This window comes from Salmo salar, chromosome ssa14 (assembly GCF_905237065.1).
Source record: "Salmo salar chromosome ssa14, Ssal_v3.1, whole genome shotgun sequence".
Taxonomy (NCBI): Eukaryota; Metazoa; Chordata; class Actinopteri; order Salmoniformes; family Salmonidae; genus Salmo; species Salmo salar.
The window spans coordinates 64,105,973-64,211,992 of NC_059455.1; the positions used below are offsets into that span (position 1 = coordinate 64,105,973).

At 45.6% G+C, this 106,020-nt stretch overlaps 1 protein-coding gene across 3 annotated transcripts; it reads right to left on the minus strand.

The window, feature by feature from the left end:
- Positions 1–31,058: 31,058 nt before the first annotated feature.
- Positions 31,059–104,662, minus strand: LOC106569973 (poliovirus receptor). Of its 3 annotated transcripts, XM_014141770.2 has the most exons (10): positions 104,291–104,660; positions 79,357–79,466; positions 78,796–79,039; positions 78,206–78,505; positions 77,658–77,775; positions 76,969–77,117; positions 37,158–37,296; positions 36,931–36,988; positions 34,426–34,521; positions 31,059–33,963 (listed from the first exon to the last, which is right to left on the minus strand). In XM_014141770.2, the coding sequence occupies exons 1-10, from the start codon at positions 104,376–104,378 to the stop codon at positions 33,757–33,759; spliced, it is 1,509 nt and encodes a 502-aa protein (XP_013997245.1). In that variant the 5' UTR covers positions 104,379–104,660; the 3' UTR covers positions 31,059–33,756. The 3 variants fall into 3 exon arrangements, 2 of the variants coding, with proteins under 2 accessions (XP_013997245.1, XP_013997244.1); XR_001320595.2 differs by lacking the exons at positions 31,059–33,963; positions 34,426–34,521; positions 36,931–36,988 and adding an exon at positions 69,458–70,443 and having other exon boundaries at positions 104,291–104,662; XM_014141769.2 differs by lacking the exons at positions 31,059–33,963; positions 34,426–34,521; positions 36,931–36,988; positions 37,158–37,296 and adding an exon at positions 66,353–70,443 and having other exon boundaries at positions 104,291–104,662.
- Between the last annotated feature and the right edge of the window lie 1,358 nt (positions 104,663–106,020).

Here is a 106,020-nt window from a genome sequence, read left to right on the forward strand (position 1 = left end):
AAGGACATGAGGGGAAACAGAGGGTTAAATACACATGTAATTAATGGGATTGGAAACAGGTGTGATGGAAGACAAGACAAAACCAATGGAAAATGAAAAACTGATCAATGATGGCTAGAAGACCGGTGACGTCGACCGCCGAGCACCACCCGTGCAAGGAGGGGCATCAACTTCGGCAGAAGTCGTAACAGTACACCCCCCCCCGGGGACGACCCGGAGGACGAGTTGCAGGGCGATCTGGATGGAGACGATGGAACTCTCGCAGCAGGGAAGGATCTAACACATCCTCCACCGGAACCCAGCATCTCTCCTCCGGACCATACCCCTCCCAGTCCACGAGGTACTGAAGGCCCCTTGCCCGACGTCTCGAATCCAGGATGGATCGAACGGAGTACGCCGGGGCCCCCTCAATGTCCAGAGGGGGTGGAGGAACCTCCCGCACCCCATTCTCCTGGAGCGGACCAGCCACCACCGGCCTGAGGAGAGACACATGGAACGAGGGGTTAATGCGGTAATTGGGGGGAAGCTTTAACCTATAACATACCTCGTTAACCTCTCTGGGCTAGGCGGGACGAATTCGTCCCACCTACGCAACAGTCAGTGTAATCCAGTGACGCGATATTCAAATACCTTAAAAATCCTATTACTTCAATTTCTCAAACACATGACTATTTTACAGCTATTTAAAGACAAGACTCTCGTTAATCTAACCACACTGTCCGATTTCAAAAAGGCTTTACAACGAAAGCAAAACATTAGATTATGTCAGCAGTGTACCCAGCCAGAAATAATCATACACCCATTTTTCAAGCTAGCATATAATGTCACAAAAACCCAGAAGACAGCTAAATGCAGCACTAACCTTTGATGATCTTCATCAGATGACAACCCTAGGACATTATGTTATACAATACATGCATGTTTTGTTCAATCAAGTTCATATTTATATCAAAAACTAGCTTTTTACATTAGCATGTGACGTTCAGAACTAGCATACCCCCGCAAACTTCCGGGGAATTTACTAACAATTTACAAAATTACTCACGATAAACGTTCACAAAAAGCATAACAATTATTTTAAGAATTATAGATACAGAACTCCTCTATGCACTCGATATGTCCGATTTTAAAATAGCTTTTTGGTGAAAGCACATTTTGCAATATTCTAAGTACATAGCCCAGCCATCACGGGCTAGCTATTTAGACACCCAGCAAGTTTAGCCTTCACCAAAATCAGATTTACTATAACAAAAATGTTATTACCTTTGTTGTCTTCGTCAAAAGGCACTCCCAGGACTTCTACTTCAATAACAAATGTTGGTTTGGTCCCAAATAATCCATCGTTATATCCAAATAGCGGCGTTTTGTTCGTGCATTCCAGACACTATCCGAAATGGTAAATCAGGGTTACGAGCATGGCGCAATTCGTGACAAAAAAATTCTAAATATTCCATTACCATACTTCGAAGCATGTCAACCGCTGTTTAAAATCAATTTTTATGCAATTTATCTCGTAAAAAAGCGATAATATTCCGACCGGGAATCTGCTTTTCGGTAAACAGAGGAAAAAACAGAAAGACGGGGGCGGCCAGTGCACGCGCCTAAGCCCATTGTCCCTTGATCGGCCACTTGAGAAAGGCGATTATGTGTTTCAGCCTGGGGCTGGAATGACGACATTCAGGTTTTTCCCGGGCTCTGAGAGCCTATTGGAGCCGTGGGAAGTGTCACGTTACCGCAGAGATCCTATGTTTTGGAAAGAGATGTCAAAGAAAGCCAATAAATGGTCAGACAGGCCACTTCCTGTAAAGGAATCTCTCAGGTTTTGACCTGCCATTTGAGTTCTGTTATACTCACAGACACCATTCAAACAGTTTTAGAAACTTTGGAGTGTTTTCTATCCAAAGCCAATAATTATATGCATATTCTAGTTACTGGGCAGGAGTAGTAACCAGATTAAATCGGGTACGTTTTTTATCCAGCCGTGTCAATACTGCCCCCTAGCCCTAACAGGTTATCTCTCCTCAGGACTTTAAACGGCTCCACAAACCGCGGACTCAGCTTCCAGCAGGGCAGGCGGAGGGGCAGGTTTCTGATGCGAACACCGGGGCCTCACTGCGCTGACGGTCTGTGCCAATTTTCTGGCGTGGAACGGCGCGCTGAACCAATAGACTCTGATGCCACTGAAAGGGAGAGAGGTTAGTGGAGGAGTGGCGGAGCGAATTCTGAGCTATCTCTGCCCAGGGCACGAACGCCGCCCACACCCCCGGCCGGTTCTGGCAATAAGACCTCAGAAACCTACCCACATCCTGGTTAACTCTCTCCACCTGCCCGTTTAAGGGTGAAAACCCGAGGTAAGGCTGACCGAGACCCCCAGGTGTTCCATGAACGCCTTCCAGACCCTTGAAGTGAACTGGGGACCCCGATCAGACACTATATCCTCAGGCACCCTGTAGTGCCGAAAAACATGTGTAAACAGAGCCTCCGCAGTCTGTAGGGCGATAGGGAGACCGAGCAAAGGGAGGAGACGACAGGACTTAGAAAAACGATCCACAACGACCAGGATCGTGGTGTTACCTTGTGAAGGTGGAAGATCGGTTATAAAATCCACCAATAAATGTGACCACGGCCGTTGTGGAACGGGTAAGGGTTGTAACTTACCTCTGGGTAGGTGTCTAGGAGCCTTGCACTGGGCACACACTGAGCAGGAGGAAACATAAACCCTCACGTCCTTAGCTAAGGTGGGCCACCAGTACCTCCCAGTAAGACAGCGCATAGTCCGCCCAATCCCAGGATGACCAGAGGAGGGTGACGTGTGAGCCCAGTAGATCAATCGGTCGCAGACAGCAGACGGAACGTACAGACGCCCAGATGGACACTGAGGGGGAGCGGGCTCTGCACGTGATGCCCGCTCAATGTCCGCGTCCAGCTCCCATACTACCGGTGCCACTAAACACGAGGCTGGGATTATGGGAGTGGGATCCATGGCCCGCTCCTCTGTGTCATACAGCCGGGACAGGGCGTTTGCCTTAACGTTCTGGGAACCTGGTCTGTAAGAGAGGGTAAACACAAAACGGGTGAAAAACATGGCCCACCTTGCCTGGCGAGGGTTCAGTCTCCTCGCCTCCCGGATGTACTCCAGATTGCGGTGGTCAGTCCAGATGAGAAAAGGGTGTTTAGCCCCTCAAGCCAATGTCTCCACACCTTCAAAGCCTTGACGACAGCTAACAGCTCCCGGTCCCCCACATCATAGTTTCGCTCCGCCGGGCTGAGCTTCTTAGAGAAGAAGGCACAGGGGCGGAGCTTAGGTGGCGTACCGGAACGCTGAGAGAGCACAGCTCCTATCCCAGCCTCAGACGTGTCCACCTCCACTATGAATTGCAAAGATGGACCCAGATGAGCCAACACAGGAACCGAGGTAAACAGAGCCTTCAGTTTCCTAAAAGCCGTGTCCGCCCCAGCCGACCGCTGCAAGCACACCGGACCCCCCTTCAGCAGTGAGGTAATGGGAGCAGCCACCTGACCAAAACCCCGGGTAAACCTCCGGTAGTAATTGGCAAACCCTAAAAATCGCTGCACCTCCTTCACCGTGGTGGGAGTCGGCCAATTACGCACGGCTGCAATACGGTCAACCTCCATCTCCACTCCTGACGTGGATAGGCGATACCCTAAGAAGGAGACGGACTGTTGAAAGAACAGGCATTTCTCAGCCTTGCCATACAGGTCATGCTCCAACAGGCGACCAAGCAATTTGCGCACCAGGGACATATGGTCGGCGCGTGTAGCGGAGTAAATCAGAAGGTCATCGATATACACCACTACCCCCTGCCCGTGCAGGTCCCTGAAAATCTCGTCTACAAACGATTGGAAGACTGATGGAGCATTCTTCAACCCGTACGGCATGCCGAGGTACTCATAATGCCCTGAGGTGGTACTAAATGCTGTCTTCCACTCGTCTCCATCTTGGATACGCACCAGATTGTACGCACTCCTGAGATCCAGTTTAGTGAAGAAGCGCGCCCCGTGCATTAACTCAATCGCCGGGGCGATCAGGGGTAGCGGGTAACTGTACCCCACCGTGATTTTATTGAGACCTCGATAATCAATGCACGGGCACAGACCTCCATCCTTCTTCTTCACAAAAAAGAAACTCGAGGAGACGGGTGAAATGTACCCCTGACGCAGGGATTCAGAGACATATGTCTCCATAGCCACCGTCTCCGCTTGCGACAGGGGATACACGTGACTCTTGGGAAGTGCAGCGTCTACCATGAGATTTATCGCACAATCCCCCTGTCGATGGGGTGGTAATTGAGTCGCCTTCCTTTTACAGAAGGTGATAGCCAAATCGGCATATTCGGGGGAATGCGCACGGTGGAAACCTGGTCTGGACTTTCCACCGTAGTAGCACCAACGGAAACCCCTACACACCTACCTGAGCACTCCTGCGACCACCCCGTGAGAGCCCTCTGTGGCCAAGAAAAAGTGGTGTTATGACTAGTTAACCAAGGTAGACCCAGCACTACGGGATACGCAGGTGTCAATAAGGAAAATGCGAATTTTTTCCTTGTGACCCCCTGCGTCACCATACTCAAAGGAGCTGTGGCCTCCTTGATCAACCCTGACCCGAATGGTTGACTATCTAAGGTGTGCACGGGGAAAGGCACATCCACGGCTACAATAGGTATCCCTAAACTATTAGCAAAAGCTTGATCAATGAAATTCCCAGCTGCGCCTGAATCTACTAGCGCCTTATGCTGTGAACGCGGGGGGAAAAAATCAGGAAAAGTAACAGACACAAATATATGTGCAACAGAGGGCTCTGGATGAGAATGGTGCCTACTCATCTGGGGTGGCGCCAGAGCACCCTGCCTGCTACCTCGATTCCCAGAAGAACCTACCAGAACCTACCAAGCACCGACCAGCAGTGTGCCCTCTGCGGCCACCGATGGTGCACGAGTGGGAACCCCCTCCGGTCTCCCTGTGCACCCTCTCTCCCGGCTCCCTGGGTCTAGGAGAGGGGGTGCGGGAGGATGGAACCACCAGATACCGATCTGAACGTCCGCGAGCAGCCAGCAAGTTGTCCAGCCGGATGGACAGATCTACCAGCTGGTCGAAGGTGAGGGTGGTGTCTCTGCAGGCCAGCTCCTGACGGACGTCCTCACGCAGACTGCAGCGATAATGGTCGATCAGGGTCCCGTGATTCCATCCCGCACCGGCTGCCAGGGTCCTGAACTCCAAAGCAAAATCCTGGACGCTCCTCGTCTCCTGCCTCAGATGGTAGAGGCGCTCACCCGCCGCTCTGCCCTCGGGTGGGTGGTCGAAGACTACCCGGAAACGGCGGATGAACTCCTCATAACAGTCCAATGCCGCATCTCCTCCGTCACACACAGCGCTGGCCCATTCCAGGGCTCTCCCGGTGAGGCATGATATTCGGATTCCACCGGGTTCAGGTTGAGAAGGGGCGTGCAGTATAGACCCCGGTTGGGCTGATGGAGGCGCTGGAAGAACTCCCTGTCTCTCCCAGCGGTCCATCTTCTGGACAACGCGATCCATGGCGGCGCACAGATGGTGAAGCTTCTTCGCTTGCTCCTTGATGCGCTCCTCCACCTCCGGGGTATCCTCTCCTGCTGACTTCAATATGTGGGTCGGTGATTCTGTCATATTCGTGTATGTAGGTGGCAGGGAAGTCAAGCGCAGGAGAAACCAAGTTGGTTAATATGGAGTATTTAATTAAAACTCCCTTATCGCCCTAACCATTAAAATTGATGGACGCCTAAAGGAACGCAAGAGTGAGAGGAGGTCTGGTCTCGGGCACACTCGTGCACCCGATATGGCGTGTTCACCTCCTATGGAATCCGGAAGTTTCTGAAGGCAGCTCTTCTGAGAGGAGTCAAAGCCACCCAAGCACTCTCGTGAATCTACGACGGGTGAGTTGGATACTCCTGAGCCTATGCAGTTGGGAAGAACTAGGCTATCAGTTTGGGAGCGCTCACGGGGGATGAATAATAACTGTTGTCTGTACTGTGGGGGGCAGGACATTTTATAGCTACCTGCCCTATGAGAAAACCCTTGTCCCTAGTGGGTACCAGTACTATGGTGAGTCAGACTGGGAGTTCCCTAATTCCAATCACCTGCACACCCTTTTTTGGTCTTCCCACAACACAAGCACAATCTAAGTCTCTCCGAGTGCTCATTGACTCTGGGGCTGATGAAAATCTTATGGATGCCACTATTTCTTCGGAGCTTGGTATTCCCTCTCAGCCTCTCTCTGTCCCCATGGATGCTAGGGCACTGGACGGCCGCTCTATAGGGGAAGTCACACACAGTACTGTGCTCAATTATGAGATTCTGGTAACCACAGTGAGACCATACAGTTCCTCCTCATTGCATCTCCCCATGTTCTGATTGTTTTGGGATTTTCCTGTCTCCAAAAGCACAATCCTGTGATTGACTGGACCACAAGCTCCATCCTGGGTTGGAGCCCATTATTGCAATTCCAACTGCCTTCAAGCAGCACAGCCTTCACCTAGCTTCATCCCTGTGCCTTCCTGTCTCATCTCAATCCTGCTGAGAGGAACTACGATGTTGGCAACTGAGAACTCCTGGCGGTGAAGATGGCGTTGGAGTGGAGGCACTGGCTGGAAGGAGCAGAACAGCCATTCCTGGTCTGGACCGGCCATAAAAACTTGGAATATCTCCGTTCAGCTAAGCGCCTCAACTCAAGGCAGGCCCGGTGGGCCCTCCTGTTTACCAGATTCAACTTTACCATTTCCTACCGTCCAGGGTCTAAAAATGTGAAGCCTGATGCTCTCTCTCGCCTATACAGTTCCTCTGCCACACCCTCGACTTCCGAAACCATACTCCCTACCTCAAGCTTTGCTGCCACTGTGGATTGGGCTATTGAGAACCTGGTTCGCGAGACACAATGCTCCCAGTCTAGACCTGAAGCGGGCCCGGGTAACCGGCTGTTTGTCCCTAACCCAGCCCGGTCCCAGGTCCTGGAATGGGCTCATTCCTCCAGGCTGACCTGTCATCCAGGGTCCCGTCGTACACTAGCCTGCCTTTGACAGCGTTTCTGGTGGCCCACAATGGTCCCTGATGTCTCTGCCTTCGTCACCGCATGCACTGTGTGTGCTTAAAACAAGACTCCACGGCAAGCTCCTTCTAGCCTCCTGCAGCCACTAACGGTTCCTCATCATCCCTGGTCTCATATATCTCTGGACTTTGTCACTGGGCTCCCTCCGTCTGATGGCAACTGTCATTCTGATGGTAATCGACCGGTTCTCCAAGGCCACCCATTTCATCCCTCTCCCCAAACTACCTTCTGCCAAGGAGATGGCTCAGCTTATGGTGCAGCATGTCTTCCGGCTCCGTGGACTCCCAGTAGACATGGTCTCCGATCGGGGTCCTTAGTTCTCGTCTCAGTTCTGGAAGGCATTCTGCACCCTTATTGGGTCGCCGGCCAGCCTGTCATCTGGATTCTATCCCCAAACTAACGGTCAGTCGGAGCGAGCCAACCAAGACCTGGAGACCACCTTAAGGTGCCTGGTCTCAACCAACCCCACTTCCTGGAGCCGTCAACTGGTCTAGGTGGAGTATGCCCAGAACACTCTTCCCAGTTCTGCCATGGGACTCACCCCATGGAGCACTCGAAAGGGGAATCAGCCTCCACTCTTCCCTGAACAAGAGCAGGTCAGCGTACCCTCGGCCCAGATGTTTGTCCGCCGCTGTTGACGTACCTGGAGAAGAGCCAGGGCGGCAATTCTCAAGACCAACTCCAGGTATCGTCGACAAGCGGACCGTCGCCGGACCCCAGCTCCCTGCTACCGCATTGGTCAGAGGGTATGGCTTTCCACTCGGGATCTGCCCCTTCGGGTAGAGTCCCGCAAGCTGTCTCCCCGGTTCATTGGTCCTTTTCCCATCTCCAGAATCCTGAGTTCCACTGCTGTCCGTCTTGTGTTACCCCGTACCCTCCGTATTCACCCTACCTTACATGTGTCTAGGATTAAGCTTGTGTCTCAATGTCCTTTGTCTTCTGTCTCCAGGTCCATCCCTCCCCCCGTGTTATCGGTGGCCAGCCAGCGTATACGATGAGACGCCTCCTGAAGGTTCGACCACGGGGCAGGGGTTTCCAGTACCTGGTTGACTGGGAGGGTTATGGCCCGGAGGAGAGGTCCTGGGTCCCTGCTAAAGACATCTTGGACCTGGCCCTCATCGCCAATTTCCACTGCCGACACCCCGGTCAGCCAGGTATGCGCCCAGGTAGGACGCCAAGTGGCGTCCCTAGGGTGGGTATTGTCACACCCTGATCTGTTTCACCTGTTCCTGTGATTGTCTCCACCCCCTCCAGGTGTCGCTTATTTTACCCAGTGTATTGATCCTTGTGTTTCCTGTCTCTCTGTGCCAGTTTGTCTTGTATGTTAGTCAAGCCAACCAGTGTGTTTCTCCCGTACTGCTTTTGCTATTCTTTTTGCTAGTCTTCCCGGGTTTGACCCCTGCCTGACTCTGGACTACTTTCCTGCCTGCCTAATCATCCTTTTGGACTCTGAACTGGTTTTGATCCTTTTGCCTGTCTACAACCATTCTCTTTCCTTACCCTATTAGATTAAATATTGTGAGACTCCAACCATCTGCATCTGGGTATCGCCTTGTATCATGATACTGGTGGACATTCCTGCAGTCAGCATGCCAATTGCGCACTCCCTCAACTTGAGACATCTCTGGCATTGTGTTGTGGCAAAACTGCACATTTTAAAGTGGCTTTTTATTGTCCCCAGCACAAGGTGTACCTGTGTAATGATCATGCTGTTTAATCAGCTTCTTGATATGCCACACCTGTCAGGTGGATGGATTATCTTGGCAAAGGAGAAATGCTCACTAACAGGGATGTAAACAAATTTCTGCACAGAATTTGCAAGAAATTAGCTTTTTGTGCATATGGGATCTTTTATTTAGCTCATGAAACATGGGACCAACCCTTCACATGTGTAATTTATTTTTTGTTCAGTATAAATGAAGGGAAATAAAATTGTGAGCTAAATGATTAATCATATCACTAGTAAATCATTTTTAAAGGATTATTGTGGTTTATTTCAATAATTCTAATTTACCTAAAATGTCTCATTGGTTTTACTACTCCTACTGGTGGCACAATATAATCATAACGGTAAAAAATATAAAAGTTAAGGAAAACTTTTCAACTTCATATTCATTATCTCCAGCACCCTACCAGTGTTACATATGTGAAAATGGCATGTTTCCATGATCTCTGGTTAAAAATGAAAGATCCTATAAAATGCTTCTCTGACATCAAAGGGTAGGATTACAGTGATTTCCAAAACCTGCAATGAGTTTCTAGCCAGAGGGAGGGTATTTTCTTGCCCCCGATGTCACAACGAATCTCATAGTGTTTCAAAATCACTTGTTAAATGTAACTTTTGATGTCATTGGGTAGAACGTTTTTTTTTCTTCTCCAAAACATAGAAAAACGCTGTTTTCACATATGTAGACACTGGTATTGTGCTGGAGATAATACAAATGAGGTTGAAAAGTGGTGGAATTGCCCTTTAAGATACCATATTAGTTTATTTACAATGGGAAGATCTATCCAAATACATTTAAATAGAATTCCATGCCCAAATGCCACAGTAATTCAAGAACAGCCCTAATGCTCTACCTTCCTGTCTCCTATTCGCTTTCTTTCCTTCCACCCTCTTTGTCAGAAAGCTTATAGACATAGAATACATTTAACAAACGTATGTGGCCACCTGCTACCAGCAGGTAGCCTGGAGGTTAGCGCGTTGGGCCAGTAACCGAAAGGTTGCAGAATCAAATCCCTGAGCCGACAAGGTAAAAATTAACCCACTGTTCCCTGTTAGGCTGTCATTATAAATAAGAATTTGTTCTTAACTGACTTGCCTAGTTAAATAAAGTTTACATTTAAAAAAACCCATCTCATTCCAAGATCATGGGCATTAATATGGAGTTGGTCCCCTTTGCTGCTATAACAACCTCCACTCTTCTGGGAAGGCTTTCCACTAGATGTTGGACAATTGCTGCGGGGACTTGCTTCCATTCAGCCACAAGAGCATGAGTGAGGTCTGGCACTGATGTTGGGGGATTAGGCCTGGCTCGCAGTCGGCTTTCCAATTCATTCCAAAGGTGTTCTATGGGGTTGAGGTCGGGGCTCTGTGCAGGCCATTCAAGTTCTTCCACACTGATCTCGACAAATCATTTCTGTATGGACCTCGCTTTGTGCACGGCGGCATTGTCCTGCTGAAACAGGAAAGGGCCTTCCTCAAACTGTTGCCACAAACTTGGAAGCACAGAATCATCTAGAATGTCATTGTACGCTGTAGCATTAACATTTCCCTTCACTGGAACTAAGGGGCCTAGCCCGAACCATGAAAAACAGCCTCAGCCCATTATTCATCCTCCAGCAAACTTTACAGTTGGCACTATGCCAGGGGCGGAAATCCCGGGGGGGACGGGGGGGACACGATGGAATCTTTGCTATCGTCAATTTATTCCAAGATCAGCATGCATGTAAGTTAGTGCTTCAAAGTCCCTGTGATAAGGTTAGCGATAAACTGAACAGAACTACACTCTCTTCTACCATTGTTTTAAATATATTAAATGGTCTTGTTGCAAAAGCTAAATTGTCGCAAGGGAACTTTTATTTATTTATTTTATTTCACCTTTATTTAACCCGGGTAGCAAAGATTATAGCAAACACCACTGAATTGGTGCTCACTAGCTTTGCAAATTCAGCTATTGTTGGAAGCCAGCCAATATGAAACAAACGATTAAAATTACAAAAGGTTGCAGCATATGTTGTGTAAATGGTGAACTCATACAGCTGTCAACTCTTGTCACTGCAATCCGTTTCACATTTGCTAGCTACCTTTTAGATCGAAGCCCATATAGAATGATAGAAGATAAGATGATAGAAGCCCATCTCTTACTGTAAATAACCTACATACTGTGTGTGTGTGTAGCCAGCCAGGTACAAAAAAGACGGAGTCAGAGTATTTTTCAGTACACCAAAACGCAAAGTAAGAACCCTAGTAGCCTAATATCTCAGACTAGTTGATAAAATGTTCATAAGAAAAAAGTGAAATGCTAATGGAAATGTTTCACAATGATGTCATTAGGCAGAGCAGGCAACAGATGGCACACAGACAGCAGAGTTGGGGACAGATATGCAGGGACAGACTGGCAGAGACAGGGAGTCTCAGGTAAGTTTGTTGAGTCTTTGTTTGGCAACATTATGAAAGGTTCTCAATTTTTTTTACTTGTAAAATAGGAGCATAATTGGAAAATGCCATGGATACCCCCACTTTCAACTTAAACTGGTGACTGAACTAAGATTTGTTAAAGGCAATGGTATTGCTGTTGTGATTAGTTGTGTAGTTTTGGGTACCGGTAGTTAGGAGTACGGCAAACACCTTATTTCTTTGGTTCCTCAATATACATTTAGCATATTACAACATAGGCTATGTGTTACAGCACTACTTTTGGTGTCCCCCTCAGGAATTGCTCTTGAGAAAATTTCATGTAATTGTCCCCTCCAAAGTTCATATCAGATTTTCGCCCCTGCACTATGCATTCGGACAAGTAGCGTTCTCCTGGCATCCGCCAAACCCAGATTCATCCGTCTGACTGCCAGATGGTGAAGCGTGATTCATCACTCCAGAGAACGCATTTCTACTGCTCCGAGTCCAATGTCGGCGAGCTTTACACCACTTCAGCCGATGCTTGGCATTGCGCATTGTGATCTTAAGCTTGTGTGCGGCTGCTTGGCCATGGAAACCCATTTCAAGAAGCTCTCAACGAAAAGTTATTGTGTTGACATTGCTTCCAGAGGCAGTTTGGAACTAGGTAGGGAGTGTTCAGCACTCGGCGGTCCCGTTCTGTGAGCTTGTGTGGCTTATCACTTCACGGCTGAGCCGTTGTTACTCCTAGACGTTTCCACTTCACAATAACAGCACTTACGGTTGACCGGGGCAACTCTAACAGGGCAGAAATTTGACAAACTGACTTGTAGGAAAGTTGGCATCTTATGACAGTGCCATGTTAGAAGTCACTGAGCTCTTCAGTAAGGCCATTCTACTGCCAATGTTTGTCTATGGAGGTTGCAACAGGTGTGGCTGAACTATCCGAATCTACTCATTTGAAGGGGTGTCCACATACTTATGTATATATCATGTATGTTAAAGGTAGCCTGACGACTCACTAAATTCTTCCGCTGCTCTGTTGATCGCTACATCCTTCAGTCGGAGACTGCCATCATTGAAGTTGTTTGTGGTGAAGACGGGCACGAGGGGCGTTGTACAAATCAAAGTAATCAGTGATTGGATCATCTCTAACAAAGCAGAGTATCAAAGTGTCATAACTCTCCTGTGAAGATCTGAAGGATCAGGTTGCAGTGGGTCCGCTCTACAGCGCCCCCTCTCTCTCCCACAGAGGGGGAGGGGGCCACTTTAAGGCGGTCGTAAAAAACGCTGCCTCTATGCTCTGTAGTGTTCGAGATTGGAATGTAACTGTGGAACACAGAGAGACACTTGGACATCAAAAGTTTGAGTAATTGAACTGTATTTTAGGTATTCCAAGTGGTTGAAATGGTCCGTGGACACTTAACATTTTCACACATACCAACACACAGGTGTGATCATTCTACAGTGGTCCCTGTAGCGTAAGATCAAACCGGTGTGATTAGAACGCTTATTTAGAATGCTTATTTAGAACAGCCAGTTTCGAATGACGCAACAATCAGCATTTGAGCTGGCCACTCTTTTTTTCAAAAACATTTTGCACAAGCACAGTCCTTACAGGTTATGTCCAGAATGTGAGAAGTTTATTTTTGGATGCAATGTTCAGACATTCACAGAAGTATCTACAGCATAACACAATCCTCCAAACCGGAAAAATGTAGCCAACATTTGTCCTAGCGCTAACTGAGGAAAGATTGACTTAACACAAGCTGACATATTTGTATAACTCTTGCTGACAAAGTACAATATGAATTAGCTAATAGAAATTACTATTTATATCACGGGTGAGCTCACCATTGATCAAAATAATTGAGTAAAACACTCTCTAGAAATCAAAAGTAATCCAAAGATGGGTAGTTTCTGTGCGCTGCCATGCTTTTTTTCTCCTCATAGAAACCAAAGATAATAAGAGGAGACAAAACGAGCTTGATCTATTTATAGTATGCATGTTCAAGGGGGGGTGTCATCTGCCATCGTTCACATCCCACCATTCATTTCCGGAAGTCCTCAAAAAATGAGTGAACCCTTACTCAGCTCATTTTGTTATAACATCTTTGGTCCAACAGACGATTTGTCACGTCCTGACCAGTAAAAGGGGTTGTTTGTTATTGTAGTTTGGTCAGGGCGTGGCAGGGGGTGTTTGTTTAGTGTGTTTCGGGGTTTTTGGTTGATGTTCTATGTTTTCTATTTCTATGTGTTTATCTAGTTTTTCTATTTCTTTGTTGGGGTTTTGGAACGACCTCCAATTAGAGGCAGCTGGTTGTCGTTTCCTCTAATTGGAGGCCATATTTAAGTGGGTTAGTTTTCTCTTGTGTTTGTGGGTGGTTGTTTCCTTGTATAGTCTGAGCACCTTACGGGACTGTTTTTCGGCGCCTGTTTAGTATAAGTATTTTTTCCTTCAAATAAAAAGAAGATGAGCAATATAACCGCTGCATATTGGTCCGATGATTTCTCCTCTTCAGACGACGAAGTTTGTGACAGAACCACCCACCATAAGAGGACCAAGCAGCGGAGGAAGGAGCAACAGAGGAACTATTTAGAGTCGTGGACATGGGAAGAAATAATGGATGGAAAGGGACCATGGCACCAGGTTGGGGAGTACCGGCGCCCGAAGGAGGAGCTGGAGGCAGCAAAGGCTGAGCTTCGGAGGTATGAGGCACTATATCCTCCATTTCAGGAGGTGAGGAGGCAGCCCCCAATCATTTTTGGGGGGGGGCACACGGGGAGTTGGAGTAAGTCAGGCAATAGGCCTGAACCAACTCCTCGTGTTTATTTTGGGGAGCGTTTGACGGTGAGAGCACCGTGCTATGCGGAAGTGCGCATGGTCTCGCCCATCTGCACGCACAGTCCTGTACGGTTGATACCAGCCCCCCGCAAATGCTGTGCTAGAGTGGGCATCCAGCCAGGGAGAAGTGCGCCGGCACAGCACATCTGGCCACCAGTGCGTCTCCTAGGCCCAGGCTACCTTACGCCTGCTCTACGCACGGCAGCCATCATGCCTCAGCACAGCCCAGTTCGCCCTGTGCCAGCACTCCGCCCGTGCAGGGCTACAGTGACAATCCAGCCAGGACGGGTTGTGCAGGCTGTGCGCTCCAGACCTCCAGTGCGTATTCAGGGCCCAGTGTATCCAATTCCTGCTCCTCGCACTAGCCCTGTGGTGCGTGTTACTGTTCTGGTGCCTCCAAAGCCAGCCCCACGCATCAGGCCTTTAGTGCGCCTGCCCAGTCCAGTACGTCCTGTTCCTGCTCCTCGCACTAGCCCTGTGGTGCGTGTCACTAGTCTGGCACCTCCAAAGCCAGCCCCACGCATCAGGCCTTCAGTGCGCAGTCCCCGTCCAGAGCTTCCGGCGACAGTTCCCCGTCCAGAGCTTCCGGCGACAGTTCCCCGTCCAGAGCTTCCGGCGACAGTTCCCCGTCCAGAGCTTCCGGCGACAGTTCCCCGTCCAGAGCTTCCGGCGACAGTTCCCCGTCCACAGCTTCCGGCGACGGCCCACAGTCCGGAGCCTGCAGAGACGGCCCACAGTCCGGAGCCTGCAGAGACGCGCCTCAGCCCGAGGTCTCCAGCGACACGCCTCACCCCGAGGTCTCCAGCGACGCGCCTCAGCCCGAGGTCTCCAGCGTCGCGCCTCAGCCCGAGGTCTCCAGCGACGCGCCTCAGCCCGAGGTCTCCAGCGGTGGTCTACAGCCATGAGCCTTCAAGGGGGGTGGGCAGGTTAGAATGGGGACTAAAGCCAAAGCCTGAACCACCTCCGTAGTTGGAGGATTGGGGAGGGGGGGGTGTAGCACGGGAGCCGTCGGTGACGGTAGCCACCCTCCCTTCCCTCCCTTTAAGTTTGGGGTTATTTTTTGTGGGGTTTTTGTGTTTCGGTGCATCCGGGGTCTGCACCTTTGGGGGGGGGTACTGTCACGTCCTGACCAGTAAAAGGGGTTGTTTGTTATTGTAGTTTGGTCAGGGCGTGGCAGGGGGTGTTTGTTTCGGGGTTTTTGGTTGATGTTCTATGTTTTCTATTTCTATGTGTTTATCTAGTTTTTCTATTTCTTTGTTGGGGTTTTGGAACGACCTCCAATTAGAGGCAGCTGGTTGTTGTTGCCTCTAATTGGAGGCCATATTTAAGTGGGTTAGTTTTCTCTTGTGTTTGTGGGTGGTTGTTTCCTTGTATAGTCTGAGCACCTTACGGGACAGTTTTTCGTCATTTGTTTTGTATAAGTATTTTTTTCCTTTTAATAAAAAGATGAGCAATATAACCGCTGCATATTGGTCCGACGATTTCTCCTCTTCAGACGACGAAGTTTGTGACACGATTACGTGAAACACAAAATGCATTGTATGGCAACAAACATGGCTACACACATCTGGAATTAGCTTAGCTCATAATCAGTACAACCTTCAAACTATTTTACACACATATGTGCCCATTACAATCTATGCCAGAATCGGAATGCATGATTTGTCAACCTAATTGAAAACGTGAATAAAACAGTAAATATATAAATGATTACCACACACAACATTTTCTGAGAGTGATCTATTGATACAAGTGGCGCGTGCCGGCAGTCAATCACGTAACCTCCCACTCTGAGCCATTCAGTGCTGTTGTTTATGTATATAGCTAGTGAGCTAAGCTGTAGCATTAGCAATGTCTTTCAAAAGGAGGCCACTCACAAATGCAGAAATTCTGGAGATTTTTTTTAAATTCTGACAATGAGTCTGAGTATGAAAGTCGGGAATCAGATTCTGACAGTGAGGAGCTGCCCCCCAACCTTGTAGCCATTGAGAACCCTGAATCTGAGGATCCCTTGTCCACTGACAAAGTCCCAGTTCCCTTTGAAGATGCTGGTGGTAATGGAGGCAGAACGACAGTGGATGAGGTACAGGAGTTCTGTGGTAGCTGGAAGGCCGCCAGCCATTTCACCCCTCCTGGCCCTGCTGTTTGCTTTGATGAGTCCCAGTCTGGAGTCCAACTCCCCTTGCCATTTCCAACTGAGGCAGAGTGCTTCAAGTTGTTTCTGACAGAGGAGCTGGTGGGAGACATAGTAGAGGAGACCAATCGCTATGCTTTGGAGCTACAGGAGAAGAGAGATCCAGGAGTGGGGGGTAAACTCGCTAAATGGGTGACAACCACAATTAGTGAAATGTATACCTTCCTGGTGACAGTCCTTCTCATGGGGATAGTAAAGAAGAACTCCCTAAGAGAATACTGGAGCACAGATCCTATGTTTGCATCTCCCTTCTTTGCCACCCTCTTTTCCCAAGACCGCTTCCTGATTTTGATGCGATGCCTGCATTTTGTCAACAATGCTGCTGCCATCCTAAATGACCCGTTATACAAAATAAGAAATGTCAACAGCTGGCAGTAAAGTGGCATGACAAACGAGACATCCATGTCCTCTCCATTGTCCATACAGCAACCATGTCGGCCACAGGGAAGGTGGACCACCCGACGGGAGAGAGAAAAATCAAACCAGACTGCGTGCTTGACTATAACCTCAAAGTGGGGGCAGTGGAAAAGGCGGACATGATCAACAGCTTTGTGGAATGCACTCAGAAAACGACCAAGTGGTATAAGAAGATATTTTTCAATTTTTCCAGGGTAGCTTCAAAATACAACAAGCCAATACTTCTCTGATGCAATTAGCATTGTTTTACAGAGCTAATAGAAGAATGTAGCTTGCTACATAAGCACAATTGAATATAACACCATAAAGGTTATGAAATGAGTAACGTTACCTCACGTGTCCCCGGTTATAAGGAATATACACAAATATATTATGCTCCATACACACAGTGAGCTACAGTATAACACGACATACTATAACGTAATAAAACACTTTGATAGAAACACAGTCTGGATTTGAACATGGGTCTCTGTAGTGACGCCTCTAGCACTGAGACGCTGTGCCTTAGACAGCTGTGCCAATTGGGAGTCATAAGTCCAGGGTAGCTTCAAAATACAACACATGCTAATACTTCTCTGAGGCAATTAGCATTGTTTTCCAGAGCTAATAGAAGAATGTAACTAGCTACCTATGCATTGAGTAAAACACCATAAAGGTTATGAAATGAGTAACGTTACCCCGCGTGTCTGCGGTTATAAGGAATATAGACAAAAATATTATGCTACAGTAGAAACGACATGCAGAAACTATTATAACGTAATAAGGCACTTACTTTAATCGAAACGCACACAATTCCAAAGTTATTATTGGTAACGAAAACAACTATGACTGTGATGCAGGCAACAGACGGAAAATGTGGAACATGTGTGTGCAGGACGGGAGATGAGCAAATGTCTGCAGACTTGAACTGCACAAACAATTGGGAAGAGTTTGGGGAATTTTGTCCGGGTCAGAAATGTCAAAAAAAATGTATTGGTCCACAAAAGTAAAAATGACTACTTTTATGTGAATGAATGAGGTGGAACACACCTCAATTCAAACAGTTCTTAGAAAATAAAAAACTTGTTATAAAATCATTTGAAATTGACAAGTTGAAAACAGCCTATAAATAAAAACAGGCCGTGGTTTGAGGGCAACGCGGATTAAATGTACTGCTGCGTAACAATCACATTCTGGAATGGAGAGAACGTTCTAACATCACGTGCATATAAAAACTCACTCTGGGGCGACTGTTAGAGATATTTGGAATTCACACATAAAATTAAGGGACAGTCATGTCGAGTTTGTTTATTTTGGTGATCTCATGAAGGACAGGAAACACACATTATTGTGTCTTTGGTTGTGTACACTTCTCAATTATGGGGTTTACATCTAAATGTTGTGAAACATATATGATTAAATATGAAACTATTTGTTAAAATATCTAATGTGATGTTAACCTTCTAAATGAGAAAATTGTATTCCACATGAAGCCCTAACCAAGTCAGTGGCCACGCCTAAGAGACCCACGGTAAGCCGGACGTCACGAATGGTTAAGACATCTACAAACTCGTGTCAAGATAACGCCGGGACAGGTTCCCCACATTGAAATGGCTGAGAAATCTACAAACTAAAGAACAATTATTCAGGCTGCAGCTGTTTAAATACTTTAGTCTGCTAAATGCATCTGTTCCAAGAACATTTCCAAATGGTACTCTGACGTGTCCATTATAACAACCTACAACTACGGAAGACTTTGATCTCTGGTGGACAAACCAGAGACTTTCTGTTGACAGTCTATCCAGCAGACGGACCGGCGATCACAGAGGGACAACAAAGGCATACACTCGTAAATATGTACATTGCATTTCTAAAATCCAAATGAGTGGTTGTTAGGGTGCTAAATATCCATATTTATGATGAACGTACTCAACTGTATGTATGTATGTATGTATGTATGTATGTATGTATGTATGTATGTATGATCTGGATCCACTCTGAGTTTCCCACTTTCCCCACCCCTTTCCTTTGTCTACCAAGCATTCATATCGGTTTAGCCCACTATGGACTTTTCAGTGTATCATGTCAGCAACCAATGTATAACTATTGTGTGTGTGTTTATGTAATTCTGCGATTGATTAGTTAGTTAGTATATAAATAATTAAGCCAATTTGTATATCGCTGATTCATGATCTATGTTAGGGTTTGTGCAGATATCCAAGGTTTTGCAACATTCAGAAATGAGACTGATGAGATAATAATACATTAATAGAAGACTAATCGATAAGATATGAAAATATCTGAAGAGTTTATTTGGGAAATAGAGACTCTATAAACATTTTCCCGTGGTGCCCCGACTTCCAAGTTAATTAAAGTTACATGATTAGTTTAGTCACATAAGGAATAATTACACATAGAGAAGTGATTTGATAATATAAGTCTTCACATTTAAAGATAAAAATGCTAAAACAAAAGCCAATGATGAATTTTCAAACTGCCGCTTTACCCACGTGTGTTCTGGCTCAACCCATCAGTTTCTGGACCAATCATATGGCTTCAAATGTGTTAGCATTTGGTGAAGTGTCAGGTAGGTACTCAGATCCACACTCATTGTGGAGAAAAAACAAACATCCATGGGCGTGGTGTAGAGTTTGGCCGGAGGAAGGAGTCTGGGGAGACAGGCAATGTTAAAGGGTCACAGTAGCTATAAATATATGCTAATTCTATGATGTATATAATTAATCAATAGCTCTCAATTATATAGGAATCAAAAGCTCTCAACGGTAGGAAGTCTGTCTAACCTTGTCTGCTCTGTGTGTGTAAATTAGAGCACCAACCAGAATATCACTACATTCATATTAGCTCTATAATGCTTCCTTATTTCATATTTATGAACATTTTAAAATGTAGAAAGAAAAACCCAACACAATTCCACAGTCTGCCAGTCCATTGCTTTAGTTGATTTAAAAATGGCCACCATCCAATAAAAGAGCATCACTGTCTCTTTAAGGCCCAGTTGGCAGCATCAGCCAATCGCCGAGGGTCTCCTGTGATGAGGGTCTTCCTTGCCAACTACCTTGATGGAGAGGAGAAAGACAGGATGTGTGAGAATGAGAGAGACCAGGGAGCCAGTGATGAATGGTGGAGTTAGAAAGAGAGAGAGATACGGAGAGAGAGATAAATATAGATAAGAAAGGACAAGTGGGATGCAGCTGGAAAGTGTGACAGCTAACAGCTATGGTTTCCTCCTGCCGCTCCCTCTCCATCTCTCCTCGATCCATCCCCCCTCTCCATTATCTTCCACTCTCTTGAAAGCCTCCCCTGCCTCCACGTCAATGTTGCATAACACTCACCATGGGGAGTGAGAGACAGCAGGAGATAGTGTTCTCACTGTATAATAGCGCTAGAACTATACTGTACGTTTTGAATATCTAGTGTCTTATAAGCCCATTATAAGCCCTTTCAGGGTATCTGAAAGATGCAATACCCTGAAATAACAAATAAATCATTTTTTTAATTTAACCTTTATTTAACTAGGCAAGTCAGTTAAGAAGAAATTCTTATTTTACAATGACGGCCTACCCCGGAAAAACCCACCTGTCAGTGAATGCTAGGAGTGGTGGTAGGAGTCAGGCGCAGAGAGCAGAGGTAAGGAAAACATTTATTTATTCCTTAAATACAGAAAAACGGTCGACGCCAACAACCGGCGTGAAATGCGACGTGCCCAATTACAACGGGTCCACAGTACGCATATAAAATAACCCAAGTAGATCGCCAGCACATCCAACAACAAAAACACTCTGACGAAAATAATCCCGCACAAACCTGGGCGGGCTAAACAGGCTTAAATAACCATAAATCAAGAGACACAAATAAGGAACAGGTGCAAACAATAAGACATACCAAACGAAAAGGGAAAAAGGGATCAGCGGCGGCTAGTAGGTCGGCGACGACCGCCGAGCGCCGCCCGAGCAGGCAGGGGAGCCACCTTCGGTGGGATTCGTGACACCACCCCTAACCCGGACGGTGCTGGGCCAATTGTGCGCCGCCCTATAGGACTCCCAATCACAGCCGGTTGTGATAGAGTCCGGGATTGAACCAGGGTCTGTAGTGATGCCTCTAGTACCGAGACACAGTGCCTTAGACCACCGCGCCAGTCGGGATCATGTACTAGAACCTCAATAAAAAGGTACAGTAGAAAGTACAAAAACACCAAAGCACTCTTCAGATTCTGTGGTGGGGAAAAAATCATCAACTTGGTATTTTCACAAGGATATCAAAATCACACTCTCCTGCCTCTCCTGTTCTAAAAAAGTATGTATTTTATGCGCTCAGGGACACGCTTCGTGAAGACATGGGACGACCTTCCTCAGGAAGACACACCAACATCCGTCAATGTGGAGCTCCATTGGCGCGAGCAGCGGCGTGTTGTTGGGCAAAATCTTGAGATGAACCATGGCTCCCTGAGCTAATGGGGAAGAACACTAGCTGTACTTGGAAAACAATGCCTGGAGATGTATCTTGTGTAAGGGCGTTATCAGGGTATTGATAGTGTGTGTCTAACTGTCTGTCTGTCTCCTGTGTGAGGTAGGTCTCCCTACTACGGGGTGTGATTCTTGTTTATAAGAGACGGTACTGTGTCTGCCTATATCAGTCTACAGTCTTTCAGACTTGTCTTTCTTCAACATATCTATCTCTCATTTTTGTGCCATCCCTGTTATGTTTCGCCCCTTGTTTTCAAGTATATCCACACACAGGTTTTGACTTCCTCTGTTGCGAGTTTGTCATTCCATCCACGATGATGACCCTGTCTATTTTTATTGTGGTGATATTTGTCACATTGTGGTTCGCAAAATGCTTTGTGCTCTGACCCATCAAAAGCTTCTGGAATCTTCCTGCCATCCACTGAATCAACAACACCAATATCTGTAGTCACGACCCAATCTCCTGCCACGATCAAGAAATAACCTTCCACCATCGTTTGGGAAACTGTTTTAGAGGAAATACTGAACTTTTGCCTTTGGGGATGCTCTAGAGCTTAAAGGAACATAAATATTGTCCAGGCAAAATTGTCCTCATTGGAGAGAAAAAGGCACACGTCTCTCCACCCATGCTTAAGGATTTGTGTGTTTTCATGAGATAAGACATGGATTATGCATATAAACCACACAGCAAACCTTCAAGCCAAAATGTGCCAACAATTAACTTCCATGGTGTATCATTAACACATAGCACTACCGAGGACTGTACTTTGCATGTTTCTCTGTAGCTCGATGGGTCCAGCTTAAGCAAAGAAATGGGTGACAAGAACCAGTCAATCGCCCTGACAACCCAGCTCAGCCTCCTGAGCCGCACTATCAATCTATTACTCCCATCCCAGATAAGACAAGCTCTAATTACAACAGGATACGCATTTGTACCCTCTGGCACTTCATTTTAAAACCCTATCTAAAATGGTTTCCCCTCACAGAATTCATTTAACAGTAGCGGAACCAAGAGCCGTGGTGCAAATCACGCTATATGACAGGGCCTTTAATGGGAAAACACCTCTGCCATACCTTACAGAGTTATTTTGAATATTGGAGTTGGCGCTGTAGTGCTGCTTTGCGATTTCTGTGGTACTGTTATGTTCACACGTTCATTGTTATTGTCTGATTTCTGTGGTAATGTTATGTTCGCACGTTCATTGTTATTGTCTGATTTCTGTGGTAATGTTATGTTCGCACGTTCATTGTTATTGTCTGATTTCTGTGGTAATGTTATGTTCGCGCGTTCATTGTTATTGTCTGATTTCTGTGGTAATGTTATGTTCACACGTTCATTGTTATTGTCTGATTTCTGTGGTAATGTTATGTTCACACGTTCATTGTTATTGTCTGATTTCTGTGGTAATGTTATGTTCACACGTTCATTGTTATTGTCTGATTTCTGTGGTAATGTTATGTTCACACGTTCACTGTTATTGTCTGATTTCTGTGGTAATGTTTTGTTCACACGTTCACTGTTATTGTCTGATTTCTGTGCTCATCTCTCTTTCCTTCCTTCTCACCCCCTCTCTCCTTTCTCCAATCGATGAATGAAACGGAGTGAGTGGGAAAAAAAAAGAGACAGAGGGTGAGTTTCCTTTTAGCGTCGACACATAATTCCCTCTCTTTTGCCATCGCTTCTCTAAATACACCTCTGTCTCACCCCCACACCCATCACTCAATCCCGCCATGTACTGGGATGGGGCGAGGGATGGCGGTTGCTTGGCAACCACACCCTGTCTTGCGGGGTCACGTGGTCACGTAGTAACACTGGTACACAAAGCTTGGCATAGTCGCTGGCAGCAGGCACCACATCAGAAACACACACACGGATACGAACGAGAAGATAGTCTCCTCACATCCATTTACCATGGGGATGACAAAGAAGTGTCTTGCCAACGATTGTAAGCCATTACTGTAGGCTGAATGTTAGATGCAACATTCCACAACTATTGCTTAAACCTTTACAAGGAGGAAGGAATAAAAGGAAATGGAAGCAGAGGGAAACAGGGACGTCATTCTGGATGACAGAAAATGGTTGATGAGCAGCAGGGCTGATATGTAGACGAGCGAGGAGCGGGAAGAAGTGTTAGGTGGAAGAATTGTTTGGTGCAATGGTTGCATGTAGGTCGCAAGTGGGTTTGTGGGAATGGCTTTAGACACACTATCCAGGATCTCTCCTCTCTCTCTCTTTCTCTCTCCACCTGGGATATTGTCACCACTGAATAGGTTACTCAAAGAAGAGACACATTTTAGCAGACAAGTGTCATTCGGTATGTTCCATGCGGTGGGTGTTAAGACATGAGGCCCAGTCCCGGTGAGCTCAGCTCAGTCGGCTAGATGTACCAACGAGGAGGTGAACGATCACACCTCTGAGCATTCACCTTCACAGGCTGAAATCAGGCCCACCGCTCCCATTGGAGTTGAGTCAGAGTCACCAAGCGCTCTGATTGGATGTTATGGGCCAGCCTGTTGCTGGGCTGTGTCCATGGGGATCGCAATCGGCGTGCCAGGGAATTAATGGAAAGAGGAACTGGTGGGCAAGAGAGGAAGAGACAGACACCTGGTTCAATTAAGAGAGAGAGAGATATAGAGAGACAGAGAGTGACAGAGACAGAGAGATAGATAGAGAGAGATAGAGAGAGACAGAGAGATAGATAGAGAGACAGAGAGAGACAGAGAGAGACAGAGAGAGAGAGGGAGACAGAGAGAGACAGAGAGAGAGAGAGAGAGAGAGAGAGAGAGAGAGAGAGACAGAGAGAGAGATAATTCTGGGATTGTGGTAGGCAGTTAAGATGGCTGATTCAGATGAGAGACCCAGGGGGCTCAGCAGGTAGTTAGCACTAATCAAGTATCAGTTGTGTTCATTTGCTCATAATTAGTACAACTGGGTCCACAAAATAAGTGGCCTTTGATATTTTAAGTAGAAATTGGGCACCAATATAGAATATACCCTTTGAAATAGACCACATAAAGAATTCCATAAATTAGATTTGTTTTATATGAATAAAGGCATTTTGACATATCCCTCAGTCAACCCTGTCACTTTTAGGAAGATTTTAATCCTCTTAATAAAATCATTTCTCCAAGTTTCACCATCGTCGTAAAGCCCTTGTTATTTTGTTGCGTGAACTGAACTCTCGTTTCAATGTGGCGAAACGTATTCCTTTTAAATATTATTTTCAAAAGAAACATTGAACATCTAATAGTCAGATCATAGAGTCAAATCAGGTGAGCTGGTTCCACTCTTTGTAGCCATTTTCTGGTGTTTTGTGGTGGGAAACTGAGCGGGTCAAGCAGAACAAGTCAGCCCTATTACCCATATATAGACAGGCTAGAAATGTTTTAAGAATTTCTTTTTTTTGTGTGTGTGTGAAGCTTGTATTCAATTGCCACTCCTTCTCCAACACTGTGACTGGGTGTGTAGGCTTTTATTCATCACCAGCACTAACACACCTGACTCAAATAATCAAGGACACCAAAACCTGGGAGAGACAGAGAGAGAGCGAGGCAGAGACAGAGACAGAGACAGAGAGAGAGACAGAGAGAGAGAGAGAGAGAGAGAGAGAGAGAGAGAAAGAGAGAGAGAGAGAGAGTGAGTGAAGCGCCTTATTACCACGGCACAAGCAATATACAAATCTCAAGGCAACTCTGATTTAATGCAAGTAGTTAATCCCTTGAGATGGTGGGCCAGACTCAGCTCTACTCCCCACAGAACACAGTGTACAATACCGCAATAACACATTGTAGACATATGTTTTTCTGCAAGAAAATACTATTCGGGGGCTCGTATGAGATTTGAACCCTGGACCTCTCATAGCTCAGTACGCTGTGAATCACCAGGATGATTGTTAAGAGTGTATGACAGTCTTGAAATAAAGGCTTTTCGGCCTTGTGTGTATGACCTTCAGGTGTTTCCATACAGACATTTTCATTTACAGAATGAGGTATGAAGATGAACCAGTCGCCACCCTCTGAATGGTTAACGGTTTACATGCGCCCAACATTGTGCTGGTCACTGCAACTTACTGCTCCCTCTGGTGATATGTCTGGGTAACACGTTTCTCCTCTGATCTGGAATTCAGTATAATGGCAAAGTCATTGTACGATGACATGTAAACATGATTATTACCATTAGGTGTTTGTAAAAAAATGCAAAATAATTTTAAAAGTTGCATTTATTAAAAGGATAGTGCAGCAAAAGTACGTATGTATACGGTGCATTCAGAAAGTATTCAGACCGCTTGACTTCTTCCACATTTTGTTATGTTACAGCCTTATTCTAAAATGTATTAAATTTTACATTTACATTTTAGTCATTTAGCAGACGCTCTTATCCAGAGCGACTTACAGTAGTGAATGCATACGTTTCATTTATTTATTTATTTTATGTGCTGGCCCCCCGTGGGAAACGAACCCACAACCCTGGCGTTGCAAACACCATGCTCTACCAACTGAGCTACAGGCAAGGCCTATTAAATCGTTTTTTCCCCTCATCAATCTACACACAATACCCCATAATGACAAAGCAAAACAGTTTTTTTGAAGTTTTAGCAAATTTATTAAAAGTAAAAAATGATCACATTTACATAAGCATTCAGACCCATTACTCAGTACTTTGTTGAAGCACGGGATTACAGCCTCGGGTCTTCTTGAGTATGACGCTACAAGCTTGGCACACCTGTATTTGGGGAGTTTCTCCCATTCTGCAGATCCTCTCAAGCTCTGTCAGGTTGGATGGGGAGTGTCACTGCAAAGCTATTTTCATGTCTCTCCAGAGATGTTCGATCGGGTTCAAGTCCAGACTCTTGCTGGGCCACTCAAGGACATTTAGAGACTTGTCCCGAAGCCACTCCTGCATTGTCTTGGCTGTGTGCTTAGGGTTGTTGTCCTGTTGGAAGGTGAACCTTCGCCCCCATTCTGAGGGCCTGTGAGCTCTGGAGCAGGTTTTCATAAAGGATCTCTGTACTTTGCTCCGTTCATCTTTCCCTTGATCCTGAATAGTCTCCCAGTCCCTGCATCTGAAAAACATCCCCACAGCATGCTACCACCACCACCATGCTTCACCGTAGGGATGGTGCCAGGTTTCCTCCAGACGCAACGCTTGGCATTCACGCCAGAGATGATTGTCCTTCTGGAAGGTTCTCCCATCTCCACAGAGGAACTCTAGAGCTCTGTCGGAGTGACCATTGGGTTCTTGGTCACCTCCCTGATCAAGGAAGAGTCTTGGTGGTTCCAAGCTTCTTCCATGTAAGAATGATGGAGGCCACTGTGTTCCTGGGGACTTTCAATGCTGCAGAAATGTTTTGGTTACCCTTCCCCAGATCTGTGCCTCGACACAATCCTGTCTCGGAGCTCTATGGACAAGTATTTCGACCTCATGGCTTGATTTTTGCTCAGATATGCACTGTCAACAGTGGGACCTTATATAGACAGGTGCCTTTCCAAATCAGGTCCAGTTAATTGAATTTACTACAGGTGGACTCCAATCAAGTTGTAGAAACATCTCAAGGATGATCAATGGAAACAGGATGCACCTCAATTAAATTTCGAGTCTCATAGCAAAGAGTCTGAATACTTATGTAAATTAGGTATTTCTGTTTTTCTTTTTTTAAGCCTGTTTTCGCTTTGTCATTATGGGGTATTGTCTGTAGATTGATGAGGGAAAAAAATACTAAAATACATTTTAGAATAAGGCTGTAATGTAACAAAAATTGGAAAAAGTAAAGGGGTCTGAATACTTTCCGTACCTTGAGAGCTATGGACGAGGAAAGACAGCAATCTTCGTTTTAGTTAAATTAGCCACTGCCACAAATGGCTATTGCAATTTTCTTACCAAAAAACGATCAATCATTGTCTCCCGTTTAGCATTTTTTTAAATGTCATGCCCAAATATTTGTTAACGAAGAGTTTATTTGGTGTCACAATCAAGAGCGATTTGACTGATCTGACAGTGAGAATATCAAATGAATAACATTTTGCCCCCATATATCACTTCAACATACCAGACAAACCTTCATATCAGACAGTGTTTTAATCCCCTAATTACTAAATCAATTCATTATTTCATATATAATGTGTGAAGTTTAATGAAAGGTGGATGTTAAGGTAAAAGGAAGACCAGGCACAACTTTGATCTGGAATAGCTGTAAGCTAAAGCCCAAAGGAAAGCTTTTTTTTTTTTTTTAATCTGCAGGAATAAGTTTGATCAGAGTTGGCAACTTTGTTGTCAACTTGTGGATCTGTGGATGAGAGAAGGAAGAGGCGTTGTTTGACTCATGGCCTAATTACTGATACATCCACTGGTAGTACTTGGGAGAATATATTTAATCTCCATCACTAAGCGCTCTAACCATAATTGGTGGTGCTTTGATGTCAGACACTTCCTTCTTCATCTTCACCACAAGGGATATGATGTAGCATTAGCTGCCTATTGGTGCCCTTCTCATTCAAATCTACAATCTGTGATATCTATAGCTGTTATCCATCATTTTAATGAATTACCCTTTGATTCTTGTCAAATGTAATTTGTAAATGCCGCATGAGCTTAGCACAACTGTCTTCTATCAAGCCCCAAACACGTGAGGTTGTTTTACTTCATTGTAAACTGCCTTTGTAAACAATTTCGAGCTTTAAAGTCGGTTTACAATTATTATGTGATGTCATGGACTGTCAGTTCTTGCAGCAAGAGCGCCATCTATGAATTTGCAGATGTGTTGGAGTGGTTACATTTCCCCAGCCTCATCCCTCTCCTGTATACCAAAACAAGGGTGACGGGCTGCTGTTTTGCTGAAAAACATATCCCAGACTGCACCTTTAACGCTCACTAATCTGTTTAAAGGCCATCATGCAGAGGTTTGTTACTGGTTCTTTGTTTACCCGACCACCCCCTGCAGGAATGACTGTGATTGATGTGTTTATGCGTTTCAACACGTGTATGCATGCCTGCCTCAGCAGCTCAAAAATGACAACAACTTCCACAAGCGGCATGCCTAGCGATGCCTAACACGTTTACCGGCTAAATCCTCCCGAATTTGTCTGTGCTTGAGCCTCCAGAGGATATGTTTACACACATAACCCTCAGATATACTGTAATTTGCCATGGCGAGAGTAAAATAAACTGTGACGGTGGCTGCTGCTTTGAAACGTGCACTGGGGCTGACATTTTGGACATTGTACTAGCTGAAAATGATCACATTTCATCAGATTACTGAAAACAGAAATATATTGAACAAAAATATAAATACAACATGTCAAGTGTTGCTGGCATGTTTCATGCAATAAAATAAAAGTTTGCAGAAATGTTCCATACGCACAAAAAGCTTATTTTTCTAAAATGTTGTGCACACATTTGTTTACATGCCTGTTGGGGAGCATTTCTCCTTTGCCAAGATAATCCATCCACTTTACAGGTGTGGCATATCAACAAGCTGATTAAACAGCACGATTAGTCCATCTTGTGCTGTGGACAATAAAAGGCCACTCTAAAATGTGCAGTTGCCTCACACAACACAATGCCACAGATGTCTCAAGTTTTGAGGGAGCGTGCAGTCGGCATGCTGACTACAGGAATGTCCACCAGAGCTGTTGCCAGAGAATGGAATGTTCATTTCTCTACCACGTGTTTGATACCATTCCACTGATTCCGCTCCAGCCATTACCACAAGCCCGTTCTTCCCAATTAAGGTGCCACCAACCTCCTGTGGTCTCCTCAAGCATGATAGCATTGATTAACTGGTGTCAGCAGACTAATTAAACTCTTTGTCATAACCAGGAGTAATTTAGGCAAGACAGGGAATAACATTTTGAAAGTCGTGAGCCGTTTCATTAATGAGCTAAAAATGGAAGGAGCTTACAAAAAGTTGTGTGACGCTGATCCAAGTGTGAACCAGCAGAGGACGCCATCTTCCACTCTCCTTCTGTCCCTCTTTCCCTTTCTACCTCTTATTTATTTAACCTTTATTTAACCAGGAAAAGCCCATTGTATGTAGTTCTGTCCTTGAGCTGTTCTTGTCTAATGATGTTCTGTATTATGTCATTCTGTATTATGTTTCATGTTTTGTGTGGACCCCAGGAAGAGTAGCTGCTGCTTTTGCAAAAGCTAATGGAGATCCTAATAAAATACCAAATACCAAATTGAGACAGAGTCTCTTTTCCAAAGGAGACCTGGCCAAGCCAGCAACAATCACTACATTACAGAATTAAAACATACAACAATACAATACAACATGGTCCAGCCTAAAAAAAAAAAGCATTTACACTCTTCCGTAACAGAGTCTACCATAAAATGTTGAATTCATTCAGTGGCAGTAACATATCTAGATGAAGCATGGGTTGTAGACTATTCTATGCCTCTGGTGCACAAGACGAGAAGGCAGTCATACCTAAAACTGTAAAATGTCCTGTGAACTTTAAGTAGCAACCACCTAGCAGAGCAGGTATGGTAACCGCTGGTGGTGAAGGACAGATAAGACCAGATGCTCTTATTGGCCACCACTATCTCTTTCATTCATTCTATTTATATTTCTCTATGTATTTGTCACTCAAGCACAGCAGTCAAAGGACCAACAGCAAATGGCTGAGAGTTAGCGGCCTCTAATCGTTATTTACTCATCGTTGCTAGTAACATTTAATCATCTTCCATCACAATCCATTCAAGCATGTTATTTTCCTTTACTTGAGTTAATTACTCTTAACACGGGACAATCTCTGCACTCTGAATGCATCTTGTCAGATGCGCAGGCTATAGATGTATATCACTAATTAAGACAGAGGTTAACAAATGGATGGTGATAGATGTCAGGCTAGGCTATATTACTTGGGTGCTGGATATAGAATGGTAACAGGCACATGCATGTCCAGGGGCAACGAAGGGCAATCAGTGTAAGTTACCACTGGACATTATACTGCCACAGGATGTGACTCTGTCAATAGCACATGTTAAGTTGGTGGTTGAAGATATCCCTCTAGAGGTGTGGGGGTTGTGCTTTGGCAAAGTGGGTGGGGTTATATCCTGCCTGTTTGGCACTGTCCGGGGTATCGTTGGACGGGGCCACAGTGTCTCCCGACCCCTCCTGTCTCAACCTCCATTATTTATGCTGCAGTAGTGCTGTGTCAGGGGGCTAGGTTCAGTCTGTTATAACTGGAGTATTACTCCTGTCTTATCCGGTGTCCTGTGTGAATTTAAGTATGCTCTCTCTAATTCTCTCACTCTTTCTCGGAGGACCTGAGCACTAGGACCATGCCTCAGGACTACCTGGCCTGATGACTCCTTGCTGTCCCCAGTCCACCTGGCCGTGCTGCTGCTCCAGTTTCAACTGATCTGTCTGCAGCTATGGAAACCTGACCTGTTCACCGGACAAGCTACCTGTCCCAGACCTGCTGTTTTCAACTCTCTAGTGACAGCAGGAGCGGTAGAGATACTCTGAATGATCGGCTATGAAAAGCCAACTGACATTTACTCCTGAGGTGCTGACCTGTTGCACCCTCGACAACCACTGTGATTATTATTATTTGACCCTGCTGGTCATCTATGAACATTTGAACATCTTGGCCATGTTCTGTTATAATCTCCACCCGGCACAGCCAGAAGAGGACTGGCCACCCCTCATAGCCTGGTTCCTCTCTAGGTTTCTTCCTAGGTTCTGGCTTTTCTAGGGAGTTTTTCCTAGCCAGCGTGCTTCTACACCTGCATTGCTTGCTGTTTGGGGTTTTAGGCTGGGTTTCTGTACAGCACTTTGTGACATCAGCTGATGTAAGAAGGGCTTTATAAATACATTTGATTGATTGATGTTGGTTGGTCATTTAGGAGCCTTAAAGGGCTCAAGGCCTGGAGGTCATTGTGACTCATAAGTTAAAGAGAATACAGCGAGAAGTTCAGGGCCTTTAGTTTACATTTTATTGAACAAGACAATGATCCGTAAAACATATAATACGTTTCCCAAAAAAGCATCAGAAAAAAAAATTAAGTTAAAGGGAAAGAAAGAAAATAAAAATAAATATATCACAATCTCAAGTGTTTGGCTTTCCACAATCAGAGGTTACCCCATGTTTCTTTTTTAATCTTGTCTTTATTTTCTAAGACAGAAACAAATGTGTAAATGAAAAAGCTAAAAATAAAGTAACGAAGGCACGTCTGGCTTGGTGATGAAAAAAAGCAACAATGAATGTGAGATGACTAAACAAGCAGGGAAGGAAAAAGACCGGATTCAGATGAGCGTTATCGCTAACATTCACGGTTTGTATTTTTGGCATCAAACCTATTGGGGAGGAGGCTAATTTATTGGCAAACACGCACAGCAACTCCTGCTGCAGCGAGAAGTAGTTAGCAGATGCCTTGAGCATAAAACAACAGAACTAAACTAAACAGACTGCTGACTCATTGGTCTCTCATAATAACAAACCCAGGGGCCCCAATGATTGTCTTTTTTAAGCTCAATATATCAACACATCTTCAATTTTGAGTCTTTTTTTTATAGTCAATACACATAACAGTATAATATATTTGATGACAATATGAAATACATAAAATACACAAAAAAAATTAAATAAATGGAATCACAGTTTATAAAACCAAACAATGAACAATTAATTTCCCTTTGAACTCTGACCTGTGTAAGGGCTATAAAATACAGATGTGATTGTCTGATACTGCAGCACTTTATGCGAGCCCGCCGCCCACAGCCATATGTTTTCAAAATGGCAGCGTGACTCTTTTTGCACAGAGAAGAAGTTGAGCTACCCATAGTTCCATGCAGCATGCAGACGTTCCCTTTAAAAGAAACCATAGAGACCGAATCACCACCAAAAGCCAATGACAGTTGCTTTCAAAGTGATTGTCACATGAAAAAACTATAATATTGAAGTAATGCACTGACTATGATGGACTAAAGAACAGTGGGGTAGGCAGTTACTGTGATCCATTTCTCCATGTGTCCGTATATCTGGCTACCTGTCCGTCTACTTTTAATCATCTATATAGTATATCTATTTTTCTATATCTGTCTATCAATCATTAGTGTCTATAGTATCTATCTATTTACATGCGTATCTACATTAGTACATGTGCTTTTTGTTCATGTTTCTGTCTTTTTCTTTGTCTTTTTTTTTATTTAACAATTTTATGTACTTAGTGAGTATAGGCTTGCTTCTCTCGGTGTCTGTTGAGGTGACACTGACAGATCAACGCCCTCGTGGAATTGTGCGACTCAAGCTCCTTGGAGCATGCAGAAGCAATCATTTGTTCGCCGTACCTCAGCAAGAGTTCGACTCAACTTTTTGTTTATTGCACCCTGCAGTAAGCACTCTGTGGAAAGAACATAGTCATATGCTGACTGACTTATGTATCAGCAAAAAGATATCTCAAGCGCTGTGCGCCTTCTGTACGGCCTAAAACCACCCCGCTGCTCTACATCGATGCGTAGTGCTTGAAGTAGACGACACAATGGCGGAATGCAAAGACATCGACAACATTGAAAAAGTATAAAGCCCGGGGTCTGCAAGTAGCCTTGGGAAAAGTGAGCCAACTGTTTTGAAACAAGCCACGATCATGCCATGCAGAGTGATAAGGACTAAAATCCACAAACCGTTTTTATATTCATTGACTGACAACTTCAATACCCGTTAAAGTAAAATGTACACTTTTTTTTCTCTTTCAATTTCACACGGAAACTGACACCCCTATACATAGAGGCTCTGGAAACACTTACACTATTTTTTTTTTTTATGTGCACACATTTAACCGGCAATATATTAAGCATCAATATAATATTATTTACAGTGTTCATTGATCATTTGGTTCACCTTGACATCGTTGACCAACTTGACACGGTCTCACATAATTGTTCATCAATGATGTTTTGCACATTTGTGTTTCAGTACATACAATTCTTTAAAATAAGACTAAAATATAAAATATTAAAATACATATTTTGCTATGTGTAAAATATACAGCATATATTAGAGAGCATATTAACCACTTCATCTACATAAAATGGTACTAATGGCAGTATTCTCCAATACATGCCGTGTATTTTGACACTGAAAATACAATCCTTATAATTTGAACTTAATTTGACTTATATGTAAGCAGTAATCTTTCCTGTGGTGGGGGAATTACGAACGCATTGATAATTGTGTGTGCATTGTGTGCTTTGCTGTAAACCAAGATGTCACATTTCGTTACCTTAATAATGCAGTATTACCAGCTCTTGCAATTTAGACTGAACCCAAAACATGAGTCATGTTACAATGTTATAAAACAGGGACAACCTCATTTTGTTCATACTGCCATAAAATGGCATTTTGGTCTGAGGATGCTTACTGGACGGTGTAACATTGCAACTTTCAAACAACCAGTTTCGGGTGATATTTTCGGGTGATATTTTTGAATGATGTTTCCGGTGATATTACCTTGCCCGAATCACAACAGTAGGAAACACTGCATTTAGGATTTGACCACATCAGGAGGCTGGAGTTGTGCCGATCTTTCCAGAGCCTTCCTCGGACTCTGTGCTGTTCAATGTAACCGAGTAGAGGCACGGTGTTGTTGTTGTGTCGTTATGGAGACCTAAACGTCACCTGCTAAACATACATGGCTGCCGACACAAAGCTTTCTCCACGGGCCACAGCGGCCGACGGCGGCTCGTCGACATGGTGATCGTCCGCGTCAGAGTATGGTGGCAGGGCTTCGTCGACGTCGGCATACTGTATTGAGTCCTCCAGGGCAGCAGGGCCGCCACCATTAGCAGCCCCACCACCAACGGTGTTATCGTCGCACGCATCCAGATCCTGTAACATCAACAGATCCTCGGTTGAACCAGCAACAAGAACTCTCAAGATGTGATATGGTAGGCAAAATCCACTCCTTGACCATGCATTGCTCAATAGTTTCACAACAGGTTCCATTTTTTCAAAATAGTCAAGCTGTTGAGGTACCATGGAGGCAGAATGTTATAATATAGTTAAAAAGGGTGAGTGATCTGACTGATTATAGAGTCTAGAAAGCAGCCAGTTGTCCCTCATTAAAGGACATTTCGATATACAGTAGCCTACAGGTAGTAAATCAATGACTTTAAGCAGCACTATGTGAAAATGGAGAGAGTCCAGGGTCGTGTTCATTAGGCACCCAATGGCAGACAACAGACTAAAACAGAGTAACTACCTGGACTTAAGTACAACAAGAAACATTCATTTTTGTTTTCTAGTGTGACCTAATGATCACGACCTAGAGTTTGGAGGATGTCCTCTTACCGTGACAGGCTCTCCGCTAGTCTCGTAGTAGACGTTACTGAAAGGCTGGGTTTCCGTCAACTCCGTCAGCACTGAGTCCGTGACAGGCTTGTTCAGCTGTGGGGTAGTGGAGAGGTCAAAGTCGGATAAATGGGCCACTCATCTCTGATCAATAGACATTATCCCAATTAAGAACTGCACTACTGCATGTGGTTATGAAGCACTATATTGGTTCACTCCAATAAAGTATCCTTCTGCTCGGCAGGATACATTACGAGTAAGAATTACAGATTAGTCCCATATACCGGGTAGTGCTGTGACTGACTCCCTTAAATAACTGCCGCCACACTAATCCCGCCTCTTCCTTTTCTCGGCTCATTCCAGGGAGGATTTGCTTGGTAGGAACTCTATGTTAGAGTGTATAAGCGCAGAAGTATACCCGCAGCTATTCAATAGCTTGGAGCAGCTAGCTCGAACACCCACAGAGAGCAGTTGGTGAACCCAATAGTAGACTGGCCTGCGCCGCCTTTGGAGAACGCATGCGCTTGGCGCGCCTGGAGGGGATGAAGGCCACAGTACAGTCCTCCCCATCTGATGACCGTATTTCCCCCTTCTGGGGTAATGCCTCGTCGCAGAAGCACCCTTTTGGCCGCTTTGTTCCTCCACGAAATGGCTCTGGAGCTCTTACTGTGGGCTCCGACCCGCTAGGTGTCAGTGCGGGCAGTGGACATGCTTTCGAGAAATGGCCCAGCGGAAGGGGACTGTAGTCTAAATGCTCAGGTGGTGCTACAGCTGTTTGGGAGAGCACAGGAGAACACTCATTGTCCCAGCTGGTTCTCGATGTCAGACCCTCTAGGCCCTCTGGGTTTGGACGCCCTCGCTCACGATTGGCCGGCAACGACACTTTATGCGTTCCCACCATTTCCACTAATCATAGCTACGCTAGACAGGGTCAGCTTGAAGGGCCACCGGCTGCTCCTGATATTGGCTGAGACAACCATGGTTCAGCCTCCTGTTGTCCCTCCTCTCTGAGACCCCATGGCAGCTACCACTGAGACCCGACCTGTTCTCTCAGGCTTGGGGGATTCCGCGCTGCCTCCTGCTTTGGGCTTGGCCCGAGAGAAGTAAATGGGCAAGTTTAGGCATTCAGGACAATGTGGTGAACACGTTGCAGAACGCCAGGGTTTCCTTGACCAACGCATTATATCAAATGCGGTGGGACATATTCTGGTGTGGGGGTCATAATGTTGCCCCAGAGTCATGTGACATACAAATGGTTTTACACTTTTTACAATCACTGCTTGATGCAGGCCGAGAGTCATCCAATTTGAGAGTGTATTTGGCCGCAATTTTGGCATGTCATGACGATCGCCTGGAGGGACCCATGGCCACCCATTGCTCTCCAAGTTTATGAAGGGAGTTAGACGTCTGCGTCCAGCGAAGGCCTGTTCGGTGCCAAACAGACCTTGGTGTGGTGGTGTCAGCACTTGCTAGGCCAGGTCAGCGTCTTTGAAGCACCTATACATGAAGGTGGCATTCCTGTTGGCTATTACCTCCACTATGAGGGTTAGTGAGTGCTGAATGTTTCCGAATGGGTGCAGACAAGGGGAGTGTTACCATCCGGCCTAGCTCTCCTTCTTGCCGAAGGTCCAGTCTGACAGGCATGTGAACTGGCTCTTACATTTGTCCACATACGTACCTCCAACGGCTGCGGGTGGGCTAAGATTTTCCCCAAGTGTGTTGTGCCCGGTGAGGCCACTGGAAACTTACGTTACACGGACTAAGACAATACAACAGTTGGATCAGCTGTTCGTGAGTTATGGTCAGAGAATTCTGGGGAAGAGCCTAACGAAACAGAGACTCTCACATTGGATGTGGCCAATATTACTACAGGATAGTGAGTAGCTACATCGTGGGCCTTGCTCTGAGGATTTCCCCTTGATGACATTTGCCTCGGCACTGTCTCGGCCAGTTGGGCGTCGTCTAGAACTTTTGCTACATACTATCGAGCCAATGTTGCTGCCACCAACCAGGTCGGGACGGTCGTGTTCTGTGTTGCCTCCACTTCCCTGGAGGGGGAAGGAGGGACACAGTAACCATGACTGCCCTGATCTCAGTCCTATGGGATTTTACTCTTGTCTGGCCATGCCTAGTTCACAGATTAATCTGGTATTGTGATACCATATTGGAGTGATCCAATATAGCGCTACAGAACGAAGGTTATGTATGTAACCACGGTAATGTGAGCTATTGGATCACTCCAATCCTCTTGTCGGTGATCTACGGCGCCTTGAAGAGGACACGAGGTGGGAGTACTGTGGCAGCAGCTATTTAAGGGGGTAAGCCGCAGCACTACTCGGTATCCGGGACTGATCTGAAATTCTTACTCAGAATGTATCCTGCATAGCAGAAGAATACCATATTGGAGTAATCCAATAGCTCACATAACCGCGGTTACATACATAATCTTTGTTTATGACCTTCACTAATAATGAGCCCTGAATGACAGGGACGTGGACCACTCACCATTTCAGTGGAGCTGCCGGCCTTCACAGGGGGAGGGGGCTTGTGCTTGGGAGGACCACTGATTGGATGAGAGAAGAGAGGGCAGGAGAAGAGGTTAGTGCTACTTACTTTGTCCATACCTAACAGATTAATTTTGGACTGAATAAAACTTCATTGATCGGAGGAAAGATAGGTATTTTGTTAAGTCATATATTGAAAGAAACATTTGCTGGGGGCGGAATACTCACTCCCCATTCATGGCGTTCTGCTTGCGTTTGCGGACCAGAATGATGACAGCGCCGACGATCGCCAGCAAGAAGAGAACCACACCAATGATGCCTCCGATGATGCCAGCCGTCGACGGCCCTGCTGTAATCTTACGCTGCTCTGAAAGAGAAGACGACGCGGAGGACTTAGGATTTAGTCCAATTCAAATGAATGTGTCATTACTCCTTGTGACAGGGATAAGGGCTGGGGAAATGTGTTAGAATCAGAATCCAATCAGAAGTTTTAAATGAAAACAGCTGAACTGAAGAACAGGGGCCTGTTCAGGAGGATGTTCTAGAACATTCAGATAGGTATGTATCGCAGAGAACAGATATGATTGGTTATTCTATTTCTATCTGCAACATCCAGAACGTTTCTCATCACTGAATACACCCCAGGAAATCAGCTCTGTTAGGCATTTAATCCTTGCCAGACATCTTATCATCCGACGATGTTCCAAGTAGACCTCCGCCTCCTTGCTCAATTATGTCTGTGTTTGTGATTTCCAGAGGGCACTGAGGCTGAGTGAGGCGTCTAAATTGAATGTAAAAGCCTCTCATTACGTTGGTTTTAAACCGGCTTGCAGTTTCCACAGATGGCCACTGGGGGCGACAAGATCCCATTGAGGATAATAATGGTGTACTTTCTCTTTGCGGCCACATGGCGTGCTGTTGCCAAGCTAAAGTCTCACTGCTGATAGTGAGAACATAAATTACTTTGTCGATTCTCCCTCCGGCTAGGCTTGCATCCATATCAAAGATTCCAAATATGGGTGATTCCACTGGGAGTGGTGCAGCACCACGCATCTGTTAGGTGTGTGTGTGTGTGTGTAGAGGAGTCTGCTGAATCTACGCCGGGGACACATCCAGAGATGCACCCTCATACAAACAACGGCAGTCACAACTGAAAAGACACCGGCCAGCTACAATCATTTATTATCACGAAAACATGAAATGGAGGGAGGGAGAGAGAGAGAGAAAGATGGGGTGGTGGCCAGGGCTGTCTCAGTCCTAAATTGTTCTCTCTCATTCTCCCAGCTGGATACGTGGACACACACAGACACACACAGAAATCTATACAGACAGAAGCCCCCCCCCACCCACACACCCCCCACAGCCTATTGGCACCCCTCTGTGGGTATCCTAGCCGTTTATCTGATGTGCTGGATATCAAAGTTTACATTCGCAGCGTTTACCATTGATGTTCTCCACTGATAAACTGTATTTTCAATAAATAATGAGTCATGTTAGTTACTGCATCAAAAACTAGCAGTCTAGCGATGGAGGAAATTAACTGGGTTGTATTCATTAGGGCAAACAGCAGTAGAACGCCTTAAAACCATTGACGGGAAAACTAAAACAAGCTGTTGTTATTGCTCAAGTCCAGATAGTCCCATCCCTGTTTCTTATGTTTAGTGCCTAATGAATATAACCCTGTTTGATGGGGTGGGCTGAGGGAAGGACGTAGAGATACAGAGGATTGGATTGGCTGGAAAAAGGAGGGTAAAAGATACCTACCCGATGCCCACGGGTTTGGCTTGGCAGAAAACAAGGGCTAAGACAGGGTGGGGTAAGAAGAGAGGGGGGAGAAAGAGAAAGGAATGAGAACAGATTTTGTCAGGGTGGATACAAGAATGGGGTGTGGTGGAGTGGAGAGGATCTCAATGAAGACTTATTAGCTCACATAACAGATGTGATGAGAATAGACAAACCTCTTAGCACTCACAAACACACATACGTACACACTAAGACACACACCTGGCCAGTCACCCTAACATATTCTACAGCATCTCTCTTCCAGTTGAGTCACTTACCCCACACACACACACACACACAGAATAGCTAGCTTTTACCAAATGAATCAAAAGGGGGGTGGCATTCGGTGTGTGATACTATCCTGTCAGCCCAAATTGAAAGAATGAGACTATCCCGAACCCCCATCACATGCTACACAGTCACATATTAATGTGTCTCATATATAAATAGATGTGGGAGGATGGAGGGATAGAGAGATGGGAGGGAAGGATGATGCTAGGAGGGAGGGCAGAAGAGAGCGATAGGGGTGCGAAGGCCCTGCAGTGGGGCCAAGAGGCAGACTTTAAAGGTCCTCCGTCTCCATGGGATACGGTTTAAGTGACAGGGAGGAACAACTCGTGAAACAACCACTCACAGTCGGCCGGGCCTTCACCGCCATTGGCATTCTGCTGCTACACTCCTCCGCAAAACTCCCAACTGGAACATCTCTCTCTATCGCTCGATCTCCATCTCTCTCTCGCGCTCCATTGCTCACTTTCCCTTCACTGGCAAGTAAGCTCCAAATGTTCTCTCTTAGTCAGACACAGAGGCGCGCACACACACACACACACACACACACACACACACACACACACACACACCCCTTTTAGGACCATCTTGCCTCCTCTAGCTGGCTGAAAACTGATACATTCAAAAATGGATACATTCAAATACTACATAATTACCTTTCAGTTTAATAACTAACTATTAAAAACTTGTATAGTAAGTGCTGGAGCTAGACGGGGAGCGAATGAGTGAAAGAAAGGACAAAGAATGGAGAGGGGGAGAGCGAGAGAGAAGACTAAAAGCTTCACAAAGATAACGATAATGGAGATATGAAGTTGAAAATCTGTCGACAGGGGGAAACATTATTCGGCTCCTTACTGCCTTGTGCTTAGAGGCCAAAAGAGGATTACCACTGACAGCAACCTCCCCTAAGTGTTTTCTTTACCCCTCCCTTTCTCTTTCTTCATCCAACTCTCCGTCCCTCCCTCTTTCTCTCTCCCCAACCATCTTAGTGACCTAGTGTGTTCCCGGCTTCCCGCTTGCACCATCGAGCCAAGCCCTCCCTTCTTCTCTCTCACACACACACACACACACACAACTTTGCAGGGCCATCTGTGATTGGAGGACAGTCTTGCAGGAAGGAGTGTTTCACTGATGGGCTCGTTAGCATCCCACAAGCATACATCTTATCTTACCCCATTGCTCACCAGTGAACTGTACAACGCAACACACACACACGGAGACCTTTAGCACCGCCAGGGATGACAGTTGATCCAAAAGTCATTGGATCGTGACGCCTCATGGAAACACTCACAAACACACCCGTGCGGCAGGTAGCCTGGGGGGTAGGAGCGTTGGGCCAGTAACCGAAAGGTTGCTGAATCAAAGTCCCGAGCTGACAAGATAAAGAGCTGTCGTTCTGCCCCTGAGCAAGGCAGTTAACCTCCTGTTCCCCGGGCGCCGAAGATGTGGATGTGGATTAAGGCAGCTCCCTGCACGTCTCTGATTCAGAGGGGTTGGGTTAAATACACAAGACACATTTAGGTTGAATGCATTCAGTTGTACAACTGACTAGGTATCCCCCTTTTCTGCGTGTGTACGTTCGTGCGTGTCTCTCTTAGGGTTTAGAAGTGCAGCTTTTATCCAAAACTATCAAATGCCAGCGATGCCCTCTTTTTTCCATGCCGGTCAATTCTCCCCGTGTTTCGGTTTCCCTCCATCGGTCTGCCACTTAGTGGATTAAAAACACTCTCCTAGTTCACCTCCTCAAATAGCATGACTGGACCAGAAAATTGTGTTTCTCTACGAAAATGATACCGAAATTAGTTTATCATCATTGCAAACGCCTCCAACCATTCCATTCCCGGGGATTAAACTAGGTCAAATAGGCGCGAGACAGCAACAGCCACTTCAGAGGCTTCATTTCGGCTCCAGAATGGCCCACGTCCCCTGATCTTTGCCTTAAAACAGGTCACGTACCCAGCGACTGCCACTCATCTGGGTCAAGTAGACCAGGGCTGGGCTTCGGGGCCGTGGCTGCCGCCATGGCGCTTATTACCTGGTAACCTTCCGCATACGTAATGAAGCCTGGGTGTTTGCGGAGCCACAGAGGGCTCTTGCCGGGTCAAGAGAGCAGTGTGTGTGTGTGTGTGTGGAGCTCAGAAGGGCATGAAGCAGAATGTTTAAGCTCCACTGAGCTGGGTGTCTCCAGACCAAAAGGCATTTCTACTAGCGTGTCTTAGTGGCCACTGCTGCTGGTGCCAAGCAACATCAAGCAGAGCCACAGCTAATCTACTGAGATCTTGCCCCAGTTGGTCCCGGTGCATTTGAATAACTATCTGGAGATTAAGCTGAGGTCAGTCAGTGACACTGCATGTGTGTGTGTTCGTCAGATTGTGCCGCTATATCCATCTGTCTGTGTCTGTCAGTACATGGTACTATCCTCTCTGTGTGTGTGTGTGTGTGTGTGTGTGTGTGTGTGTGTGTGTGTGTGTGTCCTATATATATCTATCTATCCATCTTTGCGCGTGTGTGTGCCCCCTGACTGTGACACTATTACCTCCAGCCCCCTCCCTCCCTCCATCCACCCCCCCTCCGCGGGGAGCAGTATGCTTCCTGCCATCCAGTGCCACAGCGAATCACAGCCCACACTCTCATCCAGCCACTGCTGGCCCTCTGGCCCTGGGCAGACAGTCTTACCCTTCTCTCAGCCCAAGTTCTCTCAGCCCAAGGGCTCCTCCACACCCCCTGGCTGTCCTTGGGTCGCTATCGGTCATCTGTCCCCCACTGAGTGACCTTCCCCTCACACACAGACACAAGGATAGCAGAAACACACACACACACACACACACACAAAGATGGTCGACACACACACACTTCCAAAGTCTCCTCCTCTCCCTGGTGCTACATGCAGTATCAGTCCCTGATATAAACATTGCCAGTTACAATGACACAGGAAACATATGCCGGGCTAAAGCGGTTTAATAGGCTTAAACCCTCCTGATACAAGCCTTTCCCCCTTTACTTTATCCTTTGAGAGCCTCTCTGTGTTTAGGAACTGTTTTAAGGGGGTTTAACAGCATGCCATGGATTGTGTGTCGACACCTCAGGTATGCAGGTATTTCCGCTAACAGTAAAAATAATGGCCACCGCTTTCTTCCCACAAAATACAATTGCAGCTTGTTTATATGTGACTGATTTGTTGCAGCTGGAGATGTTATCATTGGACAGACCCACACACACACACACAACCCCCCCTTCACACACACACACACACTCCCTGCAGGACTAACATCTGATTTTTCTTAGTCCGACTGTCGGGAATCAGGCGCTTCATCATCCTCCAAAAATGCCTCCCTCCATCCCCCCTCTATACCCTACACACTCATCCATCTCCTCTCTGTTCCAGTTTTGTAAAACTCTTGTTGTAAGTCCTCCCCCCCCCCCCTCCAACAAACCACAACAGAGTTTTTCAGAGAATGGACAGATCAGAATGTGCTGACTCCAAGGGAGAAGCCCAGAGTGCACTTAACCCCCATTCGTGTCTTTTAGCATCTAATTTGCTTTTCCCGGACTGTGGTTTGGAGGGGAGAGTGGTAATGAAAGAATGAAAGCGAGAGAAAGAGAGATCAGAAAGAGCGAGAGAAAGAAAAGGGCAAAATGGTCTTATGGAGAGAGAGAAAAATGAGCTCCCTTGAGTGCATCAGTCTGAGACGGTCTGTTAGCTGTTAGCCGCTAACCACTAATAGTGTAGCAAGCCACAAAGTTTTGCTACGCTAACAACGGTAAAGGTCTCTGGGATGGCTAGCCATGGCGGAACTAAAGGGCAGGCCCTGCGAGGCCACGGCTGGAGTGTGTTTAATGAAGCTTCTCCATCCTGGAGGGGGAAATCAATAATTTCCAGGCCCAGGGACATGTACTAGTCTGTGGCGACCTAAATGCCAGAACCGGACAAGAACCTGACACCCTCAGCACACAGGGGGACAAACACCTGCCTGGAGGTTACAGCATTCCCTCCCTAGGCACAACTATGACAACATAACCAACAAAAACGGGTCACAACTCCTGCAGCTCTGTCGCACACTGAGTATGTACATAGTCAATGGTAGGCTTCGAGGGGACTCCTATTGTAGGTACACCTATAACTCATCTCGTCAGTAGTACTGTAGACTATTTTATCACTGACCTCAACCCAGAGTCTCTCAGAGCTTCCTCAGTCAGCCCACTGACGCCCCTATAAGATCACAGCAAAATCACAGTCTACTTGAACAGAGCAATACTCAATCATGAGGCATCATAGCTAAAGGAACGGAGTAATATTAAGAAATGCTATAGATGGAAGGGAAGTAGTGTGGAAACCTACCAAAAAAACAATTAGGCAACAACAAATTAAATCCCTTTTAGACAACTTCCTGGACAAAACGTTCCACTGTAATAGTGAAGGTGTAAACTTGGCAGTAGAAAATCTTAACAGTATATTTGACCTCAGCTTTCCTATCAAATCTAAAACATTTCAATCAGAAAACAAAAGAAAATGAGCAGCAATGACAACTGGTTTGATGAAGAATGCAAAAACCTAAAAGAAATTGAGAATTACTAAAACAATACAGAAACAACACGTTAAATCAGCTCATTGTAATTGAAGAGTCCATAGACTAACCAATTATGGGAAAATTGGAAAACACTAAACAAAAACGAAGAATTATCTATCCAAAATGGAGATGTGTGGGTAAACCACTTCGCCAATCTTTTTGGCTCTATAACAAAGAACAAACAGCAAAAACATATACATGACCAAATACAAATCTTAGAATCAACTATTAAAGACTACCAGAACCCACTGGATTCTCCAATTACATTGAATGAACTACAGGACAAAATACAATCCCTCCAACCCAAAAAGGCCTGTGGTGGTGATGGTATCCTCAATGAAATGATAAAATATACAGACAACAAATTCCTTTTGGCTATACTAAAACTCTTTAATATCATCCTTCGCTCTGGCATCTTCCCCAATATTTGGAACCAAGGACTGATCACCCCAATCCACAAAAGTGGAGACAAATTTGACCCCAATAACTACCGTGGGATATGCGTCAACAGCAACCTTGGGAAAATCCTCTGTATTATCATTAACAGCAGACTCGTACATTTCCTCAATGAAAACAATGTACTGAGCAAATGTCAAATTGGCTTTTTACCAAATTATCGTACGACAGACCACGTATTCACCCTGCACACCCTAATTGACAAACAAACAAACCAAAACAAAGGCAAAGTCTTCTCATGCTTTGTTGATTTCAAAAAAGCCTTCAACTCAATTTGGCATGAGGGTCTGCTATACAATTGATGTAAAGTGGTGTTGGGGGAAAAACATACAACATTATAAAATCCATGTACACAAACAACAAGTGTGAGGTTAAAATAGGCAAAAAACACACACATTTCTTCCCACAGGGCCGTGGGGTGAGACAAGGATGCAGCTTAAGCCCCACCCTCTTCAACAAATATATCAACGAATTGGCGAGAGCACTAGAACAGTCTGCAGAACCCGGCCTCACCCTGCTAGAATCTGAAGTCAAATGTCTACTGTTTGCTGATGATCTGGTGCTTCCTGTCACCAACCAAGGAAGGCCTACAGCAGCACCTAGATCTTCTGCACAGATTCTTCCAGACCCGGGCCCTGACAGTAAATCTCAGTAAGACCAAAATAATGGTGTTCCAAAAAAGGTCCAGTCGCCAGGACCACAAATACAAATTCCATCTAGACACCGTTGCGCTAGAGCGGTTTGGGTCAGCACACAAAAACTATACATACCTTGGCCTAAACATCAGTGCCACAGGTAACTTCCACAAAGCTGTGAATGATCTGAGAGATAAGGCAAGAAGGGCATTCTACCCAACCAAATCATGAGAAAACAAAAAGATAATTACTTGACACATTGGAAAGAATTAACCAAAAAAAACTGAGCAAACTAGAACGCTATTTGGCCCTAAACAGAGAGTACACAGTGGCAGAATACCTGACCACTGTGACTGACCCAAACTTAAGAAGTGCTTTGACTATGTTCAGACTCAGTGAGCATAGCCTTGCTATTGAGAAAGGCCACCGTAGGCAGACCTGGCTCTCAAGAGAAGACAGGCTATGTGCACACTACCCACAGAATGAGGTTATTTTGGAACTTCTGTGAGTGTAATGTTTACTGTTCATTTTTATTGTTCTTCACTTTTGTATATTATCTGCTTCACTTGCTTGGCAATGTTAACATATGTTTCCCCTGCCAATAACGCCCCTTGAATTTAATTGAGAGAGAGAAGCGTAAGGAACAGGAGAGAAAAAACGAGAAAGAACTGTATTCATGACTTCTGCGAAACCAACAAAAAAAAAAACTTTTTCTTTTTAAATTCACGTCTGGTGGAGGTGCTCATATTGTAAGTCTGTTGTTATGATAGCAGTGAGAAGGTGTTATCATGTAGGCATGAAAAGACCAACAGTCATAGCCTACACATGGGGCACAGATACAGGATCTGAACAGGTCTATGGCTTTGAGCTGCTGTACAGTACAACACCAGTTTTATGACAACAATGACTGTTATACACAGAGGAAGTGAGTTATCACTGAATTATAGAATATCGTGTATCGAATGTATATAGAACTGTCAATGCCAATCAATTATTTAATCTACCTTTATACTGTTTATTAATGGCTCACCACATTGTCTATGGTGAAGGCTGGGGTAAAGAGGACATACTAGGTTATTGTTAATTACCAGCAAGCATGCAGCAATCTGAATGGCGGTTTACAGTATCAAAACAATACTGGAAAATATATTATACTATTTTGCCACGGCGTATGTTGTGGAAGGTACTACTGAATAGAAGGAACTCGTCCAAATAATTCCATCCAAGTGTTTTCATACTGTGCATAATTTTATACAAGCATTTAGTTTTCATCACAACACATTCGGTGAAAGCCACACCTATTCTCCTGTGCGAGGAATAAGTGTTTTTTTCTCTTTGTGGTAATTATACACTTATGACAACGACTGCATACTAATGAATCAGAAGCCATATCTAAAGGCAGTACTAATTGCAGAAACTCCATTGCGTTTGCTGAATGGGTTTCTCTCTTTATATACAGCAGATCATCTCAGCTAGGGTTTCTGGTGGCTTAACATAACTGATCACTGATGTTCAGGAGTAGTGTTAATGAATGGGGCAGGCGTCAGGGTAGAAGTAACACCGTTATTTCTTCACAAACAGATAAACACACACACACACACACACACACACACACACACACACACACCTCTATATAGACACATAAATCAAAACACACACACTCATAATATAATGTTACTGTACACAAGCCCGGGCGGCAGCCAGAAGCATTAACTTCTTTAAGTGGACACCGCAGCAGGCATTATGTTGGGCTGCCAACTAAGCAGCGGAGTAGAAAGACTCGGTAAAAACACTGAGTGCCTCAGAGAGTAAACAGTAGCGACCCATTAGCCCTGATCAAACTGCATTAAGATGAGGATTCTAATCACTAAGCTCGAGAATAACATGTACTTTGTTCATGTACTGCCATCAGCGTAAATACTAATTTGACCCCCCGGACAAAATAAAGGTAAAATAAAAAAATAAAATAAAAAACTGAAATACATGGTCGGTACAGGCAGAAGAGGACTGTCCAGCCCTTGGAGCCTGGTTAACCTCTCTAACTTTAACCATCAGCTGGCAGAGCAGCTTACCGATCACTGTACCTGTACACAGCCAATCTGTAAATAGCACACCCAACTACCGCATCCCCATATTGTTATTTATCTTCTTGCTCTTCTGCACCCCAGTATCTCTACTTGCACATCATCATCTGCACAACTATCATTCAAGTGTTAATGCTACATTGTAATTATTTTGCCTCTATGGCCTATTTATTGCCTTACCTCCCTACTCTTCTACATTTGCACACACTGTACATGGATTTTCTTCTAACACTGCCGTTGGACGTTTCACAGCACTCTCTGTCTGACTAAGAGCAATGGATACGAAGGATGACCGTTTCTGAGGAAGCCATCCAATTCATTCAGACACACTAGTTCTGTCAGAACCCTCTCCGGAGAGCAGTGAACCATGGAATCATTGGGCCATTCAAAAATCTACTACTGTATGTACTACATTCTTCGTCATCAGAGTCTTGGAGTCAAAGGTCACAGCGCTTGTTAATCGGAGCACTGACGCTTGGTTTATGAGCAGTGCTTGATGTTAATGGTTACTAATGATACGGCCTAATTACTGTGGCGGCTAGGCTAGCGTGAAGGAAGATGAGCCCCAGACAGAAACACACAAACACTATTGGCGTGGTAAAATGGAATCCGTTTGAAATACTCTAGTCGGAGTCAGAGATAGTTACACTAGTGGAAGTAACACATGGACGTCTATGGGCTCTGACAGATACTTAGCGTCTGCTCTCGCTATCACACACAACCAGGAGTATACCGCACACACACAGACAATTCTGTAATCAACAAACAATTGCAGGCCACATGCAATCATTGTCGCACCTAATTATGCGTTCAAGCACATGGTATCTGGCACAGAGCACTTGCAGGCCACACACCAGATCTGGGATAATTATAGTGTTAACTATGCTTTATGGAAAGTAACTATTTTGGGGGGGGACAAATATTTACTTTGGAGGTGACTGCAACTATTTCAATACAGTCCCCCCAAAATGAATACTCCTTTAAAACTATTTGAATACAGATCTCAGGAAGTGACTACTTTTCAGAAACCATAGGATTTTCTGCCTTCAACGAATGGCAGGGCTGTATCTGGAACTGCATGTTGAAGGTAGAAATATAATGAATAGCAAACGCAATCTCCTATACTATTCCAATCTATCTGACAGTCATTTTTGATCTACACTATACATTTCTATCTGAACATTCTGTAAACATCCATTCTTCTGAATGTTCATGGTCCCAGGTTTACATAAGTCAAAGGAAATAACCAATTATATTTTGTACAGATACAGTAAATAAGTTGTGATGCTCAACGACTGTACGCCACTGAAGATGTTGAAAGCAGCAATTCATTTAATGATGCCTGAAAATACTGTAGAGAAATTCCAAAGCCATTTGCAAACATTGCAAACAGCAAGTTGGATGCTTAGAAAAAACAACTGCGAACTTCTGTCCATGGTAGGGAAAGTGTTCTTGTTTCAAACATACACTATACCATCTTTAAAGGGATAGTTTACTCAAAATACAACTAACATGATTTTCCTCCTACCTTGGCTGTGGTAAAGAACACCGTTTTGGGATATTTAGTTTACTTTAGACACTTAAAAGCCATATTTTGTTATTGTTAGCATTCTCAGTAACACTTAACATGAAACTGTTCTTGTGCCTGTGTAATAAAATAACACACAACACTTTGGTAAATGCATTTTAATTGCATGATGAACTTTTGGGTTGTACTGTACAGAAGTACTGTACACAAGAGGAAGTGACTTCCTTATTCCACTTCCTTACTCAACAATTATAAAGCAATTTTCAAAGTCCTATGTAACAACAATGTTGCTATTGTAATAATCACAAAGTTACGACACATAAGAATTTGACGTCACATGTCAGTGCATTACGTTGTGTCTCACTCATTCTGAAAATATATCTGGTAGTCATTTTGAAGCTGCAAAAGTGGTCCACTCCAATGCTGAGGTGATTCCATGTTCCTCATGTATTTAACTCTAGGCTATAGGCTATATTAAGATTCATATCTGAAAGCCCTCCAAACCAAGTCCTATTGGTCATATATTTACACTAATTTAAGTAACTGCTGTAGTGTTTGGTTCTTCATGAAATATTTGTCAGCCATCAAATAAATATGTATTTTGTTTTCAAATAACTTGCATATATTCAAATACCTTCAAGTGTTATTTGGCTTTCTGAGACCTGTATTTGAATATCAAAGAAAATTGTTGCCTTTTAGTTGAAACTCTATATAAACTATATTCACTACCTCGAGTATGATCCTTTTAAAAAAAATATAAAACTACAAAATACAACTATTTTCTTCCCAGGTCTGCCGCACACACACACACACACACACACACACACACACACACACACACACACCTTAATCAACAGGGTCATTAACATAATGAACTGTGCTGTCCAGTGTCACCGCGCCTAATTAACGTAGCTTTATACACGGTCACCTTCTCGTGTCACCAAAGTAGGAAGATAAAGCATTCAAGACTGCAAAGACAAAGATGTTGCTAAAAACAGCGGGGGGGTTCCAAAGAGGAAAAGGAAGACATTCTGTGTGTGTAGACATAATTCACAGGAAATACACCCTTAACGTACAACCTGTTTCAACTGTCAAGCCCTGTGTGCTAAAAATCACGATCCTCTCCTGTCTATGCACATGGGAAAACACAACGCATTTTAATGGGTCTTGTCATTTGGGGGGGGGGATTATGTATAAGGGGGCGCAAAACGATCCCCCTGACATCTTGGCAGGTTAGCACAGCCCTGGCATTCCAAAGCCAGGATTTTGAAGCATGTCAAAACCGGTTACCTGTGGATACCGGAGGCAAGTGGAGTGCTAACGCGGGGAGAAGACACACAAACACACACACCTACACAGGTGCACACACCCACACGAACATACGCTCAGATACACAGCCTCAGGGCTACGTAGCACATTGGTAACAAGCATGCAATGCCTGCCACTGGGCTGCAGCCCTAAATATCAAGACTGCAACAGAAGATCCATACAGTACCATATACAGCATGTTCCCAGTGAATATCCTACATTTAAAAAAACACACTGGTGCTGGAAAACCCACGTTTCCTACTATACACTGTAATACTATTGACCCAAATAGTTTGACTGGTTGTGTGTAAGAAAAGCATTACTGTAGCTTGCATTCTGACAGTGCAAAAAAACAAAAAATACATGGGGATATTACCAAAAATGACATAATACTTAAAATATAAGTGCATTGCACTTAAATCGGAATGAATTTGGAATTCAACAGATGGCGTTTGCATTGCGTGCGTTGCATATATAGTGCATAACTGCTAAGTTTGAATGGGTTTTAACCCACATAAATGATCACAGGCTTTTCATAGCCCTCTTTTACAGTTTGTGAAATAAAATCTGGCACAAGTACTGTATAATGAGTCATACAGTCTTTATAGAATAATCTCTGTATGCAATTTCTGTGCCTTAGCATAATTGGGGCCAAAAGTCATGAAAGAATCCTGCACATTCCTCTCACCATCGCTCTCTTCCCAGCTCAGTGGTAATACAATGTGCTCTAACACCCTTACAACAAACACAACCGAGGCCATCTTGAATACAATGGTCCTCTCTACATAATAAAAACACTATTGATTTTCTACCATGTGGCTAATGTGCCAAATAAAACCGTTTTATTGCCTGGTTGGAGGAATGTGAGCTAGTGTTAAGCAGTCGTATGACAACTGGGCTTAGAAGGAATGTGATGTTAAGGCATTCGACATGAAACAAACAGTGATTTATATTCAAGGCCACGTTAGCGGTAGCCTCCGTGCTCAGGCAGCCTAGCTAAGCTAGCGCTAACGCTAAGGCCTAAGAGGAGACTGGAGCCTTTCAGGGGCAGCCAATGGCGGGAGGAGAGGGGGGAGAGGAGCGGACACCAGAGACCCTTTGACGGAGGCGAGATGGAACACACACACACAGTGAGAGAGAGATACGGCTACACACAAAAACACACCATCTCCACCGGTGCTCAACAGAGCAGAGGGTAGATGGAATACACACAAAAACAATTAAATATCTACAGTTTACACACAGACACACAAGCCATATTCAACAGAGCATAACTCCGCAGCCCTTCAACAGAGATGGAACACACACACACACACATCCCCTTTTTCCTCCACACTCCACAGCCCTTGGGCAGAGGGTAGGAAGCCTCCCCAGAGACGGAGCACGTTTCCACTGCTAGAAAGTGACTACAGGAGGGAGGGCTACTCAGTCAGGAGCACAGAGGGGGGTGGAGAGGTAGGGGAATCAGGAGAAACGTGTTGGGAGTCAGGAGGGGGGAGGAGTGGGTTGACAACTCGCCAACTGGGGAAATGTGAGCAGCAGCCCACACCGGCCCCCAATGGCCCCTCAGGTCACACCAAGCGCTCTGTAGCCCTCCTCTCCTCCATCGCTCTCTCTCTCCATTTCTCTTACTCTCTCCATCTGGCCTTCTCAGCTGTCCGGGTGCTTCAGACGTCTCCATCCTCCTCTTTTCTCGCTCTCCTCCGATCTATGTCTCTCTTTCCCATCTGCCGTGTGTGGAATGTGTGTGGATCTGTGTGGATCTGTGTGTGTGTATTGCACCAATGTCATGTCGGTGTCCCTCCACGCAGATGATGACGGTGGGGGGGACTGGTTACACCCCCATCCTCACACCCCATGACACACTCAGACAAACCCCCCCACCACTGAATATTAACATGGAATATGATTAACATGGCAAGGTGTGTGAGAGGCATGCAGAACCATGGGCACACACACAGACAGACGCAGACACGGATACAGAATGTACAAGAGATCCCATGCACACAGCAAGGGGTTGCATTGTTCATTCCTCACACAGCAGAGCACACACACAATTATTACACTCTGTAGACACACACAGCCTCCGCATGAGAAGAAAACTAGTCCATCCCGAATTCTCAACACACAGCAGAAACAGACATAGTGCTGTTTAACTGTCAGAAACACATGCACAGGGGCACACACACACAACATACAAATGAAGTGGATTGTTCGCAGCACGCAGACACGACAGCGCATGTTGCTTACTGTACACATACAGCATGCAGACACGTACACGTTGACAGGATAAAGTGAGCTGGAGCTGACAGCCTCCTCAATCCTCCCAGTGAACACGGCACATCAACACACTGACTGATCCAGGCTCCTAAAAGCATTAACACTCTTGGGCTTTTTGCTATTTCATAGCAAGCAGCAGGTTGTTCTATTATTCATAGTAGGAGAGAGAAAGAATGAAGAGGAGTGGGAGAGAGACAGAGAGAGACAGAGAGAGACAGAGAGAGACAGAGAGAGACAGAGAGAGAGAAAATGGGAAAACACTGAAACAGGCTTTATGAATTCTGGGCCTATAATCATATGCGGCACATTGCATTTGGCTAAAGTGCCTGAACACATGGGAAATCCAAACCAACACACACGGCAGCGGCGCGCCCCGCTGAATAAACGCAAGAGCTTTAATGTGCACAACACGCCACAAACACTGAACACACACCGCAAATTATTATCAGTGGCATGGAGAGCATATGCGCGTTAAAGCGTGCTCACACACTGCGTATGGAAATGCCTTTATGCGCTGAACAAACTGAAGACGCTCTGAGCACACAACGCAAGTTCAGCCGTGTGTTGTGAAAATACCCCAATGCACAGAGGACCCGTGTTAAATATGCACAGAGGACCCGTGTTGCAATGCACAGAGGACCCGTGTTAAATAAACACAGAGGACCCGTGTTGCAATGCACAGAGGACCCGTGTTAAATAAACACAGAGGACCCGTGTTGCAATGCACAGAGGACCCGTGTTAAATAAACACAGAGGACCCGTGTTGCAATGCACAGAGGACCCGTGTTAAATAAACACAGAGGACCCGTGTTGCAATGCACAGAGGACCCGTGTTAAATAAACACAGAGGACCCGTGTTAAATAAACACAGAGGACCCGTGTTGCAATGCACAGAGGACCCGTGTTAAATAAACACAGAGGACCCGTGTTGCAATGCACAGAGGACCCGTGTTAAATAAACACAGAGGACCCGTGTTAAATAAACACAGAGGACCCGTGTTAAATATGCACAGAGGACCCGTGTTAAATAAACACAGAGGACCCGTGTTAAATAAACACAGAGGACCCGTGTTAAATAAACACAGAGGACCCGTGTTAAATAAACACAGAGGACCCGTGTTAAATAAACACAGAGGACCCGTGTTAAATATGCACAGAGGACCCGTGTTAAATAAACACAGAGGACCCGTGTTAAATAAACACAGAGGACCCGTGTTAAATAAACACAGAGGACCCGTGTTAAATAAACACAGAGGACCCGTGTTGCAATGCACAGAGGACCCGTGTTAAATAAACACAGAGGACCCGTGTTAAATAAACAGAGGACCCGTGTTAAATAAACACAGAGGACCCGTGTTAAATAAACACAGAGGACCCGTGTTAAATAAACACAGAGGACCCGTGTTAAATAAACACAGAGGACCCGTGTTAAATAAACACAGAGGACCCGTGTTAAATAAACACAGAGGACCCGTGTTAAATAAACAGAGGACCCGTGTTAAATAAACACAGAGGACCCGTGTTAAATAAACAGAGGACCCGTGTTAAATAAACACAGAGGACCCGTGTTAAATAAACAGAGGACCCGTGTTAAATAAACAGAGGACCCGTGTTAAATAAACAGAGGACCCGTGTTAAATAAACAGAGGACCCGTGTTAAATAAACAGAGGACCCGTGTTAAATAAACAGAGGACCCGTGTTAAATAAACACAGAGGACCCGTGTTAAATAAACAGAGGACCCGTGTTAAATAAACACAGAGGACCCGTGTTAAATAAACACAGAGGACCCGTGTTAAATAAACACAGAGGACCCGTGTTAAATAAACACAGAGGACCCGTGTTAAATAAACACAGAGGACCCGTGTTAAATAAACAGAGGACCCGTGTTAAATAAACAGAATTGGGAGAGTTCCAAATGTCACACAAGCTATATACAGAGAGCGAGGATTGACCGTTGTGGACTCTGCTTCGAAACTGCTTTCCCCCACAACAAACAATCACACACACACACACACAGTGATGCGAATCCCATCAGGCACTACAGTAATCATCTCCGTGCCGTTAAGTGCATAGGGCAAGACGCCAATGACCTGAAGGGGAATCTTCTTGGTCCCAAGACATGATACGGACAAACAAGCAATCTACGGAATACAGCAAAACACTGCTATATAAAAGGTCAATAGTGTAATTCCTTTACAACAACGGGTATGACATAGGGAAACCCAGGGGACAGAGGATACAGAGACCCATAGACCCACATGGCAGTTTGTGGGGACTTTTGAATATGTGTGGTAACCCACTGACCTGCCCATTGGGTGACGTGTTGCTTCAAATGGCGTTGCAGACAACGCTAAAATCAGTCAGTCGGACCCCCCCAACGCGAGAAAACTACATTTTTACCGTGCTGCCAAAACAATGTAACTAGAAAAAAATATGGACCGGTGATAACGTTAAGACTTTTTCATTTTTGTAATTTATGCACAAGGCCGGGTTTCTTCAGTGTGTAGCCCCTGGGCAGAGTGTCAAACTCATTACATGGAATGTCTGCTGGTTCTGGGGTTTCCCTTTCAATTAGGCCCTAGACAACCAGGTGAGGGGAGTTCCTTATAATCAGTGACCTTAATTCCTCAATCAAGTCCAGGGGAGCAGCGTAAACCTGCAGACGCTCGGCCCACGAGGGAAATGAGTTTGACACCGACCTATATTATTGCGCTGATCTATATTATTTTCTACAGTACTTCAAAAAAGATTCACCTGTTAAACAGTGAACATTAACATTAGTCCATTTTGAGTTGAGCCCTTTTCTCATGTTCTATGCTACGGGAATCGTGTCATTCTACTGTATAGGATTCATGCACTGCAGGCTACATTGAATTTGATTGATGAGTTTTGAATTGAATTAAAGGCAGTATTGTATTGTACCCCATAACGTTATTCTAACTATGGACAGCACACTTAGTATTAACCAGATCCTGATCCCACTCCTCTCTAGTCATATTGAATGAGATTGAATAGATTGGGCCTCGAATTGAATTAAAGCATTTTGTACAATATTGTATAGCTTTAACTGAGTATAGCATTCACATAGCGATAAAGATCCCCGTTGTACTCGTCGCACCACTTAATTTCCCTCTGGCATGAAGGTCGTTCTCCCGCCTCCTCTTTATGGGTGACACACAGCAAACTGCGAGACGCGCTCTGCCAGGCGAGTGGCGACCCAGTGGGAGAAAGTCAGCCAGACTGCCAGCCCGTTCAGATGGCATCCCACGACAGACAGAAGCCATGGCACATATCACAACACTGACGCCAGTATAGCGGGAAATGGGCCGTGGGGCGTAATAACGAGGGTACAAGGCAGGCACAACGGAAAGGGTAGAAATGACAGTAAAATATAGGGGTTTTACAGTGCTGCCACCCAGTCATGGAGACAACAGGTCATTAACTGTAGATAGAGTCATGGTTAGACTTCCCTATTAGTTACTATGTCACTGGGGGGGGACAGTATAGTCTGCTGTTGCTCTCAGTAATGACTGTCGTGACATATAGATCAGTGGCGGGGTGAGAGAGAGAGGGAGGGGGAAGAATGATAGAGATACAGAAAAAGATGCAAGAGAGATACATTGAATGTGCGTTTGTGTACCTAAAACAAAGACAAAGCAATAATAATGACAATGACACCGAGAAACAAAAGGTCCGACAATTCTTCTAATGGATCTTCGCCTGGGTGCGCGGCTCCACATGGGTGCCCATTACCCAGCAGTCAGTGCTTTGAGACCGCGGGGCCGAACCGCCCACTCAGGATTTCGTGTGTAATCAGGCCGAGCAGGTGAGCCGCGCTCGGCTCTACCCGCCGTCTCTACTCGTCAGGCTAACGCAAGCGGATGGATGGATGGACGGACTCTTGGACGGGTGAAAGAATGAAGGAGTGACAGCTGGGTCAACGGCAGGGAGGGAAGAATAGAGAGACGGGAGTCATAGGATGGACTAGTTTATTAAGACGGTAAAGACGGTGAAAGGTAGTGGCAAGATGTCTCCATGTGTGCCGAGGGAAGAGGCCTTGAGATGCGTAGCCGTGATGAACTGGATTCTGTTGGTGATGCTGCTGTGTGAGTGGGGGAGACAGCGTGGGCGTACGTGTCCGCGAGACAGAGCGATAGGGAAAACTGAGGAAGAACGATAATGAAATGGAGACTAGGAAGAGAAAGAGGAAATGGGTGTATGAATATTTATGTGTTTACTGTACATACGTGTGTGTGTACACTCCCACAAGCACACGTGTACCGTGAGTTAACCAAATAAAGATAGACGATATGGATTGAGTGATGTGAAAGCGGATATGAGACTCCATTATATCACCCTGACGTTTGTCGGGCAGAGGCAGTGGCTAGACGAAGATGGAGGGAGGGAGGGATGAAAGACAAATTAAACTGATATCCCGGGTGAAGATCCTGACAACGAGAAATGATCCGTCGGCTGGATGAGAGATGGAGAGGGGATAGACTGACATGACAATACCCCAATTTCCCACAGTCTTCAAAATGAGAACGTGAGTGAGTGTATTCAAGAGGTAGACGGATGGATAAAATGAGAGAGGGAAATACAAGATATGAAGCAACATGGTGATCTGCACAATGACGAGGGGGAGAGTGACTGATACACAGAGAAAGGTGACAGAGAGAGGTGGTGAAGGGAGCGAATGAAAAGAGCGAGAGAAAGACAGGTGAAAAGATGAAGGATGATAGAGAGATGAGAATGGACAGAGGGGTTGAGTGGCTCTTCATCACGCACTGAAATGGTAGGTAAATATTTAAGGAATGAAAAGGCTCTCTCTCTCGATGCTCTCTCTGATGGAAAGGTATAGGGTAAACAATCCAAGCTGTTTTTGTTCAAACTAATCCTCACATTCTCTAGAAGCTGATAGATGTTGAACAAACAAATTCAAAGGCATTCCCACAAAAACATCTAAAATAATAAAATAGGCATTCCCACAAACTGTAGAAACGTTCTGTTCAGTACAACACATAAATAGAACGAGACAAACACACACCCTATACAGACACACTCCCAATCATCCACCCACCCACCCACACACACACACACATCTACAAACAGACCTACACACATCAATCAGCAACCCCCCTCCACACACACACTCCCTAGTCATCCCATCTTTGATTCCCTCTGCAGAGATGATGATTAGAAGAAGAAAAAAAAAACTACAATGAAAATGAACCCAGAACGTACAGAAGCACGTCATTTTTTCCTCTCCATCTCTTCTCCTGGTTAGGATCTATGATCTAGCACAACTCTGGAATGGGAGCTGCCTGTTGGGAATCATTGCTGGCGGGGAAAGTACTGGATTAAACACGGAATTATCTGCAGAATGCCTGGAGCCACACACACACACAATCGCGTACACACCCTCCACTTCGCATCAAAATCATTTCCGTCTCACAGATCTATTCTTAGGCGCAAGAATATCCCCTTCCTCACACATACTCAAACTCATAAAGGACTAGCGGAATGTTGGAGAACCAGAGGCGCTGTTGCATAGCGTTCCTTCCGTGGAGCGAGTCGCCAATCTCCGTTACCAACCACTCTTAACACCACCAATTAACCATGACTGGATTGAAGTGACGCCACGGAAACCAGGGTTATTGTGGTCCGTCGGATGGAGCAATGGGCTGATGACCAGGAGGCTTGCGAGGGACATAAACTTAAGTGGAGGGAATGGAGTGTGGCACTGTTGTGCCTCTGGAGAATGGGTTTGAAACTAAACTCTGTACATAGCTTGGTGAATAAATAATGAAAGTTCATTGGGGGACAGAATATAAATGTAATGGTACGCTAAATATAGTGTTCTGGATGGGAGAGTAAACATCATGGCTGTGGATTTAAAGGGGCACTCAACAGTTCTAACAATAAAGTGGCACCTCACCACTGTTTTGGGAAACAGCTAAGGGATAGGGTGGGTTTACAATTACATTGTTTACAAACAGTAGAGTATAACAAGCTTATAATTTGAGTTCTGATTGGTTAAGACAGTTGAACTAATCTCATGAGGCATGTATAAAAAAAAAATACTAAAAAGATCTACCTCGCTCAAAACAGGGCTGCCAGACTAGCTCTTCATTGCTCTACACAAATTAACGTCAGCCAAATGCACCAGCATCTCTCATGGCTTCCCGTTTAACATTACTATCCAGTCTTTTGATTTTCTTTAGGAATGTTATATTTTTTGAGAAACTACAGTATTTCTCAGACCAATTAGCGTATACTAGCAACAAGCATAACCACCAAACCAGACAGGCAAATTCAAGGCATCTGACACCACCAAGGACAAATCTACAGTTTTATACAGAGCCGTCACTGAACTCACATTTCTTAGGCACAAAGTAAATCCACCTTCAAGAAAACAATAAAAGTACATCTACTGGATTGACCATATGACTGGAGAGATACTAGTGTTACTAGAAATTCTACTGAATGTTAAATGTATTACCTGTCAGCTTTTTAATCCTCTGTAATGTCTACTTGTTAAATGATTGTTATGTCTTTTTGTAAATTGTAATTGTTTGTAAATCTCTTTTTAGTTCTGTGTTGGGACCCCAGGAAGATTTGCTGACATTATGGCATCAGCTAAATGTGAACCCTAATAAAGTTATGTTCTTCAAGAATAAATGGATATGTATCATTCATTTAAAAGTACAAAAATGGATATACAGTGCCTTCAGAAATTATTCATATCCCTTGACTTATTCCACATTGTTGTTACAGCCTGAATTCCAAATGAATAAAATATATTTTTTGGAACTTTTTGCAAATGTATTGAAAATGAAATACTGAAATATCTCATTTACATACACTACCGTTCAAAAGTGTGGGGTCATTTAGAAATGGCCTTATTCTTGAAAGAAAAGCAATTTTTTCTCCATTAAAATAACATCAAATTGATCAGAAATACAGTGGAGACATTGTTAATGCTGTAAATGACGATTGTAGCTGGAAACGGCAGATTTTTTATGGAATATCTACCTAGGCGTACAGAGGCCCATTATCAGCAACCATCAGTCCTGTGTTCCAATGGCACGTTGTGTTAGCTAATCCAAGTTTCTCATTTTAAAAGGCTAATTGATCATTAGAAAACCCTTTTGCAATTATGTTAGCACAGCTGAAAACTGTTGTTCTGATTAAAGAAGTAATAAAACTGTCCTTCTTTAGACTAGTTGAGTATCTGGAGCATCAGCATTTGTGGGTCCGATTACAGGCTCAAAATGGCCAGAAACAAAGACCTTTCTTCTGAAATTCGTCAGTCTATTCTTGTTCTGAGAAATGAAGGCTATTCCATGCGAGAAATTGCCAAGAAACTGAAGATCTCGTACAACGCTGTGTAGTACTCCCTTCACAGAACAGTGCAAACTGGCTCTAACCAGAATAGAAAGAGGAGTGGGATGCCCCGGTGCACAACTGAGCAAGAGGAGAAGTACATTAGAGTGTCTAGTTTGAGAAACAGACGCCTCACAATTCCTCAACTGGCAGCTTCATTAAATAGTACCCGCAAAACACCAGTGTCAACGTCAACAGTGAAGAGGCGACTCCGGGATGCTGGCCTTCTAGGCAGAGTTTCTCTGTCCAGTGTCTGTTCTTTTGCCCATCTTAATCTTTTCTATTTATTGGAGAGTCTGAGATATGGCTTTTTCTTTGCAACGCTGCCTAGAGTTTTCTTTAAGGACACGTCTAAGTGACCCCAAACTTTTAGCGTACACTACCGGTCAAACGTTTTAGAACACCTACTCATTCAAGGGTTTTTCTTTACTTTTACTATTTTCTACATTGTAGAATAATAGTGAAGACATCAAAACTATGAAATAACACATATGGAATCATGAGGTTACCAAAAGAAAGTGTGAAACAAATCACAATATATTTTAGTCTTCAAATACCCACCCTTTGCCTTGATGAGAGTTTTGCACACTATTGGCATTCTCTCAACCAACTTCATGAGGTAGTCACCTGGAATGCATTTCAATTAACAAGTGTGCCTTGTTAAAAGTTAATTTGTAGCATTTCTTTCCTTCTTAATGCGTTGGAGCCAATCAGTTGTGTTGTGACAAGGTAAGGGGTATACAGAAGATTGCCCTATTTGGTAAAAGACCAAGTCCATATTATGGCAAGAACAGCTCAAATAAGCAAAGAGAAACGACAGTCCATCACTACTTTAAGACATGAAGGTCAGTCAATACAGAACATGTCAAGAACTGTAAACGTTTTAAGTGCAGTTGCAAAAACCATCAAGCGCTATGATGAAACTGAGGACCACCACAGGAATCGAAGATCCAGAGTTCTCTGCTGCAGAGAATAAGTTCATGATGCGGATGATCTCCGCATGTGTGTTTCCCACCATAAAGCAGGGAGGAGGAGGTGTGGGGGTGTAGGGGATGCTTTGCTGGTAACACTGTCTGTGATTTATTTAGAATTCAAGGCACACTAAACCAGCATGGCCAACACAGCATTCTGCAGCGAAACACCATCTGATCTGGTTTGGGCTTAGTGGGACTATCATTTGTTTGTCAACAGGACAACCGCCAGGCTGTGTAAGGGCTATTTGACCAAGAAGGAGAGTGATGGAGTGCTGCATCTGTTTTTATTTTAATAAATTAGCAAAAATGTATAAAAACCTGTTTTTGCTTTGTCATTATGGGGTATTGTGTTTAGAACAAATATTTAAACAATTCTAGAATAAGACCGTAAGGTAACAAAATGTGGAAAAAGTGAAGGCGTCTGAATACTTTCCGAAGCCACTGTATATGCCTCATCACAATTCTATCTCTGATCTCTGAGCTTTACAGACAGTTCCTTGGACTTCACGGGATAGTTTCTGCTCTGACATGCACTGTCAACTGTGGGATCTTATATAAAACAGGTGTGTTTCTTTCTAAATCATGTCCAAACAATTGAAATTGGCCAGAGACTCCAATCAAGTCGTCATTTTCAATAAACATTTTTTTTTTTTTAAAGAAAACATTCTGAATTGTGGAATAAGACCGGGGGTATGAATACTTCCTGAAGATACCAGCAGTCGCAGATTGCCCCCTTTAAATAATATAAGTTGAATTGTGAGCTTAAGATAGTGTACTAGACGGAGGAGAAAACATATATAAAGTGGTAGTGAGTTTAAAGCCCTCTAGACAGTATATGGCTGAGAGCAGTGGTGCAGGACTGAGCATGACTATCACTTCACAGCCAACATAAAAAGGGTTCGATAACTGGTGCTCTGGCCGATGGGCACCAGAGAAGCGATGGTGCAGTGGTGCATTTCAGGGGTGTCGGTCTTATCTTTTCAAGCCAGAGAGAGAAGAAAAAGAGCAGCCGTTTGATATCTCTCACCCTTTGCTTTTGTCACCGCTGTGCAGAGAGCCGAACCAAAAATGACATGTCCAGTCTCCAAGTGCCCACGGTCAACTTCCTCTCCCTGTCTCAGTGTCACTTCCTTGGTTCTCTGTTCTGAACCTTGTCATTGTAGCTAGCGAGCCAGCGCTATCCATTACCCACTGCCTTGGGATCAGTTCGGATTAGCTACTGTAGACCGCATAACACCACATACCGACAGGTGACCACTTTGTGGATGGTTGGTAAATGCTGATTCCAGATCAGCTGGAAAGCGATCACTGGACTGTCCATTACCCACTGTCCTAGGATCAATTAGCTTAACCCACATCACCTCAGATACTGTCACGTAACCACTGAGAGAGGTTAGGAGAGGCTGATTCCAGGTCAGATGATAACCCATAGTACCTCAGGAAAAACAATGAATCCAGTTGCTACATTTGCCTTATCAAAAGGTGCTGCAGCGAGTTAAGCTCGCTCTGAGTTTTCCCTCATGCACAGGTTCACGCGTGCGACGCCACACCTGCGAAATGTGAAATGCACTGCTGACGAAGTCACAAGGCTTATTTTAAGTAACGCGTGTTCTAATTTCACAAAAACAGCGAGGGACGTGTGATCTTTCACACAGGTATCACACGTTACTGTAGGCTTTTCCTGGCAGCTGCTGTTTTTAGAATTACCTCGTACCCCTGCACATCGACTTGGTACTGGTACTCCCTGTATAGGGCAGCAGGTAGCCTAGCGGTTAAGAATGTTGGGCCAGTAACCCAAAGGTCGCTGGTTTGAATCCCCAAGCCAACTAGGTGAAAAATCTGCCGATGAGCCCTTGATCAAGGCCCATAACCTTACTTTGGAAAACTTCTGCTAAATGACAAGAAATACTGAGTGTACAAAACATTAGGAACACTTTCCATGACACTGACCAGGTGAAAGCTATGAGCCCTTATTGATGTCACCAGTTAAATCCACTTCAATCAGTGTAGATTTTTCAATCCTTGAAACAATTGAGACATGGATTGTATATGTGTGCCATTCAGAGGGTGAATGGGGAAGACAAAGTATTTAAGTGCCTTTGAACGGGGTATGGTAGTAGGTGCCAGGCGCACCGGTTAGTGTGTCTGCTGGGTTTTTCACGCTCCACAGTTTCCCGTGTGTATCTAGAATGGTCCACCACCCAAAGGACATCCAGCCAACTTGACAACTGTGGGAAGCATTGGAGTCAACACGGGCCAGGAACTCTTGACACCTTGTAGAGTCCATGCCCAGACGAATTGAGGCTGTTCTGAGGGAAAAAGGGGTGCAACTCAATATTAGGAAGGTGTGAATTTTTACTCGTTATTGGTATTCACTGTGTATTTATTCCTCGTGTCACTATATTTTTACTGCATTGTTGGAAAAGGACCCATAAGTAAGCATTTCACTGTTAGTCTACACCTGTTTACAAAGCATGTTACAAATAAAATGTTATTTGATTTGAGCTCTCAGGTGCTGTGACAACTGACAGCTAAATTTGCCACACAGACACAAATGTGACAGTTTCTGATGAGGAACTGAGAGAACATTCAGGAGGCGACGAACTAGTCAGCCAGTGAGCAAATCCTGTCCATCCCGCTGAGAGACTGACCTGGAGAAAAGACGCATTAGGCCATTTATCTGACAATCTATGTCAATCCATTCAGCCTGAGTGGCGCGGGAAAGGTGAGAGAGCAGAGCAGCTAGGCTCCAGGGCGGTCCACACAGGGCTCAATGAAAGGCCCCCTGCGGCCGTCCACAGCCCTGCCGGTCCATTAATACTGGCCAGCCAGAGTCATTAGTGGCCTGTCGATATATTGTAGGCAGGCAAGCAGCCGGCAGACCCGAACTTAGTAGGATATCAAGCGTTTCTGCTAGCCTTGCCATCCTCTGGCTAAGGTCCCAACCCCAAAGGTAAACAACGAGCTACTAGGTCATGTGGGCGAGACACTTATTGGCGAGTCGAGGAAAATGATTTCAAGTATTCCGGCATTCAGCATTCCAGTGCAATTTTATGTTCTACTTAGTCTAAACAATGACATTCCACAAGTAATGCCATGGGAGAATGTGTTAGGCTGTATATTTTACAGTTTTTGTATAGCTCAGTTTCAATATAATGTATAATCCTTGACAATTAGTTTCTAATTTGGAATGGAACTTTTACATGCCTGGGAATTCTGACATGCCTGTCTTCCATTCATACTGGGGGATAAAGGGTTATTTCTAATGAAGAAAATAATAATTAGCATAGACGGTGACCTACAAAATCCATAACAATTCACATTCTCTAACACATAGGAAACAAGTTCCAACTCAGTCACTGTTCAAAACAACGTGGAACTAATCGAATAATATGCAAACACATTTTTTGTGCGTGTCAGCTCTACCTGATGACACAATTTGGAAAAACGACATTCCATTACCTTAAAATATAAAAACAGGTCTATTTCAGTCGTTATGCGCCCTGGCGCATTATTTCACATTCAGCCTGTGTGCCCCGCCAAAAACAATTGCTATCCTTCCACCTTGTCAGTTGACACCCAAAGATTGTAGATTGTCTGAGGTAATTGTTTGTTGCTTGTCATTAACAATGTCTAACCTTTCAAAGCCTTTACATGCCAGAAGACTTGAGGCAGGTTGACTTTCGGAAACTATAATTACACACCATGTACAGCGGGGATCATCAGCTAGATTCAGCCACGGGACGATTTTTTGTTGAGAGGATGGTCGGGGGGCGGACCATAATTAATTACAAATCATTTGCAGACTGCAAAAAAGACCAAAGAGATAGAATATTTGACTAAAACGTCATTTAAAACCTTGCTTACGTTTGCATATGATCACATGCGTCTTTCTATTTTGGGGCCAAATTGGAGAACCCCGGGGCCAGATGGAGAACCCTGATGTACAGAGATCTTTAAAAAAAAGGTTATTTTTTCACTACCGTTCCCTTAACTGAAACTATGCCATTCATGTCACAATCGCCTGCATTAGGTCAACAAGGATAAAAATGTCCGAATGAAGAGAGGGTTTGACAGAGTGCCGCAGAGAGGCGTAGTCAAGGCGACAGACGAGGACCTAAAGTGGCCTCAGGATGACCATAAACGCTCTCTCTCATAGACAACAGTCAAGGATGTTGTGGCAATGTAGTACCACAGGCTTGTCTGAATAAGCCACCTTATTTAAGTCCATCAATATCATTTGGAACTGTAGCCAACATTAAAATAGCACCATCCAGCCAACTTGTTTGTTGTAAACAACTCATTCAGGGAACCCTCAATGCATCTACTTGAGAAACTGCTCGTTGTCGTCAGTAGTCTTGGCATGATGGTTCCGCTACGTTTTTTTATAGCATTGTTACACATGAATAACCCTATAGTTTCTCTAGCACTCTGGGTAATTACACTGGTCTAGATAGGGATGTTGTGGAACAATGTGATAAATGTAACGTAAAGAACAGACAGTTCTCTGTGTAATACAGTGGCGGTTGGTGCCGTTTAAGATGAGGGAGGATGATTCTTTTTTTTTATGGCCTTATTACTATTACAGCATATTGGATGACTTTTCATATTCCATTCACCCAGCTCAAAGGAACATCGATAGGTTTAGGCTATTACATGACTCTCATTTTCCCTGTGCCCATCATGAGGTTGCTACAAACTAGCCTATGAATGAAAGTTTACAACGTGGGTGTACAGGTTGAGAGAATTTTGAGTAATAATGGTGACAGTGACACATTCAATCCCACCTTGCACAGTCTTGCCTGCATCTAGCTGACCTAGGGTGTAACCATTAGTCCAACGGTTGCAAACAAGAGTTTCTATTGGACAAATTCAGGTATGTTTATCCCCGTTTTGTTCGCTTCCGTTTAAGAAAACTTTTTTTTTTTTGAATCAACTGAATCGGCGCAATGAATACACCCCTGATCACACAAACAGTTCACTTTCATACCAGACACATACAAACAGCTCGTTGTGTAATATCTATATAGAATTACTTCTCATCTATGTGCTCTCCTCCTCTCACCTTTTCCCTTCGCTAGTGGACTTCAGTGCAGAACACATCAGCTGTCTGTGACCAGGCAAAAAAAAATACAAACTTAAGCCAAACCTTCATACCATGACTGCTACACACAGCCTACATCGTTGTCAGGATATAGTCAACATAGGCATAGCTACTAGAACTAAAGGCGTTAGTAAACCCGCTACAATCATGCAGAACAGTGTGGTCAGCAGCAATCAGTTTAGCAGTTACACCGGCAGGCCCCGGTGGCTATAAATGAATAAAGCCAAAAGCTTACCTTTACTTGGAAGAGTTCCAGTGTCGAACAGCCATAGCCAGCTAGCTAACAAAGCCTCCCTCTCTGTTAGAGCCGGGTGTTTGAGTAGGCTAAGTAAGTGAAAGTGAAAATATATACTATGAAATATAGCTAGCTCCCTCTTCCTCTCTTGTTCAAAACTGTTCAACTAGTCTTTCTCTCTGAGTCGACTACTCACCACATGTAATGCACTGCAGTGCTAGCTAGCTGTAGCTTTCAGTACTAGATTCATTCTCTGATCCTTTGATTGGGTGGACAACATGCCAGTTCATGCAGCAAGAGGTCTGATCAGTTGGAGGACGTCCTCCGGAAGTCGTCATAATTACTGCGTAAGTCTATGGAAGGAGGTGAAAACCATGAGCCTCCTAGGTTTTGTATTGAGGTCAATGTACCCAGAGGAGGACGGAAGCTAGCTGTCCTCTGGCTACACCATGGTGCTACTCTACAGAGTGCTGTTGAGGCTACTGTAGACCTTCATTGCAAAACTGTGTTTTAATAAATTATTTGGTGACGTGAATATATTTAGTTTAATCTAAAAAGGATAAACTTTGTTTCACCATTTTCTTTTTCTGAAATTCACTGAGGATGGTCGATCCCTTCTTTCTCTGAGGAACCGCCACTGGTGTAATAATGCGAATCGTTTCAGTTCTATATCGAGGCAGCCCTAATAACCGCAAGGGCTAAAGCAAAACATTGTCGATATACATGTTACATACACAATCAAATTCACAGACGGACCACTACGCTGTCTGAATGTCACACACAAGACTCAAAATCATATTTACAAATCCATCATACTTTAATAACACCAGAATACTAAAATAATGTGAACAAACTGGAACGAAACACCCACAATGTCAGATGGTGATACAGAGAACATCGTTATACTAGCAGCTTGTAGTGAGAGAGAGAGACAAACATCTGAGAATATAGGAGCATTTTAATATTAGTCATATTCTCCAGGTCATAATCCTGTCTATATTGTGCACAAGAAGAAAAAAAACAATAATAATAACATACCCCACTGTAGAATTTCGCCGAAAAAAATGAATTTCTTATTATGCCAGCAACTGGGCTAACATGACCACATCAATTAGTCATGCATGTTGCTCGTTATGTTCGATTTATTTATACTATTTACACGAGGGACACAGGGAATACTGCACGTGGTGGAATGGTGAATTTAAGGCTTTGTTTGGTTGTCTTGACATTAGTCGGACATGAATTGTAGGCTGTCTGACCCATTAGGCTTTTTAAAATGACCACCTCCACTGCCCTTAGACAGGGAGAGTAATTGCATTCCAGGAACTTTGTTTTTTATTCCATGTGAAATTGGTGCTGGGTTTACTTCTTAAAAACAGGGAAATGGGGAATTAAAGGTTTTAAGCCTCTGTAGAGATGGACAATGATGATGGAGCCCAACGAGGAACAATGGGAGGCATTGCACTCAAGTTGTGTGTCAGGTCGGGGAAAGATATTTGTGTGTGTGTGTGTGTGTGTGTGTGTGTGTGTGCGCGCGCATTCTATGGGTGAAACAGATCTTCTGAGAGAGGGTGATTATATGCTCTCGTGTGAGTTTACCTGTGGAAGGAAGAGAGAAAGAGAGAAAGAGAGAGAGAAAGAGAGAGAGAGAGTGTGTGTGTGTTTGTGTGGAGAAGATGGTGAGAACAGCTTGGAGTTCAAGGCCCTCGATAATATAATGTACCTCTATGTACCAGTAGGCTACAAGATACATGCATGCCTTGACACACATGTAATTACAGTACAAAATGACCCTAGTCATTGGTTATTTTCCAACCAATTCCCATAATAGTAGTCTGTGATAATGGACCGATTTACCATAATCTACACAGCACTTCTAAATAACATTTGTTATAGGAAGTCTCGAAGATAAATACACACTTACTTCATTAAATGGATATTTTACATCAAGAAATACACAACCAACACTTCACACAAGACTGTAATTTTTCTTCATTTAAAAAAATGCTTATATCCATTCGCACAAAACATAAGGAAAACAAACCGTTCATTTGGACACAGTGGTGATGATCTGATAATGTGATATGAATCTGTGATAAAAGGCAAAGGAGGAGGAGTCGAACACAATATTTTCAGAGCAGCGGCCCGGATACCAATACCCAATCAAGTTTTCATCTGTCAGGGGTGGCACAGGAGACCACTCCAAAGGCCCTTAGAGTCACTCCAGCTCCGCCAGTGAAATATTCATGTCCATGCTGGTCCTCGTGCTAAGCAGTTTCCTATCACCGTGCCCCAACCCCTTCATCAGTGAGGTTACTGTGCATGAAATGAGTGATGAATGACTCCGAGATAAAATCATGATAGGTTTAGCAATCCATATGTATGAAATTATGCAAAACAACTCCTGCATAATATTGGGCTATTACGCGGTGAATCAGCGTGTGGGATACACACACACAAACTCAAAATCCACTCGCCGACACAAATGTGTTCAATCGCGCTACACACACCCTTGCACAATTGACACACTCGTCAGCACACCCACGCGCGGCCGCTGCTTTAAAGTGTACGCCGCTAATCCGACAGTGGAACATACTGCGGGTGGGGTTAGCTCCTTACCCTCGTTCCAGGTCTGGCAGAGAGTCAAATTCGGTCCACTCAGGAGTCGAAAACACATATGCCGGCCAGGCTTAGAACTAATGGGCATCGCACATGGTCAGAAATACCCCCACACACAGTCACATTTAATGTGTTACTGCCCCCTTAGAAGGCCAGAAGAGATTAGAGAGAGATACAGTAAAAAAATAAAAATAAACTCTACTAAGTATTCCGCCCTGCTAAAAAAGAAGAAATATTATTTAAGTCTAAGTAGATAATTGATCATAGACGGTCTACCTCATACCACCTCATAATTCCTACTGTATTCGGGAGCAAAATTTCGTAATTTCAGCCTTACGTGCAGCTTGGTTTAACTGGATTAAATCGCACAAGTACTCAATAACAGCCGGAAATCAGCCTCTCTCTCTATCCCTCTATCCCGCCGCACAAGATAACGCGCAACACTTTTATGCTTCTTCCACTCCTGAATTAAACATGCGGGGTAGGAACAGCTTGTTCTGGTAAAAACAGAGAGGGAAATATTCCGCCTCTGCCTCTGATCCTCGAGCGTCGGCGGCGAAACATCTCTTTGCCATTAAAAAGACGGCGCATTGATCGACTTGCCGGGGAAATGGAGTGTGCTCCCTTTTAATTGGTCAAACTGACAGGCAGAGCAGGAGGCCCAGTTAGAGATGGGTGTGCCTGTCCATCTGTCAGTGGGTCTGTTATCTGTCCCTAGGCAAACTAGACAAGCTGGTTTTGGACCCTAAGCATGGTAGGCTAGCACACCTCGGACAGTGCCAGCTGACCCGCTGACCCCTGCTTAGCAGTGACATTCCACCAACATTCAGGTGGAAAAAAACCCAAACGGATCTGGTCGCTCCACTTCTCTCGTTCAAACCCCACCCCCAGCTTGGTCTACCATGTCGCCGGCCTCCCAAATGTAAAAGAAAATAATCACAAAGCCATTAGAAAGAAGGAAAAGTGCATGAAAATGAAGTTGGAAACTAAGTTGGTGGGACGAACCTCTGCCTAATAGTCAGTAAAACCAAATGTGCTTCAACAAGGCCTTAAGGCCCAAACATCTTGATAATACAAAGACCATTACATAACACTGTGTATGAATGCCTGTGATTGATGCACATTAAGCAAGTTACAGCTTTGTTCCTTGCCCTCTACACCGCGGTTCACTGGAGGACATCTTGAAGCAGTAGCAGTGGTTATAGAACTAGGTGTGACCGTCTATGAATGCGTCTAAAGTTTTACCATGAAGGTGACATTGAATGGTACGTTTCCTTACCAAGAAAAAGCCTTTACGATGTTTGCAGTCCTGTGGATTAGCTGGCTACTAATGCAGTCGCGCGGTCATTCTTCACGTTTCACTTGCTAAGCTGAAATGAAATGGAGCAGTAAGCAGCATTGAAGAGGAGATACATCGTTTAATTTTTGGGGTAGACTGACTGACTGACTGACTTCGAGACGTCTAGTCATTCAGCAGCGCCCTCAAGTCATCATTCTGCTTGTCCATCAGTTACAGATCAGTTTCAACTCCTTGTTTTGTTTCTGTAGTGATTTCTTTTAATAGAAAATAATCATAAGCGAAGCATGTCTCTATAGTATGCAGGGGAAGGGTGGTTGTTGGTATCATTCCAGAGAGGTGGTTGGAGGTTGGTGGTGGACTCTCCTCCCTGTCCTCAGCTCTCCCTCCTGGACCCTGTTGGTTGACCGCCCCTCTCTAGACGTAGATGGCAGTCCGGGAGATGACCGACCCATCCCGCTGTGACTCCATGTCGTCATCCAGGTAAATGCTGACCCCTCCCATCTCATCGTCGCGCCGGTGGATGTGGTAGGCTGGCGCCATGCCCACGCTGAAGCTGTCGTAGCGCTCCTCTTCCTCCTCCAGGCTGTCGTCGAGTGCGTCGAACTTCCTGCGCTCCGCCTCATCCATTTCGCTGCTCAGCAGGATGTCGTGGGCGGTGGGGGTGGAGCCTGGCGGGCCGTGGAAGTCGTTGACCTTCGCCAGCGCGCCGGGGTCACTCTCGCGGTAGGTATAGATGGGCCCGTTGATGTTGGGCCCAGTGCCTCCATTCTTGTTGCCAGCTCCGCCGAAGAGGCGGGCTTTGTTCCCGTAGGCGCCTGGCTCTCCGTTGCCAGGGTAGCCGCGCCGTTGCCGGCGACTGCGGGTCACCAGGACGGCAACCAGCACGCTGACCAGCAGCAGGGCCAGCAGGCTGCCGATGATAGCCCCCGCCACCACGCCCGCGTTGGACGGGTCCACTATGGCCTCTGCAGAGGGGGGAGGAGGGGAGCAAAAGGTAGAGGGAGAGAAAGAAATGGGGGGAGGAAAGGGAGGGGGGTTGGTTGGTTTTTAATGGGCCTCTTTCCGTAGGAGTAGTACTGTTGTTCTGGTGCTCTCCTGGTGAGATGCGGTCAGTGAGGTGGTGGTGGTGTCTCGATCAGTGTTGTAGCGATTTGACTGGAATTGATTCCTCCCCTTTAGTTGCAGTTTTTTTGCAGCCCCCCGTTGCCCATTTCTACGGTCCTAGTACGGTTGGTGTGAGCCAAAGTTTGAGCCGGTCCACTCTTGTTTCGGTAGAGAAACAAAAATGAGGAACACATTGTGTGACCCACGATGTGACGAATCCCGGGTCTGAGATTTTGACCGAGGCGTACATCGGGCACAACAACGCAGAGACGAGAGAGAGAGGGACAGGGACAGAGATAAGGAAGTGAAAGGGGACTACAGAAGTGGTAATGACTAGCACTGTGGTCATGCATTATGAAATACATCAACATACTGCTGCTGCTCCCCCCAGCACCAAATGGGTCAGTTAGTTTAACCCCAGGCTATGAGCGCTCCCCCACTGTAAACCAGGAACCAGTCCAATGGAGGAACTCAACTCAACAGAGCCACATGACGCTATAAGAGGCTGAAGCCCACCTGCAGTTTGATCCATTCCAAACTCCGACCTCATACAGGGCAGCTTGGAATGCCCTGCCAAGACAGAGGGCTTAGGAGACGTGAGGCCTTGATGTCTATATCTAATTCTGGGTATGGGGAGACGAAAACGTCAAAGCCACGGCACAGGGAGAAATAGGACAGGGGTAGTTGGGAGTCAGGACTAAATCAACCGGAAAGGGGTCAAAATGATCACGTCGAGCTTATATCACGGCCTACATTACTGTCACGTCAGAGAGATTAGGGGAAGAGGAGCACAACGGCAGATACCTGAACAATCTTTTCCTGTTTCGGAGAATCACAAATTGGCAAACAGGAAAGAGATTCTCCGAACAGGAAAGAGGCAGGGAAAATAACATGGATGTGGGATGATGTGGAAAATAATGATGAGTGGGATTTCAGGTTCTTGCCGTACAGTACAGGTAAAGTACCCATATGTATAGAACTGTAAATATCCAATAAAAACCTACGGTTGACACACTCTTGGTGCACTTAACGCTCGTCTATTAAAATCCCTCCAGATAATGTGTGGAGTGTGAATGTACCGAGTTCTGCTGCCAGTGTGATCTCTGTCAATGGGGGGGGGTTCAGAGCGCCTTCTCAACCTCTGCATGCACATTCACCTCAAATCTCCTGTCCCATCAACCCCAGCTTCTCCCTTTCCCTGAAAGTCTCCTGTGTTTCCATGACAATCTCAATCATTTCACATTCAAGGAGACTACTCGGAAGCGAGCCAGGCATTTCCTCAATCACTCCAATTCCCTCGCTTTCTTTTCAGCCATACGAGAGAGGACACAAAGTCTCGCACACACAACATTTATTTTTTACTCCTCCATTTTAGTCCACAGCCAATTTAATCCCCCGTCTCGCTCTTCGGATATTGAGTTTCTAAATGATTTATTTCTGAGAACGCCAGGCAGATGTGCTGAAACTAAAGCAGAGAAAAGATGCCTTACTGAATAACAGCTACTACTTCACCCTCGTTTCACCTGGAACCTTTACATGTCCTTTCAGAAGTACATTCTCTCTCACACACACACACACGTTGTCGCTTTAATTCTCTCTCTCACTCACACACGTCTCTGCCTCGCTCACACACACACTGTGTTGTCTCTTTAATTCTCTCTCTCACTCACACACACACGTCTCTGCCTCTCTCACACACACACACACACACACACACACACACACACACACACACACACACACACACACACACACACACACACACAGTGCTGTCTCTTTAATTCTCTTTCTCACACCACACACACAGCTGTCTCTTCTCTGAATTTAATTGAGCTGCTCCCTCGCCCCCCTACAGAGGTGAGGAACGCTAGGAGGTATTCCCCCCCCTCGGTGACATCCCCCCCTTAGTCACTCTGCTTCCTCATTCACCACACCTTCTTCCCAGCTGCAGTCTCTATGCAGCAGTAACACTGTATTCACCCAGTTGGCAAGTACTCTTAAGTGGACTTGCTGGCTGCTTTTAGGATGTGTCGATACACACAAACAGGGAGGGGTAAACTAGTGTAGCTCCGAGAGGGCCCCTCCCACTCAGACACACCACCACAACGTCAGCCTGGAGGAAATGAGCCTCTGCTAGGAGTTACTGAAAATAAATGACTGCATCGGAAAAACAAAGAGATGCTGTAAGCAGAGATGGGTGAATTTGGATCGGTATTGATTCTCACCGTGTCTGGTGGTATGTGGCTAGATGTAAACACGCTGCAAAGGCTAAACACCCTGTTAATGTGTATACGCCGCATACTGGATAATATTAACCCTTCAGCCGTCCGTCAAATATTATGGGGTTTCCGTCTAAACACATCTGATCGGTTTAGCTTCAAGCTTTTTTTGATTTTTTAACATTTATTTAACTAGGCCTACACCGGCCAAAACCGGACGACGCTGGGCCAATTGTGCGCCGCCCTATGGGACCCCCAATCACGGCCGGTTGTGATACAGCCTGGATTTCGAACCAGGGTGTCTGGAGTGACGCCTCTAGCACTGAGATGCAGTGCCTTAGACTGCTGCGCCACTCGGGAGCCCTCCACCAGGCTTATTTAGACACCAATTCTACAGCGCATACATAATATACACGTTTAGCATCTGCTTGTCTTAAGACTCAAATTCATAACATGAATGTCTCTATTTTTAGATAAAGGACTGATTCTCAATCAGCTCTGTGACTACTGTGCTAAGACTGCACTATACACAGGCACATTTATTTTGAGACCAATTTTAAGTTGGACAAATCTGCTGCGATGATTGAATCCAGACCTCGGCTGTTGATAGAGATCAACAAACCGACACAGTTAATAGCAATGTAGCAATCTGCCTCAAAATGAGGTATTCTGTGTTTCCGTGAGTCATTCATGGGGGGGAAGCTGAAGAGCGAGAGAGAGCGAGACAGCGAAAGGAAGGAAGGAAGGAAGGAAGGAAGGAAGGAAGGAAGGAAGGAAGGAAGGAAGGAAGGAAGGAAGGAAGAAGTGTGTGGTTTCAACTTCATTCTTTCAGAACAGAGTGAGGAGGCCCCAAAGCTGGGGTAGAGGGGGAAAAGCAATCCCCAGTACTAGTCCTGAAGGATTTAGGGCACTCGGTCTTCCATTGGCTTCCCATTGATTAATGATGGGGGATTATTGAGCCAGATAGTCATCTGCTGTGCCATAGAGCTAACCCTCTGGCTAATTGAAAGGTAGCTTCATGACCCTGGAGGATTACAGAGCTGCGCTCCTCCAGCCTGAGGCTATGCAGATAGGGGAGCTTGTTTGTGCTGGGTCAGGGCAGTTGCATTTATAACCCAGGAAAAATGAGGAAGATGACAAAGGCACAAAACGGCAGCGTGTGAGCGGTTAAGGCAACGGCAAAGCGTTCGGGATTAGACTTTATCATTCAAATTGAAATGCGGCCGCTCACAGGCAAGGTAATCATTGCCCTTTTCTTGGGTCTTTAGACGCCTGGCACGGGAATGCCAAAGCAGGCGTATCGTTCGGCCGTCCTTCGACGTCAAACGGCTGAGGCAGAGCGGAATTGGGGAGGGGGTCTCTCCTGAGAAAGTCAGGTTGCTACTGGAGGCAGGGTTGGTGGAGGACCTGATTGAGAACGTGGCCCCAGTTCAGAAGGAAGCACAGGGTGGTTGTTGACATTTGAATGAAAGTCAAGCAAAGTCTTCCTGACTAGTAAGTAATGCACTGAACCACACACATCGCCATCAGAAATATTTAGGAAATATATACTCAGATTCTTAGTCAGATACGCCTCAGGCTTCATTCAATCATTCATTGTGTTTTGGCAAGGAGGTAAAATATATATTTTTATATACATTTTTAAAATTGACCAACCTTGGACATCAGCACTCCACCTGACTGGGTTAACTTGCAGAGCTTAAAAGGGATAGTGCAACATTTTGGCGACGAAGCCCTTTTTCTACTTACCCAGAGTCATATGATCTTGATGAGCATGCTAGCTGTTCCAGTAGACTTCTAGTCATTGTGCTAGTTAGCTAAACTACCTTCAACTTCCTTCAAACTGCTCGCAGAGACATAAAAATGGCATCCATGAGTTCATCTGACTCTGAACCTACCCAAAGGGCTTTTCCTCGAATCGCAAAAGAAAAAAGAAAAAAAGAAGAAAAAAAAAGAAATCACACTATCCCTTTAAGCTCTGCAAGATAACCCAGTCAGCTGGAGGGCTGATGTCCAAGGTTTGTACATTTTGCTAGTTATTTGGGGTTAGTTCTTTGTAACACGCATCTTCAGGCAAGGTTACTGGGTCACATTGGACTAGCTCTGCAAATGGGCAGATGTTCATGGTAGATATTCTCCAACTTGTTTATTTGCACCTTCCCGCCAGGTTCTCCATGGGGGCAGACTTAGCCTCTCTCTGGGCGCCACGAGGCAGCCTCTGATAAGCCACCGTGGCCATGTGCCTGCCTCTCTCCTCATCTCCCTCACAGAGATGAAACCTCACGGTCAGGCAATTCTCACTGCACCCCCTTAACATGGCCACAACTGAGGAGGGAAACAAAATCTGCTCAATGGAGATGGATTAATCTAGATATGACCATTTATCAAAAAGAGGAACATCCAGTGGCCTCCAGCCAGTCCAGCCCCGAGGAGGACGTCAACGGAAATACTAGCCCCGGGTTTATGTCAGCAGACATTTCAGTGCCAGGATATCCTCGGTCTAGATTGGTTTATTATTCTGTCCCTGCGGAGGCTTGTGTGCGGGTCCAGCGGATGGCTTGCCTGAGGAAGTGGTGTGTGTGTGTTCTTCTGATCCCTTCAGAAGTGTTACAGTGAACAGTGACAACAACCGAGCCAGCTGGACCACCCACTAGGGGGAGGGGGGGGGGACTTGGAGAGAAGAGAGGTCACGACACCCTGCCAGGCCATTGAAGGTTTAGCAGGAGTCATCTCAGCGTTCTATGGGACTTTTCTGTTATTGTTTTCCCCCCGTTCTGCCTCTCCCCCCCTACACGGACAGATCCAGCTGGCGCCTTGTCGACACTAACGCGCCATCTCTGGCACGTGCCCGCTGTGCAAGTGTCGAGCGAGAGAGTGGTGCTTTTTCCCCCATCGTCAGCAGAACTCGGTTCTTGCGTTCACTCGGAGGACGTGACGTGGGTCACGTGACCGAGAGCTCCTCTTTTAAAACGGCGAGAAGGGACTTCATCTCCTACTTTGTGCCCTCCACCCTCGTTACAAACCCAACCTTAAAGGGGTGTTATAAAAGCCCCCCGCCCACAGATAAATAGCTCAGCGCTTCCATCAGAAGTTAAAGGGAACAAAGAGAGCTTTTAACAGGATTCACGAGTGAAAATAAAAAAGGTAACTGATTTGGTTTGTGCTACAAAGTGGTTTCATTTCAAAGTTGCTTTGTTTCAAATGTGTTCCTGCACACAAAACTCCCACTGTCACAGGATGAAACACTGTTCAAAGCCAAGGGCAAAGTCAATGGAGGTTGGACCAGGTTGTTTTCTCCGATACTTACAAAGATGTGGGGCTGGTGGGAGTGCCAGCCAGCCCTGATACCGTAGTCACAAGGCAACGCTGCCAGCTAGAGCACCAGAGCCTTACTTCTTCCCCACCTCCCACACGTTTCAGCAGTGTGGCGCCTACAAAGCACCTTTGTTCTCAAAGGGAGACAATTCAGAATCTCTAAAAGGATTCCCACGGATTCTAAATGTAGCTTTCGCGTTGTCTTTGGCGAGGACAAGCTCTAACTGCGCCGGTTCCACCGATCTAAAAAGTCGGCACCCATTTTGACCAGGCAGAATCCACAATGTAACAAAGTCAAGGCTCGCCAACGGAAGGCTGCTCCGTGTTAATTGGATCAATGTGTGAACGCATGGGCGCAGAGAGAGGAGACGCCGCAGCATATCTCCGAATACATCCATTTCAAAAAGAGGAAAGATCTGTTGAAAGCACATGCAGAGGAAGAGCGGACTCTTAATTGTAGGGGGGGAAAGACCTACACTGAGGATGTTGGGGGGGAGAAAAGAATACTCGGCAAACTGGCTCACACCAACTGATTTCCCCGCATGAATAAAATAACCCTTCTCAGAACCCCTACAAGCCAAACCGTCACCCAGTTACCTGCCCAGCAGATGACAGAGTAAACTGTGAGTGAACGTTCATCTCTGACAGTGTAAATGATGGAAAAGACCAGCCTGCAGGAGTTTAGCCCTGATCCCAGTGTATGTGTGTGTGTGTGTGTGTGTGTGTGTGTGTGTCCACAAATGTTTGTCTGTGTTGCACATATGCTCGTGGGTGGGATTGTATCATTGTGTGTATGTATCATTAAGTAGGAGTAGGGAGGCAGCTGTCCCATGCTCAGTGGGTTTGACTCACCGATGACCGCTGTGGTGACCTGGTGCTTGCTCACTCCCAGCCGGTTCTTCACCTCGCAGACGAAGGTGGTGTTCACAGCCTCGTCCACCTTCCGCACGATCAGCTTGTTGGCGTTGATCTGCACCGTGTCAGGCATAGGACCTGACATGCTGTGTGTGGGAGGGAGAGGGGGAAACAGGAGTGAGAGAGAGGAGAGAGAAACCACAGCCATATGACCTGTTCCTCTTCCATATTTCCCTTCCTAACTCAGAACTTCTACTGGAGGAGCAGAATGTCGGCTGCAACAACAGTCTATCTAACCGCCATCTGTCTAGCGCCACGAGACGAAACAAAGACCATGTGGTAATAATCAACAAGAAGAGAAAAACAAATTAAATATGGTTTTCTTTTCCATTTAACTGCTGCAGAGATACTTGTGTTCCCCATTAAGAGATAAAAGCAAGCTGCTGGGCCCCAGAGGACGGGCAATATTGGTAATCTAGCAGATCAGACTGGAATTGTTAATTGATTGTTTATGCCTGACTGACTCCTCCTGTTGTCTGGGAGAGACAGGGGAGACTTTGTCTAAAGTCATTCTTCCATCTCCGGGTGAATTAAGACCAAAATGGGGAAGGATACTACAAAAGTCTGGGACTGCATTGGGGGGGATACTCCAAAAGCCTGGGACAGCTATGGGATGGGATACTCACACTGTCCAAGTGACGGTGGTGGGGGCAGGGTTGCCAGTGGCCTGGCAGGTCAGGACAGCGTCGGTCCGGCCGATGTACCAGTTGTTATCATAGCCCACTATGGACACAGTCGGGGGATCTGAGAAAGAGGAGAGAGAGGGGAGGGAGGTTACTGCAAGTGAACACTGATTACCTAACTGGGGTGAAGGAGTGGAAGAGGTTTTCGCAGCAAGGGTTGACCTATAAAGCATCACGGAAACTGAAAACTACCGCCAGAGGAATGCAGAGATATGACTAGGGACTGATGTCTCACGCTAGGTTAAAACAAACACAGGGCAGCCCTAACATGCTTCTGAAATGGAGGTTGTGAACCATGCTTGTGTGATGAATATCCCAACCTTGTCTGAGACCTGAAACCTACTGCCTATATTTTTTTAAGTGTTTTTTTTTTACCCACTTGGTTGAACAAGAAGGTTATTCAAACAGTTATTTGAGTAATGCCTAGGCTTCGGCTCAGAGGGTTAACATTCTTGGGGCGTGGGTTTCAAAACCCAGTCGTTCACGCTTACACTCGACGGCCAGCTTCATGGGGAAGGTCTGGGGCTTGTCCTGGGTGCGCTGGCTGATTATGCAGGTGACCTCCTTGCCGTTGTCCTCTGGCGTGGGCACTATGCGGTAATCGCTCCTCACCGTCACCGTGCCGTCCGGACCTTTTTTGGAGGTGGTGTTTTCAGTGCCACCGACCGCTCCCATCCACTTGATGGTGGCCGCTGGCTTGCTGTCGGCAGCCTCGCATTGGGCCACGACCACTGGTTCGCCGCTGGTGCTGGCTTGGACGACAACGGGAGCTGCCGAATTCTTGGGTTTAGCTGAGAGAGAGGAGAGAGGAGAGATGGGGAGCGAATGCATGAGTGAGTTTTTGTTTGTTGTGCACATACAGGAAGTGTGATCCCTCTGAGAGTTGGATAGAAGACAGAGTGCAAGAGAAAGGCAGCGGCGAATCAGCTGGCGAGGATGGAACAAGGTGGGTGCATTGGAACTGATGCGTTTCGTGACACCGCATTCATTTGAGGACACCATTAGTCATAGCACCGGAGCCCTCTCTTCACCAAGTGCAATTAGGGCACAGACTGACAGAAAACAAACACCAGCTGCTCACCAAGCATGACCAGATTGGTGGTGCCTTGCTCATTGCCGCTGGGGTAGGTGGCGTACTCGCAGGTGTACCGCCCGGCGTCGGCCATCTTCAAGCTGGTAATGGTAATGGAGGGGCTTGTCAAGGTGCCTTTGATGAAGCGGACACGCCCAGAGAAGGGAGATTCGGGGAAGCTCTCGCCGTATGTGGGGTGAAAGACGGCAATGTTGTCCCGCTGGCCTTCCGTGGGCTCCCATATCCATGACACCTGCATCCAAGAGGAATGACAAGGAATTAGAGGGTTGCAGGACGGCAGTCAATGCACAGTGTCTATCCACATGTCCAGTCGATTTCACAGATCCAGAGGTATGATATAGCATATGGAGAGAAAGAATAACAGCCACACTGTCAACAATTTCAATGCAGAAATGTTTTCAACACTGTTGCAACATTAAAACTCTAGACAACATCATCTTCACAGTACTGTTCTTCCTTTTCAAGGAAAATCGGAGGGCAATATTTGTCTTTCTCCGCGCCAAGGCTGACGTGCACGGCAGGCTCTCTCATCAAGTGATATCTGGTTACCTGTGTGAGCTTGGTGTTTCCTCCGTCGACAAACTGGCAGCGGAGGTCGACCGACTCGGTGGGGTACGCCTCCACCTCCGTCTCCACCCTCACCCGCTGACACGAAGCAGCTGTGGATGGAGAGAGAGAGAGGAGAGAGAGAGAAACAAATAAGCATCATCAGCCTCTCATTTTCTGCCTGTGGCTCAGGTTTACAGAACCACCTCCCCTTCCACTACCAGTGTATAGTAGAGATTGATCAGTACAGCATGTCGCCAGCCAGCTCGACAAGGGTGGGCAAATAGGGTGACGGAGTCTTAGCGGGTGTGCATCTAACTGTGCAAGCGCTGTGATTGTGAGGAGTGGCTGGGAACAACTCATACTAATGCGGAGTGTAGAGTGATTGAGCAATGCATATGTGAGTGACTCTGCCCCCCCCCCTGCAGAGAGACAATGGGGCTGTCAAACTGATTCGTCTAGACGAAAAAAAGCAGCAATCAGCTCAATTTAGAGACTTTCTTTCTCAGTAACTATTTGGATTGCACCTCACCGCCGCCCCCCTCCCCAAACGACATCTTAAATCACCGGGATCAAAATGAACCATCCAGTTTCAGGATATTATTCACAGTTATGAAAAGCTTCCTCTGTCTCAGGCATAAGTGCCAAACTGGCCACATTGCTGAATGAGAAAGAGCCTTTCCAGCTTAGCACTTACAGTGTATTCAGAAAGTATTCAGAGCCCTTTTCCGCATTTTGTTACGTTACAGCCTTATTCTGAAATTGATTAAAAAAATATTTAAATGCTCATCAACACACTTTACATCATAAATACAAAGTGAAAACAGGTTTTAGGAACTTTTAGCAAATATATATAAAAAAAAAACAGAAATACCTTATTTACATAAGTATTAAGAACCTTTGCTATGAGACTCAAAATGGAGCTCAGGTGCATCCTGTTTCCATTTATCATCCTTGAGATGTTTCTACAACTTGACTGGAGTCCACCTGTAGTAAATTCAATTGATTGGACATGATTTGGAAAGGCACACACCTGTCTATATAAAATGCCACCGTTGACAGTGCATGTCAGATCAAAAACTAAGCCATGAGGTCGAACAAACTGTCCGTAGAGCTCTGAGATATGATTGTGTCGAGGCACAGATCTGGGGAAGTGTACCAAAACATTTTTGCAGCATTGAAGGCGCATGAACACAGTGGCCTCCATCATTCTTAAATGAAAGAAGTTTGGAACCACCAAGACTCTTCCTAGAGCTGGCCGCGCGGCCAAACTGAGCAATCGGGGGAGAAGGGCCTTGGTCAGGGAGGTGACCAAGAACCCAATGGTCACTCTGACAGAGCTCCAGAGTTCCTCTGTGGAGATGTGAGAAACTTCCAGAAGGACAACAATCTCTGCAGCACTCCACCAATCAGGCCTTTATGAAGCCACTCCTCAGTAAAAGGCACATGACAGCCCGCTTGGAGTTTGCCAAAAGGCAACTAAAGGACTCTGACCATGAGAAACAAGATTCTCTGGTCTGATTAAACCAAGATTTAACTCCTTGGCCTGAATGCCAAGCATCACAATCTGGAGGCGACCGGGCACCATCCCTACGGTGAAGCATGGTGGGGGCAGCATCATGCTGTGGGGATGTTTTTTAAGAGCAGGGACTGGGAGACTAGTCAGGATCGAGGGAAAGATGAACGGAGCAAAGTACAGAGAGATCCTTGATGAAAACCTGCTCCAGAGCACTCAGGACATCAGACCTGGGATTTCAGTTTTATATTTAAGAAATTTGCTGAAACGTCTAAAAACCTGCTTTTCCTTTGTCATTATGGGTTATTGTGTGTAGATTGATAAGGGGAAAAAAACAATTAAATCCATTTTATAATACAGATGTAACTTAAAATTTGGAAAAAGTCAAGGGGTTCGAATACTTTCCAAATGCACTGTATACCTGCATCATCACACCAGACTAAGAATTACTTAGAAGTATCGAAATAGAAGCCTCTGACTCACACAATTACCACCCAGCTCATTTCCTGTTAATGGCATTCTATGTTTTCCGTAAACTGATTTCCTTGTATGTCAGCTTTTTAGATAAACAAGGTATGACTACTATGAATCTTAAAAAAAAAAAAAGGTCAACTCAGCGAGATGACATTGCACGCAAGTAAACACAGTGGGTCCATTTCCACAACGACTACAAGCGTTGAAGCGCGAGGCTAAACTTCTCAGCCGTTTTGATCCTGTAGCTACCACACTGTAGCAGCGCGGAGTGCAGCCGTGTACGTGCGCAGATACTCTGTGCGACAGTGTGAGAGCAAAGTCTTACATCGCGCTCATCTCAATATCTGCGGTGCCACTCGTTGCAACGTCATCTCGCCGAGTCTACCTTTGAGCATACTCAGCGGTGCTGTGCATGAAAGACGGGCATTGCCTTGAACCGGTGCCTTCTGCAGGCTAAGCTAAGATGAATAAGAGAAGGCAAGTTAAGATTCTCTACGTCTTTCTTTCAAAGCACTTCAGTGTGAGCTTGGAGATGGCAACCACAGGAGTTCCTTTGAAAAACAATGACTTCCAGCGTCAACAGAAAACAGGTATTAGATCTGAGTGAGCGCACTATCAGGAAGGAGAGCTGTGCTTCAGTTCAATACGGGCTGACAGACATGTAGAAGACCAGAGAAAACCCAAATCCTTAGGCCGGCTTCTTACTGGCCAGTATTGACCGTCATATCATGAAAAATGTTTTATTCTATAGTCCTGTGAGACTTTAGTCATGTCGACATTCTTTCTCAGAAATATTCCTTGATCATCCCTGCATTAGTCAGGAATCATTAGGGATCATTAACATCACTAAGCAAACGGGAGTGAGCGATAGCCTATTGTCACATGGCTGATTTAACAGGCAGACTTGAGCCTATGGAATACACACAGAGCCAACGTCACATGCATCTTCCGGCTTGTAAGCTGCAGTGAGCAGGAAAGAAAAAATAATTACCACCTCAGCCATAATCAGTCGTGTTATCCACACTGGGCCAATTACAGATTTCACGCATGTGCGTTTCCCTTGCTGCCTGATGGCTTTTACTAACGCTCACCTCGTATGTACAGCGTTTGGCAATGTTGGCCAAAGTGAAACGTGGTTAAGAGAAAAAGCTGTGGAAATGAGGAAAAATGATTCGAGGAAGCTTTACGACCTGGAGTCCGGCTCATTTAAAAAAAAAAAATAGCGTGATCGGTTCTGTACGCGGAGCACCCTTGACATTTAACAATCCGAACAAGTAAAAATATAGTTAGTCAAGCGCATAGGCGTAATTACCGAGATTTCTGCCAGAATGATGTGAAAATGGCAAGTGGGGAAGGCACACAAATGAATAACAAGGGTTCAGGGAGGAGGTGCTCTGCTGGAGGCACTTGAAGAGCCGTGTTATTTCAGGCTGGATTGGAGACAGAAGAACAGGTACGGGTTCTGGCTGAGTTGTCAGGCAGCCAAAATGAAAAAAAAAAAAAAAAAAAAGAGAGAGAGAGAGAGGAGAAGAAAGAGAAAGATGGAAAGGGAGGGAGGGGAGAGCGCAACAGAATTAGGGAAAGAGAGATGGAGAGAAATAGAGATCGAGGGAGGGAGGGAAATAGAGCGAGAGAGAGCAAGAGAGAGAGAGGAGAGAGACAAAGAGAGAGTGGGGAGAGACAAAGAGAGAGTGGGGAGAGAGAAAGAAATGGAGATGAGGAGAGAGAGAGAGAGAGAGAGCCAAGGCCTGCAGAGGCGGTACTAGAGGAGGGTGGAGGGCATAGGTGCAGAGAAACTACAGAGTGAGCTGGGAGAATGGGTGAGTTGCATGTGGGCACTCTGTTATTTTTTTGTCCTTTTTTTTTAAACACCAAAATAGATGAAAAAAGAAAGCAGGAAAGAGGATAGAGTGCTGCTGTGTACTTTAGCCCAGAATGTGTCGAACACGAAATGAGTCGAAAGCAAAGGCACTTTTCCCGCCCGCCACTCTTTATGTGACTGACCCCTGTGATGAGCGTTGGTGCAGTGATGACATCTCTGCCATATTAAAGCAGACCTCCGGTGAGCCGGCCCATTCATCCCCCTCTCCCTCCCTCCCTCCCTTCCCATATCTGAATCCATTAGCTCTGCAGGTACACTGATCACAGCCAAATGGGCCACGCTAGAGGATTAGGCCCTGGCAGCTAGGGTCATACCACTCTCTCTCTCCCCCTCTCTCTCCCCCTCTCTTCTATTCAAACACACGAGGCACACCCTAACATGGGCAGAGCACAAACTCAATAAACACACACCGTGCAGGGACAAAGACACACCTCACAATGATACACACACGCGCACGCAGAGGGACACACACTCAGAGTGCCTCCAGCTGTTTCCCCCTGACTCTCCTGTCGATCGGACAGACACTAAGCAGACTGATCCTCTCAACTCTGGCTGTCGCTGACTGCCGGCGAGCTCTCTCGCTCTCCAATTCTCCCCCGCTCTACCTCCGTTCTGTTCAGCCCCTCCGCTCCCCCTCCTCTCGCTCTTTCTCTCTTCCTCCCAAGGTCAAAGTAGCGCTCCCTTCTATCTTCTCTGCATTCCCCAATCCCTTAGTCCCCATCTCTCTCATCTCCACCACTTTGCTCCATGTCAGTGTGCCCCTCTTCATCCACCGCCCTTCCGCGTTTCTTCCTTTTATCTCCCAGGGTCTCAAGTCGTCTCTCTTTACCTCCAATGTCCTGTCACATCGTTCATTCCCTCTGAAGCCTCTCTCCTGCTTGTACACACCGACTCACTTTCTCCCCTCTCTTTGTGCCGTTCTGCTACCTTGTTAATTTTCCTATTCCGCCCGCCTGTTCTTGTAAAAGGGAGGATGGTGATATGTATGGTGTGTGTGCACAAGCTATATAAAGAGACATACTGAGAAAACGAAAAAAGATTCAATGTGTGTGTGTGCGCGCGCGCGTGCGTGTGTGTGTGAGAGAGAGAGAGAGAGAACTGGCGATTGCAAAATCTGCATAGCATATAGTGTGTTCCACTCGGAGTGAATCCTCCTCCCAGAGGACCCAGAGTGGTTCGGTAGCCATGCATCACGTCTGTGGAACGTCTCTCCAAGCACACGGCTACAGCTCTACTCCCCAGCCCTCCTGTGATAAATGTATGTGGGGCCTCAGCGCTTCCTCTCACAAACCTGCTAACATACACCCCCCCCCCCAAACACAGTCAGCCTATCTCCACACAGAAAGGAAAGAAGCTGTTCATTTGGTTAGAGATGCACGCTTATCAAACATGCATGAATGTGGACGTAGAATATGTACATGTTTGTCTTCATACTTCTACATACAATTATTTTAGCGTTCCTCTTCACAAAGAGCCCAAACACAGCCCTGCAGCCTTGGCGCTCCATTCTGCCCAGTTAATAATTCATCCGTCTGGTTAAGAGGAGAGAGCGCTCCCTCTTAAATTATTGACAAGCAACATCTACACTGCACCTGACCAAGGGGAGGAGGACTAAACAGATAGGGAGGAGGAGAGGGTGAGGGTGCGGCAGGAATGAAATGACAGAGAGATGGAGAGAGAGAGCGAGAGAGAGGGTATAGGTGGATTGCCGAGGTTCCCCATTATTTCAAAGCGTCGTCGATGTCTTGTTGCCACGGACTCCACTGCGTCGGTCACCGGGGCCGCAATATTCATTTGAGAGCCATTAGAGACAGTCGCTTGTTTGCCGGCACACAGCACAGGAAGTTAACGAGTGAATGTCAGCCGACAGAGAAAAGCACTTCATTCGTCTTAAGTCCAGTTGCACATTGTTGCGCCCGGTGACTTTGTCTCACTTCAACAATCGTCTCCGTTAAGAGTGGTCAACGACAAGCCAGACCACGCCCATTTTAAACGTCTTTGATCGAGGTCTGTTGAAAGAACGGGCGTCACACCTTCCTTACATCCTTGCAACAAATACGAAAGGGAAAAGATATGTAGGAGCTGGAGAAATGGGAAGGGAGAAGTCCTTTGTGCACATTTGACATTGTTTGGACAACGCCTTTTTTTTCCTGTGGTGGGATAAACCCAGATATTCCCTATTACCACATGTCAAAGCCATAAAGAAAAGCCACACCACCACAATTACAGGGCACCCACTCTGGTTCCTTTACCAGAAATCCCAGACTATGGGCTCCAAGTCCCACAATCCATCCAAAAATTACACTTCCCAGAATTCCACCTTGGCTTTACATGAAGAAAAAAAAAAAAGACATTGTATTGTCACATAGACCGGATAGGTGCAGTGAAATGTGTTGTTTTAATGAGTGTTTGTCAACTATGGCAGCGTTTCCCAAACTCAGTCCTGGGGACCCCAAGGGCTGCACGTTATGGGATCTCATCAAGCTTTGACTATTTGAAAATCAGCCGTGTAGCTCCAGGGCAAAAACCAAAAGGTGCACCCCTTGGGGACAGAGTTTGGGACATGCTGCTCTACCGGCTGTCGTGTAATGCATACCTGTCACGTGCCGGAGCAAAGACGTATCTGGATAGGGATTAAAGTCAGCGTTTTAGAAGGGTATTTATTCCTGAATCTAAATGTAATCTTATAACTAGAAATATGGTGAATGATAAACTAGCTTTGCGAGGGTGAGAAACAGAACGGTGTAGGGGAAGGTTGGGTGGGGGTTGGGCTCCATTGACAGTCAATCATCACGTTAAGAAAACCACCCAGGAGGAGAAACGTTGAACTACATTAAAGGGCAAGAGACTTATCCACTAGAATGAGAATAGGCAGCTTAACCCATGTACAGTTGAAGTCAGAAGTTTACCTACACCTTAGCCAAATACATTTAAAGTCAGTTTTTCCACAATTCCTGACATTTAATCCCAGTAAAAATTCCCTGTTTTAGGTCAGTTAGGATCACCACTTTATTTTAAGAATGTGAAATGTTAGAATAATAATAGTAGAGAGAATTATTTATTTCAGCTTTTATTTCTTTCATCACATTACCAGTGGGTCAGAAGTTCACATACACTCAATTAGTATTTGGTAGCATTGCCTTTAAAATTGTTTAACTTGGGTCAAACGTTTTGGGTAGCCTTCCACAAGCTTCCCACAATAAGTTAGGTGAATTTTGGCCCATTCCTCCTGACAGAGCTAGTGTAACTGAGTCAGGTTTGTAGGCCTCCTTGCTCGCACACGCTTTTTCAGTTCTGCCCACAACTTTTTGATAAGATTGAGGTCAGGGCTTTGTTATTGCCACTCCAATACCTTGACTTTGCTGTCCTTAAGCCATAACTTTGGAAGTATGCTTGGGGTCATTGTCCATTTGGAAGACCCATTTGCGACCAAGCTTTAACTTCCTGTCTTGAGCTGTTGCTTCAATATATCCACATAATTTTCCCTCCTCATGATGCCATCTAGTTTGTGAAGTGCATCAGTCCCTCCTGCAGCAAAGCACCCCCACAACATGATGCTGCCATCCCTGTGCTTCAGGGTTGGGATGGTATTCTTCAGCTTGCAAGCCTCCCCCATTTTCCTCCAAACATAACAGTCATTATGGCCAAACAGTTCTATTTTTGTTTCATCAAACCAGAGAACATTTCTCCAAAAAGTACGATCTTTGTCCCCATGTGCAGGTGCAAAACGTAGGCTGGCTTTTTTTATGGCGGTTTTGGAGCAGTGGCTTCTTCCTTGCTGAGCGGCCTTTCAGGTTATGTCGATATAGGACTCATTTTACTGTGGATATAGATACTTTTGTACCTGTTTCCTCCAGCATCTTCACAATGTATTTTGCTGTTGTTCTGGGATTGATTTGCACTTTTCGCACCAAAGTACGTTCATCTCTACGAGACAGAACGCATCTCCTTCCTGAGCAGTATGACGGCAGTGTGGTCCCATGGCGTTTGTACAGATGAACGTGGTACCTTCAGGTGTTTGGAAATTGCTACCAAGGATGAACCAGACTTGTGGAGGTCTACAATTTTTTTTCTGAGGTCTTGGCTGATTTCTTTTGATTTCCCCATGATGTCAAGCAAAGAGGCACTGAATTTGAAGGTAGGCCTTGAAATACATCCACAGGTACAATTGACTCAAATTATGTCAATTAGCCTATCAGAAGCTTCTAAAGCCATGACATCATTTTCTGGAATTGTCCAAGCTGTCTAAAGGCACAGTCAACTTAGTGTATGTAAACTTCTGACCCACTGGAATTGTGATACAGTGAATTATAAGTGAAATAATCTGTCTGTAAACAATTGTTGGAAAAATGACTTGTGTCATGCACAAAGTAGTTATCCTAACCGACTTGCCAAAACTATAGTTTGTTAACAAGAAATTTGTAGAGTGGTTGAAAAACTAGTTTTAATGACTCCAACCTAAATGCATGTAAACTTCCGACTTCAAATGTATGTATTACAGACCAATCACTCTTCTGAACACCGATGAAAAGATCCTGGGAAAGGTTCATGTAAATACATTTGAGGAAGGTCCTTGGAGGAATAATTAGTCCTGCTCAGACTGGGTTTATGTCATACTGCATTGTTACAGTTAAGCCAGTAAGCCATTAAAAACGGGTGATTAACATACTGCGGGTTGTTCCAGACTCATCTGCTCAATTGCCTGGTTATTGATTTTGTACAGTGGTCTTATCTGGTAGCCTCTGTAAACTGTAGTACTCCATCGGGGAGGCGTCGGGTTATGTTTATTCTGTTGCCTGAGAGTGAGCGACAGGCTGATGGAGGAATAACAGCGTGAACCCCCGAGGAAAGAACACCCCGCACCGCAGATGTTGGCCTACGTCAGTTGGGTATTCTTTTAAGTAAGTGGGCACAAAATGCAGCTTAAATATTGCTTATTTGCCCCCCCCCCCCAACCTAGCAGTGGGTGGGAGGCCATCGACGGCTTGTAAACAATGAGGTTTCAAATAGCAGCTGATTCACTCCAGGCACTGGGCTAGCCCTAATGAAGATACTTTCCCTGTTTTGCTTCAGTCAACCCTCAACTACTTGAAATGATGATGATACCATCGGTTAGCTAGCTGAATACCAGGAAACTACTGTATTAGCACACTACGACCCTGAATGGGAGGCAACACGCAGCGAGTGCACTATTCAACGGAAACAACCTCCGTTTCAACTCCAGACGGCAGTCAAAGGTCGCACTGCGCACACCATTTCTGCCAATACAGCAAACTTGACACGCCTTTGGTATAGATTTGGTGACGTTAGATATTTATAAGGGCAGCAAAGACATAGCCGTAAGGGTAAAACAGCGGTTGGAGTTTAGTTGCGTCAGAGCCAACCTGGTAGAGGTTTCTCTCGGCTGTGGTTCAGGAGTTTAGTTGCGTCAGAGCCAACCTGGTAGAGGTTTCTCTCGGCTGTGGTTCAGGAGTTTAGTTGCGTCAGAGCCAACCTGGTAGAGGTTTCTCTCGGCTGTGGTTCAGGAGTTTTCACTCAGGGCCGGTAAATCACAAACACGCGGGTGGTGAAATAATGCCGGCTTTGTGACTTAAGTCCTCAAATTAGGTGTCTTGCTGCTTTTAGCCCTATTGAGGGATTCACACCGATTAAAAAAAAAGACCCAAATCTCTCATCTCTGGCTCCTGGGCTGGGGCCGGGCTGCTCTCTCCCGTTGATTACATTCATATCTGGCTCTGCTCTGATCCCTGGATTTCCCGGATCGCGGGCACAATCTGTCAGATGGGTTGGGGGAAAAAAACATAACGGGAGAAATCTAATTAAATAACATCAGTTCCTGGGGCTAAAAGATACTCCTCATGTCTAGCACCTGTGAATGAGACGGTAGAAGAGTCCTTTTCACCTCTACTCCAATAAAACCGACGTGACTGGCAGGTCATAAAGTTGCAGTCACTTCTTCCTCAATAAAGGAAAGATACGATTGCTTAAGATCACCATGGACAAGGTTCCTGGATGTCACAGTCCAGCTGATCTCACACTGCACCTAAATGAGGCGGGGCGTCAACCTTGTCAGAGTCCATAAATTCAGTTTTGGTTTCTGGTGACTCTCTGGCCACAACAAACATCTTAATTTTCATCTCAGTTCCATCTGGTTAGCAATGCTAAACTATCACACACAGACGAGATATTGTACCAGTGCCCTTCAATCAAAACATATCGAAATGTCCTTGGGGGAGATTAGTCTGGACGAGAGACTGTCCAAATCCCTCCCCTCTCTCGGCAACAATATCAATATTTTCATGACTCAATCAAGCCAACTGTAAACAAGTCGTAAACAGAATGTAATTCGATCCCAACCCAGCTCCTGATTTCCAGGAACGCATGGTCGTCAAGGAGATGTGATGGAGTCAGTGTGAACGAGGCGAAGCAGCTGTGAAGCTGAACAGCAGCTGTTCTTTCTCAGTCACACATCTGGTGACAGCCCGCTCATCACAGAGCAGACAGACTGCCAAGGGTGGATAGATAAGGTGGTTGGGGGGGGCTGTAATAGAGCTGGAACAGACTAGTCATGTAGGCCTATACAAGGATGGATAATCGCATATTTATTAATTTAACATATTTGCAAAGCTGTTATTCTATCCTCAACAGCACTGATGAAAATATGCCTTCACATACAGATGATCACGTGTGGGTACAGAATCTGAGGTATGGCAGTTTGAAAGTGTCGATATGCCAACCAGTGAAACTAACGTACGAGGATGAAGAACGACTTAATGTACAAGACTACAAGATTCAATAGAGAGCTGGTAGGTATGCTTCGAGAACATTGTAATTCCAAACAGGCTTCTCCCCAGGAAACCTTATCACTTGCTAAGCCCCCGTCTCCAAGAGTCTCTTCACTCCGCCTCCCTTCAGTCCCATCCACTGCGTCTTTCAGTCTGTCCTTCCTCTCAGTCGCTTGCTTTCATGTTTCCCTCTCTCTACACCACATCAGTCTCCCCTCAAAAAGACAAAACAGGAAATACCCCGCCAAGTCTGGAGAATATCCAGCCATCTGCATTTCTTTTAACACCTTGCCAAGCCTCTGTCACAGCACAGATAAGGCATGCAAAGCGATCATAAAAGTGACAGACGCACGCACAAACAGAATAACAAGGTTATATGGTTGCTCAAACCATATACACTCCTCGGACAGTTTATTAGGTACACCACCCCGTTCAACGAAAATGGATCGCTCCAACAGACAGTGAGTCACGTGGCCGTGGCTTGCTATATAATGCAGGCAGACAGGCATTGAGGCATTCAGTTACTGTTTGATTGAGTGTTAGAATGGGCAAAACGAGTGACCTAAATGACAGAGAGGGGTATAATTGTCGGTGCCAGGCGCACCAGATCCAGTACCTCAGAAACGGCCGCCCTCCTGGGCTTCTCACGCACAACCGTGTCCATCTAGGGTTTACCAGAGAATGGTGCGACAAACAAAAAAACCTCCAGTCAGCGGCAGCCCTGTGGGTGAAAACAGCTCGTTGATGGGAGGTCGAAGGAGAATGGCAAGAATCGTGCAAGCTAACAGGCGGGCCACAAACATACAAATAACGGCACAGTACAACGTTGGTGTGCAGAACGGTATCTCAGAACGCACAACTCGTCGGTCCTTGTCACGGATTGGCTATTGCAGCAGACGACCACACTGGGTTCCACTCCACACACGATCACCAACACTGGACAACTGAGGAGTAGGAAAACGTTGCCTGGTCCAACAAATCCTGGTTCATGTTGCGTCATGCTGATGGCAGAGTCAGGATTTGGCGTAAGCAGCATGAGTCCATGGACCCATCCTGCCTGGTATCAACGGTACAGGTGGTTGGCAGTGGTGTAGCGCCATCCAATCTGCAGCAACTGCGTGATGCCATCACGTCAGCATGGACCAACATCCATGTGGATCGTTTCCGACCTATAATACATTCCCCAGAGAATTCAGGCTGTTCTGGATGCAAAGGGGGGTCCGACCCGGCACTAGATGGGTGTACCTAATAAACTGGCCAAGTGAGTGTACACAGTCACTGGGGTCTACCAAGGTCTTTACCCTGTCTGATTTTAACATAAACATCCTCATATAAAAATACTAGTGAAGCGGTGCTCTCCACATTCACCCACCGCTTTGGGAATATGCGCCCTGCGTGGGTATCAGCTTACAGAGTCAATGGAACTTGAGCCCTTTTCATGTAGCAGCATGTTCACCACTATGACCGTGGGACTGATTTCTCACATTCATCAAAAAACTAGGGCAGAAAAGACCACTAAAACAAAACTGGTCAGGAAACTCAGGCTGGTCTATTTTCTGTGTGGTCTAACATGCTAGCCTGGCCAAGGTCTGTGAGCTGAGCAAACGGCTGCACGCCGTGTGAGGTCTTCACCAGAGGAAATGCCCATGATGCGAAAAATTGTGTTTTGTTATTCTCCCGATTTTATCTTGGTGTGTTTATTTAGTAGCCGAGGTCCACGCAGAACAATTGAGCCGTCCATCTACCCACTCAGCAAGAGCAACAGTGGTCATTTCATCTGGCCATTTGGCTCGACCCTAATTCAATGGGCAGCTGCACAGAATCCTTGCATCACCCGACTCACGGATAGAGATGCACAGGGTGTGTGGAGTCTATCCATTTCACTGTCAGCTAGAGCAGTAGCTCGGCACCGATTCAGCTCAATTAAATTCTAACCAATGAGGGCTGTAGAAGAACCCTTGCATCATTGGAATTTACTGATGTCGATTCACGGGGCGTTTGAGTCCATCCGTTTCAGTGTCAGATCAGTACATCTGTGCAGATTGCCGCTCAGCTCCGACGATGCGAAACAGCCTCCGACTCTCCCCACTGGCTTCTGTGGAAATCTCCCACGCCAGGCCTCCCCATTCATCATCACCCCAGTCTCGCCCCCTCTCTGATGTGCTCTCCCAGAGTACTGACCTTCATCACTTCAGCTCATTACGGAGAACCGTAGACACCTTCCCTGTCAGCTTAGCACTCCCCCCTCCCCGGCTTTCGATTGCATTACTTATGAGGCCACCCCACCTCTCTCCTCTCTGCCTTCTGTTCCGCCCTCCGTCTCAGTGACAGATCATCTCCTCTGTTAACGCAGTACAATTCCCTCCATTATCTCTCCCTTCGACTACTTCCTTTCGTCTGCTGCGGTAGTTTCGCTCTTTCCTGCTGTTCTCACTCGCTGTTACCATTCACCCCATTCTGGTTCTTCACACAGTTCCCACCACCTCTTTTTTTTCCCCCTCTCCTCTGATTTCTTCCTGTCAGATCTCTCTTTCGCTATCTCCCTATTCATCAACACCTGTGTGTCGTTATCCCAGTGGGTAAATAGAGGCAGATTACCCAACTGTTTTCCCTATGCAGTTTCGAATTCAGCCCGAGCATCCTCTGATCCAAACCTACACCACAGTATGAAGCGCCCTTACTTCTGATTCTGGGTCAGTTGTTATGGACACCGCTTCAGGAGGATGCCTGCGTGGCAAAACAAAGCCTCCGCTCGGGCTCCCGGTGTGATCGCTAAATAGGTTCACGCCAGCGTCAGCCTGTCCTGTTCCTGTAAACTCCAGCATGGTTCCCCCTACAGTGTAGGTACTGTCTAACGAAGTCCTGTAGCCATCACGGCTAATGGAGCCGTCACAATGCTTATTCCAACAGTGCCGGGGGCATGGACCCTCTCCAGCATCCGCTGCCTTAGCCGATGGGAGGCGGCACCGCGGCACAGCTTATCTGGCAGACAACTAGAGTGACAAAGACCCAGAGTGACAGTCTGTGTGCGAGTGTGTCTGTCGGGGTCAATGGCAGCGGTGTCACTAGAGATTCGTAGCGATATGATGACACATTAGCCCACATTTGTTCTGGAAGGAAGGAGTGTCCGCTGAGCGATACTAAACTACCACTGAGACGGTGGCCCAGGATAGAGTGACTGTTCCATTCACAGTCATTGAAAGTGTCTGCCGAGATGCCAAATTGGCTCTCTTGTCCACCACTACCCCAATTGGAAACGAGCTTGGCGGAGGCGGTGTACCATTCCCTGAAGTTTAACTCATTGAGAAACTGAGTTCCGTTGGCTTTACGTTGAACTTAATCTGTAATCTTTTAACCATTTTATCTGGAGGCTGACCGCACTAACGAAGAATGGAATGCCAGAAATGCTCCCCTCATGTTGGTCACTCTGGAGGGCCCATTGCATTCCCCCCCTCACATTTGCTCTCCTTCACTTCCCTCCCGTTCACATCTGAATAAATAAACATGGGGTGGAGGTGTGGGAAAGTAGGGCACTTCAACCTGGATGTGATGTACCAGCCTCTCTCATTTGCAGAGAGAGGACAAGGACAGACACAGACACAGACACAGACACAGACACAGACACAGACAGACAGACAGACAGACAGACAGACAGACAGACAGACAGACAGACAGACAGACAGACAGACAGACAGACAGACAGACAGACAGACAGACAGACAGACAGACAGACGTTACTGCGAATTGGAGCAACTATGTGAACACTAATTACCTACTGAGGTGCAGGAGCGGGAGAGGCTTCAACACAGGGGAAAGGAGAGATTGAGAGCATGTCTGCTAAAGAGGGGAATGGTTTGAAAAAAGCAAATAATCAGGCAGTTTGTGCCAGAATGAGCTAAAGAATATCATATAACATAAGACATGGAGGGCTGGGTTTAAGAGGCAAACAGAGAGTAGATGGAGGGCTGGGTTTAAGAGGCAAACAGAGAGTAGATGGAGGGCTGGGTTTAAGAGGCAAACAGAGAGTAGATGGAGGGCTGGGTTTAAGAGGCAAACAGAGAGTAGATGGAGGGCTGGGTTTAAGAGGCAAACAGAGAGTAGATGGAGGGCTGGGTTTAAGAGGCAAACAGAGAGTAGATGGAGGGCTGGGTTTAAGAGGCAAACTGACAGTAGATGGAGGGCTGGGTTTAAGAGGCAAACTGACAGTAGATGGAGGGCTGGGTTTAAGAGGCAAACAGAGAGTAGATGGAGGGCTGGGTTTAAGAGGCAAACAGAGAGTAGATGGAGGGCTGGGTTTAAGAGGCAAACAGACAGCAGATGGAGGGCTGGGTTTAAGAGGCAAACAGACAGTAGATGGAGGGCTGGGTTTAAGAGGTAAACTGACAGTAGATGGAGGGCTGGGTTTAAGAGGTAAACTGACAGTAGATGGAGGGCTGGGTTTAAGAGGTAAACAGAGAGTAGATGGAGGGCTGGGTTTAAGAGGCAAACAGAGAGTAGATGGAGGGCTGGGTTTAAGAGGCAAACAGAGAGTAGATGGAGGGCTGGGTTTAAGAGGCAAACAGACAGTAGATGGAGGGCTGGGTTTAAGAGGCAAACAGACAGCAGATGGAGGGCTGGGTTTAAGAGGCAAACAGAGAGTAGATGGAGGGCTGGGTTTAAGAGGTAAACAGAGAGAGAGAGAGAGCGAGAGAGAACAGGGGAGGTGGGGTTGCGAGAGAGAGAGGGAACAGGGGAGGTGGGGTTGCGAGAGAGAGAGAGAGAGAGAGAGAGAGAGAGAGAGAGAGAGAGAACAGGGGAGGTGGGGTTGCGAAGAGAGAGAGAGAGAGAGAACAGGGGAGGTGGGGTTGCGAGAGAGAGAGAGAGAGAACAGGGGAGGTGGGGTTGCGAGAGAGAGAGAGAGAGAACAGGGGAGGTGGGGTTGCGAGAGAGAGAGAGAGAGAGAGAGAGAGAACAGGGGAGGTGGGGTTGCGAGAGAGAGAGAGAGAGAGAGAGAGAGAGAGAGAGAGAACAGGGGAGGTGGGGTTGCGAGAGAGAGAGAGAGAGAGAGAGAGAGAGAGAGAGAGAACAGGGGAGGTGGGGTTGCGAGAGAGAGAGAGAGAGAGAGAGAGAGAGAGAGAGAGAGAGAACAGGGGAGGTGAGGTTGCGAGAGAGAGAGAGAGAGAGAGAGAGAGAGAGAGAGAGAGAGAGAAACAGGGGAGGTGGGGTTGCGAGAGAGAGAACAGGGGAGATGGGGTTGGAGAGAGAGAGAGAGAGAACAGGGGAGGTGGGGTTGCGAGAGAGCGAGACAAAGCGGAAGGGGAGCGTTTCGACATGGAGACGGCGGGTACAGAAGGGCCACATTTCCACAGAGTGCATTAATCTATGCCGGCTTAAGTATTTCATTTGAGGGCGAAAACGTTCCTGTGGGCATGACGTGCAGGCACCGTCCCCCTCCTCCTTTACTCTTCTGCTCCCTCCCAAGGCGGTGTCTATTTAAATGTGTTTAAATCGGGGAGTGTCATAGCTCTAATTTTGGCTGGCGTCACTGCCTCCTCTTCCCCTCACTCTCCTCATCCCTCTGTCTGCTCACAGCCTGCAGCACGTTCAGCCCGTCTCTGGGAGAGAGCAGGAGAAGAGAGGGAGAACAGAGTGGGAATAAAGTAGTCCCTTTGCCCCGGGCCTAGTGATGATGGTGAATTAATGAAAATCGTTGACAAACTCTTCGGCTGCAAACGGAGTGTAAGCACACGCAGAGGGGACGTGACGAAGGGCAAAAAAAGCACAAAGCATTGCGTCTGGATATAGGAATGAAGAGTTGGGTCGCGGCCAACCGGGCGGCGCCTGAGGGGGTTTGGGGGATACTCCGCGGAGATGATTCCAGAGGCAGAACGTGGACGCATGCCCAGAATACCCCCCCCCCCCCTCAGCTCCCCAAAATACTGGCACGCGCTGCGCCCAAGCACACAGTAATCATAAACACAGCTCGGTTGCACCGCGAGGCCCCAATAAAGGGGGGAACCGGGGAAGGAAAAGGCCCTCAGGGGCCCGGGGGGTGGTTTTTAGTTCAGGGGAGGTCTTCAGCAACACGCACTAATGCTCTCCACAGGCAGAATGTGCAGCGATACGGCAAATAGCAAAGCTGGACAGAATTATTATTATTTATTTTTTTCCTCAGAAGTCTTCACTCATCCGGTTTCTTCAGCGACAACTCCAAGGCACAAACCCCCTCGGAGTCATCGGCATCACATTCTCCTCAGGTTTCTCCTGTCGTCGTCCGCCCACCGTTTTCTGTCCAAGGGAGATACCGGCGCCCACTCCACCGTTACCTTATCCTGTCTGACCTCCGTTGACCTCTATCTGGTATGTGTCACTGTCTTCTCTTCCCACACATGGAGAGTGGTCTGATTCGACCCCACAGCTCAATACTGTCAAGGCTCCATTAAGACTGGAAACCATTTTGATTTAGCACCAGGTTCCTCACTGAGAGGAGAAAAAAAAAACATGGTCGGTTAGCCCTCCATTGTCGTGTCGCTGGGAAAGCTCTTCTAATCTGGTGGCAATTCTCATCCTGGGTATATAATTAGCGACTGAGTGGAAAAGGTCACGAAATTCAGGGGCTTTTACCAGACTCAATGAAATAAAAACGAACGATTGTTGGACCACTGCGCGAGTTTGGGAAGTCCCTTGGGATTGCGTAGTCGGCCTTGACTTCGTCAGTGCACTATCATCATCATTAGCAGCATTGTTATTTCCATACATTAACAGGGCGGCTTAAATATCGGTTGGGGGGGGGGGGGTTCCACCCACATGAATAACATTTAATTCTCTGCAGTCGTGCTTGGCCTTGAGTTAATGAATTAGTGCTACGTTGCTCTTCCAGAGCTGTTAGTTGTCCTTATGAAAAGAAAGTGAAGTACTGCGCACCCTTTCTCTCTTACCTATTGACGATACCTCTTTACAAACATGGTTTCTCTAAACCCGGTCCAGCCCAGGTTCCCTACAGTACATTCTAGATATAGAACAGAGATAGATGTTCATTGTTGGAAACTGAATTTCATTGGAGTGAAGCCCACTTGTCTTTCACGCCATAATGGAAGAACATTTACACAAGGTCTGATGATCGCGGCGACAGGCTGGGGGCCACGCGACAAAGAAGCGACGGTCTAATGGGGGTCAAAACCCCAGCAAAGTAGCTATTCACCTCCATGAGTGGCAACGACAACAAAAACATGTGCTCCTCTCTGGAGTGCCGCTTCGCAGGATAAAACACACAACAACAAAAAAAGAGCCACTTAAAGGTGGATCTGATCCAGATGTTTTATTTTTCATCCATCAATCCCAAGAGCTACAGTTCGGGGCAGGGGAGAACAGATCCCAAAACAGCGGGAGAGCTTGTCTCCTACAGGTTCGGCACTCTCTTCTCTCCCTCCCAATGCTCCGTCACAGTGATGGTGGGAGGGAAAACATTTGCAGTCTATTCTGTCTAGAGAGGCCAGGGCTCCATTTTCCCAGATAGACTACATGATGAATAGGACAGCAGATGACCTGTCACACAGTCCCCCGGCGCAGGGCTTTGCGGACTTCCGAAGGCAGGAGGGAAAAGGGCACCGGGTAGGAAGTCGTACCTGCAGGACAGGTCTGTCTAGGTCCGCTCAGTGCAGACGCACCCTATATACACACAGTACAATCCCCCCTCCCCCCTACTAAAGTCTGAAGTGTGAGTCAGGCAGCAGTAGGGGTTCTGAGAGGCTCTGACACGCCACGTTAATTAATCATCAAAACGCGACACTGCAATTAGTCTGTGCTACATTGTTCTGATTTATGGTGCAAAGACAATGTTTGAGCTGGCATACGTTTTCAGGCAGAAGAAATACTTTTTTTTTTATATCTTCATTCATTATGAACGGGGAGAAACGTCATCTTGGCCACGGGTCTAAGTGCTGAAAAGAGGCACGCTGTTGAAAATCCTTTTTCTTTTCTTTCTTTCTTTTTTAAAAAAAATATTAATTGTAAAAGGAAATGAAAATGAGATTAGCAAACACAGACCGGCGAGAACAGCGAATGAACAAACAATACTAACTGTAATCATTGTTGGTCGTTATGGGGTGTCAACTGCAGGGGCCTTTTCTCAGTGAACTCTCTCTCCCTGAACTCTCTCTCCTCTCTCTCCCAGCGAGGACAACGTAGAGCGAGACAGCTGCAACATCACGGATGGAGGAGGGGGGGACAGGAAAGTCCTTAGGGGAAGATAGTTCAAATAAGCACTTCTTCCATCCTTTTGAACTATGATATCTGGGTTCAACAACTCAGGCTGAAAATCATGTGTCAGAATGACAGCAGCAGACAAATAATCTATGACAGAACTGGGAAATTCGAGAACGAGATATGGAGGGCGAGTAGCGCTTTCTCTTAGATATTATTGCACTATGTACATAGTTTGGAAAAAAAAAAAAAAATCTGGGCATATTGATCAAGACAAGACGGTAAACTCAATTGAATTGAGCAGGGGGAGAGGAAGAGAGACAGTCCAACTAATCTGCTCTGCTGTGTGTAGGCGTCCAGACTTGGGGAGGAAGGTGTGCAGAGGAATGGCTTGAAAAGATAGGAAGGAAAGAAAGAAAGAGAGAGAAAGAGAAAGAGAAAGAGAGAGAGAGAGAAGGGATGGATAAGGAAATGGTGGCTGGAGAGGCCGAGCACAAAGAGTGAAAGATTGGACGTGGCGAGAGGTGGAGAGAGAGAGAGAGAGAGAGACACGGCAATAGATGGAGGCTTATGGCCTCGGTCTGAGGGTCACCATTACAGATAAGCACTCAAATAAACATGACCATGCCTGACCCGCTCAGCCACCGAGTCAGCGAGAGATGGAGGGATTTCAGGGGGAAAATATGAAAGAGAGAAAGGATCAACCCAACAGAGAGAGCCAGGGAGGGTGCCAGGGATTCATCTTAGAGGACGGCCTTTAATGTGTGAGGGAGAGACAGAATGGCAGTTGGAGAAAGACAGAGGGCAGAAAGCCAATTTCGCTTTTCACAAGTAATCACGCTGGTAAGCCTTTTACAGGAAAAGAGGGCGAGATGTTTTTTTTTGGTTTTTAGGACTGTCATTTCAGACAGCATTTCTCAGCACTGAGCAGACCGTCCGCAGACTGCGAGGCTTACTTAACGTCGACAATAAACCAATCAATAGAAACCAATTCCTGCTATCGAGGCACATTATGCCTGGCTGGAGCATAAATTCCTGGGAAAATGTTGAATGAAACATTTATTAATCACCTTTGCACAGGCCAAGGAATCTGTTGCATGCCTGAAAGGCACAAGTTAACACCTTCCCGTTACTCACTGCTTATCTGGTCGCACTTTGAACAGAGAGTGGGAGACGTGAAAGAGAAAAGATTGAGCACAAGAGAGATCTTGTGCTCTGTACCGGTACCCCCTGCATATAGCCTCACTATTGTTATTTACTGCTGCTCTTCAATTATTTGTTACTTTTATAATATATTTTTTGTTGGGGGGGGATTTTTCTTAAAACTGCATTGTTGGTTAAGGGCTTGTAAGTAAGCATTTCACTGTAAGGTGAACCTGTTGTATTCGGCGCATGTGACAAATACAATTTGATTTTTTGAGAGAGAGAGAGAGAGCGAGAGAGCGAGAGAGCGAGAGAGCGAGAGAGAATGGAAGACAAAGAGGAAGGGAGGGATGATGATCATAAATGCAAGAGTGGAGAAAGACAGCAGCGAGGAGAGAGGCTGAGAGAGCGATTATGTTAAACAACCCTGCCAACCACCATAATTGTGCCGTCTCGCTCCACTGGCCATATAAGGCAATGGGATGAGTGAGCGAATGGGTAACCTTAACCTGTATTGATTCAAAACCCTTGCTACAGTGCTTTCCAGACAAACAATATATTTGCTGTGGACGGAAACCACCGCATACACAAATACATACAAACAGCTGCCAATGAACTTGTGAACCTTGCCGCGAAACTAATCTGGAAATTCTTCAAATTCAGCCAGAAAGGCAGATGACCTCCAGCTGTGGGGAAGCTTGCATTCTGATCACCAGGGGCCACGCGATGAGCTTCACACCATGTGATACACACCGACTGAGCGATAGCAACTGATGATGATGGAGGTGGGAGGCCTGCCATGTCTTCCCTTTGGCAGAGTCCAGCCTGCATCATCCGTGAGTCAAAGACAGACAAAAAAAAACCTGAAAGGAGGAATTCATGCCATCCCCTTCTGTAATCCACCCAACAAACAAGCTGGCCGGGGGGGCTTGGATAAGGAGGCGTAACGAGCCGTCTGAAAGCAGGCGCGCCAACGACGGCGTTACTGCCATGCCTTACATAGCATGCAGTCACCTTGGCTTGTTGTGGTGCTCCCCAGAATACGGCACTGGTGGTGGGTTATGTACTGCATATCAGCGGGTGAAACAACCAGAGCCTGTGGAGGGTCGCTGCCATTACCACTTATTCTAGGTGGGTGAAATGGTACACACTAAAATGCCTTAACCGGTTTCCCTCTACGGCGCCGTCATAAGCCCCGGAGCCGTGTCTTCCTCCATAGTCTCCAGTGGACACGGTCCAAGGAGGCATCCCGCTCCGGCGGCTGATTCCGAGAAAACCAGAAGCATTTTGACACTCAACAGGGAGCGGCAGTGTTCGCAGAGCAATAAACTCAGAAGCTATAAAAAGTTCCAGGAATAGCAAGAGGTTGGCAATTCCCCCTAACTTGTCAAGTTCAATGCGGAGGCTCGATGGTGTTATTCCGACTGTTCCGTGTTCCAGTTGGATCAGATCACGCCCGTGTCTGATTAACTGTGTTCAGTGCCGTGTGGCTGGATGATTCTGCCAGCCTCCTGTGTACAAATGTGTGATGCTGCAAACAGTAAGTCACCTTAGCATGTGCTCACATTTCCCCTTCCGCACTCACCAGTTAAACGGTCTTAACTAAACATTTGTGTAGGCCTGGATTTTATACGCCAGGTACATCGGATTGGGACTACTAGAAATGACATGCAAAAACAGAGCATACTTGAAAAGAGAATGCATCTTATTAGCAAACTCTGCGGCAATCACTCACCCAGTGTGAAAATTGGGCGAAGTCTCCCCCCCCTCCCCCCCAAAGTAATCACCATAGAAACCTCCCGCGCTATTAGGCTCTCGTCACATTTCTAAAAGCCTGAAAATAGACTGGGGTTAAGACTGTCGGGCCAAGACATGCCTGTCAGTTTCATTTGCCAAACCCACTGGAAAATGGAAGCAACATTTTTTATGTTTTTGTTTGCTACCAAAGACAACATGGGACCTTTGCCACTAGTTGAGATATATATTTTTTTTTAATCTATTTTTCGCTCAAGAGTCATAAAAATGCATCCTGGCAAAAATGCATGTTTTCGTTTTTTTCCCCATCATTTTATTCCATTCCATTTTTGCTTGGATGCCTAGGGTTGAGGGAGCTGCACAAATTAAAATCAGAAGGCGAAGGATGTGGTAATAAGATCTCTCTACAGGAAGCAACTAGATCCATTTGTGTTTAGTCCTCAAGTTCAAGTTGCCTATAGACTCAACAAAAGTGAACTGATACAAAGGCGGTGGGGAAAAGTGACGGTGCTCGGCTCCTGTTTGATCCAGACCAGAGACCGTAGACCGTCTATTACATATCATAGAGGGGTTACGACCTCGACCATCAAGACAAATCAGCATGTGTTTTTGTCATGCCTTTCAACAGCCAGACAGAGCGGTCCCCACGTCTGCAGAGACTAAATGTCGTGATGAAGTGCTTGTAGGAAAGCACACTGAAGTGGCGAGGACAAGCATTGTGCTGCAGCTGTCAGGCACAATTTTCAAATCAACCCCCGGAATTGCTGAGGGATATAAAAGTAATTAATAAGGCTTGCACTGGCCCAGCGAGAAAAAAAAACAATTATATTCTGTGTCTGTTTTAAATAGAGAAGTGCTGCGAATACATTTTCACCCCGACACTGGCGGAGAGAGATGTTGGTGTGCAGAATGAGAATGACATGCTTAGCGCAGGAGAGTCGCAGGGAGCCAAGTCAGACGTTCTGATTTAGGCAGAGGGCACATGGACGGGCGAGAGAAGAGTTGTTTTCCGAGCCCACTCAGAAATCCATCTCTTTAGCCTCCGTTTTATCTCAAACTGCAGGTGGGTGGAGAGGTTTTTGAAGACTGGGAGAAAGAAAATAAAAAATCTGTAGCTTATCGGCCACCATCTCGGTTGCATCAGGAAGAGGGGTTGACCTAACCAACTTGCTGCAAACGATTTAGAAGTTACTCAATGGTGGAGAAGGAATTTATTTATGGTGTACACATCTCAGTCGAATCTCATTACTCCTCCGTAAGGCTGGTCATGTATGAATCTATTTGCATTCGTTAACTAATGGCATATCTTCACCCATTTGTGCAGGTGCAGGTCTATTCCATTTCCCTGTAAGATTATCTGGGTTATTCCACAGTAATCATTGGAGACGGTTTTACTGTTAATAAAAAATGAATTAAAATGATTATTTTGATAATGCTGTTATAATAGAGTTGGTTATTGTGTTTGAACACACCTGAAAACCTCTACATGCAACAAGGAAACGGTGGATACATTCCCCTAGGCCTGATTTGGTTGAGCTGAGGACGTGCAGGGACTTTTGTCTAAACATTTTCGCAGTTTGAGTTCCCCACCCCCTCTGCCAGAGTCTCTGACAAACCAGACATCTATAAACAATGGGGCCCAGAACTCAGGGGGGAGATGGAGGGGGCATTGGGCCTTTTAATTCACCAATGACTAAAGCCGCTCCAACAAAGGGCCCGGACGGGAGCTGGAGCACAGTCTGAAAATAGGCTAGAGAGAGAGAATGGGCATGCTGTGAAAGGGCTGGAATGTTTTTTTTATGTGGGTGTGGGTATAGGATGGGGGAGTGTTTGTTATATTAAGTGTATTCGTGATGCTTTATAAATGTCGCTTGAGCTCTGAAATCGTAAACATTCAGAAATTGTTTCGCTTCAATTCATACTGTCAGGTCTTACTATACTGACACCTGTTTGTAAGGATTTGTATGGGCATAAAAAGAGCAAGAAGAATTCCTAGAGAACTGAAATATGCTTAGGGTTACAAAAAAAACATGACAGCACACAACGGATTTATTTTTCACAACCCTGGCCTGAATTCAACATTTATCAAATAGAACACTAGAAACCGACAAGATGGACACCTCAATACCCCATATTAATCCCTGCCAGTAAAGAGTATCAAGGAAACCCAGCTCAAAATGTATTTTGACCTATAAACCCATGCAAACCTCGACCCAGAAACTCAATATGATTAAAACAATCACGCTACAGTAAATGTAAACACAAATAGACTAGGGCTACGCAACACTGTGCATGCACTGCGTGATCAACCATCAAAACCCTCAAATCAAATAGCCCTAAACCCTAACAAGACAGCTGTACTCTCTCTGGTCAAACACCAGTCCAACCTTACGTGACCTCATACTTTTTCATATCCATGTTCAGGTTTTGATTGTTAGGCTTGCAGTCAACCCACTCTTCAATTGCGCTGCATGCAGGTGAGTTCTTGGACACATGACAATTGCCATTTTTATAAAAGGCTAAAACAAAGAAGTGCTGAGGGTATATGTAGTTACCATCTTCCTTTTGTAGTTAATTCAGTTACCATCTTAAAATTGGACAGTTTTGACATTGAAGATTTGGGGCTATGATAGAGGACACCGCACAAAACGACCATTACCATTAGTATTGGCTGACTGTTGTACAGCAACACCCTGCATCTTATTTTCTGACTTCACTTCTGCTCGCGTCAATGATCAGCCAGATCACGATTGTCTGAACGAAACATGTTACCTGAACAGACCTGAGGAAATCAACCGGGGAGTAGAAACGGAACATGCAGACCGGTAAGGCGATTCAGAACAATCCCACCTGCTGTCTAAATACCCCCAGAGGCCACACCTTGTATGCATAACATGGCGTACCAAAACTCGGGATAAAAGCAACCAGACCGTATTGTGTACAAGTCAACTTGCACAACAGGTCTTGAGAAACCCACCACCGTCACCTCTGAAATCGTGTATGACCGTGTGGGTGAACCGCACAATGTGCATGCTTTTCACACGGGACGGTGGATGGCTCTATATGGCACATTTTCGGTTGCCGATACCGAACCTTTGAATGAACGTGGCCCATAGTAACAGATAAAGAACACGCAGAGAGAGGTAGGCTAATCAGATAACCTGAGAGGACAGAATAGAAGTTAATGTTCATGTTTCTTACCTTGTATAATCAGAAGGATCGCTGCTATCACCAACAAACTGTTTTTCATTGGTGATACGGGGCAATGTTTCGCGCAGTCTCTCGCCATTCTAACAAGACGGGGTGAACATGAAATCCACACCAGAACGCAATGAATATTCCTTGACTGATTTCTCCGGGGGGGAAAAATCGAATAGGAATAAACCGCAAAACAGACCGGGAGTCGGTAAGTTATGGGTACGGACCGTTCGCTCTTCAGTCCGACGTCTTATTTCCTCGATTTCAAATTACAGTGACTCTTGACAGTCGCACAACAGCATTGAAAACCCCTCCCAGTGTGGGGCGGACGGAGCGCGTACAGGTAGGTCTACCGTGCGTTGGTTACTGTTGAACGGAAAGGAAAGTCACGATGGTGTTCCACTCAGCATTCCCACGCATTCTGGGAGATTGATTGTGATGTCACAATAAAACACCAAAACGATCTGAGAAGTTAAGAAAATAAACGTGTCTCTAAACTTCCACATAGGAATTCATACAGCCTATTTTTGTTGTTGTATTATTCCAATAGAGAACATTCTTATTCCACTGACCTATATGGTTTGTGGATAAATATAGGACCCCATAGAGATCCATTTTCTCTGTCTTTTATATACATTTTCCCCTGTATGATATGGCATGAATGATATCACAGTGGTGGGCTACACAGTGGATAATTGGGCTATTTTGAGTGAGCGGCAACAAATGATTAATATGTACTGTATATGCTGAGACCACTGGTTGAAAGGCAGCAGAGGTACATATCAAAATGCTGCCGTTAAATTCATCACCACCAACTTTCCCACCACAACCAACACTCATTACTATAAAGCATGCAATTCAGGAACGTCCTCAAAATAATATTTGCAGAACAAATATTATAGCTGACCAGCTGTTTCATAAGATTTTGACTTTCATTTAATGTTGTTGTGGTTTTTTTCTCATTTAGCAGGCGTTCTTATCCAGGGTGATTTACAGAATTGAGTGCATACATATATTCATTTAAATCCTCGGTTGATCAAAGGCACTCCCCAATAATTTTAATAAGGGCAACTAGTAAAATAATAAATAAGGAGCAGTTGACAATTAGTTGCTTGATTTTCATCATCAACAATCTGCACAAAATGTGGCATTCAGTCTATTGATGATTATAGACTGGTGTTGTTCGTCCTAACCTAATTTCCCAACTTGTATCCAAGACCTCACCTATTTAACTATCTATGCATAAACACGCCGTCATAACCTCGTTATGTATGTATACATGTCGCTCAGAGGAGAATGTTGCCTCAGAATATGGCCCTGTGATTGGTATGACCACAAGCTGTGAGATGCTTTGCTATTAGCAGCTCATTATCATAGTGTTCACCAGCTGACTCTCTGTCTTAGCAATACTCTCAATCAAATAATTAATAGTGGTGGAGCATCGAAAACCTTCTGTCCTCTAAACTAGTGACCACCCCCGTGTGTGGGTGTACACAGCATACAAATCACCAACGACAGTGTGCCATCTGTTGTCAATTTGATGCAATTGCGGCCACATCCATCGCCTTACGTTCAGGTCGTCCTGGCCTTGGCTCCTCAATCTCCTTCCAGGCAGGAATATAAATCAACTACCACTCCCTATCTGGCTGTCAACTCAGACACCTATTGTGTTATTTACCCAAGATGCTTTGTTCCACTGCTGGAGCTAGGCGAGCAAGCAAAGTGCTCTCTCC

What these genes read in the sequence shown, in the direction of transcription:
- LOC106569973 (XM_014141769.2), bottom strand. Translation starts at nt 104,378, where the DNA reads ATGGCGAGAGACTGCGCGAAACATTGCCCCGTATCACCAATGAAAAAC. An exon ending in GAAACACCAAGCTCACACAG is followed by an intron (nt 79,040 to 79,356) that starts GTAACCAGATAT and finishes TCTTGGATGCAG; the next exon opens with GTGTCATGGATATGGGAGCC. An exon ending in CACCAATCTGGTCATGCTTG is followed by an intron (nt 78,506 to 78,795) that starts GTGAGCAGCTGG and finishes CCTCTCTCTCAG; the next exon opens with CTAAACCCAAGAATTCGGCA.